Source organism: Lacerta agilis, chromosome 9, assembly GCF_009819535.1.
Source record: "Lacerta agilis isolate rLacAgi1 chromosome 9, rLacAgi1.pri, whole genome shotgun sequence".
Classification (NCBI taxonomy): Eukaryota; Metazoa; Chordata; class Lepidosauria; order Squamata; family Lacertidae; genus Lacerta; species Lacerta agilis.
In genome coordinates this window covers 1,789,119-1,920,000 of record NC_046320.1, presented here as the reverse complement: position 1 = coordinate 1,920,000, position 130,882 = coordinate 1,789,119, and the positions used below count along the sequence as shown (strand labels likewise).

The following is a 130,882-nucleotide window of genomic DNA, read 5'->3' as shown; positions in this document are numbered from 1 at the left end:
CAACTCAAGAATCCCTGACTGGTGGCCCTCCAACCGCTGCTTGAATACCTCCATTGAAGGAGAGTCCACCACCTTCCGAGGGAGTCCATTCCATTGTTGAATGGCTGTAACTGTCACAAAGTTATTCCTAATGTTTGGCCGGAATCTCCCTCCTTGCAATCTGAATCCAGTCCTACCCTCCAGAGCAGAAGACAACAAGCTTGCTCCATCTTCCATGTGACAGCCCTGCAGATATCTGAAGATAATAATAATAATAATAATAATAATAATAATAATAATAATAATAATAATTTATTATTTGTATCATTATATGATGGCTGCCATATCACCTCTGGTGCTTTAGCTGAGATTTCTGCAGTGCAGGGGGTGGAGTGGATGACCCGCCAAATCTACAGTTCTGTGATTCTTCTCTTCTCCAGCTCAAACGTGGTTTATTAATTATAATCAGCTTTTCATGAGAAAAGATGTCACTAAGAGCTAGACACATACTAAATTTGTCGAATTTTGTACAAATACAAAATGGTCAAGACAATTCGAAACCAAGACAACTCCAGGAATTTGTGGGGAGGAAATCAGCATTGCTCTGAGGCAATTGTTTCATGAGGGCAAATATTATACCACCACCACCCTGAGCCAATTTTGGGGGTGCATGGGGGGAGCCTCTTTGTACACGTGGAATCAAGGGTTTCACAAAAGCAGCACCATTAGCATATAAACTGAATGATATCTTAAAATTAAGGAATGGGTCTCCAAATGCATATTCAGGTTAAAGGTTGGTCTCAGGAGTTCTTTAAAAGTTGAAGACTTCTGCAGTGCGGCTCTTGTTGCGTTCTTAGTGTAATTATTCACTGGTGCAATAATTTTTTAAAAAGAGTTACAAATTTAATTTAAATTTTGGCTGCTGTTGTGTTGTACCTATTTTACTTAAATTATTTATTTTGGGGGTTGGATATAGTAATTGTCTTAGATATTATTTGTACACACCCACTGAGAAACAGAATGGATGGAAGCTGGTCTGAAACTTTACTAAATGCATCAATTGAATATACTGTACTAAAGAAATCAAACAGAGATTGTTCTAGGCTAGCAATTTCCTTGATGTGCTGGTTTTCAATGTGCAGTGAGTTGTTTTTTTAAAAAACCACACACGGTGCAGCATTCAAAAGTGTGCTTCCTCCCTCTGCCAACAGTTTCAAGTGGCAGCTCCCCAAAGGCATTTGCTTGTAAGTTTTGCCAAAAGTGTAGGTTACTCCTTAGTTTAATTTCATGGAAGCATGTACAGAGAAATTAAAATTAAACCATACAATTAAAGCACTCTTGTGCTATTCTAACAGCCATGGTTCCCTCCAGAGAATCTGAGAATGGTAGTTTATAAAGGGTGCTGGGAATTATAGCTCCCTTCACAAGCTACAGTTCTCGAAATTCTTTGGGAGAAGCCACAACTGCTAAAATGGTATAATGAGGGGTTTAAATGTATTGTGTGCGTGGATGTGCCATCTGTTTGGACTTTTCATTGTATTGCTGATGTACAAAGTCTATCTGCACTTTGTGGTTCAGCAGATGAGCATGGGAAATTAATCAACTGTGGTTTTTAATTTTGTTTTTAATGACACAAGGGAGTAATGGTGTCAAACTACAATATAATTGAATTTGTTTTGGCTTTTCTAAACTGAAAGTGCTTATTCTGGAACACTTCCAAACAATTTAAAACAGTGTGCCCAAACTTTTTTGGGCCATCACCCCCTTGGTTCCATGAACTCATCTCCAGTGCCCCCTGCCCTATGAAAAGCATTATTCAGAAGGACAGTTGGCACAACCCACAAAGGAAGGTAATAGCACAATAAAATCCAAAACAATAACAATCAATTGTACATTTCTTCAGAAGCCAATTAAACCTATTTAGTTTGATTAATTCTTTAAAAATTTGGTTTTTTTCAGACATCTTTATTGAAAGTTCAAAAAGTACATACTTATATGAGCACTAAACATGATGAGACATAAATGAAACAGAGAAAAAGAGAAACAGCACCCGTGTAGAAGGGAAAATAAAGGGGGGAGGGGGGGAAACCCAAAACTGTATACTTTACAAAGTTGTTATTGTACAACACCAGATCTTAACCTATTACAGTATTTGTAAGAATGGATTCCAAATATCACTGAATTTGTCCATGGCAAGTCTGCGTTTATATGCAACAGTGATGTCTTTAGCATATGTGCCACCGGGGTGCAGAAATCCTCCCAGCACCCCCAAATTTATTTTAGCTGCCCCCAAAGGTGTCAAAGGTAATGCTGACCCCACTGCCACATAGCAGCTCAATACAAGACATAACATAATATTTTGATGTTAGAGTTAATTCTGCGTGCATTGCACCGTTGAGAATGACAAGCGCCGCCACTGACTTGGCGCGTCTTTGGTAAATGAGTGCACAAAGTTGAAAGTCCTTTAGTGAAACAGTAGGTATACTTTTCAGTAATACCTAGGTATATATGTATTTTGCTTTTCTGGCTTGTTCAAAATTATTTATTATTTCATAACAGGTAGATAGTTAAGAGCTTAGGCAGCTTCAGCATACCAAAAGCAAACCACATGGGCTGTCTTTCAGTTTCCTGCGGGTAATCAAGTGTAGCTCTCTGGGACATTTTCTCCTTCTATTGGAACACACACAGAGGGATGGAGAGAGACAAAGAGGAGGGTTGCAATGCCCCTGTCAAATACCACTACGTATTCCTAATCTGTATTTCTCCCATGCAATTTCATTTCCTTGCATATATTGCAAGTGGTGTCATTCCACCTAGTTTTCCATTCCGCCTCTCGCCCATAGGAACATAGCAAGCTGCCTTATATGGACCTTTGGTCCATCTAGTTCAGTATAGGCTACACTGGCTGGCAGCACCCCTCCAGGATATAAGCTAGGAGTCTCTCTCTATATGGAGATGCCTGGAATCATCTGCTTGCATGGCAGAAGCTCTCTCACTGAGCGATGGTCCTTCCCCAACAGTCACTAACAATCCATGGCCACTGGCATGCTCAGTCCTCTTTCTCTGGTGCCCCATTTCTGCAAACCTTGGGGTCCTCCCCTCAAGCATGCTGCTGGTGCCTCCTTTTATTTCTCAGTACCCCCAATTTGGCTCCATAACCATTGGCACTCGACCCCTGTGTTCACCATTGAAAGGAGTATTGTTGCCTTGCAGATCATGAGGCCTAGTTCCTCTTTAAACAAAAACAAAAAGGCACGCACTACCACCTTTGGATGGATCTGATCACTCATATATTCCTCACTTTGCACATTTCAATAATTCACCATTATAAACACGCAGGCATGTCAAAACCAAGAAGAAAACTCTTCCATGAATCCTAACTGGGCTGTTCTTGTTCTCCAAGGAGGTAACTTTGCCGCACGTCGCTTGGCATCCAGCCTTTTACCACCACTTGAGGGACAGATCCCTAATGAAATATTTAGAAGAGGGATGTTTGGAGGCACAAAGGGGAAAACGCTTCCTTCGTTGAAATGGGCTGCGCTGAGTTATGAAACATTGAACGGGCTCTTGTCAAATGCAGCTATTTTGAAAGGGAGAGGCTTCACACATGATTGCTGCACAGCAGAAGGACAATTTAATACATGGTTTCATACTCCACGCTTGGGTGGAGAGTTTATGGCTTTTGGAATAAAGTCAGTAAAGGATGCTGGAATGGATCTGTATTTAAAGACTCTGGAGCCCAAGAATGGAGGTTAGAGTCAATCCATCCCTCTGAGTGCTCAAATTATAGGGAATTCATTTATTTTATTTCTTAAGATTTATACGTACTATATGATTGTAAAGAAACAACAAAAAGAAACAAACCTTAAAGCAATTAAAAGATAAAACAATAAAATTACCACTAAGAAAAATGAACAATAATTTAAAACTTTCAAAAAGTTAAAATAGCAATAGACTAAAAAACAGATTAAAACTTGCATAGACTTTCCAAGCATCTGAACAAGAATGTTTTTGGCAGGCACCAAAAAGAGTATAGTGGAGGCACCTGACTGATATCAATAGGCAGGGAGTTCCAAAGTTTAGACACCCTTACAAAAAAATATTGATTGCTGTCTCTCAGGACAAATTGCCCATACTGAGGGAAAGTAGCAAATCTGGGACCTTTTATATCACAGGGAGCACATTGTTTCTTTGGTATCACCTGACTTCCCAGGCCAAGAGGATTAAGTGCTGTTGTGCAAATGTCCCAACAAAAATTGCCTGCAGTTCCTTCTCCAACCAACAGAGAATTGGTGAATGATCGGCAGGACTTCTAGTTCCAGCATCCACTGAACACCCACTTGGAAGAAAAATATCTATCTAGTACCTAAAAATGAATGAAGTCAGTGTCAGTTGAGGGTCACTGGGGCACCACCACCAAGAACTCCACTTGTTGCCTGCTCAGCTTAAGAAAGCGAGAGCACCAGTGAGAGTTTTAGAACAGAGGTTGGACAGCCACCTGTCAGGGATTCTTCAGCTGAGATTCCTGCTCTGCAGGGGGTCAGACTAGATGACCCTTGGAGTCCCTTTCAACTCCACAATTCTATGATTCAAATAGATACCTGGATGAACAGCCATCCTGTGAACAGATGTGTGAATGAACTTATTTCTATGGTTTATTTCTGTAGATCAGGCACGTCCAACTTGAAGTACTGGTAGGCTGTGATCTATGATCCAATATAAAAACTGGCAGTGATCTACCCCCCAGGGATGGGTGTAGGTGGGTGCTGGCTGCTTCCACCACCATGGCAGGGGTGGTTGCAACCAGCCTGCTTCCCCTGAGCTCAGGAGGAGGTGCTGGCTGCTCAGGCACGTCTCCAGCGGAGGGGGTGTGGCGATCGACCAAAATTCATCCCAGGATCGACTGGTTGATTGCGATTAATGCCTTGGACATGTCTGCTGTCGATCATAGCATAAGTATAAAGACTGACATAACTTAAGATTCTCCATCACGAATCTTTCTTGGCCTTGGTACAAGCCTGATACCTCTCAAAAAGGGTCCTGAAGACATTCAGGGAGACATCCCGAGTTCCTTACACATTGTAAAGGAAAACAAATGCAAATTTTGTTGCCAAGTATAGTATATTCAAACTCCTAAATGGGGTCCATCAAGGTCAAGGCAATGATCAGGCAGAAAGCAGATTGAAGATAGCCAGTTCACTCACAGCCCACTGGGATGACTTGCTTTCAAACTCTCAATGGACAAGGTGAGAAATGGGCAGGAAACTCCGGGTAGCTCAGTCTGTAGAGCATGAGACTCTTAATTTCAGGGTTGTGGGTTCGAGCCCAATGTTGGGCAAAAGATTCTTGCATTGCAGGGGGGTGGACAAGATGATGCTTGTGGTCCCTTCCAACTCTACAGTTCTATGATTCTATGAAATACAGGAATTGTTCATCTCACAGCCCCTCCTTTCCCCACTAAGGTGCCATAGCAAGAAATATTTTTAAAAACCCAGATTTTCAATAGCTGGCTATCATGGCTCTAACAAGGACCTTCATTCGGTGCTCGCAAGTTAGAATCATAGAATCATAGAGTTGGAAGAGACCACAAGGGCCATCCAGTCCAACCCCCTGCCAAGCAGGAAACACCATCAAAGCATTCCTGACAGATGGCTGTCAAGCCTCTGCTTAAAGACCTCCAAAGAAGGAGACTCCACCACACTCCTTGGTAGCAAATTCCACTGCCGAACAGCTCTCACTGTCAGGAAGTTCTTCCTAACGTTTAGGAGGAATCTTCTTTCTTGTAGTTTGAATCCATTGCCCCGTGTCCGCTTCTCTGGAGCAGCAGAAAACAACCTTTCACCCTCCTCTAGATGACATCCTTTTATATATTTGAACATGGCTATCATATCACCCCTTAACCTTCTCTTCTCCAGGCTAAACATACAAGTTAAGGACAGGTATACTCTTCTTGCCCCCACTTCCATTTCTTAACTTACCATTAGTGTGTCAGCTGGCAAAATTATCACACTCACAGTGTATAGGCATTGAAAATAGGGATATCCAACCCTCTAAATGCTGTTGGACTCCTCCTAGTCCCATCTATCTCAGCTAGAGGGGCCAATGGTCAGGGATAATGGGAGCTGCAGTCCATTGGTCTCTGCAGGTGGCCAAGCTGGCCAAGCTTCTGCTGCTGTAAAGAAAGGCAGGGCTCCTGCTTCTCCAGCCCAGTTGCAGATCTACCACATTCTGCAAGTGCTGAATTACATCTTTAAAATTCAAATGGCTGAGCAGCTGCCAAAGGGGGATGCTTGAGAAGAACATTGTGGAAGTAGGGCTAGCTGCAAAGAAAGCTCAAGTGAGAATCTCCTATGTGAAATGTACGTGCTGTGATCTGTACGTGGCACCACTGAACTGTAACAAGCTGAATGATTTATGGGGAATGCAGACTAATTCTGAGCAGCATGGAAATCCCAAAGGCCAATAAATAATGAATGCAAGCAATTCTTCAGTTATTAGTTAGTTGACTGCTTGACTTGTTACCAGGAGCTGATGAGGAAATAGAGGTGTGGACAGAAGCAATTCACTGTCTCCTCATCTCCAGTTCCAAAAAATATGCCTACGAGGCAGGCTGAAGCAGCCACCTTGGGGAGCAGAATCTTGTGGGGTGGTGCCCCTGTGGGTGCCCCACCTGCCCCCGCCACCGCTCAGACTTTGACAGGGGGTTGGGGGACCTACCTGTCTTTCCTCAGGTGGTGCATGGGTGGGTGACTTGGAGGGTTGACTTCTCCTGCCTTTCCAGAATATGCTGGAGCCATAGAATCATAGAATCATAGAATCCTAGAGTTGGAAGAGACCACCAGGGCCATCCAGTCCAACACCCTGCCAAGCAGGAAACACCATCAAAGCATTCCTGACAGATGTCTGTCAAGCCTCTGCTTAAAGACCTCCAAAGAAGGAGACTCCACCACACTCCTTGGCAGCAAATTCCACTGTCCAACAGCTCTTACTGTCAGGAAGTTCTTCCTAATGTTTAGGTGGAATCTTCTTTCTTGTAGTTTGAATCCATTGCCCCGTGTCCGCTTCTCTGGAGCAGCAGAAAACAACCTTTCTCCCTCCTCTATATGACATCCTTTGATATATTTGAACATGGCTATCATATCACCCCTTAACCTCCTCTTCTCCAGGCTAAACATACCCAGCTCCCTAAGCCGTTCCTCATAAGGCATCGTTTCCAGGCCTTTGACCATTTTGGTTGCCCTCCTCTGGACACGTTCCAGCTTGTCAGTATCCTTCTTGAACTGTGGTGCCCAGAACTGGACACAGTATTCCAGGTGAGGTCTGACCAGAGCGGAATACAGTGGTACTATTACTTCCCATGATCTAGATGCTATACTCCTATTGATGCAGCCCAGAATTGCATTGGCTTTTTTTAGCTGCTGCATCACACTGTTGACTCATGTCAAGTTTATGGTCTACCAAGACTCCTAGATCCTTTTCACACGTACTGCTCTCAAGCCAGGTGTCACCCATCCTGTATTTGTGCCTTTCATTTTTTTTTGCCCAAGTGTAGTACTTTACATTTATCCCTGTTAAAATTCATCTTGTTTGCTTTGGCCCAGTTCTCTAATCTGTTAAGGTCATTTTGAATTGTGATCCTGTCCTCAGGGGTATTAGCCACCCCTCCCAATTTGGTGTCATCTGCAAACTTGATCAGGATGCTCTCAAGCCCATCATCCAAGTCATTGATAAAGATGTTGAATAAGACTGGGCCCAAGGCAGAACCCTGTGGCACCTCACTAGTCACTTCTCTCCAGGATGAAGAGGAGCCATTAATGAGTACCCTTTGGGTTCGGTGAGTCAGCCAGTTACAAATCCACTGAATGGTAGCCTTGTCCAGCCCACATTTTACCAGCTTCTTTACAAGAAGCTGCCCCCCCCACCGGCCATAGCTGGCCCTAGACCAGGAATAGTCAACATGCTGCCCTCCTCATCCAACATGGCCAACCATCAGGAAAGATGGGAGTTGGAGTCCACACCATCTGGAGACCCCCACTACCCCATGGTGCCCCAAGAGACAGAGGGCTGCTATTGACACTCCCGGGGTAGATGAAAACATCCCCCCCCCACTCCCTGCCCTTGGAAGCCTTATAAGCAACTGCTGCAGAGAAGGTCTGTAAGCAACATAATGAGAAGGCTATTTTTGTGTGTTGTTAATGTTATATCTATAGTACCGAGATGCTTTTTGTATTGTTACATGCCACCCCCAATCTCTGCCAAGTGGTAGCAAGATTCCAGTGAGTTCCAGGCACTCAGGGTTGCGATTCCACTGGAAAACCAAGGCTCAAGTGTCTTTAAGAAATATGGTTTATTTTACATATATTTACACCTAAACTCTTCACTGGAGGAGGTGAAGGGTGGTGAACATCACACCCCTAGAGTGTCCCTCACTGCTCCTCTCATAGCTTCAGTGAGCTTGGGCCCAAATCAGCACCCAGTCATGGCACCCAGTCACAGTGCAGTTTCCTCCAGCCAGCGCTGCATGGAGTTCTGCCTACTTCTCCTTCTTCCCAGCAGCCTTTGCAGAAAACAACTCTTCCACTTCCAGCAGACCCCCGTCACTTTGGCAACCTCCATTTCAAAATCCTCCTGCAAAAGGAACTTTTTCCTGTGGGACCCCCCCCCCTGTAATCCTGGCAGCCTTCCCTTTCTTGTCTGATGCTGAATGCCTCTGGTCTCAGTTGTTTCTGTTCTTGGATGCCACCTCCCAAAGTCCAGCTCCTGAGGATGCTGGCTTGACTTCAACTTCCACATTTACTAATTTCAGAAATGATGGGGAAGACCCAGGAATTTTCAGGGATCTTTGTCCACTACAAACTCATAACAGGAACGGCAAACCTGCAGCTGTGTTGCTAGTCCCATGGACCACATTGGCAAGGGTTGATGGGAGCTGGAGTCAGACAACATACAGAACGCCACTGGTTCCTCATCCCTGCTTCAGAAAGGCAGTGCTGGCTGCCTTCTTCTTTTCCTTATGGATTGCATTGTTTTCTGGGTGGTGCAATGCCTCAGACCTCTGCGGAGCTGCAGAATGCCAAGCAGACCTGAGGCCCAGTGTCAGGAAGACTCCTCTGCTGGCCCATAGAAAGAGGATTTGGCACCTGAGCCCAGGAGAACCAGACTCTGCAGCTGTGCCCTCTCTCCAGTCACCCAAGGCTCCTCAATGCCCTGGAAGCCCTCCGTTGTCTGTTTCCCCAGGTGAGGCAAGCTGAACCTTGGCTGTGGTTAGAGCTGCTGCTTCAGCAAGGAGGCAGCTCAGACTAGGAACTTACTGTATATAGGAGCTGAACTCTGCCTTTCCTGGCTCTCCAGCAGCACTGGACCCGCACATGTGCTTCCATGTAGCCTTTATGGCTCCATCAAGGCATCCTCTGGTTAGGAAGCTGTAAATAAAAATGTTGCCAGAAGCAGCCAGAGCTGCAGTCACCATGACTATGATGAACATGCAACGGAGACAGCAAAATGAGAGTGAGAGGAAGGAATGCAGATTCCATGAATACTAATACTAATAATAATTTATTATTTCTATGCCGCTCATCTGACTGGCTTGCCCCAGCCACTCTTTCCCCATCAAGAGCTCTGCTTCAAGTACAAAAGCAAGTTCCCCAAAGAACTGCCAGAGCAGCTCCAACTGCAACTGGTGGGCTGTGTTCAATTTGGTGAGTTGTAAATTGCATAGAACAGCTATTTATTTTATTGGACCTTTCAGAATTCTGAAAAGAAACAGTCAGAGAAAAAAAAGAAAATAATTAAGAATTAGAAAGGAGCAATGAGGAAGTTCTCCTCTAATGGAAAATGCTTTAAAGTATGTTACAAATTTAATCATTGGTTTTATTCACTGTGTACTCAAGTCAAAGGAAAGATGAGAAGAAATGGCCAGACCAAATCCACCCACGTAAAGATGTAATAGCATTAGAAAATACTGCCAGTTCTTTCCACTCAAGGATCAATTTCCGGTGGATTTGGGCAAAGCATATAACAAAAATGGCACAGCTTTCTGTGCAGAGACTAGTGTCTGAACAGACAAGTGTTCTGACTGACATTGATCTCCAAACTACAGCTCCCAGTGGTGAGAAAAAGGCACTCTGCACATGTTCAGAGACATTTCTTTCTTTCTAATGAGTTCATACATTTCCGGAGCATAGCTGCAGCACTAAAACAAATCACAGGAATAAACCCTGTTTCCAATTAACCTCATTGGACTAGAAGGTATTGGGTGATGGAGGAAGGTTTTGACCTGGGGCTCCCTGGGAATCGGATCAGGCTTCAGCACCTCACTTACTGAGCCGCCCTGCAGTCTAGCTCCAGGAGCAGCCAGCCGAGCTCCGTGTTCTAAGGATGCCAGCCTTATAGGGCCTCCTGTCCACCAGGCCCTCTAAACCTTGGTCCTCAGCCTGAGCAACTTGAGTCTAGTATTGTGATTTTCGTAACCTGCCAGTTTCCTCTGGATCTGGAAAGGATCCAGTTAATCACTAAAAACACTTATTTAGTATGATATGTGACAAACACACAAATGTTTGTGTGTCCATCCAATGGCTTTCATCCTGATTTTCTTGCACAGAGTTTACACAGAGTTATGGAAAATAAGAAAGCTAATATTTATTATAGGGAACATTTTTGAAGTTAATTTTAATTATTTTAAAAAGTTGTTGTTTGTTGTTAACTTTTTCCCATCAATAATTTTAATCTTTCATGTAAACCTCTTAAGAGATTTTACTACAAGGAGTGACAGATATTTTTTGTTAAATGAATAAATTACAATGTAGTTTCTTGGGTTCATTGTTTCTTATATATGCATAATGTGTTTGTTATTTTGCAAGCAGTTGGTGACTACAGAGTATCAAGCAATACATAAATATATGAAATAAATGAATAAAGATGAATTAACAATAAAAGATTAAAACAGTCAACATCTATAGATAGGCTTGTCTAAAGAAAAAACATTTTAAGTTAGCATGGTATTTTGCTTCTTTAAAAGAATACAATGCAACATCAAACAAAACTAGTTTGATGCATTTAAAAACAATAAAATGGCCACAAACAACAAACAAAAACACAGCAGAACATTCTGAAGCATGTTTGCTTTTATTAATGACCCCTTCCACATTCAGCCTCTCTTACCAAGGCCCCACTCAATTCACAATACCTTGTATGCAACAGATACACACAACGAATGCCTATACTTCCCCCTCAAAGTGCATTCCAAAACCTCTGGAGAGCAGCAAGCAGAGGGCGGCAGCTTCTGCATTATTTCAGAAATGACTGTGATGTGCTGGGAAAGGCAACCCAAATGATCAAGGAACTGAAGCCATTGGGCTCATTCTACTGAAAACGTTTGTATTACTGTCACTCTGCTGCCACCTCCTGACCAACTGCTCCACCTGAACCATAGCAGGGTTGCCATACGTCCTCTTTCTCCCGGACACACCCTCTTTTTCACTGGGTATGTAAAATGAGAGTCGTCATAGTGATGCATAGTTAAAAGTAGAAGTCGGCAAATGTGTCCTCTTTTTTTGCTCTTCAAATATGGCATCTCTAATTACCAGGTACCAGGGGTACCAGGCCCCTTCATGGATCACTGCCTTGTCGTGGCGAAGGGGCTTGAATTACTCAGGGAAGCTATGAGCTATGCCGTGCAGGGCCACCCAAGATGGACAGGTCATAGTGGAGAGTTTGGACCAAACGTGATCCACCTGGAAAAGAAATGGGAGTGCCTGATCACCTCATCCATCTCCTGAGAAATCTGTATGTGGGACAAGAAGCTACAGTTAGAACTGGATATGGAATAACTGATTGGTTCAAAATTGGGAAAGGAGTATGACAAGGCTGCATATTGTCTCCCTGCTTATTTAACTTATATGCAGAATTCATCATGCGAAAGGCTGGGCTGGATGAATCCCAAACCGGAATTAAGATTGCCGGAAAAAATATCAACAACCTCAGATATGCTGATGATACAACCTTGATGGCAGAAAGTGAGGAGGAATTGAAGAACCTTTTAATGAGGGTGAAAGAGGAAAGCGCAAAATATGGTCTGAAGCTCAACATCAAAAAAACTAAGATCATGGCCACTGGTCCCATCACCTCCTGGCAAATAGAAGGGGAAGAAATGGAGGCAGTGAGAGATTTTACTTTCTTGGGTTCCATGATCACTGCAGATGGTGACAGCAGTCACGAAATTAGAAGACGCCTGCTTCTTGGGAGAAAAGCAATGACAAACCTAGACAGCATCTTAAAAAGCAAAGACATCACCTTGCCGACAAAGGTCCGTATAGTTAAAGCTATGGTTTTCCCAGTAGTAATGTACGGAAGTGAGAGCTGGACCATCAAGAAGGCTGATCGCCGAAGAATTGATGCTTTTGAATTATGGTGCTGGAGGAGAGTCTTGAGAGTCCCATGGACTGCAAGAAGATCAAACCTATCCATTCTCAAAGAAATCAGCCCTGAGTGCTCACTAGAAGGTCAGATCCTGAAGTTGAGGCTCCAGTACTTTGGCCACCTCATGAGAAGAGAAGACTCTCTAGAAAAGATCCTGATGTTGGGAAAGATGGAGGGCACAAGGAGAAGGGGACGACAGAGGATGAGATGGTTGGACAGTATTCTCGAAGCTACTAACATGAGTTTGGCCAAACTGCGGGAGGCAGTGAAGGATAGGCGTGCCTGGCGTGCTCTGGTCCATGGGGTCACGAAGAGTCGGACATGACTGAACGACTGAACAACAACAACAAGGGGTACCAGGAGCATCTATCCAGGGTCCGTGCTTTCTTTTGGAAAATGAAGCAGGGTGGAGAGGTTCCCAGCATTAACACTCCAAGGGTCTGGGGAATGGCTCATATCCTTGCCTTTGTTGGTTTAATGGTTCAGCCATTATCAGGCTGGCCTGGCTATTCCAGCAATTGAATCCCTGCTTGATCTGTGGAGTCAAGTGGCAAGATTAAATTCTAACCCTTTACTGGTTTCAGGAATTAGGGGAGTCTAACCCACCTGCAAACTCATAATACTACACCCTCCTAAGAGAGACACATCCGTCCCAGATGAGGAAACAAAACACAGATTCCTTGCAGAAAAATAACAGGTAGTCTAGCAAAAACATTAGAACACACATCATCATGAATGATAAGAAAGTACAATCACACCCTTAACCCAATACCAGCACAGTAACAGTTTATTCTTTTCATGCAAATTTCCATCCCATCACTATCACTTCAGGCCTTCCTCTTTCTCCTTGGTATTCCCACAGCACAGAGCAGCTTTCAAACACACACACACATACAGTGGTGCCTTGGTTCCCAAACTTAATCTGTTCTGGAAATCCAAAGCCAAAGCGTTCCAAAACCAAAGTGTGCTTTCCCATAGAAAGTAATGCAAAACGGATTAACCCGTTCCAGACTTTTAAAAACAACCCCAAAAAGAGCAATTTAACATGAATTTTACTATCAAACAAGACCATTGATGCATGAAATGAAAGCAATAATCAATGTTCTGTACTATAAAATAAATAAGACAGTATTGTAGATGATAAAAACCATTAAGTGGATTGCATCATCAACATTAAACAAAAACAAGTCAACAGCATTACAAAAAAAACACACACACACACACACTAGAAAACAATGGTAAAACTTCCAGGAAGGATCCACACAGTCCCCAAAGGCAGAACCCCCTACTCTCCAGGCCATGCAGTTTCATTCCCCTAGAGTTCTGCATGACACCACGGCATCATAGGGGTGTTCACCATCTTGCCCAGGAATGTCTTCATCCTCTGGCCAGCAGTGACTCCCCAAAGTCTTCAATGGAGGTCTTTCATCACCACCACCATCATTTTATTTGTAGGCCACCTTTCCATGGTGAAAACAGAGCTCAAGGCAGCTTACAGCATGACAAGATTTACATAATTACCAACTTAACAAAAGTCATAAACAATAAATAAAGCACATCAAAGGGTACACAACCTAATGGAAAACAATTTCCACATAAATCATAAAATCTAAAACTAAAAAACAACATTAATATCAATAACAATTTAAAATGACATAGATAAAAAATAAAAATAATTTAAAATAAAACAATTTTAAAAAGGATCCATCTCTGTCAAGCAGCAGCAGCAGCAGCAGCAGCCCTTTATGGAGCCCTCCAGGCCCCGTCCCAAGCCAGGTGGAGAGAGGCAGGGCAGGGCCTTTCAGGCTCCCAGCAGGTCAGTCCTGGGCAGCAATACACAGTCCCCAATACACAGTGTCCCTTCTGCTGCTACAGATCCTTCTAACTCAGGTGTAGGAAACCTTTATCAATCTGAGGGCAGCATTTCCTCTTGACCTTTGGGGGCTACCTGCTTGTTTGGGTGGGGCCAGAAGCAAGGCGGGTGGGGCAGTGGGCGTGCATCTTACTTTTGAACAGAAGTGTACACTGCCACCACAAAAGGTATTTAGTTTCTACATTATACACCCATCTCTCCATCACAGTTTGGGCAGGTGAAAGAAGGGACCTGGTCATGTGGTCTGGAGAGCCACATAGAGGGGTCTGAAGATGCCTGGGCAGGGTTTGTCCATGATCTATGAGGCAAACTGAGGCAGTGGAATCCAAGGGGCGCCTCCGTGAGCAGGTGCCCTTCACCACTGCTGGAGAAATGAGGAGAAGCAACTGCAATGGCTTCTGGATTCTGGCGAGAACTCACGAGAGCCCTGAGAGATCTTACTTGAACCTGGAAGCCACTGTTGCATGACACTGTTGCCTGGTAAACGAGGCTTTGGTGGCAACAAGGGTGGCTTCTTCCTTTCTTTGGCGATCACTCGTAGCCGAGTGTCTTAACAGTGAGTCTGTAAGTGATTGTTGAGGCCAATTCTGGATCCACACGTCCTTCCACAGTGGGGACATTGGTTAATCATAGAATCATAGAATCATAGAATTGGAAGAGACCACAAGGGCCATCCAGTCCAACCCCCCTGCCAAGCAGGAAACACCATCAAAGCATTCCTGACAGATGGCTGTCAAGCCTCCGCTTAAAGACCTCCAAAGAAGGAGACTCCACCACACTCCTTGGTAGCAAATTCCACTGCCGAACAGCTCTCACTGTCAGGAAGTTCTTCCTAATGTTTAGGTGGAATCTTCTTTCTTGTAGTTTGAATCCATTGCCCCATGTCCGCTTCTCTGGAGCAGCAGAAAACAACCTTTCTCCCTCCCCTAGATGACATCCTTTTATATATTTGAACATGGCTATCATATCACCCCTTACCTTCTCTTCTCCAGGCTAAACATACCCAACTCCCTAAGCCATTCCTCATAAGGCATCATTTCCAGGCCTTTGACCATTTTGGTTGCCCTCTTCTGGACACGTTCCAGCTTGGTTCCCGGACAGGAGTTGATCCTCTTAGCATGTTTTCCCCTTTAATCCTGAGTTCAAGCGTCTTCAAAGTCCATGACGCCTTTGGTAAAGGCTGCTCTCCAACTGGAGCACTTGCAGGCCAGTGTTTCCCAGTTGTCCGTGTTTATACTACATTTTTTTTTAGATTTACCTTGAAAGAGTCTTTAAACCTCTTTTATATAAAAGCATTACAGTTTCCATTTTTAAGTTTGGAATAGAATAGTTGCTTGGAATACAATAATCAGGCACCCGCACAACGTGACAAAGTTGATGTTGAAGAATCATTGCTTCAACAATGATGATCTTTGCCTCTTCCAGTACACTGGCATTAGTTTGCCTGTCTTCCCAAGTGATGTGTAATTTTTTTCGGAGACACCGTTGATGGAATCTTTCAAGCAGCTGGAGGTGGTGTTTATAAGTGGTCCATGTTTCACAAGCGAGGAGGGCATGCAGTGTGTATGAGGGGCAGCACCTTTCCATATCAACTTGATATGGAAGTGTGCCTGGTTGCCCGTGTCAGGGATTAAACATTGAGCACTTTATGCAGATCCACCACCTACCACTAAGGTGTGGGTCTTTTGGCATCTACCTCATTACAAGTACCGGTATTTTATACTCACTAGAGGACAGAATGAACTTGTATAAAGGCTCGTTTTCCTCTTGAAGGGGAAGAATGGATAAATACAGCACCAGGCTGTGTTCCTTTTCCCCAGGACCTTTTGCAGTTCAGGAATGAAAATATAAAGCTGGCAGAAGGTGCCTCCAAGGGCTACTTCATGGTAGGAAAAAATTGGTAATTTTTGTTTTCTCTCTCTCCCCCTCCATCTCTCATTGTTAGGACAGACACAATATAAATACTTATACAGGTTGTATTTAATTTATGGAAATTTATTCATTGAAGTTTTAGACTGTAAGCCCAAAGGCATGGGCTGTGTTGCTTGCTCACCGATATTCTGAAAGCTGATATTTTCACTTTTACTGATACTCCGAGGAGCCTTTCCAGCTGAAGATCAGGATAAAAATGCATTGAAATAATTAATGAGGAAAAAACACCTAGCGTCCATTAACAACATTTGATACTTATTTATATATTTATGTGATAAGCAGATAAATGCCACCACAAGGTGTTGTGCAAAGGCCATTACAAAGGGACAAATTAGGCATGCTGCATGAGATCTGTAATAAGACTCACCATTTTTGCTTTTCTTTCAATAATAGCAACCCGAAACCAGTAGGAACATAGGGTTGACATCTGTCCTCATTTTCCAGGACATGGCCTCTTTTCCAGGGGTAAAATTTCTGTCCAGGTGGACTTTTTGAATTTGCCAAAATGTCTGGGCGTGCGGGATTGGGCCACTTTATATGTTGAATGTGCAGAATATGCAGTACTAACTAGACAACCAAGTGCAAAACATATACCAGTACATACTGTATGAGTTTTGCATTATGCAGGAAAGGACCAGGTTCTTGTTTCTGTATATTTTGAAGGGACATTGTAGAATGCACCCGTCCCACACCCCCTGCCCCTGAGATCTTTGGATGAAGGGTATTATTATTAATAATACCCACTTTTAAAAGTATGCAGTTTAAATGTTATTTTGAAGCAATGCTTATTGCAAGGGGAGGGGCCTTCCTGGATGAGTGTGTGTCATAACATCTTTATCCCTTTGTTTCATTGTTTGTTACTTTGTTTACTTTGCATAGTTCGAAGTTGAAGGTTTCTTCTGACACTCCTTTTTTAACACACACAGACACACATTTGTTGTTGGCATCCATGTATCTCAAGTGAAAATGGAGTGCACTTTTATAGGTGAAGTCAAACCGCTGTGTTAGCAGCACCAAAATTACCTCCCAGGGGCGCAAGTCTGGGCAGTGTGACCCAAGCCATTACAATATGGAAAGGATCTAGGTGCCTTGGCAGACCACAACAGTGTAATGCAGCAGCAAAAAATGTGAATGCTATTCTAGGCTGCATCAAGACTAGTATCGTGTTCCAAACACAGGAAGTCATAAAGGTAAAGGTAAAGGGACACCCTGACCATTAGGTCCAGTCGTGGACGACTCTGGGATTGCGGCACTCATCTCGCTTTACTGGCCGAGGGAGCCAGCATACAGAAGTCATAGTCCTGCTCTATTCTGTCTTGGTCAGGCCATACCTGGAGTCCAGTGTCCAGTTTTGGGTGCCACAATTTAAGAAGAAACAAAATATAAAATCAAAAAATCCTCCCAGTAGCACCTTAGAGACCAACTAAGTTTGTTCTTGGTATGAGCTAACTTAGTTGGTCTCTAAGGTGCTACTGGAAGGATTTTTTGATTTTATATTTTGTTTTGACTATGGTAGACCAACACTGCTACCTACCTGTTGTAACTGGAACAATTTAAGAAGGATATTGATGAGCTGGAAGGTGTGAAGTGGATGGAAACCAAGATGATCTTGGGTCTGGAAACCAAGCCTTCTGAGGAATGGTTGAGGGAGTTTGGGTTTGTTTAGCATGGGAAAAAGGAGATTCGAGAAGACATAGGATGCCCATCTTCAAATGGCTGTCACATGATGAATGGAGGAAACTTGTTTTCTCCTGCTTGGGGCGGGGAGTGTAGGATGTGAACCCATGGCTTCAAGTTACAGTATAAGAAAGGAAATTCCAACTAAACATCACTTAAGAACTTTCTGACAGTAAGAGCTGTTGGACAGTGGAATGGACTCCCTTGGGAGGTTGTGGTGATTTTTAAGCAGAGGTTGGATGGCCATATGTCATGGATGCTTTGCATTGTAGGGGGTGGACCACTAGAATCTAAATGACCCAACTCTCCAACTCTTCCACCCCACTGAAAGCCCGACCCCGCTGGAAGAGGTCGGTTTCTTCCTACCATTCTGTGTACCCCTCATCATTTCAACCTGAGAAAGAGAAAAAAACCCTGACTTCTTCGTGCAGCCCTTTCGACCTCCTCTCCGTCTCCCCCCTGAAAAAGCAAAACAGCCTGGCCTCCCTCTCCCACCCCCCTTGGGAGCGACCCCTTGTTAAGATGTGGGGCACACCCCCTCTCTCCCTCCCTCCCTCTCTCAGGGAAGGCGGTGCGCTGCCTGTTCCTCGGGGTCGGCTCAAACCCTGCCCCGTGGGTGGGTCTGACCCCTGTCTCGGAGGAAGGGGCCGGCCCAGCAAGAGGGCGAGCCAGCCAGCCAGCCAGCCAGCAAGAGAGCGAGGAGCACGGAGACCAGCCGCCCCGGCCTAGTCATCCAGAGCTAAAAGTCGGCCGGCGGGCGGGCGGGCGGAGAGCGCTGCTTCCGTGCGCCGACTTCCCTCAGCGAGGCGGGCCGAGGCGGCGGCGGCGGCGGCGGCGGCGGTGTTTGCGCTGCTACCAAGCGGGCGGGGGCCTCCAGCGGGGCCGGCCGGCTTCGCCGAGGCGCCCCCGCCGCCCTCGAGGCCGAGCCGCAAGCGCAGGCCGGGCGGAAGCGAGGCGGGCGGGCCGGCGGGCAGGCAAGGCAGGCCGCGGCCGCCGGGCCCCGGAGATGCGGCCAGGATGTCTGTGTCAGGGCTGAAGGCCGAGCTGAAGCTGCTCGAGTCCATCTTCGACAAGGACCACGAGCGCTTCCGCATCGTCTCCTGGAAGCTCGACGAGCTCCACTGCCAGTTCGTGCTGCTCCCCTCCGCCGCCACGGCCGCCCCGCCGACGGCCCCGCCGACCACCACCCCCGCCAGCGCCACGGCGGCCGCCGGCAGCCCCGCCAGCGCCGGGGGAGGCAGCCTCCCGACGCCACTGCCGCCGCCGCCGCCGCCGCCGCTCACCATCCACTGCAACATCACGGTGGGTGCCGCCGCGCCTCGGGGTGGGGTAGTTGCTCGGGGCTCACTGCCGGGGGGGGGGGTTGCGAAGGGGCAAGGAGCGCCACGCAGAGCCGGGCAAGCCGAGCTGTCTTTTGCATTTATTCCCCCCCCTTTACCTGCGTCTCCCCTTCCCCTTCCTCATCCCCACAACAGCCCTGCGATGTAGGTTAGGCTGGGCTCCCATTGAGCTTCATACCCCAGTGGGTATTTGAACCCAGGTCTGGAGGGGTGGGAGAGTTCCTCTGGAGTAATTGCTTTGGGGCAGTTGGGCTGGCAGTTAAGGAGGGGCCAGGAGCACCTGGGAGGGAAGAGAGGCTCTGGCTGCCTCCCCACTACCCCCCAGGAGTGTGAGAATCTGGATACTGTGTAAGGGGTGAAAGGCAACCCAGGAATTGAGGGAAGGGGACTTGCTTACTTTTTCTGTTCTCTTTTTGCATTTATATCCCAACCTGTTCCTCCCCAGGAGCACAAGGTGGGGTACATGGGTCTCCCCTCCTAATGTGACCCCCGTGGAACAACCCTGTGCTGTAGAGGCAGTGCTTGGCCCAAGGGTCACCATGTGAGATTCATGCCGCCAGTGGGGATTTGAACGCTGGTCTCTCCCACTGCACTGCACTGGCTCTCACCTGTTTGCCCAAATTTTCAGAAGAGGGGTAATTCTCCAGGATGTGGGGTAAGGAGCACCCAGGAGGGCTGGTGGGTGCTGCGTCCTCAGCCCAGCTAGTGAGTAAGCAGGAGACTAGTCCTTGCTAGAAGGGGCAGGAGGTGAGGAACAGTCCAAAAATTGAGAAATGGGGTTGGGAGGTGGCCATACCCACAGGTTTGGCACATACCCTTGAAAGGACCTGGGGGATTCTTAATTTGAGACAGACTAGGTTTACTATGCCAGGGAGAAATCCTGGGAGTTGGAGATTGGGGCTGGCCCAGGTTTGGGGCTTGTCACTTTGGGAAATAAGAGTTCTGCTTGCGGGGGGGGGCACCCCACAGTGGTTTGATTTTGCCTCCTAGAAAAGGGAGCTTTGGGGACTGGGAGTAGGAGACAGCCCAGGAGTCAGGGTGGGGTAGAGAGCCATGAGCTCAGATTGTGAGGCTGAGTCACTCCAGAGTCTGGAGAAGGCCTCAATTTCTGGGGATTAGGATTAGACTGGTGATGGCTCAACCCTTTTTTGGCATAATTTTTTTATTGATTTTCATACAATTTAACAAATTAAATTCAGTTTCCATACAATATTCCCTTCGCATTTTGATTTCCCATCCTCACTTCCATGATGTTTCTGTTCAAATTCTTTTATCTACTGCCTTAGATATACCGTAATACATATTTCTATAACATATATCCTACATTACATTCCTTTATCGTTCTTATTCCTTTGCTTATATTTTCAGTTCTATCTGTGATTTCATTTGGCTATAATATAATATAGTCTAAAAATTGCCTCCAATCTTCCACAAACATTTTATCTCTTTGGTCTCTTATTTTTGCCATCTCCATAGAGTCTAAAACTCCTCTTTTGTTGGAACTTCTGTCCATTTCTGCACATACACTATTCTGGTTCCAGTGGAAGCATACATAAAAATTTAAAACAAAATAAAATAAAAAGAACAAACTTAGTTTGGTAAGAACAAACTTAGTTGGTCTCTAAGGTGCTACTGAAAGGAATTTTTTTATTTTATTTTGTTTTGACTATGGCAGACCAACACGGCTACCTACCTGTAACCATAAAAATTTAACCAACTTTTTTGAGACCTCTGCCCCAATTATTCCCAAAAGAAATGCTTCAGGCTTTTGGGGGATGACTGTTTTAAACATCTTTTTTAATTCATTGTGTATCAGCTCCCAAAAGCTTGTTGCTTTTTTTTACAAGTCCGCCACATGTGAAAAAATAACTGTTGGGACTGTTTTCATTTCCAACATTTACTTGATACAGTCTTATACATTTTAGCCAGTTTATTAAGTATCATTTTCAAATAGTTTTCCTTTAATGTGTAACAAGCAGTAAATTTCATATCTACTTTCCACAACTTTCCCCATAAAGCCATATCAATATTATTTCCCAAATATTTTATCCCAGTGTATCATTGCAGATGTAACCAATTTGTCTTTTGTTTCCCATTCTAATAACATTTTGTACATTTTCAAAATAATTTTTCCTTTACCTTTTAACAGTATTAATTCAGATTCAGATCTTTGGTCCATAAAGCCATATGTCCTATCTTTCTTAAATAGTTCATTTACTTGGTGATATTAGAGCCACCCCATCACTCACTTCTTGACTTCTTGTTTTTTCAACTCACAACCATCTCCAAAAAACCTTAATATATAAAACCTCTATGTACCCCATTCTGCTTCCACATTCAATTTCCTTTGTGTACATGCCTCTATTGGAGATAACCACAATGGTGATTTTCTTTCGAATAAATTTTTATATCGGGTTCAGACACTACTTACGATTTAAAAATTTTTTGTAAACTTTAACCTTCTCATACCATAAATACGCATGCCACCCAAACCTTCTAGATCAAATAACGTAGTGGTGTCCAAACTTTTTTCAAAGAGGGCCAGATTTGATGAAGTGAAGGACCATGAGGGTTTTTTTTTTAGGATTTTACCCCAGGAAATAAACTGCCACAGGGGCTGGATGGATTAGGCCCCTGAAATGGACTTTGGACATGCCGGAAATAACCTATTGTTTTTCAGGACCAGCCATTCCCTCTTCCAACACATACAGGCTGCTTTATAATCTCTGACATTTAAAATACTATCCTTAACTCACACAGTCTTTTATTTACCATGATTCTTGTCTAATGGGGAAGGAACAGCACCACAGCAGCTTATTTTCTGCTGTACATCAGAGCTTGGTGGGGCCATGACCCTCCCTATTAAAACGCAACAGTGGAAATGATCATTAGCATAGCACACAGCTATGGGTGGGGTAAAAGGGAAGGTGGGAGAAAAATAAGGTGGCCCTTTAAGTAGCAACATACAAACAGCACAAGTTATTAGCTGGGAAAATCAATGTGGGTGCAATTTGCTTGTGCGTATATGTCAAATGATAGTGTCCTCCCTAAAAGAGGGCACGTGTTGCGGTGAGACCTGGAGACTGACCTCCTGGTTGTGGGTGGGTCCATTGGTTAGTCACAACACCTGATTGGTAGGTCCCTCGTTGCTGGGTTGAATCTGGCCAATGGGGTGCAGTCTAAACCAGGGGTCAGCAACCTTTTTCAGTCATGGGCCGGTAGACCATGTGGTGGGTTGGACTATTGGGGGGGGGGAATGAATTCCTATGCCCCACAAATAACCCAGAGATGCATTTTAAATAAAAACACACATTTGACTCATGTAAAAACACCAGACAGGCCCCACAAATAACCCAGAGATGCATTTTAAATAAAAGGACACATTCTACTCATGTAAAAACATGCTGATTCCCGGACCGTTCGTGGGCCAGATTGAGAAGGCGATTGGGCCACATTTAAAGGTGTAGGAGCCCTACTAGAAAGAAATGGTTAGCAATCCAGTGTAGGGCTATGAACTGGGGACATTTTCCTTAATGTTTATAGATTTAGAGCCCACCTTTTTAAGAGACAAACTTTCTCATAAGGAAAGCGCACAGATAATATCACTCAGTTATGTAGTATAACTATACACACACACACACACACAAACACATAAAGCAGAGCACTAAAATTAAAAGTTCTAATGAACATGCAGGCAATGAGACACATTAAAATAAAATCGGCCGCAGCAGAACCTTAGAATTATAATGCAACCACAATAAAACAGCATCACAGATTGCAGGTCCAATTAAAATAGTTACAAAAAGCCATAGTAAACAAGTAAGTTTTCAAGGTCCATTTGAAGCAATGGAGCCTGTCTGATCACACTTGGAAAAAAAGTTATTTTGATACAGCATGCAAATTTACTACTTTTGTAATATGACATAAATTTAAAATGTGACACCCCCTGTTGAATCTCCCTCTTTTCTCGGTTTCAGCTTGGTCTATATACTAAGCATCAAAGGTGAGTAAGAGCAGAGACATTTTTATTTTTAACTGTTTTCTGCCAATAGCCAATACTGGGTCCATTTTATGCCAGGAGTGGTTTATTATTGCTATCCTAATCCTAATTGGTGTTAAGGGATTGGTGGGGAGCCCTTAGCCCTTCAGACTCCCATCTGCCTAAGACAGCATGACAAAATCGAAAATTCTTTCTAGTAGCACCTTAGAGACCAACTGAGTTTGTTCCTGGTATGAGCTTTCGTGTGCATGCACACTTCTTCAGATACCAGGAACAAACTCAGTTGGTCTCTAAGGTGCTACTAGAAAGAATTTTCGATTTTGTTTTGACTATGGCAGACCAACACGGCTACCCACCTGTAACTAAGACAGCATGGTCAGGGATGATGGGAGTTGTAGTCCAGAATGTGGAGGCCACAGGTTCCCCACTCCCGCTTTAGATTATCAGTTTTCAACTAATGGATCTACTTGTAGGTTGCACCCCAACCTTCAATGGGTCACAGCAGTAGTATTTCTGCAATCTTATTTAAGGCTTTAAAAAAAGAGATTAAAATGAATGGAGTTGGTGTATCTTTATTCATAGTAGTGCTTGGTATGTTGAACGCTTCCAAATGTTCAGAGTGCTTCATGTAATCTTTACACATAAAGTAGGTCTGTATGATTATTGCTGCATGGCAAGTGTGAGGACTGGGAGAGAATAGTTTCTTAAGGTCACCTAGTCAGTTCATGACAGGGGTGAATTTTCAGCCAGGGACAACCTGATTCATAGCTCAAATCTCTTGGTCTGTGGGTTACTCCATCTTTCAACAGTCATAGCCCATCTTGCCCCCCGTACAACAAGCTGCTTGCTACAATTCCGTCTTAAGTGTCATGCTATCCTGATTGCCCATTGAGAGAAGCAGTGTGATGAACATGTTAAAAAAAGAAGTAGTTAAAGTGGGTTCTCTGCTGCAGGTTGTAGTCAAAAGTGTGTCCTGTGTCTGAAATGTTGGAATTTCTGAAGTACACTGAAACCATAAAAAGATTCCAAAGAATGCTCCAACTACCGCACAATTGCACTCATTTCACACGCTAGCAAGGTTATGCTTAAAATTCTACAAGGCAGGCTTAAGCAGTATGTGGACCGAGAACTCCCAGAAGTGCAAGCTGGATTTCGAAGGGGCAGAGGAACCAGAGACCAAATTGCGAACATGCGCTGGATTATGGAGAAAGCTAGAGAGTTCCAGAAAAACATCTACTTCTGCTTCATTGACTACGCAAAAGCATTTGACTGTGTTGACCACAGCAAACTATGGCAAGTTCTTAAAGAAATGGGAGTGCCTGATCACCTCATCCGTTTCCTGAGAAATCTCTATGTGGGACAAGAAGCTACAGTTAGAACTGGATATGGAATAACTGATTGGTTCAAAATTGAGAAAGGAGTACGACAAGGCTGTATATAGTCTCCCTGCTTATTTAACTTATATGCAGAATTCATCATGTGAAAGGCTGGGCTGGATGAATCCCAAATCGAAATTAAGATTGCCGGAAAAAATATCAACAACCTCAGATATGCTGATGACACAACCTTGATGGCAGAAAGTGAGGAGGAATTAAAGAACCTTTTAATGAGGGTGAAAAAGGAAAGCGCAAAATATGGTCTGAAGCTCAACATCAAGAAAACTAAGATCATGGCCACTGGTCCCATCACCTCCTGGCAAATAGAAGGGGAAGAAATGGAGGCAGTGAGAGATTTTACTTTCTTGGGCTCCATGATCACTGCAGATGGGGACAGCAGTCATGAAATTAAAAGACGCCTGCTTCTTGGGAGAAAAGCAATGACAAACCTAGACAGCATCTTAAAAAGCAAAGACATCACCTTGCCGACAAAAGTCCGAATAGTTAACTCTATGGTTTTCCCAGTAGAAATGTATGGAAGTGAGAGCTGGACCATAAAGAAGGCTGATTGCCGAAGAATTGATGCTTTTGAATTATGGTGCTGGAGGAGACTCTTGAGAGTCCCATGGACTGCAAGAAGATCAAACCTATCCATTCTCAAAGAAATCAGCCCTGAGTGCTCACTAGAAGGACAGATCCTGAAGTTGAGGCTCCAGTACTTTGGCCACCTCATGAGAAGAGAAGACTCCCTGGAAAAGACCCTGATGTTGGGAAAGATGGAGGGCACAAGGAGAAGGGGACGACAGAGGATGAGATGGTTGGACAGTGTTCTCGAAGCTACTAACATGAGTTTGGCCAAACTGCGAGAGGCAGTGATGGATAGGCGTGCCTGGCGTGCTCTGGTCCATGGGGTCACAAAGAGTTGGACACGACTGAACAACTGAACAACAACAACAACACTGAAACCATAAAAAGATTTATCAGCCAAAAACTAGCACTAGAGTTACAGGATTTGATAAACCCTTGTAGGAGTGGTAGGTACCTGTTGATGGGAGCCTCCAGTGCAGCCTACTGAATCCTGAATTGCCACACACCATAGTAGTTCCCACCCCTTTTGAAGTTTTCTTCTCCCACAAGGCAAATGTCATATGGTTCCTATTGTGTACATATTGTTGTACGCTGCCTTGATAGTTTATATGAAGGCAGTATTTAATGCTATTATAAATAAATAAATTTAAATTAATGTTGGCTAACAGCTTGCCACCTCTTACTGGTAAAACAGCCCTGTGACACTCGGCTGTGAAGTGGCATAACTCTTTTTGCAGGCTTGCACATTGATGCCATACCTTCCTGCAAAGCTGTAAACTTTCTAGGAATTCAATGCCACCAGTAAACTGGCGAAGGGTTTTGAGCTAGCAGTGCTATGCACACTTCAAAGTATGCCTCAGTGAACTTGGTGGAACTTGTTTCTGATTAAATCCAGATAGGATCAGGGATGCAGGTAGTGCTGTGGGTTAAACCACAGAGCCTAGGGCTTGCCGATCAGAAGGTTGGTGGTTCAAATCCCCGTGACAGGGTGAGCTCCCGTTGCTCGGTCCCTGCTGCTGCCAACCTACCAATTCGAAAGCACAAAGTACAAGTAGATAAATAGGTACCGCTCCGGCAGGAAGGTAAACGGCATTTCCGTGCACTGCTCTGGTTTGCCATAAGCAGCTTAGTCATGCTGGCCACATGACCCAGAAGCTGTATGCCGGCTCCCTCGGCCAGTAAAGCGAGATGAGCACCTCAACCCCAGAGTCATCCGCGACTGAATATAACGGGCAGGGGTCCCTTTACCTTTACCTAGGATCAGGTTACATATTTGTTGAAATGGCTGCATATGGCACTGGGCTTCCTTGATGAGTCTTGCTTATTTCGTGGAAGTAGAGGAGACCAGTAAGTTCATGCCAACAGCCATTCATTTCTCCTGACCTAAGTATGTCCAGGGTGGGAAGGAGCAGTTGTGGTGATGCTGATGGCTTACTGTTGTTGTGTAGGAGAAACTGAAAAGGTTCCTGCTTGCTTGCAGTGTGTTAGGACTGTCGTTTTATAGAACTAATGCTCAACTTGGCTCAGTGCTGTTTTCATGTGACATGTGATGAAAGTGAGCTGTTTCAGATAGGAAAAACACAGGATTGTTCTATACAAACATAGAAATTCTAGCCATGCCATGCTGCTCTGCAGACTAAATATAAACCATCGCTGTTGTAGGAATGCAGAAACTGTGCTTCTCTTTGTGCAGGAGAGGAATGCCTATTGGATCTTAACTGGTTGAGAGCCTTTATTCCAGCCTTTCCGAACCTGGTGCCCTCCAGCTGTGTTGGACTTCAGCTTCCATCAGCCCCAGCCATGGGAGCAATGGAAATCTCCACCATATTTGGGAATTTGCTAGTTACACTTCTCTTAAGTACTCAAACTGAAGATGTTCTAGCTCCCTGCTAGGAGTTATGGTATCTTTGGCCTTGCCATCTTTCTTACACAGAAAGCAAAAGGTGAACTTTTAATATACTGCAGTATTAATCTTTAATGGAGGCATATCTCAATATTTACTCCTGCAAATCCATATTGTGAACAATCCTTGAATTGTAGTCTACTAGTGGACTACAATACGTGTCTGATTTGCCTCTAAAAATATGTAGAACTTTTTCTCTCCATTAGTTGCTTGGGGTGGGACAGTGTATGATGTCAAAAAATAGGCAGAGGACTTGGGGGCCAAATATTAATTACTGATGAAAACTGCAATGGCAGAGATGAGATTAGTAGTAGCTCCCTGCCCCCTTGTTTTCCTGTTGATCCAGGAATGAGAGAGCTGACAAGTCAGCACTTCACTTTAAAAAAAGGCTGCAGGGAACAGTGCTGTGATGCAGCTTCTTCTTCTTCTTCTTCTTCTTCAAATCCTGCCTTTACTCCAAGAAACTCAGGTTGGTTCCCCCCATTTTATCCTCGCAACAACCCTTGGAGTGTAGGTTAGTAACTGGTGCCAGGTCATCTAGTTAGCTTCGTGACTGGATGGGCATTTGAACCTGAGTCTCCCTGGTTGTGTCCCAAAACTTGTCCACTGGCTCATGCCAGTTCTGCGAACCTGATCCAGAAAACAGTGCAAGAAACACATCTGAAACATATTGATGAGGTAGCCATTATTGTTGACTACCACAAATTTAAGTTCAGCTCCCTGATTTAAGCAGCCATAACCATTTATTTGACTTGGATTGTGGTTCTAAACCCATTGAACCAAAGTTGGGTTTATTTTTGAGTCAAGGGCCAAGTAAGTGTGCTGACACCACAAACAGGTTTATTATGCTAAGAAGCTTTCACTGTCTGGCAGCCACACTTAACAGCATGAAGCCCTGTGAGTCCCATGGGGGTCTCAAGAGCGAAAGGATAGCAATAGTCTTGAGGTGCCTGTTGTTGCTCCCCCAAGGGGCCTGTGCGCTAGGACTTGAGCACCATGTCAGGCACCTGCCCTACTTTGGGAAAAGCTGACTTAAACTGTTCTTGGGACTTCCTTAGCAATGTCAACGTGCCTTTGGTACAGAGGTGTCGTACTGTTTACAGCAAACAAGATGTACTTTAGCTCATGCTGCTTCAAGAGGGAATTGTCTGTTCTGCCTGGAACTACTGTCCCTGCTACACAGAATTGTGTTTCTTTGTGGTCCTTACGCAATAAACAGATGAAGGCGTTGACACACTGGATAATTGAAAATGGCTGTGCCAGCTTGTCATAGGCAGTTAGACTCATTTTATGCCATGGGGTGTAATTCTAATGTTGTGTTCTTTTTTTTCGTGGCCAGTAAGGCATTTTGGGGCATAGGACTGCTGACAGCAGCTGGCCATCTGAGTGTTTACTGGCCCAGGGTGACCTGCATCATGGTCACGTAGCCAAAAGGTGGGGAATTAATCTTCTTCATAAGAGGAGACTCCTGGAGGTAGTTTGCGTAAACCCAAAGGCTTGATAGTTTGTAGGCAGCATCAGTAGTACTATACAGCTCGGAGTTGCAGTAATTTCTCTTCAGGGGTGTAAAGCAATCTGTAAAAGCTGCCTTGATTGTTTCTGCCCCTACCCCAAAACAGATAATGGCATTTTTACCTATACCAATATTTACCTATACTCGTAGGAAGGGGAGATATTTTCTGCATTCTAAACCTCCTCTGTGGACTGGACTAGGTGTTACCAACTTGTTTTTTTGGCTGAGGCCTCTGGGCCTCCATAGAACTGCACAGTGAAGAAATGCAGGTACAGTACTGTATTAAATGCAGAGCGCTCTGCCCCCCCAAAGGAAGAAGTTGGCAATTGCTGTCTGATAACAAATATCCATTCATCCTGCCTCTCTTCCACAAGGCAGGGAAGCTAAAGGAGGCTTATAGTGTTCACAGTCATTACCCACCCAAGCACAGACCAGACTCCATATGCCTTCTGACCATAGTTCTAAATTGTCAGACACCCTAAACAGCTTCTGCTTCCTTCAACATAAGAGGGACGTGGGTGGCGCTGTGGTCTAAATCACTGAGCCTAGGGCTTCCCGATAAGAAGGTCGGCGGTTTGAATCCCCGTGATGGGGTGAGCTCCCGTTGTTCAGTCCCAGCTCCTGCCAACCTAGCAGTTCGAAAGCACGTCAAAGTACAAGTAGATAAATAGATACCGCTCCGGCAGGAAGGTAAACGGTGTTTCCGTGTGCTGCTCTGGTTCGCCAGAAGCGGCTTAGTCATGCTGGCCACATGACCCGGAAAAACTTTCTGCGGACAAGCGCCGGCTCCCTCGACCTATAGAGCAAGATGAGCGTGCAACCCCAGAGTCGTCCGCGACTGGACCTAACGGTCAGGGGTACCTTTACCTTTACCTTCCTTCAACATGTTTTAATAAATAGCAAGCATCCTGAATCATGGCAGGAGTCTTACAAAATAAAAACTGGTGCCAGGCAACATGACCCATCTGCTTCTAATATAAACAGTGGAGCTTGGTGCAACCTATGGCAAAAACTGCATGAATCTGTTCCCTTTTTGAAAATGGCAGACCCTCTTGACTTTTGCCAAGACCTGTGCTAAGCGTTACATGCTTCCTTTAGACTGCAGGCATGTCCAACAGGTAGATCTTGATCAACCAGTAGATCACTGGACGTCTGCGGTAGATCACTGGTAGATCATTGCCTCCTCCCAAAAAAGCTGAACAACTGTGGCTCCCCTAAAAAAAAGCTTAACATTTTACCTCCTCCCTGAAAAAACTCAACAACTTTGACCTGAACCCCCCAAAAGGGGGTAGATCACTGCCAGTTTTTAACTCTTCTGAGTAGATCGCAGTCTCTTGGGAGTTGGCCACCCTTGCTTTAGAGGGTCAGCATTCAAGTAGCAGAAATGCAGTATTAAAGGAAACCAGGAACTCTTTGATCTAAAGGTGTGTAGAACTGTTGATCATTAGGGATGTTTGTTTTAGAATATGCTGGTCTTGCAGAATAAACATGGGCTTTTGTTATGTCTTCAACTGGGATTTAGTTCTGATAAACAGCAGTGTGTTTTTTACTGGGCTGTACAGGAGCAGTCTCCCATGATCAAATGTTTCTCAGTATAGATGTTTCCCTGCACATAGGAAAGCAGCTAAAATTCTTCTTTCTGATCCATTTATTCTTCTGTATGGAGGAGCATTTGATCATTTGGGTCCCCTATCTGCAATCTGATATACTGTACTGTATTTAGCACATCCATCTGTTGTTTGTGAAAAACTTGACAGATGTTGATCTGGGAAATCATTTCATACATATGGTAGCAAGGGAGTGGGGAAAACAAGTTCACTAACAAAGCAAGGAGACTTGTGCTTGGTCATAATTCATTTTCAGATAGGATTTTTTGAGGATACATAATTAAAATAAAAATTTTGAGGGCCAGAAAGCAACATTTCTGTGCACAAGAAGCTGCCCAGTGGCAGTCCTATCTAGCTTGTCTGCTGTTGCTCCCCAGAGTTTTAGACAGAGGCTGCCTTTGAAGATTTTGCAGATTACAAGCTCTGAAAACAGCCCTGCTGACCTGGGATTCTCTGCTCCAGTTGCCACATCTCTCTGGAGACAATTGCTTTGTGTCCCAAGTGAGCAGCTATTGGTAGATCTTCCACTTCTAGCCGTAAAGATATTGTGAGGTTCGGGTGGTGGTTTCTCGTGAGTAACGAGGCAGTTTAATAGTGCAAATATGTACAGTGCAGAGCTCCAAAATCCATGACCTGCTTAGTCACTCCCAGATTCCGGAAGTGGCGCTTTTTGGGAGCGCCCCCAGCAAAATAACTTCGGCACCCCAAACCTCTTCCTCCCCTCTTTGCGTTTCACCCCTGTAGGCAACTGGGGCGACGGAAGCGTCATGCTTTCCTCTCTGCCAGGCTGGCCAGGTGAGCGCTGGGGCTCTGCAGCATACTCAAGCCCCCTCCTCACCTGACTAGCTTCCTGTCTCTCCTTTCCCCACTGGAGGTGTTGCTGCTGTCCCCACGGTGCTGGGGCTCTCTGTACTTCCACAGCCCCTGCACCGCCCCACTGGGAACTGACTCTTCCCTGACAGATATGTTAGAATTTACTAAGGGCCAAATTAGACATAAGATTGATTGTGTGAATGTGTTTATGATGCATATTTTTTTTTAAAAAAAAATTCAGCTGCCAGGGAGTAGGGCCTAGGCAGCATTGGAGCCTGAAGGTGCTATTTGCATACAGTTTCAAGGGAGCATCCTTTTGTTGTTGGGACAGTGGAAATGTTGAACTTTGCTTCCTTCTCCCCTGTGCTCCCAGTCTGCATTCATGTCAGTCAGGTGTTGTGTCTGGTGTTCTCCTAAGCCTTCTCACGTTGGGGGATGCCAGTGTCCACAGACTAGCAAACAAAGCCTCAAGGGTTGCACTCTCTCACTAAGGGTCTGGTGACTTCTATTTCAGTGTATCTGAAGAAGTGTGCATGCACACGAAAGCTCATACCAAGAACAAACTTAGTTGGTCTCTAAGGTGCTACTGGAAGGAATTTTTTATTTTGTTTTGATTATAAATGAGGGTGAGCCTGGATTGTCTCTTGAAGGTGGTACAAAGCCAAGCTGCTTTTATTTATTTTTTAAAGCAAACAAATCTGATTTTAGGTTTGCATTGATTCTTTTAGCATTAGGCCTGACATCTCATTTAAGAAGAGTGTGTGTGTGTCTGAGATGACATACTTTTCTGATTTGAGTTAGGGTTGTTTTTTAGTTCCTTCGAGAAGGGTTAGTCCCATATCTTTTTAGCCACACTTAATCTGTTCAGTTTTTATATAATTACTTACTGGAGTAATTAGCGGCTCAAGTATGGATTCTCCTCCAACGAATTCTGTCTCTCCAGTGCGTGTTTATGTATGGAGAGTTTTTTTTAATTAACATTGGGGAGGGTGAGGAAAGAACAAGAGGGAGCTAATTATGCTTGAAAGGTTTATCTGAAATGGAAAGAAGTGTTATATTAATTATTCCTGTAAGAAATTTGCTGCCGTGAAAGTAGCCACATTCTAGTTACCTTAGAAAAATCCTGTTAGGCTGAGGGGACAGAGTTTGGCCCAAGGCCCTTTGGGGAGCTTCATGGCTATCCAGTGATTTTAATCTGTTTCCAGCATCCAAACCTTGCACCACCCCTGCCCTGCCCTGGGATTCCTCATGCATTTATTAGTGCCATTTCTGAGCATAGGCTTGTAAGTAACCACTCAACTTGGGATAGGATGAGACCTTGGAGGAGGAGCTCAGAATGTGTAGTCTCATTTCCAGCTGGATCTGGGATTCACTCCCTATCCCTGCTGCTGCTCTGCTTTCTTTTACAGACCCCCCCCCCTCCCCTGCTGGAGGGAAAAGGCTTCACCTTGGGGAAGTAGGCAAGAAGTACCGGTAGTAGAGGGCTCACTTTGACACAGCTCTGAGTATTGTACCAGCCAGAAGACGAGGAGTGAAGCAGGCACAATTTCACTCTTGCTCATTCTCACTAACCGCAGTTTGGCTTAGTTTTATGTGTGAACTGAGCTGGAGGCAAGGCCTGTGTGGTACAGTAGTTAACAATACAGTATCAAACTAGGTTGAAATCCTCACTCTGCTCTGAAGCTCACTGGGTCACCTCAGGCCAGCCTACTTCACAGAATTGTTGTGAGGCTAAAATTGGGAAGGGGAATGTGTTCACAGTTCTTATCTCCTTGGCGGGGCATAATGATGCATGGAGCATCCATTTCCGGCTAGGACAATGGGGCTCCTGGTGTTTGCTGGTGTGCAACCCCCCCCCCCAAACTGGCTTTTTGAACATATCTCAAATTGGCCAGACACCATCTGCTTCCTGCTGACTAGCAGGAACACTTAACCTTCTGATTTTGGCCACAAATTACTACGATATGTAGGCAGGCAATTTTCCACACACACCCCTTGGCTAGTGGCTCATGTGAGCATAATTTGCACAGCTGTCTTAGTGACCCTTTCCTAAAAGAAAGTGGTGGTATCCTCAGAAAAAGAAGGAAAGGTTGAGATGGTAGTTGAAGAAGTTGGTGCTTTTTCTCCTCAGGCAATTAGTTAAATCTTCATAGCCAATTGTGCTCCCTGCTTTGGAAAACAGTTGCCCAGTCTACATAATTGACATTCTGTGTCTGCCTGGAGTTGAGATGGGGAGCTGCAGAGGTCTGCTTTATTGGTTTCTAAAAAAGCATTCTTTCTCCCACCTTGATAATGGGACATACTTTATATTTGAACAGGTACAGTTCTCCAAAAGCTTTGAAATATGAATGTGTAGTTCAGGCATAATACATATTTCTTTCTTTCTTTCTTTTAAGCAGGAGTCTTATCCCTCTTCATCGCCAATATGGTTTGTGGAATCAGATGACCCCAACTTGACTTCAGTATTGGAGCGTTTAGATGATATTAAAAAGAGCAATACTCTGGTAAGAGATCACCTGTCCTCCTTTGCTTAATCTGGCATTTGGTTATAAACTGGGCATTAGGTCAAAATCCCACAGCCATGCCATTGTTTGGTGGTGCCTTTTTTGTTTTAAGCAAAAACACTGCTTGTGGTTTAACAAGTGGCACTCCTTCACCAGCTGGATTTGATCTAGAATAGTGTCTTTTTCAGTTTGCAGAAACCGTTTAGTCACAGCAAAGGCTCATGCAGGGTAACTTCCACAAATGTTTTAGCAATTGCAGAAAGCAGAAGCCAGAAAACAAGTGTGCTTTGCGTGGGGGGGGGGCATGTTATAAAGAACAAAATTGTCCATTTGTATGGGAGAAAGCAGAAGGGATTTTTCATGCTTTCCTGTCAAAAATAATTTCTAGATATTGTGACAGTACCTCTTAACACATAGTTCCAAAACTGAAACTAGCGCTGCCCTCTTTTCTTATCACAGCTGGCTGTATTATGACTTGCAAGCAGGAGAAGAAGAGCTTCAGTTTGTGATTCTTTCACGCTGCCTTCTCTGACCCAGTTGTTGTGGGACTGCAGCTCTCAGTAGCCCCAGCTAGCATAACCAACGCTTAGGGATAATATGAATTGCACCCTAAAGCATATGGAGGGCACCAGGTTGGGAAAGGCTTCTTTAAGAAATCAGTGGTTTCTTGTATTTAGTTTTAAAGAGCAGAGGGCTGAAGTCCTACTGGGCTTTCCAACATACCACCAATTCTTGAAATCAAATTGGGGATGTTAACCAAGGGGCAATTCATAATATGCACTACTTGGAAAGAATATTTCTTCCTAGCCTAAATTCTTGGCTTGTGGGACTGCTGTCTTCTGGATGGGTGGTGTACACATGCAAAGCCCAAGCCACCTTCTTGGCAGCCATGATTTGGTGCTGCAGTCCCAAAAATCTTAACCATGGGAATTCTGGAGCAGCAGTAGTAGTACCAAATGTTACTCTCTCTCTTACTCTGCACTACTGGAGTTTAAACACTTTTGGTTAAACATTTTCCAGTCTGTAACTGTTTCATACTGCATCTTAAATCTGAACTGTGGACTGTTGATAAGTGTAACATGTTTTAGACCAATGCATACATACAGTATTGTGTAGGACATCTAATGCTGATGTGTAGATGTTCATGTGTCCATTGCCAGGCAGGCGGGATAAGCTGTTCTAAAAATGAGATGTTGGGGCATCTGCTTAAGTTTCTTCTTGCATATTTTGAATAAGAATAGATTACAAAAATCAAAGGGTCTGGGCTAGACTCATTCTGTTAGGCTTTGCAGCTTCAGATGAGTTGGAAAGAGTTCTGCTGCAGCAGCAAGCTCATCTGGAAAGCTGTGTTTTCAGAAACAGTTCCAAGAAAGATAACTATAACATTTTGGCACTATTATCCCAGTTTCACCTTGTTGGACCTGTACTAGTTCTGCCTCTTTCAAGGCTGCCTGGGAGGTAGCTGGTTCTAAATAGGGGCAAGTGACACTGTTCATTTCTATCCATGAGTGCATTATGCTTTCTGCATCCAACAAGCTATTCTGTGCTTGTTTCCTAGCCTGTGGCTTCATCTGCTGCTTAATAGCATCCCACAATAGAGTCACATTTTCCTGGTTATCTGAGGTTGCAGGGCAGGGAAGGATGTGACCAGCTTTCTAGCACAGGAGTTTGTAGCTCAAACTGGGGCCTTAGCTAGTCCTGCTTCTGTAAGCCAAGCATGTTACCTTCCCAAGCAAGTGTTGGTAGACTAGAGATCCAGAAGCTATAATTCTCCCTCTTCCGTCTGCCATGCTCTGCATATAGTCGTACCTTGGAAGTTGAACTGAATACGTTCCGGAAGTACATTCAACTTCCAAAACGTTTGAAAACCAAATCACGGCTTCTGATTGGCTGCAGGAAGGTACTGCAGCCAATTAGAAGCTGCGGAAGCCCCATCGAATGTTCAGGTTCCAAAAGAACATTCGCAAAACGGAACAATCATTTCTGGGTTTGCAGCGTTCGGAGCCAAAACGTCCGAGTTCCAGGGGGTTCAACAACCAAGGTACGACTGTACTCGAATTTGGTTAATTTGCTTACTAGAATCCTATGCTATATTTAAAATCTACTGAGGGGGACTGTTTGGGTTGCAGAAGCCAGTACCTTCTGTTGGTTGCTTAAGCATTTAACAGTACCTGGTCACGATTTCTCCACAGTAAAAATGAGGAGTTGAAACCTGCTTACTCTTATTTAAAAAGGAGCTTCAGGTACTTGGGAAAACAGTGGCACTGCATAACGAAGCCAGACTTGACACGGAGTCTTATGGATGCCTCTGAATCTGCCTTGTTGTTTAATGGGCTAATCCTAAAAAAGTCTGAAAAACCTTGAAAGTAAATCATACCGGATACAGTGGGATAGAATTATCTAGTAAGCATGCTTAGGGTTAAAGCTTTAACATTCATAAAGAATTACACAGTAACTGCTGTACATTTTGCCCAAACAAAAATCTGCAAATTGATCTAATAGATTATCTTTCATTGGCACTTCCATGCTGAATGTGCCATACCTAAACCTGCCTCTGAATAGAGGGGTATTTAAAGGGAAACAGCATTTTGCAGGCTAAAAATATTATCCTATGAGCTCTGAGCAGGGTGTCAAGAAGCAGAACACTGGTGTATTGCCAGAGATTCCTAGGTGGTCACAGGTGGTCATGTTATTCCCAGCTGTTAATCTGTGCTACCATAGGTGCAAAACCTAGGTTACATGTAGCTTATTGGGAGACAAAATTCTGTCTGTTTTGGGCTGCCACCAGCAAATGGACCCCCTCTTGCCCTTAACACTTGATAAAAACTAGGATTTGTGTGTATGTGGTGAAAGTAAAAGCACTTAAGGCCCAGATGAATAGGTGCTTTGAGTGTGTGTGTAAAAGTGGTAATTTTCATAGGGCTGGAAGGAAGTGCAATTGCCAGGCCAAGGCAGAGCAGGACACCTGATCCGGGCAGCAAAGGGCTGGAGTAAGCAAGGTGTTCCATGTCCAGGGTGTTGCAGGACAGGTGGGTCTGGATGGCCCAAGCCACAGAGAAAATTTATTCCTGGTACCAAATATTCTGTCAGACACCGAATTTTTATAAATTTATTTCTGTAAACAAACTAGATGTTTGTTAGTTTTTGAAGCATATGGCTAATGATTCTTCCTGTCATGGTGCAGTTAAGACTAGGGCTGGGCGATGTCCGGTTTTCAACATCATGATATACCAGCAGCTGAATACTGAAATACGCTGAAATATCACGATGTCTGCAAAGCCATTGCCTTGAGTCCTACCCCCCAGAGCAGGAGAAAACAAGCATGCTCCCTCTTCCCTGTGACTGTCCTTGAGATATTTGAAGATAGGTATTGTATCTCCACTCAGCCTCCTGTGCGTATGGAACTCTGATACATCATGGAAAAGGGTTCAAGCGAATCCTTGTCTCTGATGTGCACACTTCAATGCCCAGGGTATGTGCTTTCAATTGAGCAATTCCTCCAGGTGGTACTAGCAGGTCAAGAGGACCATCCTGCGTGCCTCCCAGAATAGCTGGATAGATACAAGATGGAGGCTGTTGCTTTATTAATCTGAGTACCAGGAAATCTAAGATTTAACAACCTATAGCCTTTGTATATTATAGGGTTTATTATAGTCATTTGTTTAAGAGGTGGGTATCCTCTTTGTTGGGCACAGGATTCAGGGCGCAGCACGGCAAACTTTCATTCAAATAAAACATGAGAACAAACCATTCACAAGCCATTTTACTTGTTTTGTAGCTTCTCCAACAATTGAAACGATTGATATGTGACCTCTGCAGACTATATAATCTTCCTCAGCATCCTGATGTTGAAATGTTAGATCAACCATTGCCGACCGGCCAGGTAAAGCCTAGTGTTCCTCTGACTCACAGATGCTAATGTGTCTGCTTGATGTTTGGGCTGTGGGCACAGATTGTTGAACCCCCGTTAAGCATGCTGCTGACCAGACATAGGAGTGCAACATGGGTTATTTTTTGTGGTGTGTAAAGGTGACTAATTCACAAATCATTGCTATGCAGAGCAAGTGGTTCTCATTGTCTTGTTAAGGAAAACAACATTCCTCATTGTTTGAGATGAGTATTATGTTTATCTTTGCTAGTGTTGGAACAAAGCAGGGTAGACTTGTAAATAACTTTTAGGTTCTGCTGCTTAATCAGTTAATGGAGGGCGAAGCAAGAGGCTTATTCTCCTCCAGCTTTAAGAAGCTCACTGTGGCCTTCATAGCGCTGCCTCATGGAGAATTTAATCTCTCGCCACCAGACACCTCTCTGTTTCTAATGTTTTCACCAAAACTGATAGTTCTTTATCAAAGTGCAGTCAGTGTGCGCTTATGTTTGCATCTTTGTGTGTGCTTCTTTATAGCACATTAGCTCAATTCCTATTTTCAGTAATGCTGTTTAGCATTTTTAACATGCTTTTGAGTGTTCAAAACATATCATGTGCATTATCTTGTAAACCCTACGGGATGAAACCTCCCTGAAAAATAAGTGAGTGTTATTATTGGGAATGGGATGCTCAAACTAGCATGTGTTGCGGCCATCTAGTGAGATTATAGGAGAGGTCAAATTTAAACTTATTCAGCCTCTTGGCCGCTAGCGTACTTTTTCCTTTTCTTTCTTTTTTAAACCGAAAGTGATAGTAACAAAGAATCTGATTTTGTTATGTTCCAGAATGGAACAACGGAAGAGGTTACATCAGAAGAAGAGGAGGAGGAAGATATGGGTGAAGTATGTATGTGTGCGCGCATGTCTGTGCATGCACGCGCATGCTTTCTTTGTTATATATCCCTGCCCATCTGGCTGGGTTTCCCCAGATACTCTGGGCGGCTCCCAATTGAATATTAAAAACACAATGCAGCATTAAACATTAAAAACTTCCCTAAACATGGCTGCCTTCAGATGTCTTTTAAAAGTAGGATAGTTGCTTATTTCCTTGACATCTGATGAGAGGGCAGGCGCCACTACCGAGAAGGTCCTCTGCCTGGTTCTCTGTAACCTCACTTCTCGCAGTGAGGGAACCTCCAGAAGGCCCTCGGAGCTGGACCTCAGTGTCTTTGTTATCCTTGTTCCGGCTTCTGTCATTTTAGAATCTGTCTAGGGAAAGAGGAGTAGAAACCATAGGGATTAAAATTGAAATGTTCCCAAGATCTGCCCTCCTAAACTTCAATAACCCTTCTGTGTGCAATCCTTATCCCACCCAAACAGCATGTGACATATCTGTCTGCTGCCAGCAGGACCGGTGCTAGGCTTTCTTGCGCCCTAGGCAGACAACCTTCTGGCGCCCCCCGCCGCCCACCCCCCGCCAAAGCCTGCTTTAGCGGGAGGTGGGGTGGTGGTGGAGAGGCAAGCAGCAGTTTCTCCGCTGTAGCGGAGAGCTGCTGCTTTCCCGTCCCGCCAACCGCCCCCGCCAAAGCCTGCTTTAGCGGGAGCCAGGAGGTGGTGTAGGGGGCAAGCAGCACCTCTCCACTACAGCAGAGAAGCTGCTGCTAGCCCGCCCCGCCCCCCCACCCAAGCCTGGCCAGCGCCCCCTCCATTTTGGCGCCCTAGGCAATTACCTAGTTTGCCTTAATGGATGCGCCGGCCCTGCTGCCAGGGACCCTGCAGTAGAGCTCCCCTTAGCTCCTATGCACTCTCCTCCCTGTGTGTATATTCCTGTTTACAGCCTGAGATAACTGTGCTCAAAGCAATGGGGGGCTTGTGCTTCCCTTTCACCTGATCCAATAGTGCACATTTAGGGCAGGGTGAGAGAAACAGGCGTGAAGTCTCAATTGCTTTTGTAAGCATTTTGCCAATGAGATACACCCACATTTTTGCCCTTGCTTTTGTTTTCCCCCATCCCTGCCCTGTATGAGAAACCCTGACTGATGCAAAGCACTAAGGCACATGAACTTTGCTTTTGTTGGCCCTGTTCTTCTTAAGTAGTATAGTAATTTTGTCTTGTAGGATATTGATCTCGATCATTATGATATGAAGGAGGAAGAACCTGTTGATGGAAAGAAAACAGAGGATGATGGCATTGAGAAAGAGAACCTGGCAATCCTAGAAAAAATCCGAAAGAGTCAAAGGCAAGACCACCTAAATGTAAGTGGGGATGAAACAAATGAGAGCATGCTGTAGAGTTCATATGGCATTTCATTTTCTGCACCGTTTCTTGCAGAGATGTACGGTATGTACTTTTAGCACACTTCCGTAAATTTCATAGCTATATTGGGAGTTATAAGGTTACAGTCTCTCCATGCTTTCTGTGTATGCACTTATTCTACTTACACATATAGAAAGAATTTAAATCACTACCAAAAATGTACTGTTTTTTTCTACCTTCCAACTTGTTAAATGTTTAAAATTAGTGTCCTAAATGATTGTGCCAGTTTTTCAATATTGATCATTGGTAGCCTTCTTTTAAACAGCCTTTTAATGGCCCTGAGACTGTTCTTTTAAGAGTTTTATCAAATCAATCTACCCTTAACTTATTTTTAGGGTGCAGTCTCTGGGTCTGTCCAGGCTTCAGATCGACTTATGAAAGAACTCAGGGATATATATAGGTCGCAGAGTTACAAGTCAGGTAAGTATCTGCATCTTTTATGAGCAAAACCATAACATTCTATTCTGACCTGGGCTACGATATGCAAAATTAAGACCACAATCCTATATAATGTATGGCAGGGGTGGCCACTGTGGTGCCTTCTAGATGTTTTTGATTGCAGCTGCCATTGGCCATGCTGACTGGGGCTGTTGGAAGTTAGAGTCCAAAACATCTAGAGAGTATCAGGGTGGCTAAACTTGATGTATAGTATACTTGCTTTTGCTGTGCTATCTGGGACATAGCTATGAGTAGACATGCATAGATTTCTATTGTAAATGTGCCCAAATCTGAAACTGAATAAATGGCTTGTTTTGCCTTCTTTCCTAGTGTCTATGCTATCAAATTCTGATCTATTCCTCTGTTGCACTCAGTTCGGCATTCATACTTTTAAGAATTTTTTTTAAAAAATGAAATTATAAACATTGTGCACTTTATCAAAGTGTTGCAGGTGAAATACTAAACAACCATCAAACAGTTTGAAATCTGTGTTAAGCAAAGAAAGCACAAATACCCTCAAATTTCACAGTCCTGTCCACCAGTCAGAGGACTCCCTCTCTGAATCAAAAGTCAATTGCAAATTCCCACACAGAAAGAAAGTGTGGGAAACCCCAGATTTTATCTGAAGAGTGTAATATCTAGTCTGTCTCAGTACAGTGGTGCCCCGCTAGACGAATGCCTCGCTAGACGAAAGGCATTCGCTAGCGGAAGGCTGCCCCGCAAGACGAAATTGTCAATGGGGCTGCCTCGCAAGACAGAAAAAAGTATTTTTTGTCGCGAAAACCGCTACTTGCATTGGTGCTTCGCTAGACGAAAAAATCGCTAGACGAAGACACTCGCAGAACGAATTATTTTCGTCTAGCGAGGCACCACTGTATTTGCTTACAAATGGCCTGCCCTTGAAAATGCTTTTCCTGAGGAAACCCCCCCCCTCTCGTTTATCAAATCACATTTGACAGTTTCCTCTCCCAGCTTAACAGAAAGTCCCTGTGTTGCATTCCTAGTAAGTACTCCGCATTCTGCAGGTCTAAACCACCAGTTCCTCCACCTCTCATGGCTGCTGCATATTTTTAAAGGCAGCTCTCCCTAACTTTGTGTATGAGGGGCAGAGGCTGAACTTATCTGCCATTTCTCTCTCTCTCTCTCCATCCCTCTCTCTCTCTCTCTCTCTCTCTCTCTCCTTAAGACAGAGCTAAAAACTTGTTCAAAGACTACAGCAAGATCCTTCCAATATAATACAATAAATCCCGCAGAATCCTCCTCTTCTCTATTTTTATTAGAATATATGAAACTGGCATGCTCCAGGGCTTTTGCCCTATGTTCTCTTGAGAAAATAATTGTGCATTTACTTGGTAAACAAATGCTTGTAGATTTTCTCCTATAGATCAGCACAGCCAGCCAATTATCTGACTGTCCTCTTCATTCTGTATGTAGTTCAGTTCCTGGAATAGCACAGTAGAGGAGTAAAGGACATTGTTTGAGCTACCTCCATATTGAGTTTTAAAGCTTTTTTCAGTGGTGATTTTTCCACAAGGTCAGGCTGTGTCTAGGAGCAAAGATGTATACATCTGAGTGTGTCCTTGCAGCTGCAGAAATAGCACAAGGGTTCCCAGAGGCTGTCAAAAACTGTCCTTGACTTTTGCTCTTCTATGAGAGTTTGAATTGGGTGGCTACCTTAACTTATAAAAAGGGTAGCTAGATTTTTATTTTATTTTATCCAGACATCTTTATTGAAAGTTCAAAAAGTACATACTTATATGTGCACTAAACATGATGAGACGTAAATAAAAGAGAGAAAAAGAGAAACAGCACCCGTGCAGAAGGGAAAAACCCAAAACTATATATTTTACAAGGTTGTTTTTGTACTTCTCCAGATCTTAACCTATTACAGTATTTGTAAGAATGGATTCCAAATACTATTGAATTTGTCCATGGCAAGTCTGCGTTTATATGCAAGTTGTTCATATGTTGCGTGTTTGTATTAAGTCTTCAATCCAATCATAGAAGTGAGCTGTATTTTTATTTTTCCAATTCTTCAGTATCCGTCTTTTTGCTGTGGTCAGGGCACGGAGAGTCCACTCATACTGTCCTTTTGTAGGGTTCCATGTGCTTGAAAATATTCAAGAGGATATTTTGCTCTGTAAATGTAAGGTTGTTCCGTACAGTTCTGTTGATGGTTACAATTACCTTCTGCCAAAAATATGTCAGTATAGGACAATGAAATAACATATGTTGTAGAGAAGCATTATCCCTATTGCATTTCCAACAGTTAGGTACCTTAGATAGCCCGAAAAGGATAGCCAGAATAACTGGAAAGTTCAGCCCACTGAAGATATGGAAAGAAGGAGAGGCTTTTGTAGAGTAATACTTGGATTTATTGAATTGAGCTTTGAGTCTATTTAATGGATATTGACAAAAAGGTAATTTAAATTGATTGCGCACGTTTTTTAAAAATTACTCTTAGAAATATGATTCGTGTTTGTAGGTGGCTTTAATTTCTTATATTAGATTCGAATACTTCTGCTAAGGTTTTATTAACGAGCTATGAAATGGGAGTAGAGGAGTGGAAAAAGGTAGCTATAACTTATATAATGGCATTTGGTTTCAGGGATTGTACGTCTCTGCAGGATTTAGAAACTTAAAAACCCTTTAAAATTAGGAAAGTTTTTTTATAAGCCTTATAAGGAGCCAGGATTCTGCGGCATTCTGTCATAGAAGTTGTTCAAATTTTGCATTAAAAAGGGTGCAACCTGTTTTATGGAAGCAAGCCTGGTGTGATAGTTGTAACTGGTGAGAACATTCTAGGCAGGGCTGGAGGATCTCAAGTGCTTCATTGGTGTGGCATCTCAAAACTGGAAACATGTTCAGCCCTTCAGCCTGGCACAAGGTGTAACCGAAGTATAAAAGGGCTATGTGATTGGAGGAACAGACATTCCATGGGAAACTGAGGATGGTGGATGCATCTGCAAAGCCCCCAAGGCAGCAAAGGTTTTGGATCCCTGGATGATTCTCAGTAGATTGAGAAGGGTTTGGGTTTTTTTACTCCCAGCTGTTTGACAACAGCAACAACACGTGGTTGCTTTCCCCCCTCCCCCATGGCAACAATAGCAACAACAAAAAGTATCTGAAGAAGTGTGCATGCACACGAAAGCTCATACCAAGAACAAACTTAGTTGGTCTCTAAGCTGCTACTGGAAGGAATTATTATTATTATTTTGTTTTGACTATGGCAGACCAACACGGCTACCTACCTTTTAAAAAAAGCTCCACTTTCTATCCTCACCCCTTCATTCTGCTGAAATGAAGGCAACTTGGGAGAAACTCAGGAGTGGGTTTTTGTTTGGCAGGACTGTGAGTTTATTCACCCCAGTGCATTATGGGACACAGGAGGCAAATGCGCAATATTTTTGCACCTGACTTTGCACACTTGCTCTGTTTCTGCATGTGATTCTAGTTGATGATCCTCTTGGGATTATTAAAAAACAAACTGGTCGATCCCACAAGTCTGGTTCAGGTAGGGATGTTGAAAGGTGCTCTCTCTAGTTTTCGACTTAAATGTGTCTAGCTCTGGAATAAAGACTATCCAAATGCATTGCACCTGCTTTTAATAAGGCTTGCATGGTACTTGTGCTTCCTGGGGTGTTCCTGGTTTCATTTCAAGTCTGGGGAATTACCTATCTGTGCTAGAAAGAACACATCCTTAATATGTGGCATTCTTAATCAGTGCCAGGGTGTTTGCTATCTATAGATATAAGCTCTTGACGCACAGTAATCCCAAGGTAGCGTTGTGTTGTATTTGCTCTTACGAAAGGCTCCATATGAACCGGTGCACCTTGGAATAGAAGTGGCTTGAGAGTGGAGATTCTGTCAGCTGTGCATTTTGACAGTAACCGGCTGCATCATCTTCAGACTGCAGTCTGACCTGAGCACCAGCACTGGAGATAACAGTGAAACATTCACAAAATGGAAGGATTCTTGTTTTTAGGGGCCTAGCCAGCCTAATTGAAAATACAGGATTGCTTCTAGCATCCCACATCCACTAAAGTTCCCAATCCATTTTCCCACCCTGACCACAAATATGCTCTTCCCTCTAAAGCAGAGAAGGGGAACCTGTGTCCCTCCAGATATTATAGTTTGGGGCCGATGGGAATTGGGAGCCCAACATCAGCTGGAGGGCCACAGAATACCCACCCCTGCTCTAGAGCGCCTAGGTGAGTGTGTTTTGCCTGCCAAACTGACCTCTCCACTGTGAAACAGTAGATGCAAACATTCTTGTAAGTTCTAAAGACGGCAGCCCAGGAGGACAACCCACAAACAAGGGAGTTCTCTGCTGATCATTTGCATAGTGGGCCATTATATGTATGGACTGGTGGTTCGGCTTCATGGCCTGATCTTGCACCTCCCTTAATCCTCCCTCAATCCTATGCCTTTGAATTAATTTGTTTGTTTAAAATTTGGAACATTAATAAAAATCAGTGGGGGGAGGGGAAATGCCATGCCTTTTCAAGGAGACCTGCTGCAGTCATTTGTCTGGGTGGGTGTGGAATGAACCAGTAAAATCTTACATAGACGAAATCCTTCATTTCTTTAAATAATCTTTCAACCAGTCGATGGCTCTGAAACTCTGTTTCCTTTAATCCTTAACCAGTTGTTTTGTGAAACTTAGTTTTACAGAAACTCCCTTCCCCAACTCTTCTCCTCACCCCAAGTGTAATATTATGTTCTACTAAGGCCAACAGAATCTGTGATCAGAAAAGGCAGCTCACGGCTGTAAGGTATGATGGCACTGGCAAGAACTGCAAGTGCTACTCCTGAATCACTGCCTTCTCCTATGCATTTGTAACCCATTCTTCACTAAGGGAATGTAGCAATCCCTTGCTCTGGTTATCTTCCTCTTGGACTCCTGCAATGTGCTCTATGTGGGGCTACCTTTGAAGGTGACCCAGAAACTGCAACTAATCCAGAATGCGGCAGCTAGACTGATGAGTGGGAGTGGCCGCCAAGACCATATAACACCGGTCCTGAAAGACCTTCAATGGCTCCCAGTATGTTTCCAAGCACAATTCAAAGTGCTGGTGCTGACCTTGAAAGCCCTAAATGGCCTCGGCCCAGTATACCTGAAGGGGCATCTCCACCCCCATCGTTCAGCCTGGACATGGAGGTCCAGCTCCAATGACCTTCTGGCAGTTCCCTCCCTGCGAGGAGCCAGGCAGAGGGCCTTCTCGGTGGTGGCACCAGCCCTGTGGAACACCCTGCCATCAGACATCAAGGAAATAAACAACTCTGGTGTTTAGGGAGGTTTTTAATGTTTGATGTTTCATTGTGCTTTTAATTCTGTTGGGAGCCTTCCAGAGTGGCTGGGGTATTAATAATAATGATGATGATGATGATGATGATAATAATAATAATAATAATAATAATAATAATAATAATAATAATAATATTGCTTGAGCAGGCAGAGAGAGACCTGCCTACTTTTCGCAGCATAATCACAACTCATTCTGTTGTACTACAGACTGCACTTTTTATTATTTGTAAGTCATTTAAAACTAACTAGGAGAGTTGCCTATAGAGAGAGCATCCCTCCAGAGCTTTCTTCTTCAGCAGGGGCTGGCGACATAGACTGTTTGGCACTGGAAAGACTGCATAAGCTGGCTAAATTTCGTAGTTTCTTCTATTAATAGAAATGCAAGAAAGAAACTGAATGGGATTTTCCTGGCCTTTTTATTTGCTTTATCTTCTTTTCCACATTGTGTGTGGTATTTTGAAAGCCACAGAATTCACTCATTTTAAAAATACATTCTTGGGGATTCTCTATATGCTTATTTGCCTGATTCAGCAGCAGATGCTGCCCCGGGAACCTCAGCTGGTAGAAGGTACAGTCATTCAATATGTGCACAGATGCTACCCTAAGAGTGTTGTTGTTGAAACAAAATAGAAAATTCTTTCCAGTAGCACCTTAGAGACCAACTGAGTTTGTTCTTGGTATGAGCTTTCGTGTGCATGCACACTTCTTCAGATACGTGTTGTTGTTGTTATTTTTACTGAAGGTGCAAGTAGAAAGAGAGGGCCTTGCTCATTCAGAACTCAGCATCTCTTTGCATTCAACCTTTGTGGAGTTCTAGATTGCTATCTTGGGTTTGGGTGTGGGTGTGTTTTCTAGTAACAATGTAAGCAAGCAACCCTTTTCATTTCCATTTTCTGCAGGGATTTATTCCGTGGAGCTTGTAAATGACAGCCTATATGACTGGCATGTAAAACTTCTAAGGTAAGTTCACTTTCCCCCACCCCAACACTGTCCTAAATCAGTGGTTTTGCTATTGCTGGATAGCTGGGTTGGTGGATGAAGGTGCATGATGATGATGATGATGATGATGATGATTTTTTGATGTCTGCCCCTAGGAAAAGTTGTATACTATTTTGCAGAGTTTAGGATTGTCACTCTAGACTTTTTTGTAGGTCTACTTGGCTAGGTCACTTGATTAGCCAGTGCATCTCTTTTAAAAAACAGACTTTTAAGTGCTTATAAAACTGCAGAGGGCTAATACTCTTGCAGGAGAGGCATTCCTTCCTGTGTAAAGTAAATCAGTCCCCATTGTGACACAGTGTACAGCGGTACCTAAAATTCTCAAATTTAATCAGTTCCACAAATTGAAACCAAAGCGTTCCAAAACTTTTTACTATCTAACAAGACAATTGATCCATAAAATGAAAGCAATAATCAATGTTCTGTACTGTAAAATAAATAAGACAGTATTGTAGATGATAAAAATTAAAATTTATTTTTTTCCTTCCCTGCACTGATGATAGTCATTGTTTGGATGGGGGGCTTTTATCCATTTCCGCAGTCACACAATCAATCAATCAATCATAAAATGAAAAACAAGCCACAGTCGCAAAAATGAAAAAGCCACACTATCAAAAACGTAAAAAATAGCAAAAACAGAAGCACCAAATATCACCTCAGAATACTGCAGTCAGAAACAGAAGGCTTTAATTACAATGGGGGCAGGCCTTAAATTAGCTGCTCAAGGATACAAACGGGATGAAAAAAGCCTTAATTACTATGTGGGGGACTCAAATGAGATGCGCAAGGGTAAAAACGGAAGCTCAGGAGCACGTTTGGCTTCCGAGGCAAAGTTTGAAAACCGGAACACCTACTTCTGGATTTGCAGCATTCGGGTTCCGAGCTGTTTGGGAACTAAGCTGTTTGAAAGCTGAGGTACCACTGTATATTATCTAAACCTTGTTTTTATTCATACAAGAAGTGCTAAACAAGACACAGCAGCCCTGAATACTGCATCTCATCTGTCCTTCTCCTAACCCAAAACCCCCTTCCTCCTCCCCAAGGCTACAAACTGTTCCTTATGCATTTCAATAAATACATAAGGAGTATTTCAGACTGCTTGCTATCTATCTAACAGGATTATAAACTGTTCTCAAGAAAGAATTCTTTCAAAAACAGTTTAAAAAATATGCACCCAAACTGTTTAATTAACACCCATCTTTAAGAATGCAAAGTCTAGAGACTTGGTGGGCATTTTTTAAATTGAGTCATACATTCCTTGAGATTCCTGTGAAACAGAGAGTCTTAGGATATGGAATCTGTTCCTCAAGACTCCTAAGTCTGCAGCTGATGTGCAGGATTATTCCCTGTTCCCTGATGACTTCAGCCCTGCCCTCCAGAGAAACACTTGCCTGCAGCCAGCATGTTGGTTAGGACCCTTAACTGCAGGTGAACCACACCCTGTAAACAGCTGACCTTTCATTCTGAAGGACATGCTTCACTCAACATGGCCTAGTTGTTTGTGAAAGGTAGTGATAAGCACTCAGACCTGAGCGATTCAATCCTTCTGCTTTTCCTCATTCTCCATTGGCAGGGTTGATCCTGACAGCCCATTGCATAGTGATCTTCAAGTCTTAAAAGAAAAAGAAGGTGTAGAATATATTTTGCTCAACTTCTCTTTTAAGGTAAGAGAAAAACAGTATCCAGTGTGTGAAAAAGTTTTCATTGGTATCTAAATCCAAAGCAAATAATTAACGAGAATTATGTTCTTTAATTTTATTGAGTCTACTTTGAGTAGAACTTGGTTGGATACAGTGCCATATTGCAAATAAAAAGAATTAAAATATAGGATTTCAGAATGATGTATTTGCAACAGGGCATCAAATTTAGAAAGTTTTTGACTTTTGGATTTACTTTTTTTTGTTCTTAGGATAACTTTCCCTTTGATCCTCCATTTGTGAGAGTGGTCTCTCCTGTGCTCACTGGCGGGTAGGTGTTGGTTTTTTAAACACACATACACACACAGTTTCTTAAGAATAAATCACAAAGCTGTTACATTAACATTTGGGAAGTTATGTTTTAGTGCATGGTTCTGTGGCCACCTGATGTTGCACTGGAAGTCTTATGCAGTGCAAACATCTTTCATAGATAACAGTGACCTAGGAGGTTTCCTAACTTGGCTCTACCAGGATAAGTGCTGTTGTTAGAATCATAGAGTTGGAAGGGGTCATGAGGGTCATCTAGTCCAACCCCACAACTGTGCACATTCTTGGGCAGGAAGACAAGCATGGTACAGCTGTTGCCGGTCACTGCAGCAGGTCCCTCGCCATCCACGTCTCTTGGTCCTATGTACCCCATGAGACAGCACTCCAACCTCCCCCTCAAAACACCCCTGTTTACAAGTCCTGGTCATGAGCTCCCAGAGACTGCAATCAACTAAATAGAACTGTTGTTTTAATGGAATACTGTATTTCCACCATACAAATGTATTCAAGGCAGCTTACGAATATCCTGAAACAGCAATTGTACAGCAATATCAAATCTAGATAATTTAAAACAGCAATACCAAAAAAGAACACCAGGAGCAACAGAAAAACTAAAGCCATGCTACCTCAGAGCAGTTATTCAGTCAAGTGGCACTGAAAGCAACAATAAAAACCATTTGGGAAGGAGTTTCACAGTTGGGAGTGCAACCCTAGGTAAGCCACTTGCCTCTCTTCCAAGGGTGGGGTAAAACATACAGGACCCCCAGTGACGGACTCTCCTGCCAGGCTGGTTCATGTAGGAAAAAGCAATCCATAAGGTACCCAGTTGGGACCAGGTTACTTTAAGTCACCTCACCTGTCTGCATGAGGAGAAGATGCTGACTTACCTGAATCTCTCTTATACACCAGCCCTCTTCTCTCCAGAGATTTCATTAATGTTCCCTTGCTGTGCTTGTGCCTTTGGAGAGGCTGCAGTGGGTGTTGAGCACATTCTCCTTTTTGCAGCAGCCATGGGCAGGGTGCATTGGCTCATACTGCTTGTGGTGTAATAAGAGTTGTGCTAGATCAGACCAAAGGCCTGTCTTGTCAAGCCCCTTGTTTCTGCAGTGGCCATGCAGATGCTTCTGAAAAGCTTGCAAGCAGGGCACGAGGGCAGTGGCTCTCTCGTGCTGTTGGTATTCTGAGGCATCGAGGCATCATGATTTGTATTCAGATTGCCTTGGTCCCCTTCTAAAGGCATATTAGCTAGTAGCCACCACAACATTGTGCAGCAGCCAGTTCAAGAGCTATAACTGTGTGGTGTGTGGAGCACTTGGTTTTGTCTATCCTAATTCTCCCAGCAGTTAGCTGCTTTGGATGCTCCACCTTCTAGTGTTATGTGAGAAAGAGGTGAACTTCTCTCTGTCCTGGGAGACCCCACACTCAAATCCCCTGCAGCCTTGAAGCTCGTTGGGTGACACTCACGCTGCCAAACCCACAGGTGAAATTGGCAGGATAAAACGGGTGGGGGCAGGGGCAGGGAGAGACCATGTTTGTGACACTGGACTTCTTGTGGGGAGGTCAGCGTAAAGTAACAGACCGACCACTTTACTGTCAGTGAAGCTGACAAGAATTCACCCCTATAAGGACTATGCCACTTCATAAACCGAGGGTGGAGGGTTCATGCATTTCTACTGCATGCCTTTGGAAAGCTAGCATGTCTATTAATCTCCTTTGCAGAAGGAATTTGCTTGGGGTGGCCGAGGGCATGCAAACATGAGATCTCCATACTTGCTTTCTCAAATGGCACAGTCCCAGGAACAGTGGCCCTTGATATTTCTTCATCTTTAATGGTGGGCTCGCTAAGCCATGGTACAACCTGTACCAGTTCTATAGTCTTTTTGTCACAGGGTCTCCGTTGCAAGTACTCAGTGTCATGGAGCCTTGGGACTTTCCCTGTCCTGCAAGCAATGCATCTTTGCTTGATTCCCCATCCCCATTTCAACATCATGGAGCTCTAGGGATCAAACGGAGCTGCCTTTGGGTCTTCTGCACCTTCCCACAGACTTGTTGGAAACAGCTGAACTCTGTTGGCTGAGAAACTGTGTGAGGCCAGCCTCTCCAAAGCCACCAACTGATAGGGGGATGTGTGGGTGTGAGAAGAGCAGCAGTGGTTCCCACGGCTGTGTGAGAAGAGTTGCTATGAAAGCAAAGCACCAGACTTTAGTGATGATGCCCCTTTGCCCAAGGAATCCAGCAATTGGCCTGGAAGAATAAAACTTAAAGCCCCCAATCTCTCAATTGCTGCTTTTATACACCAGCTTGGCAGAAATTATTTGTTTTGCATTGCTGTCCATATCAGTTCTGATGCACGTGCCAGGAGTTGACAGCTTTATCGTTCAGATGCGCAAATTCAGTTCCCACGCATTGTGACCTTTCCCCACTCCCACCTTGTCTTTCCTTCTCCTGGAAACCTTGGCTACTTTTCTGACTGCAGCATGACTGTCAGTTGCCTGTAAGGAGGTGGTTCTTGTCTTGCTTCCTTCCAACCTCCCAGCTGGCTGACTCTGAGAGAAGGTTTGCCCCCTCCCCCCACATTCACACATGACACTGTGAACATAAATGAGAGCAGTGTTCACTGCAGTTGCTAAAGCAGAGGCATAACAATGGTCACAGAGATGCCAAAAGCACAGCCATGTCACTTGAAAAAATTCAAGCATGATTTAAACTGAGTCAGATGTAACAGGGGAACATAGCTTCCTGTTGTGTGAATGAGCTGCAGTGACCCTCAGTCTCACACAATCCCACTGCCTCTTGGAACATGCTTCCTGTTGTGTGAATGAGCTGCAGTGACCCTCAGTCTCACACAATCCCACTGCCTCTTTCTTCTGCAGGGCTGCTAGGAGGAGATCGGAAGCTTCTGCTTCCCCTTTAAACAACTGCAGTTCCTCCTTTAAGTCTGAAACCATGGTTTTGAGCCTGGGCTGTACTCTATATCCAGAGTTTAAACAAACCAGTTTTACAAAATCTGATATAAAGAGAAATGGAGGTTTGCTTAAAAGTGGAACAGCTGCTTCTGATACTTCAGCCACAAAAGAGGGGTCTTGGTGACTTGCACTTACTGATGCAAATGTGCACTTACCTTTCATGTGAATGGACTCTTCAACAATATCCAGTTTTGTTTCCTTCCAGGTTGCCAACGAAAAAAGAAATGTTTGTATTCATTTTATGTTTCAGCTTATGTCCTTATTTATGTTAATATTTTCTTACATTATCTGTTGTCAGTACCTCAGTAAGCACACACACACACACACACACACACACACACACACACATTTTAAGGGGGGAATGTTGTTGTTTAGTCGTGTCCGACTCTTCGTGACCCCATGGACCAGAGCAGGTCAGGCACTCCTGTTTTCCACTGCCTCCCGCAGTTTGGTCAGACTCATGTTGGTAGCTTCAAGAACACTGGTCCAACCATCTTGTCCTCTGTCGTACCCTTCTCCTTGTGCCCTCCATCTTTCCCAACATCAGGGTCTTTTCCAGGGAGTCTTCTCTTCTCATTAGGTGGCCAAAGTGTTGGAGCCTCAGCTTCAGGATCTGTCCTTCCAGTGAGCACTCAGGGCTGATTTCCTTAAGAATGGATAGGTTTGATCTTTTTGCAGTCCATGGGACTCTCAAGAGTCTCCTCCAGCACCATCATTCAAAAGCATCAATTATTTGGCGATCAGCCTTCTTTATGGTCCAGCTCTCACTTCCATACATCACTACTGGGAAAACCATAGCTTTAACTATACGGACCTTTGTCGGCAAAGTGATGCCTCTGCTTTTTAAGATGCTGTCTAGGGGGAATAAGCTGTAGATTTGTTTGCATGATGGGAAGCCATGGTTTCCTCTGGCATCTGAACTGGGCCATCATTTAGTAAAGTGGCTTTCCTTTGTGTGCTGTTTGCATACATTTTGTAACTGGTGGTAGTGGCCAGCTGTGGAAAGGGTTGGATCTGATAGCACTTCCACTCTGATTCTCTGACATGCATAACTTCAGAATAAATCATGTGAGAGATTAACCAAAGACGACTGTGCTGATTTCTACTCCAGTTGGAGGGAAGTGAACAAAAGTTAAAATTGGTGGCTGTTTTTAAATGTTTCCCTTGTTGTATTTTCTAAGCCGCTGACAAAGAGAACAGCAAAGTGTAACAGTAATAAAATGCACTAAAATGAGGACTGGATTGTTGTCAGAACAGTGGTATCAAAACAGTGAGTGCACAGTCATTATGCACAGTTGGCTAACTCAGTTACATCAGTGCTGATTATAGAGCTGATGCCAAAGGGGTTCAACAGTTATAAAGCCATGGATTGAATAGCTTGGATGCCAGGGCCTGGCCCAAGGCATTTTGGCACCTGAGGCAAACCACGAAATGGCACCCTCCTTCCTGCCAGGGAAGAAGGGGTGAGGGAAGCTCTACACCCGCCTCACCTGGTCTCACAGGTAGTCTGTTTCTGTTTGATGCTTTGAGTTCACATAACTTCTCATTTGTACATTCATGAGCTTTTATTGGTCTGTGTCCAGAATAATTCCAATAGACGAAGCCAATGAGGTTGGCTTGACTTTGGCTGACCAATATTTAACCCTTTTAATACTCGTTGTCTGAGCGTGCTGTCTAAATTGCTGGCTCCCATCTGAATGACAAAGGCAGACAAAACAATGCTGGGAAGATACAGATTGTGCAACTCAGAATAACCCTTCTGATGAATATGATTCTAGTACACAAATGCATGTCTCATAATTAATATGTTAGTCTTTCCAAGGTCTTACTGAAAATCATATTCTCAACTTGCTTTTCTGTCCTGCAGGTATGTTCTCGGTGGAGGTGCATTATGCATGGAGCTTCTTACTAAACAGGTACATGCAGAATCAGAAGTCTTGCTCCAGATTTGTCTGCTCCTATGGAAGTCCTCTGCAGCTAGTTGAACAGACCCCCATTTCCAAATTCTTATAACGTGCAGCTGACTCAGTATGGCATCTTACAAGGCGACTAAAGTAGTTTCTGTGCCAAACTGGGCCTATACCTTGATTGAAATGAATCTAGAAAATCAATTACCTCCAAGAGTGCCTGAATTAGGTCCACGACCATCCGCTCAAGAATGGGATATTAGCAACTGGCCAGTAGTTAGTTAGATTTTCTGAATCAAAGGGGTGGTTTCTTGTGGAGTGGTTTTACCACTGCCTCCCTGAAGCAGGCAGAGACTGCCCTCTCTTGCAAGGAGGCATTAATCACTTCCTGGGACAAGCCAGCTTTCCCCTCCCTGCTAGTTTTTATCAGCCAAGAGGGACAAGAGTCCACAATGCCCTGACCGATTCAAGCATTTTGTCCACACCCTTGATGCAATGGAGGCAGCAAAGTATGCCTTCTTTGCTGCCTTCATTGCTACTTAGGTAAGCTCAGTGATTCAGCCAGATCTTTCCTCCAGTTTGAGTTTGAGCTGTCTCCCAACTTGTTTAATCACCCTAAGCTCTGGAGGTTACCAGGGAGTCAAATGGGCTCCACGAAGTGGGAGAGAGCACTCAAGGTGATCATGTCAATGGCCTGAGCCATTCATATATTCCAGAGATTGCCCAGGGCTTCAACAGGAGCGCCCGTCATATCAGCTGCAAAATCCCCCCAAGCCACCTGACCATGACAAGGGTCAATACCCCCCACTTTCAGAGCACCCTGTTCCACCTGCTTTGGACTGGTGACATGTTGAGACAGTCCCATGGTTATCATGGCAGCCATGAAGTCCTGAGCCACCTTGGCATGGTTCCCTCAGAACCGTCTGAGAGTCCTCAACACCACCTCTGAGATCAGCCCAGGCAGGGAGACTGTTGCGCAGGAAGGTGGGCAGTAAACCAGAATCCCAACTCTGTCCCGATTGCCCAATGGCAGGAACACACACTCTAGATTCCCCCCCCCCAGCAACTGGACATTGAGAGAATTTCATTACACCACAGCAATTCCCCCTCCCTGACCCTCAAGTCTGGTCTGATGCTGTACTGAGTACCCCAATGGGGACAACTGGATGAGACCACCCTGCTCACCCACCCAGGTGTCAGTGATACAGACCAGATGGGCTTCCTTATCCACAACCAGGTTGTGGATGAGGTAGGTCTTGCTCCGAGCTGCATTCATTCATGCTGGCATTCAGCAACAGCAGCTGCAGACCAGGCAGGCTGATATGACAACCACAATTCCTCAGGTTGCAGGAGGGGCTGGCACACGAAAGACAAATAAAAATAATTAAAACAAAAACAGTTTAAAATACAAAGTAATCAAAACAAAGTAGCTGAAAACAATTAGATAGAGCAGAACGCTAGACTGTGTTTCACAGTAAATCTTTCTTTCCAGCTATAAGTAATGAGATCTGAATATGTTTTTAATTTATTAAACAAACATTGTAATTGTTATGAATTTTCATTGCATTTGGAGTCTTGTGATGTGCTTATGTTTTTCTTTATTTTTTTGCCTTGCCAGGAAACTTTGACTTTTCCTCTTCCTTGCTCCCCTGTAACGTACCCCTATTTCATATTTTCTCCCCTTGTGGCAAATAATTGCCATTTTCAAATGTTAGAACATGAACCCAAATTAGCCTGGTTTAGTGCAGGGAGGTCTGTTTGCGATTGAATGTTTTCTGCAAGGCAAGCTGACAAAATGCAATCCTATTCTGTATTTTTTCCAGGGTTGGAGTAGTGCCTATTCTACAGAATCTGTCATCATGCAGATCAATGCCACATTAGTCAAAGGAAAAGCCAGAGTACAGTTTGGAGCAAATAAGGTAAATACACGCCAGTATTCTTTTCCTGCTGTTCATGTATTGTGGTATAACAGCATAAGAGCAGTCCTGGTGCCAAATGTCTTGCTTTCCTTTCCTTTGGACCACATCAGCAGCAAGGCCAAGAGGGGGGTTGTGTCATCTGAGCCCAGGACTTGCGCCCCAGAGGGGTCACTTTCGTGCCTCCAACACAGCAAGAACAACATGGGAGGCTGTGGTTATGAATTATAAGCTCCACCTGATTGGCACTTTCTTTTCAAAGCTGGAAAAGCACTAACTAGGCTTGGGGAGGGAGGTGGGGGCCTCAAGGACCCTGTCAGAGCCCCCCTGCCTCCTTCTCAATGCCACTGCTGCCCCAGGAGCTGCTTCTTGCTCCCTGCTGTGTCTGGGGCAACCAAAAAAGGCCACAAGGGCCACGTGTTAGACTACCCTGGTATGAATGTGTGTGACCCACAGTAAATGATCAAAAGAGGCACTCGGCTGGCAATACTTTCTTGGCTAATTGACTGCAACCCCATACCTGTAAAATAATGTAATGTGTGCGGAGGAATGGTTGATGGGCTTTGGGGTTTTTTAGATGAGGTTTATTACAGAAGAGGCGAACCCCTGTTCAGGGAACTTAACCACCCCAAGCAACGTTTATGACCCCCAGGATCCCACCAATTGGGAACTTGGGGAAGAAAAACACTTTAAACAGACTGTGGGCAGAGCCTGTCACCACAATGCATCCAGACTGAGTCAGAACTACTCTGTCATGGTTGGGATATGTACTTCAACCAATCATCTCTTTCTTTCAGAACCAATATAACCTAGCAAGAGCGCAGCAATCCTATAAATCTCTAGTACAGTTACATGAGAAAAATGGTATGTATGGTATGTATGCATGCTATGGTAAAACACATAGTTGTGTAAGTATAACGTCAGAGGAGAGAAGCCACTCCACTACCCATGTGCATGTTTTTCACAGGCATCCAAACTGCGCGTAGTCTGGTTCTGTAAATGGTGTAATAGTGTGCTGGGAAGCTGATCATAACTTAACTCCTACTTCCCTGATACGTAAACATAATTGCAACCCCCACCAAGGTTTAATCTGAAAACTAGATCAGCTAATTGATCTCAGTAGACTGGTAGGGCAGCAATTTAAGGTTACACTTTTTGGGGAGGTCTAGTGAATTAAAGTGGGGGAAGGAAGTTAAAAATTACCTTTCTAATAATGAATTGTAGTTTTGATTTGGTTTCATTGTAGATCCTATGAGGCCTGGTGCTAGGGGTTGACAATTGTCCCAGGGCCCCTCACGCTGGCCCAACCCAGCTGTGTCACCCTACCACTCTCCTTGCCAGGCTCCTGGGCAGCCATTTCAGTATTGAGCAGGCCGTGGTACCACTTCTGAAGAGGAACCAAACTCTGTTCCCACCTGTGGCAGCCAGCTGCCATTTAGCTTCTCCAAAGTGCAATGCCCTGGCCCAGCAGACCCACACTGGGGGGAGCTGGAGGCCCATCATTGGCACCGTACTGAGAACCCCCTTAAGACTGGTCCTGGTATTAGGTACTGGTAATATAAAGGTGGGTTGACAATTCTTTGCTTGCATGTTTGATCATTAGGACAGTCTGTCAAGTAAATTGTTTCCAAATGTTGCTGGTTTTTGCATAATATCTTCCAGTTGCAGAACTGGATTCCTAAGCACTGAGTTATTTATATGTAGACTGAAACACATCAAACAACTCATGCTGTCTTATGTGGGTGCTCAGAACACCTGTCTGCACTGGTGCTTCAACCAAGTGTCACGGTATATTATATAGTTATTAAGCACGTGTGCACTTACAAAATGGGCGTTGCCACCACTGCTGCACATTTGTTAATGCCAAATCTTTTACTTCCTGCAGGCTGGTTTACGCCTCCTAAAGAAGATGGTTAACATCGTGGACTTTTCATACACTTGGACCAATGTCAGTAAAAGATTTTCCTTCCAACACAGATTCAACTATGAATGCCCCTATAACAGCCATACTGAAGATTCTAGCTCATAGATAACTAGTGGATAATCTGTTGACTGACACATCCAGTATAAGCTACAGCTGTACAATTCTGCTCTTCTGTCAAGTATCTTCAACTGAACAGTTTTAAAACTTTATTGTCCCCATGAATTAAGCATACCAACCCCCACTCCATTTTAGAGTGTTAATCCTTCAAACTGGGCTCTTGGGGTTTACTAAAATACCAGTCATTAAGATCCCTCCCCCTTTTGTATGCACTTACTTGTTTTTCCAAACTGCAGACAACCGCCATATATTTTATTTAAAGTCAACAAAGTTGAATAAAGTTAGTTTAATAATATGTTACGACGTTTTCAGGTCTCATTAAATCAGACTCCTCCCTCCTCCCCTTGGTCTAAAACTGAGAGCATTCATAGTATTGCCAAATTTGATGATAGGAGAACTGTAATGTTAAATCGTTAAAACTTTTCTTCTTCCTTCATGGCTGTATTGAGGATATGAACTGTTTCTGGGCAGAGCTGCCCTTGAGGTGTCATGCTGCTTCAGCAGAGCCAGGCTGTGCCAATAGAACTTTGTGACTAGTCATATCCACTGGGGCATCGTTTTTTGCTGGGCTACTTTGCTTCTTGTTGGCTCCTTTGAAAGGAGGAGCCATAGATATAAAGCTTGAAGTTATTTAAAATACTAGAAACCTTCTTAGGCATTCGGTTCTATTAACGGGTTGTTGCAATCATTTGTAGAGTAATGAACTTTTAAAAGCAATTGGCAGAAATCAAGAAGACACTCCTTTGAAAATGTTTTTTTAAACAAAAGCAACAGTAACAAGTCCCAGGGATCACTTGATTCAGAGTTTTTTAAAGAAGGTTGCTATAGTGACCATGGTTTCGTTGAAAAACTAATGGGGAACTGCTCTTCCGTTTAGGAAATGAATCTGGATCTGTAACTGCTGTGGGTCGGTAACTGCTATAACATTGCCTTACCTTTTTAAAAAAATCAGGTGTGATTTTTATTTTTTGGTAGCTGAAATTGACAAGACCTTTTTGTTCACAGGAATTAAGGGTATAAGCACTTTTTTTAAAAAAAGGTCTCCAAAAATGTCTCTGCCCCTCAGCCCTCCTTCTTGACCTTGGAGAAAAAAATCCTAAATTTGTGCTTTTTTGTGCCCAGGCATTTGGTCACATATGCTGTTTTTGTTTGGATTTTTTTAGCTTGGAGGATTGGATTAGAAGGAATTGGCCTGGTCAAAGACTGTTTCATTCAGTCTTTTAGGAAGCGGATGACTTCCAGCTTCCCTGCTTGTTTGATTGTACATATTATTCCAGTAAAATCCTGTTAGCAGCCATAAGTCAGAGGCCGAATTCTGTAAGCATTTCTGCAGCTCCTTTTCAAACCTGAGGCTAAAACTTTGAATACATTATTGAATTCTTTAGTATTCTGATGGACAAGCAGAATGACAGGTGCACACTTGGCTTGCTTTTTATTGTTTCTGAGTTTCATTTTTCATTGCAGAATTATTTAGCAGTGTATGGTAATCTGTAAACTTGCATCAAGTTTATGAATAAAGAACCATTTTAAGAATTCTGTTTCTCGCTTTATTTCTGGAAGGAGTCTGCTTTCAATGACTGAGTTGTATCTTGCAGCTGATGTTTTGTAAGCACGAGAAATGGCACACAGTGCTAAAAAGGCGATCTACTATGCTGTACACTAATACAATAATTTAAAAAGCATAAAACCAATCTTTAGTAGTGGTGTTTAAGCCCATAGTGTGGTATTCAACCCATGAGTAGACCCGCCGAAGTAAAGGCCGGCTCCCTCGGCCAGTAAAGCGAGATAAGTGCCGCAACCCTAGAGTCGTCCGCGACTGGACCTAATGGTCAGGGGCCCCTTTACCTTTAACATAGGCTCATTAGTTTAAATGGGCCTGCATAAAAGCTGCATGTTCACATTTGCAAATGAAGAAGCTAAGTTACTGTCTTTTTTGTCACTGAATTAGAAACTAGAAACAACCAAAAGCATGAATCACAACTTGGCGAGAGTGAGAGAGCACTGTGATAATTTTAAATGACCTGCTTCTCACTCAAAAGCTCTCATGAAGAGTTGGTTTTTTCTTTCAGTTTCACACATAACATTCTGTGATACAGATTCATATAGACATGACATTAGTGATTTTATGTAATTTTGAAGCTCTGTTGGCTGCTTTAAAGAAAGTATTTGAAGTTGTTTGTCTGCAGTCTGAGACGATGAAGGCAGAAGTAGAAACCAGAGATCCATGCAGGTTTTTTGGGGGGGGTATTCAGTTTACTCAGGGTGGAGTCCCCTCAGTGCCCCACTAAACCTCCTAAATTGCTAAGGCATGGGGAAAGTTCCCCCCTGCCCCCTGAGGAAAAAAATCCTTGACAGCAGGAAACAGTATACAGATTTATATGGGGCATTTTAGTTTAAAAAAAAGTTAAGTAAAGGAACATCAAAGAGGTGTGTGAAATTATGTGTGGCATGGAGAAAGTGTATGGAGTATCTTGTGATACTAACCTGGGGCCCCAATGCAGCATAGTATCTGAGGATTCAGGACAAACACACAGTGCTATGCAATTTGTTCCTTCAAGCGGTAGCGATTCCCACCAGCTTGCACACACGCACGCACACATACACACACACACCCCTACACTGTCAAAGAAAGTATGCCTTGAAATAACTGGTTTCTGGGATTCATGAGGAGGTGAGTAGTGAGCCAGAATACTGGGCCAGTAGACAGCAAAATGTTGGCATTTTCTATGTATTTTGAAGACTGCAATCTTTTCCCGTCTTAATCTTCTCCAAGCTAAATATATCCAGTTCCTTCAAATATCCCTTATAGATCACTGTATGTCTGCAGTAGATCACTGGTAGATCATTAGCTCCTCCCAAAAAAGCTGAACAACTGTGGCTCCCCTAAAAAAAGCTCAACATTTTACCTCCTCCCTGAAAAAACTCAACAACTTTGACATGAACCTGAAACCCCAAAAAGGGGGTAGATAACTGTCCGTTTTTAACTCTTGTGAGTAGATCGCAGTCTCTTGGGAATTGGCCATCCTTGACTTCGAGGGATTTTCTAGTAAACACACAGCTGCAACTACATCCCAGGGTGATTCTGAGGATAAAATTGGGGGGGGGGGGAGCTTGACCTTGGAGGAAAAGTGGGATACAAGTGTAATGCATGAAGTCTCACTTGTGCACAATTTCCTCTACTTTGATAGAGAATAAAATAAGTTATAAGCCTCTTGAGAAGCTTACAGGCAAAGCATGAGGATAAAAAGTATCTCTCAATAAATTCCCAGCAACTGCTGTTCACTGAACACTGTCCAACCATCTCGTCCTCTTGTCGTACCCTTCTCTTTGTGCCCTCCATCTTTCCCAACATCAGGGTCTTTCCCAAGGAGTCTTCTCTTCTCATTAGGTGGCCAAAGTGTTGGAGCCTCAGCTTCAGGATCTGTCCTTCCAGTGAGCACTCAGGGCTGATTTCCTTAAGAATGGCTAGGTATGATCTTCTTGCAGTCCATGGGACTCTCAAGAGTCTCCTCCAGCACCATAATTCAAAAGCATCAATTCTTCGGCGATCAGCCTTCTTTATGGTCCAGCTCTCACTTCCATACATCACTACTGGGAAAACCATCGCTTTAACTATACGGACCTTTGTCGGCAAGGTGATGTCTCTGCTTTTTAAGATGCTGTCTAGGTTTGTCATTGCTTTCCTCCCAAGAAGCAGGCGTCTTAATTTCGTGACTGCTGTCCCCATCTGCAGTGATCATGGAACCCAAGAAAGTGAAATCTCTCACTGCCTCCATTTCTTCCCCTTCTATTTGCCAGGAGGTGATGGGACCAGTGGCCATGATCTTAGTTTTTTTGATGTTGAGCTTCAGACCATATTTTGCGCTCTCCTCTTTCACCCTCATTAAAAGGTTCTTTAATTCCTCCTCACATTCTGCCATCAAGGTTGTGTCATCAGCATATATGAGGTTGTTGATATTTCTTCAGGCAATCTTAATTCCAGTTTGGGATTCATCCAGTCCAGCCTTTCTCATGATGAATTCTGCGTATAAGTTAAATAAACAGGGAGACAATATACAGCCTTGTCGTACTCCTTTCCCAATTTTGAACCAATCGGTTGTTCCATATCCAGTTCTAACTGTAGCTTCTTGTCCCACATAGAGATTTCTCAGGAGACGGATGAGGTGATCAGGCACTCTCATTTCTTTAAGAACTTGCCATAGTTTGCTGTGGTCGACACAGTCAAATGCTTTTGCGTAGTCAATGAAGCAGAAGTAGATGTTTTCTGGAACTCTCTAGCTTTCCCATAATCCAGCGTATTTTTGCAATTTGGTCTGTTTCCCTCTGCCCCTTTGAAATCTAGCTTGCACTTCTGGGAGTTCTCAGTGCACATGGCTGCTTAAGTCTGCCTTGTAGAATTTTAAGCATAACCTTGCTAGCATGTGAAATTGCGCAATTGTGTGGTAGTTGGAGCATTCTTTGGCATTCGTGGCCCCTTCGCCACGACAAGGCAGTGATCCATGAAGGAGATAATCCCCTTTTAAAGCCATTAATTTGGTACCCATAATGACATTTTGCAATTACAGTGGTACCTCTGGTTACGAACTTAATTCGTTCGGAGGTCCGCTCTTAACCCGAAACCGGTCTTAACCTGAGTCACACTTTCACTAATGGGTCCTCCTGCTGCCACCGGTGCGTGATTTCTGTTCTCATCCTGGGGCAAAGTTCTCAACCAGAGGTACTACTTCCAGGTTAGCGGAGTTTGTAACTAGTAGAGTTTGTAACCTTAGATACCCCTGTACAAACTTCATAGCTCAACTATGGGCTATGTGAAGGACTTCTGTTTGCCTTATCCAAAATCTCTTGCCTGCTACCTGAATGACTCTGGATTCCAATGTCATGTGTGAGGGGCTTTTTCTTAACTAAAATACACCCTCCATACTTTGTAACCTTTTCTCATAACTTTTCCTTCATGGTCTTGGTACTCCTTTGCTAGGCCTACCATTTGGAGATCTACAACAAGAACTGTGCTCAGTATTCTAAGTGGGGCTAAAAATACTAGTTTCACAGAATATGGGCAGCTGTATTAGTCTGCTACAGCAAAATAGACAGAATTTAGGACACCTTAAAAGCCTGGCATGTTTTATAAATCTCCATGTGGAGGTTTTCATGCATCTCATGAAATGAACTCTAGGAAAAGTTAAGAAAATTGGTTAATCTTGGAAGCGGTGGCGAGAAGCCAGGAGAGCTATTGTGGCTCCCTTAAAGTACTGACAAGACTGTGTGGTAGCTATGAATAGTTTCATGCTGGGATCACAACCCAAAATTTTATAAAGACATCATGATATTGGGAGTTTTATTTTCAATTAATAGAATTTGCTAAGAAAAGCCATCCAGCACTATCCCACAAGCTCATCGTCCTTCCCTGCTTATTTTCCCATCAGTTGGTTCCTACTTCCTTGTGAAACCGGAAGTGATATTTTTCTACACATCACACCTTCAAACTGCAGGATCACCCTTCAATATGTATGGACTCGGTACGGACAGAAAAGGGTGAACCAGGCGCAGAACTTCCGTTCTCCAACTGAATCGCTTTTCTCTCTCGTCCAGAGGAAGGGAGGGCAGGAAGGCTGCTTTCCTCTTCATTCATTTCTTGCATTATGTCCCCCCCCTTTTTTCTCCGGGGGGTAGTAGGCGAGGCTAAAAGAGGCCGCGCCCAGCCCAGGTCTCCCAGGTTCCTGGTCCAGCCCCTTCTCCCCGCTGCACAGGCTCTGCCTTTCCGTTGCAAAGTCTCTCCGGCCCCAGAGGCGGAGCAAGAGTGCAGAGCCGCTTAGCCGCCGGAAGTGGCGCTCACACATTCCCTTCTCTATGGTTGAGAGGCTGTCGCAGTTCTGATGACGCATGCCGATGTCGCTTCCGGCTCCCGCTCCACTTCCGCTGGTTGCTCGGCTACCGGCGCGGCCTGGCGTTGCTATGGAGCCCGATCCTAAAGGGTGCTACGTGCTGAGCAACCTCGCGGAGGTGGTGGAGAGGATCCTGAGCTTCCTGCCGACGAAGGCGCTCCTGCGCGCGGCCTGGTGAGGGACTCCGAGGCGGGGCGCCCCTTCTGCGCGAGACCCTCGCCGCTCGCGGTCCTTGGGGGGGGGGCTTGGAGGCGCCGACGGGGCCTCTCGCGGGAGGAGGACGCAAGGGGAGGCGGCCTCTCCCTCCTTGGGAATGTTTCAGCTGAGATTCCTGCACTGCAGGGGGTTGGGCTAGATGACCCTCGGGGTCCCTTCCCCCTGCGGGATCCATCCAGCCCAGCGTCCTCTTCTCGCAGGGGCGGAGCAGATGTCCCTGGTGGGAAACCCTCTGCCTTCCAGTGGCTCCCAGAAAGTGGCGCTCGGAAGCAGCCCTGCCGTTGATAGCCTTCACACCCACGAGTTCATCTAATCCTCTTCTAAAGCAATCCCAGTGCATTAACTTGCTGGTGGTGAGCTCCCTTGGGTTTGCTTTGCTGTAGTGCAGGAGTGTAACCCGGGGAAGGGGGTGGAGAAGCCTCCCCGGTTAGCTTTTCTCTTAGATTTAAAATTACAATTTGTCTCCAACCAAGTTTTATTTGTAGCAGATCCTTTGATCAAAATTTGAAATGAAAGTCCATGGGCCTGCTCCGAGTATGGCCTGCATTGGATACAACTCTCTTTTTATTTTATGTAATTGTTATTTTATGTAACAATTTTATGTAATGGTTGTGTTTGCCATCTAGAGAACTTATGTTGCAGGGAAGTAATATAAATTAATTAATTCATTCATTTTCTAGCTGTGCTAGTCTGCAGTAGCGAAATTATAATTGTTCTTAGTTCCTTTTATTGCCAATTTTAAAAGTATTATATTAATAGTGAAAGCAGAACTTTTCTTGGTAATGCAAGGCATTTTGCAGACTGACCTGAAGGAGTTGAAAGAGCAGATGGTAGCTAGCTGTGTTTGCAAAGCATTTTGAGTATAAAATCACTTGCATCTACTGAGACCTAGACTCCACGATTACAACAGATGACTCTTGAGAGGTGTCCAGTGTACTGTCTAGTCCTGTTATGCTGGATTAGTTTCAGTTAGTAAGGCTCAAGGATGTGGACAAGGTGCTTGGATCGGTCAGAGCACTGTGGACTCTTGGCTGATAAAAACTAGCAGGGAGGATGCAGCTGGCTGAACCAGGGAAGTGGTTTATGCCTCCTTGCAAGAGGAGGTCCCTGCCTACTTGAGGGAGGCAGTGGTGAAACAACTCCTCAAGAAACCATCTCTGGACTCGGAAAATCTAAGTAACTACCGGCCAGTTACTAATCTCTCCTTCTTGAGGAGGTGGTCATGGACCTGATCCAGCCAATCTTGGAGAAAATTGATATTCTAGATCTATTTCAATCAGGGTTTAGGCCCCGTTTTGCCACAGAAATTGCTTTGGTTATCCTGAATGATGACCTCTGTCAGGAGAGGGGAAATGTATCCTTAACCTCTCTTTGACCTCTCAGAGGCTTTCACTACCATCAACCATGGTATCGTTCTGGAGCAGCTGTCCAAGTTAGGGGTGAGTGGCTCTGATTTGCTGTCGTACTTGGATGGTCGTTTCCCCATGGTTTGATTTTATCCCCCGTGCTGTTCAACATCTGCATGAAATGGCTGAGCAGGGTCATCCGGAGTTTGGAGTATGTTGTCTGCAATGTGCTGATGACACAGCTCTACTTCTCCTTTACACCTGGAGGTGTGGCAGTGGTTGTCCTGGACAATTTTTTTAATAATAATAATATTTATTAAGTTTTCCATTTTAACAATCCAATAAAATCCACATTAATAACATTCCAAATCACAAGAGTTAAAATCCTTCAAAACTGGATTCCTCCTCCTCATCTGTATCCCCAAACAGAGCTTCAGGGGCTCACACTTGGCACCCCAAATATCAGAACATCAGCAGGACTGGGGGCCACAAGCCCCTCTCTCCTTCTGCACTTCCTTCCAGCAACTGAGATTCAGCAGCATCGCTGGGGAGACAAGAGTTCAGCCCTCGCAACTGAAGCTGAGCAGAGCCTCTCCTCCTCCCTGCACTGGTCCCAGCCTTGCTTCCTGGGGCAAGGAGTTCCATAGGCTTGACTCTGCACCACAGGAATAAGCGCTTTCTTTTATTTGCCCCCTCCCCTCTTCCAACAGTTAGGCTTTCCTTTTTATTTCTTTGGTGTATTTTATGTCCAATATTTCCATCCCCCTACAACCTCTATCAATAAATGGGACTGATTCCTGAGTCTGAGGGGGTTTATTTTCAGGCCCTTTTCTTCCCTCCCCAAAGACCCCTCCCTTCCCAAACAGCCAAGCGGTGAATGGATCCAAAGGAATATAAGAGTTGCAGAGCTCCTGTGACCTTGCCTCCTCCTGGGCTTTGCAGAGAGGAGGGGGCAAGAGGCTCTGTTCCTTGACTTGGGGGTCCTCCCTGTACCCTCCCCTTCATCCCAGGGACCCCCTCTTCTCCCCAATGGACCCTTTGCAAGATGAGCAGAGACTCACTGGATTCAGGAGGCGCCAGGGATGCAGCACATGCAGAAGAGAGAGACAAAGGCCCCCTCCTCCTTTTGTAGGTGGGCTTGGTATTTCCTGACCTCTAGGAATCCCACTCAATCCTTTTTAACCCGCTTTTCCTTCCCCACCACCTCGCAGAGAGCTGCAAAAGGCACAGGACGGGGAACGGAGAAGACGCTTCTCAGATCCCCTGTGCATTTCCCGGTGGGGTGGGGGGGAGAGGGAAGCGGAGAGAAGCTCTTTCTCTCTGCTTTTCCTTCCCCACCGCCCGCCTCACTTGAGCATAAACCGAGGGCGACTTTTTCAGCCCAAAAAATGGGCTGAAAAAGTCGGTTTATGCTCAAGTATATACGGTAAGCCTATACTTTAGCTAGAAACCCTAATTTCCATCTTCTATTCTTAACAGTCCATTGAAGGTAATTGCAAATTCACAAATCATTTCCACACAGTTAATAATTTGACCAAAATTATAACAATAATAAAATACTCTCCGGTCCCGCTTGCGTACATAAGCAATCCAGCAGTCAGTCCTTCCAGGGAGATTTGCCAAGTAAGATAGCAAATACAAAGTATATCAAAAAGAAATAATGGAGGCTCACCCCCCCCCCTTCCGTTCTGACATACCACTCCCATAGTGATGGTAATCCTCCTTCCACCCAAATCCTTTGGCACCCCAGTGGCTGAAGCAGTTAGCAGTGTAATTTACCTCCCCTCACTCAGAGCATGCCCGTTAATTAAGTCCAAATTTCATCTTTAAAAACAGGTGTTTGTTGCTCATGGCGGCGGCTTTGGAGAGTTGCCAAAGAGACGCACAGTGCTTTCCACCCATTGCCCCCTGCCCCCTCATTCCTTCTGGTTTGGGAGCAGGTGTTGGGCGATCTGCGGGTGAAGCTGCCCCCCCCCCCCAGCCCTGGGGGGATTGGGAGGATGATTACTCCCATCTCATCCTCAAAATCTTCTGTGTGAGACTGCTCCGATGTAATGGGGAGCCGTTCATCATGGCAGCCAAACCGGAAGTAGTTTTCCTGGATTATTGTCTTGGATGTATGAGAGCTGACAAACTGAAGCTCAGTCCAGATAATAGACACTATTAGTTCCCTACACTGGAAGGATGAGAGCTTCCCTGCATGTGCTGGAAATATACTTCCTCTGAAGGATGTGGGGATACTTATGAATGCATTGTTGTTGCTTGAGACTCAGATAGCCTTGGTAGCTTTGGCTGATGGCCCAGCTGCATTTCTATCTGCACAGGGATAGCCTATTGCAGGCATGGCCAAACTTGGCCCTCCAGCTGTTTTGGGACTACAACTCCCACCATCCCTAGCTAACAGGACCAGTGCACAGGGATGATGGGAATTGTAGTCCCAAAACAGCTAGAGGGCCAAGTTTGGCTTTGCCTGGCCTATTGTCTGTTGTCTATGCTCTAGTATCCTGTAGGTTAGTTTACTGAACCTGCGGGGCTGCCTCTGAAGATGGTGCAGAATGCAGTGGCCAGGCTGCTCACTGGGGCAAGATGGTTGGAGCATATTGCACCAATCCTGGCTTGACTGCAGTGGCTGCCAATTAGTTTCCAGGCCCAATTCAAAGTGCTGGTTTTGATCTATAAAGCCTTAATTGGCTCAGGACTGCAATACCTCAAGGACTGCCTCTCCCTATGTGAACCAACCCAGACCCTGCAATCATCATCTGAGACCCTCCTTTGTGTGCCTCCACAAGAGGTCCGGAGGTTGGCAGCACGAAAACGGGCCTTTTCCGTGGTGACTCCCCATTTGTATAATGCTCTCCCCAGGGAGGCTCACCTGACACCTTCGTTACATATCTTTAGGCACCAGGCAAAAACATTCCTCTACATCCAGGCCTTTGACTAAACAATCTATGGCCTTTAAAACTGGGTGAGTGGTTATTTCGTTGTGATACATATATTTGTTTTTTTGTGAACCTCCTGTGATCCTTGAACAAAGAGTCGTATAGAACTTTAATAATGATGATGTAAGTTTATTTGCAATGTAAGTTACTGTCTGCTTTCACTTTGGGAAAGGGAAACATAATTGGCTGAGCTTGGCTTAACTTAGGTATGTTACCATTACTTGTCCCTTGCTTTTATGCTTCCCTCGTCAGGGTAAGTGTTTGATAGGGAATGGAATTAAAAATGGAGTTGTTGCTGTCTTGTATATCTCTTGAGTTCTTGGAAGATGCTCTGTATAGCCCCAGTCCTGGTCCCTCTTGGGGAAGAGAGATGGACAAATGTTGCCCTTGTCCTGGAAACTTTGCTTGCCAATGCATGTCCCTATTCAATGCAGCTGATGCAGGGAGTGGAATCCCAAGCCTCCCAGCAGCAACTCCTCTGAATGCTGCCTTTCAAATGGAGCCTGTGGCTGACATAAGCCCTTCTCTTGTTTTCTAGGCAGTGACAGGTGAAGCTTGATCAAATTCCAAGACAGATGCTCAATTTCTCTCTTAGTGTGACTAGGAGGAAAAGGAATATCAGATTGCCAGTGGAGTTGGTAACTGGGGTTACGTAATATTTTAGCAGTTTTCCATGTGAACTGCATGAAGCCATAAATTCCTGTAAAGGAACCTGTTAAAAAAATTCTGAGATTGAGACAGCTGGGTTTTCAAAGTGGTTCATTTTTAGAAGATGCAAGAAGTGTGTGCTACCACTGAAGGTGCATGATAGACATTTTCAAATAAGGAGTCAGCTGGTCTTGCAGGGCATGTACAGAGCTGGTAGTTGCTGAAAGAGTGAGCTGCAGTGGGGAAGCTCAACCATCAACATTAAAGGTAAAGGTACCCCTGACCGTTAGGTCCAGTCGCAGACGACTCTGGGGTTGCAGCGCTCATCTTGCTCTATAGGCCGAGGGAGCCGGCGTTTGTCCGCAGACAACTTCTGGGTCATGTGGCCAGCATGACTAAGCCGCTTCTGGCGAACCAGAGCAGCGCACGGAAACGCCGTTTACCTTCCCGCTGGAGCGGTATCTATTTATCTACTTGCACTTTGATGTGCTTTTAACTGCTAGGTTGGCAGCAGCTGGGACCGAGCAACGGAAGCTCACCCCGTCACAGGGATTCGAACCGCCGACCTTCTGATCGGCAAGCCCCTAGGCTCTGTGGTTTAGACTACAGCGCCACCCGCATCAACCACCAACATATGGAGTGTTTATTAGCTCCACACCTGCCTTCTAGGGAAAATAATTCTGACCTCACTTATTGGGCTACTGCAAGGGTGACAGTATTATGATGTATATCAGGGGTGTCCAACTGGTCGATCGTGATCTACTGGTAGATCCCCTGGAGGTTTTAGTAGATCACGGTTGATTGCTGGCTCCCTTTCCTCAGCATTGGTAAATCAGAAGTCTGCCCCGCCCCCTCGCCCCAGCCTCCATTGCTGCACGATGTGCAGAACGTAAGATGCTGGCGAGTGGCTGTTCCTCTCCCTCCCAAAAAACCCCAAAAACATGGCTACCCCCCAAAAAAACGGGTGTAGATCACTGCCAGTTTTCAATTCTGTGAGTAGATCGCAGTCTCTTGTGAGTTGGCCACCCCTGATGTATATGAAGCCCTTGAACCCTCCAAATAGCTCTCTTCCTGTCTGTAGTGATGCTGATTCTGGTTTTTTTTAGTGTGTGCCGGTTATGGAGAGAGTGTTCCCGCAGAATCCTGAGAACCCAGCAGAGTGTTGCCTGGGTCTCCGCAGTGGAACCAGGGCCATCAAGCAGTCATGCTCTGGTTCAGGTGTTAGCAGAGGAGCTTGAGGTAAGTGAATGGAACATCTTTGAACAGTTATATACTTGGATCTTTATATATATACTATATATCAGGGGTTGGCAAGCTTATCATACTTGTAACCTATTGCAACTTGCTACTTGGTTGATTGTCAGATTTGGAGAAACTGAGTTCTTAAATGCTTGTCCTGTCCTATAGTATCAGCTGGTCTTTAGGTTTAAGGAGGTGATTAATACTGACATGGGGTTCTCAGCTCAAATTCTGTGCACATATAGCTTAGAGTTAGCTAATTGAACACACTGGGACTTGCTTCTGAGCAACCATGCATTTATCTGTATGTAATATAGTGTTTTCCATGCTATTCAGAAGTAATCCAGCTAAGCTCAGTGGGAGTTGGGATAGGCAAGTGTCTTTAGGATTACAGCCCTAAACTGTAAGGGTTTACAGTGGACCCTTGGTTCTTGAATGCCTTGGTACTGGAATATTTGGCTCCCGAACGCCGAAAACCTGGAAGTACCGGTAAGTGTCGTGGTTTTCGAATGCTTTTTGGAAGCTGACTGTTGGCTTGTTTCTGGGACGCCTGCGCCAATCGAAGCTGCACCTTGGTTTTCAAACATTTTGGAAGTCAAACGGACTTCCAGGACAGATTACGTTTGAGAACCAAGGTTTGAGAAAATAGCTGAAGGCAGCACTGTTTAGGGAAGTTTTAAATCTGTGATATTTTAATGTATTTTAATATTTGTTGGAAGCCGCCCAGAGTGGCTGGTGGGACCCAGCCAGATGGGCGGGGTACAAATAATAAAATTATTATTATTATTATTATTATTATTATTATTATTATTATTACCACTGTATAGTCTTATATGTATGCAATATTTTAATAGAAAAAATATGTTGACCTAGATTACCATATAGAGCGGTAGAACATAAAACAGAGAGAACTTAAAACTGCTTCGTATGCAGACTATATGCAGAACTGCTTCTTGACATTAGGTAGTCACCCTAACAATAATGTTTTAGATATCTGTTGAAAACTTTGACCCTGAGGAATCGTATTTTGTAAAGGATGTGTGTGAATGATGGTGTAAATACATATAGTAACAGACACACTTTTGGACTCTTCTGGACTAGCCCAGCACATTTTGCTGCCTGCGGCAGAGCAGGTAATGGTGCAATGCCCCACCCTCCTCATTTTCAATACATGCAGTACTCAAAGTATGTCACGTTATTTGGCACCTGGGGCATAAGATCCCTCAAGCACCTCACTTCCCCCTCTCCTTTCAGCAGTAAAAAAGCACAATAATAAACTAAAGACTACCTATTTCATGGTACTCCAAATCAGCTGCTTGAGGTAGCCAAGTCACTTCACCTAATGATAGGGCTGGCCCTGGAGCTCTCAAAAAGTAAGATGATTCTTTGTGCTCAAAACCAAGCATGTTTTTATTGGGATGTCTATAACTTTAAAAAGAGACAAAATATAGGTTAGGGGGTTTAAATAGTATCCCCCTATTTCCTGCTATGCTTGTTCTTCCTATGAAAGAGAAGTTCCTGTTCATTCACCTCTCCAGTTTCTGCTTTCTTATACTCAACTTTTACTTTACAGAAGGTTCAGGTGCTGCCCCAGACAGTGTTGTATATAGCAGATGCAGAGACTTTCAGTGAACACGAAGAGTGTCACGGCCACAGGCAGAAGAAAGGTAAGCATCTATGTTGGGTTTCCTTCTGCCTTGAAGAAGCATTGTTCCACATCCTTTCTGATTTTATACATATATACATGGAAGCACTTGTGTGATGGATCTGGTTTTATCCAGTGGATGAAGTACTGTTTTTAAATTCCAGAGGAATTTAAATAGTAAATAGCATTGAATAGCGGTCCACTAGCCTTGGCAGCCAGCCAGAATGTTTGGTCTCCACCAGTGCTGTGGGAAGAGGTAAAGTCTGAGCTCCAAGACCCAGGATCAACAAGTCCTGGCCCTGATCAGTGGAGATGGGGTACAGTTTGACACTGATACAGATCAAGCTGCAGAGAGGCTTGCAAAACAAGACATATTGATGCTTTTCAAGCCTATTGCTGGCCCAGCAGAAAGTGATGCTCCTTGTGCTCTTCTGGCTCAGGAGTAGAGCAGAGAAGCCTCCAAGGTCACAGGAAGGCTTTGAAAATAGCAAGTTATTTCCCTGCTTTCTTCAGTGGCCCACACATTTGTAGAGACATGGTTATACTGGATGGCATGATACCTCCCTGTTTTGGCCACTTATAATTCTGGCCCTATCAGAAGCCTGACCTTAATGTTCACACTCCTAGAAAAAATGTGGGCAGATTCCCAAGTGGTTAAACATACCTGGGGAGTACCCATACTTGCTGAAACAGCTAATGAAAAATATCGTGGAGACCTGGCAGTTTTTCCCCCAGCTGTACTGTTGATTCGATGTGAACTTGTGCAAATTGTTTTTTCTTGTAGCACGAAGAAGAAATAGCAAAGAAACAGCCACTGCCTTAGAAAAACTATTGCCCAGACGATGCCAAGTCCTTGGTCTAGTGACACCTGGAGTTGTAGGTAAGAAACAGCAGTAATGCGTTCAGCTATCTGCACCTTGCCCAATGTTAGCACACTTGCAAACCGCTCCTTCCACTGGCCCAAAATACAACGGTGTTCTGTAGAAGTAAATAAGGGAGAGGCAAATTTCGATCCTTCACTAGGTAAGATAACTGTTTGCACTAGTTGATGGGCCCCATGAGTGTTTGCCACCCCAGGCTGCCTTTATACCAAGCCAGACCATTGGTCCACAGGTTGCCACAGACGGCAACCATTTTGCTCACTTTCAGGTGACATGCAGCCACCGATGTGCAGGTCTTTTTGGACCTGGAAGAAGGTGGAATGGAGCAAGACAGGCTTATGTGTGCTCTGCTGCCGTGCGTAGGGGCCAGGTACACAACCCCCTCACAAATTGGGGGTTGGCTGTACTGTCCTACATTGATTGGCATGAATGTTTCGCAGCCTGGCTGAAATATGTCAGGGAACACGCCTCTTTGTACGCAAAACATCTGTTCTTGCCCAGAGGTGTGACCCCCTTCCCTTCTGCTCATAGGTTTGCCTGGGAAATGAACCTAGGAACTCTCATACACCAAATCATTCCTGGCTGTCTGAAATCCTGTTTAACCAGAGAGTAAGCCTGGGACCTTCTGTCTACTAGTACTACTACAGGTGGCGCTGTGGGTTAAACCACAGAGCCTAGGGCTTGCTGATCAGAAGGTTGGCGGTTCGAATCCCTGTAACGGGGTGAGCTCCCATTGCTCGGTCCCAGCTCCTGCCCACCTAGCAGTTCGATAGAACATCAAAGTGCAAGTAGATAAATAGGTACCGCTCCAGCAGGAAGGTAAACGGTGTTTCTGTGTGCTGCTCTGGTTCGCTGGCCACATGACCCGGAAGCTGTACACCAGCTCCCTCAGCCAGTAACGCGAGATGAGCGCCGCAACCCCAGAGTCGGACACGACTGGACCTTTACCATTACCTTTAAGCCTGGGACCTTCTAGCTACTAGGAATGTGCTCTTAACAACTGTGCTGTGAGCCTCTTGCCTGTGGATTTTAAAGTCACATGTGTGGGTTTTTTAAAACTTCCTGCAGGATGTGGCAGAGATTAGCAATAGTCTTCTTGGTTTGGCTGACAGTGCTTTGGGGTCATACTGCTTTCAAAATGGGACCATTTTAAAAAATATCTTGTGGAGCTTCATGACATGGGGATGGGGAAGCAGCAGCAGACTGATGTTGACATTCACCTGCTTTTGAACTCTCCTCCTTAGTTACTCCAATGGGGTCTCGCAGCAATCGGCCTCTGGAAGTTGAAGATGGTGAAGCTGGCTTTGCAATATTGTTCCCCAAGATTGATGGGGTGAAGATTCAGACCTTCCACTTTTGTAAAGACTTGAAGACCAGGGTCCTTGATGAAAGCCAATTTGCTGAAGCAGGTACGTAATGACTAAAACACTGTAGTAGTAAACTATTAAAGCTTAGCAGCCAAATTTGCAATTTAAGCTAAGTATGGATTCAGGAGAGAACTATGAGGGTGATAAATGTTTTTAAGTGTGCATTGAAAGAGAATATTAGATATAAACCTAAGTGCATATAGTGTGACTGCAACAAAAAGTGTTTGGATGTGTGTGTGCCATGCAAGTATCTTTGGAGAGCTAGAATTGGGGCCATTGCATGCATTATGCAGCCACAGAGACAAGCACCATGAGCAAAAGGTGAATGAACTGACTTTATATTAGACAAAGGAAAGGGAGATTGTGACTGCAATGCATACACTCATCATTTTCAAATATTTAAAAGCCTCTCTGAAATGAGTGAAGGGGCAGGTACTTTCTGTACTGCCAACTGATAGAAGAGGCGACATAATAGTTTTATGCTTGAGGGAGGGGGATTCTGGCAAAACACCAGAGAGAACACTTTTTAAATGTGAAGGTCAGCAGCCAAATTTCCTCCTTCAGAGTTTCTAAAGGAAACAGGCACTTGTCAAGGGTGTTTTAGATATAAAGTATCCAGGATTGGGGAAATAGGCTTGGATTGAATTATGCATTGGATGCTTTCTCAGCGGTCTCATTCAAGGTTATTTTGGTGACCTTCCCTGTGTCCTATGCAAGCCTTAGAAGTGTCTGATTACCCTTATATAAATGTTTTTTAACCAGTTCTCAAGAAGGAGCAATTTTGCATTGTTTCCCGAGCCTCTTTTCCCCATGGTATTTTTCTCATGGGAGTTTTTGAAATATTCTGTGTTGTCCTGATTATCCTGGAAAAGGATATTCTTTAACCCCTCAGGAATAATAGCATGGAAATGTTTTGTTAAAAATGTTCTCCACGGTCCTCATCTTCCCCACCAGCCCCACCAGTAAAAAAAGAAAAAAAAGAGAGAGAATCTTTCCTCCAGTGGACATGCAGTTTAACCTAAAGCATCTAATAGATTTGTTATCCAAGTTGGAGCATCTCCCTTGTGAAGAGTAACAAGTCCAACTTGTTTTTATAGGCCTTTTTAACTTTGGGGAATTTGCCTTCCTCTGGCTACGTAACTTAGATATGCTGGGTGTGTTGTTTACCTGACCTCAAAGGAAGTTGGTTACTTCCTGCACTATGGGGTTGGTGTATTCTGACACGTACAATGCTAGCTACTGGTTAAAATCACCATGTGCAGAGCAAAACAAAACACAACATACAATTAGGGGCTGCACGAAACCTTCAGGATTATATGCTGAAGAGGAGGTCATAAACAGCTAGAGGGCCGTAATGATAACAACAAATCTTTATAGAGCCTCTGCCTTTATGATATGCATTCTGCTGTTTGAGCCTTTAGGGAGAAATAGCCCAGAAAACAAAATGCAGATGCAAGGCTGTCTTGCCTGTTGTTGTTCTTGTCAAAAGACAGCATTACAGAGGTTAATCCTTTCCCCCTTCTCCTTCTGTAATCAGGCCTGAAGAATAACCCTGATCTCAGAGTGGTTCTTTTGTTTGGGTACAACACATGGAAGTCAGGAGGAACCCGATTTCTACACCAAATAGTCAATCGCTTGAATGAAAAAAGCATCGTCTTGGCTGGGGGACATGTGGAGAGCTTTACATCTCTAACTGCTGAGAAGTGGGTATCTTTGGAAGAGTGTGGGATCTCTTTGCCTCAGGTGTCCACTAGAACCTTGTATTGCCTAATGATCTCTTGTGTACCAGATAGTTAATTTAGTTTCCACCCATTTCTGAAAATCTCGGCTTCTGTTTATTTAAAAACAAGTTTCTGACTCTCAAGGTCTGCTGAAGTCTGTGGAGGCTGGAGGTGGTAATGATTGCTTAATAAAAGGCATGATGAATCAGAACAAAGGTCCCACATCCTGTGTATCGCATAGTGGTCAGTCAGATGATATGGGAGACCTGCTGGCAGACATGAAAGCAATATCTCTCTTCTGTTATCTCCCCAGCAACTAGCATTCGGTGGCATGTAGCCACCAAACCTAGAAGTTCCATTATCCCATGTGCTTTGTTTTATCTGTTCTCATTCTACTGTCAATTTCATTGGGAATAAAACTGCTATCTAATTTTTCCACAACTTGCCCTCCCTTAGAACTTTGTGATCTCCCTAACAGCCACATCTGTCCCAAATAATAATTGGTTTGGTATGTAACAGGGCACACTGGATTCATATTTTTTTATTGTCTTGGAAAATAGATTATCTGGGTATTGGATCATGGTTATTGGAGTCAGATCACTACCTTTTGAAGGCACAGAAAACATCACTGGTTCTAACGTTTCAAGGAACTCCTTAGATTCCTGGATCCTCTGTTTAATTAATGGCTGTACTTAACATAGAACTGAAGCAGCTGAGCCTGGAAGAAACGTGGCTAGATTACAGATTTCTCTTTATTTTTGCTAAAACACTGATTGCAGCATTTATTTATAAAAGCTACGTCATGGCCGTTGCAAATGAAAACTTTTTTTTGAGGCTGGTAACTGTATTTGCTTTGATATTTGAAGCTTGGAAGGCACAGCTCTAAACACAGCAGATCATTTTAGCTTCTAGCCCATGCATGATTGTGCTTGGGAGTGTGCGGGATATCACCTGTATGTTGGATTCGGGTTTTTTTGTCTGGTGAAAATGATTCAGCAGAGGGTGCTAAACAATATGTGGTTGTTTGGCTGCTAATGAGAAGTGCATCCTGGACCTAGCTTTCCTTATTGGTTACTAATCAGTCCAGCCTTCCCTGAAGAATGTTGCTGAGCTGAACAGGGGCCACCAGTGCAGGTGCTGTGAGCTTCCTAGGTGAGCTTGCTGTGTTTTTTTAGCTTGCATTTGAACTCTTTTGGCAATCTTAATTTTAAAAGGTTGGTGCATGGCATATCAAGCCATGTAAATCCTCTCCCTTTCCCAATGAATCCATGGCAAATGATAGTGTAGGGATGAATATAAACAGTGATGTGCTACTTCTGTACACAGCCTACATTCCAGTGGTGTTCTAGGTCAAACTTTTTTTTTTGCAGTTGTCAGAATGAAGTGTCCTTCTCAAATCAGTCTATATTATTATATGGTGTTTACTCAGGGTAGAGTACAACTGGAACAGGCGTCATGTCAGGTGAATTATGGTCAAATCACATCTTCGTAGCAAATCAACCAAAGGGACGCAGAACTTTCACCGCTTACCTCTTTCTTACAGTCCATTTGAAGTCTAGTCTGAGGATACAGGACTTTTTAATTCAAGAAATAAGCACCATTCATTGATCTGGGGGAATCTTGCAGGATAGATGATGCCTTAATGTTAATTTGCAGTTAGTACAATAAAGTAATTTACCCTTATTATTTATTTGGGTTGGCAGCCAGTATGTTCGCAGTATTCCTGGCATGCCTCCCACCCAAAATGACATTATATAAATCTGCACAGAACAAAATCTTCATTGGTGTACAGCAAGTATGATGATGATGATGATGATAATCTGTCCATCTGGCTGCGTTTCCCCAGCCACTCTGAGCTGCTCCCAACAGAATATTAAAAACATAAAATGTCAAACATTAAAAACTTCTCTAAACAGGGCTGCCTTCAGAGGTCTTCTAGAAGTCATATAGTTGTTTATCTCCTTGACATCTGATGGGAAGGTGTTCCACAGGGTGGGCGCCACCACCGAGAAGGCCCTCTGCCTGGTTCCCTGTACCCTCACTTCTTGCAGGGAGGGAACCGCCAGAAGGCCCTCAGAGCTGGATCTCAGCATCTGTGATTTCTTTCTCCTTGAAAAATAGTAGCCTTTCAGGAGCAGATATCTTTTGTTTGTCAACATTTTAGCTTGGCTAGCTCCCATTTAGAGCTTGTAGGTCAACATCCTCAAAAAATAAGCTATCTGTTGATCTCGTTGCTAGCAAGTATAGAAGGAAGCCCTACATGGGTTATTAATCTGTCTGAGCTGATTTTAAGGCACCAGTTGCTAGCATGTTGGGAAGGGTACAGATTCCATTTTTCCAACCTTATGGACCGCCTCTCCCAGACCCTGCGATCATCATCAGAGGTCCTTCTTTGTGTGCCACTCCCACAGGAGATCTGAAGGGTGGCATTACAAGAATGGTGGCCATTTCTACGGTGGCTCCTGCTTGTGGGATACTCTCCCAAGGGAGGCTCACCTGGCACCAGGCAAAACCTTTTTTTATATGAGGCCCTTGGCTAATTAAACAAGCCATGGCCTTTTAAACTGGAGGGGGGAGGGGTATTGTTTTTGTTTGTTAAATATTTTTGTGTATTTATATTGTAAATTCCTAGCATTGTCTTCCAAATAGTAAAGTCAAGCACACAAATTATGGATCCCTCAATAACAGACTTAGATTCACAGAGGGGAGGGGGTTATAGATATATTTAGCCAGGAAGGCATTCAGTAAAGAAAAGCTCCAACACTGCTGTGTTATGTATTGTAAGTATTTTTATGTTGTACTACAGTTATATTCCCAATGGAAGCACACATAAACAAATAGAATAACAAAGTCCATAAATTTAGGTCCTGTTGGAAAACAATTTGCCTGTTTGGGAAGTTAAGATTTTCTGGATTCATAAATGTTCACAGCCTTAAAACAAGACTTTGGGGATGTGGGCAGGAACATAGACTTGCCGAGAGAAACAGTGAAGTGCCTAGTATTTATGTATAATAATATTCACATTGTTTTTCTTGTTTTGTATTGTATAGAGTCTTGATGGTGCTGTTCCATTCTGATAACCCCCCTTTGTAATGATGTGTTTTGTTTCTCTTCTCTTTCAGTAACACTCAAGCTGCTGATTCTTGTGGTGTTGTTGGCTTGGCTTTCAGTGGACCCCAGATCCAGAGTGCTACTGTCCTGTTAGATCAGGATGTAATTGATGAGAGGACAGCAGAAGCAGCAGTGCAGCGCCTCAAAGCCACAAACATTCCTGAACACAATAGCCTTGGTTTTATGTTCGCATGTGTTGGCAGGGGATATCAACATTATAAAACCAAACAGAATCTTGAGGCTGATGCTTTTAGGAAGTTCTTTCCTAACATTCCCCTCTTTGGCTTTTTTGGACATGGGGAGATAGGATGTGATCGAATTGTGACCGGGAATTTTATACTCCGAGAGTATAATGACACAAAGGATGACTTGCTCCATGGTTACACCACTGTAATGACTATTATCCACCTGGGTTCAGCCAAAGCAAATCAAGCTTAAACCTTTAGTTGTAAATGTACACCAGAGAAACCATGCTGTTTTAATTCCAGCAATGTAAAAACAAAACAAAATCTGAAACACTGTACACACTTCCAACAGAAGTGGATACTGAAACAATTGTAATCACTGAACCATTGACTTGGGGTGTCTAGGTGACATAATATTAAATTAAATTTGATGAAGAAGAAAGGTTTTTAATTTCAGATTTGTCAGATCTCTGGTAAAGGGTTATAGTCAACTAACTTTTTACTGATAGTAGACCCACTGAAATCTAACTAAATGATGGCTACTAATTTCATTGGATATAATCTGAGTAAATGTAAGTTGAATATAACCCAAAGGATTCATTTATTTTTAAATGCAAATTATTTAGGTCAAAATTAAGTGAACTCATATCTTTAGAAGTAACATAAATAGCATTTCTGCATGCAGTTTATGGACCAGATTTTGACACAACAATCAAGTTAAGCATTAAACAACATTCAGTTATTATTATTTTTAAAAAACAACCCTGTTGCTATGCCTGTTATTACATGGCCTGTCTGTTTTACAGCAACATTATATTACAATTTTCTACTGTGGCAGCAACACTACTTTGCAGAAGGCTGGGCCCTCACATTTGAATAACAGGACAATTCTCGAGCTAGAAAAAGTGGTTAGGAAGGCCCTTCAAACCAATCCACCCATTCTTAGTGGTGTGTTGGAAATGAAACCTTATGCTGCCCTTTGCTTGTTTGCAACACTACCTCTCAAGCTGCTTTTGGCAGGAGGTTAAGCTGTTGTTAGACACATGATCACTTAAATCACTTTGCTGTGTGGCAAATCCTCATGAGTGGATGTGTTTGAAATGTAAGACAATGCTCTTTATATAAAGATACCCACAAAGAGATGGAAATGAATAAATGGGGTTGATAAGGCACTAACTACAGTTTTCCATATCCTTATGGTTGGATTTACAAAACTAATTCCACTTCTTACAGATGACATGCTTCCTTGGAACACTATGAAAGGAATATCTAGGTGTGGGGGACAAGGTGAAGCAAAAACATGAAAGCAAGAGCCAGCAATCTTTACTGGAAGTGTTCAGCCAGTTCTGATTCACTGAACCACTCAGGAGCACCAATGTCACCATAAGATAAACAGCATATTTGGGGAACCCTCTGTGTGGGCTTCCCATCTTTTTCTGACAAAGACCATTTCCCATCAACTATTGGCTATGAAAACTGTTAAAGGCGACCTAAAAATAAAAACAGCAAGTGTTCCTTTCCCCAGGGAAACACTGTATCTTGAAACCACAAAATCCAGAGGGGTACCCATGATGTAGTGCAATTCCATACATGTGTACTTGGAAGTAAGTCCCATTGTGTTCCATGCTGCTCGCTCCCAGGAAAATGTGGCTAGGGTTGCAATCTTGCTCCTTTGCACCCAAAATAGCAAATGAGCTTGTGGTACTCTTAAAGGCTAACAGGGTTATTGTGGCAAAACCTCTTGTAGGTCAGAACCTACTACAATATAGGTTCAAAAATCAGGTGTGAGCTTGGAGACATTTGGATGCTGCATACCACCTGTTACCTTTTGTATTTCACAATCATCCATTTTTTAAAAAAAAATGCATATTATTTCTAACAGTCTGAATTTTACCCTCAAGAGAACTTTGACAGATGAGAGAAGCCACTAAGTATTCGTCAAAGGCCAAAGTAATGGCATCACACTAACTATAGCCTCACTTTACTCTCAACAAAGGACAGTTACAATTTCTCCGACTTGCTATGCAAGAACTATCTGGATTCCAGGGAGGCAAGGTGCTATTGGGGGGGGGGATTTAAATATTGTACAAGATCCCCAACTGGACAGATTAACCTCGCTTATTTAATGACAATCTTTCAAGTGGTCAAGTACCAACCATACCTAAGCCAGGAAAAATCCTGTGTCAGTAGAATCATATAGAACAATAAGCCTTTTAAATCAGGATGCTAAAATCTTTACAGCAATCTTTACTGCAAGGCTCAACACGTTTATTTCTTCCTACATCACCATGGACCAAGCTGGGTTCATACCCCAGAGACAGATCTGTGACCCAATTCACCAGCTACTAAATGTTATCCATCATAGCAAAAGCAAAAAGTTACCACTAGCAGTCATATCATTAGATATGGTAGTTCCTAGAAAGGTTGTTGTCAAAAATGAACATGGGACATTTTATGAATTCTATCATGAGACTATACAAAAACTCATACACTCAGGGTAAATGGCACAGATTATAAAGCTTTCTCTATTGCAAGAGGGGTGCGAGAGGGATGCCCTCTTCACCCCTCTTGTTTGTCCTCTCAATTCTCAATTAGCCTTCTGCATTAGAAACAAGTTGGAGATAAAAGTTGAAATAAAAAAGGAAATGCAGAAAATAAGCCTTTTTGCAGATGATACAGTGGTGCCCCGCTAGACGAAAATAATTCGTTCTGCGAATATTTTCGTCTAGCGAAGCGGCAATGCAAACCGCGGTTTTCTCTAGACGAAAAAAAAAATTTCCGTCTTGTGAGGCAGCCCCATAGACAAATTCGTCTTGCGGGGCAGCCTTCCGCTAGACGAATGCCTTCGTCTAGCGAGTTTTTCGTCTAGCGAGGCATTCGTCTAGCGGGGCACCACTGTATAGTAATAATGCCCTCTAACCCAAAAGCTGCAACACCTGTATTAATGAAAGAACTAGGCAATTATGGTAAAGTGGCCAGATTCACAATCAATGAAATCAGAAATAATGTATATAGGCATTCCTCCACCTGACTGACTAATCATTCTAAACCAGACAGGTTTTAAAACCTACCACAAGGTACTAAAATATTTGGGAGTGCAGATAACTAAAAATTTATCAGCTCTAAATAAAGCAAACTTCACAACAGTATTCCTACAGGTATGATAAAATCTGGAATCTTGAAAACACCTACATTTATCATAAAAAAATAAAAAAAATTCCTTCTAGTAGCAAGGTGCTACTGGAAGGAATTTTTTTAATTTTTTATTTTGTTTTGATAAATGTTTTGACCAACACGGCTACCTACCTGTAACTACATTTATCACGGTCAGGACACATAGCTGTAGTTAAGATGGCTATCCTGCCAAAAATTTTGTTTCTCTTTCATGTGCTGCCAATTATGATTACACCCAACAATTTAAAATTTGGCAGTGCTCAATAAACAAGTTTATTCATAAAGGGAAGAAAGCACGACTAGGCTCCAGAATTATATATGGAAGTGTCCAAAATGGCAGGCTTGGAATCCCACATCTCCAAACTTATTACAGCGCCTTCCAACTAAAGCATTTGATGTCACTGATCCACAGGCAAAAAGGTATACCATGGGTAGATATAGAAATTCAGATCCTGTATATAGAGCGTATTCCTTTCTACCCTCCTCGCTCACTAAAACCCATACTATTGTGAACCCTTTTTTCCACACCACTCTAAATGTATGGAAAGTAACATTTTAAAAGCTGGCTCCCCCAATATCTCCCCTTATCCCTCTTTGCTTTCACCCATCTTTTAAAGAACCAGGGCAATGCTTAGATTGGAATGGTTGGGAACAGATGGGCCTTTATAGATTAAAAGATTTCTATGCAAACAGTAAAGGTAAAGGTATCCCTGACTGTTAGGTCCAGTCGCGGATGACTCTGGGGTTGCGACGCTCATCTTGCCCTACAAAAAGAACAATTCATTGCAGCCATACCAAACCTTAAATGGCCATGGTACCACTTCAACCAGCTGTTAAGATTCCTGTTAAACCCAGACATTTGCACTCAAGCAAACAAGAAAGTAACAGCAATAGAGCAAATCTCTGTTAACTTCTCTCTACTCTCTAGGGGTAGAGCTTTCTCAATTTATGAAGCTCTAATAACACTAGAATATGGCCATCTATTATACACAAAAATGCCGTGGGAAATGGACCTAGATGTGCAAATACCAAATGAAAAATGGATGGTTTTGTGGTCTGGGAGACCGTTGAAATTGGTTTCTGCAAAAAGAAAGGAAGCTTTGTTAAAACTTCTGCATAGGTGGCATTATACACCGGTGAGGCTGTCCCAAATATGTAAACAACTAAAGAGAACCTGGCTGAGTTGATCCTGTTGACAGCTAAAGCAATTGATTCTATTTGTAAAACGCTGAGCTCATTGCATTCTAAAATGGACATTTTAATCAGTAAGGTCACAGAGACGCTCAGAAAAGAAATCAACAAGGTACCAAAGGAACCTTCTCTATCTAACTCACTGTGACCTAAATATATGATCCAGGACACATGTTCCAAATCACGAGATAATATAAACCAGAAGCTTGTTAGTGGAATGAAAGAACAAATCCCTTAGTGTTACAACTGAATAAGGTTAGTCTTGCAATACGCTGGGTTCCATCCTTTTATACAATTCGACTGGCCAAGAAGCATTGGAGAATTTCATTAGGGTTACATAGACTTAATCAATGTGGAGCCTCTTAACTACTCCAATCAAGCTCAGAGAGTCTTACTTTAGGAGCCCCAAAATTCCCTCACTGCTACATCGCACCAAGTCTATGTTGACTGCCAAAGGAATTTTCCCAGTACATTTTTAACAACCTGATTTTACCACCACTAATAACTAACTTTAAAGCAGCCAGCCACCCTAATGAAAAGAACACAAAAGAGCTTAAGCAAATCCATTCAAGAGGATTTGACCAGTTGGCAGAACCAGAGGATCCAACCAAGGACAACTATGTATTGGAGGAGCATTTGAAAGGCTCTTTAAAGTTTTGCCAACACAAGAGCAACAACGGATTATTGAAAGGCTCAAACATTTTAAAACTAGCCTGCTGCAGACATCATAACTCCTACAATATGCCTAACGACTCTCAGCCTAAGGAGCCCTCGACAGAGTCCATTATCTCTACTACCACCCTACATAATGATCCATCAATATAGAACGCCTGACAGGTATGGGCAGGTCCCCTTCCTATTGTCAGTGATTACAGCAGGTATCTTTCAACTCCTATGGTGTATCTAAGCAGTCTGGAACTGCCTACACAGGACCTTATCCCTGGCTCGATGCTGAGCTCTCCCTTCTGCTCCTGGAGAACGCTATAGAAAAATCTTGTATCTGGAGAGATGCTGCCCCTGTGACTCTGGCCAAATTGAAACTGTAGAACACAGGCTTCTTCAGTACTTGTTCTACAGAGATTTAGGCTGTGACCTTATTCTGCCAATACTCCAGAAATACGCTGGATGCTCTGATCAGCTTTTTGCCACTCTGTTGCTCCTTGATAAAAATCCTGTTATACAAGGTGGCCAAATTTTGTGCAGCAGCAATCAAAATACGACATATAACGACTAGCACCAAGCATTAGTATTATATATAATATAATATAATATAATATAATATAATATAATATAATATAATATAATATAATATAATATATTGACCTCTCAAGGTCAGAAGGGCTTCCTTTCTGACAGATAAATGACTCCCCAGAAATGCTTTTTTATGTATATGCAATTTTATATCATTTTATTTATTTATTTTGGTGTATTTATCTTGTTACCATGACTAGGACTTGTACCGTAGTCCAGTAACATCTAAAGGGCCACAGGTTTGTCATCCTTGAACTACAGCTCTGTGTTAAAAATATAATAAATTTTAGTCTGGAAAACTGTTTCCCCAAATCAACCATCTCTTTAATGCCTCAAATTGGAATCATGTTCAACTGGAACTATAAAGCAGCAGTTAACCATACCTCAATATATTTAGTGTTTAAAAATCAGCCAGCTCTAGGTTTCATGCAGTGTTTTTTTTTTTTTTTAAGGAAGTGCAAATGATTTCCAGAGGTTACATCATGCTATGTGGTTTTATTTTTGGCCAACAAAAACTCTTTTGCTTCCTAATATGACCTTTACAGCCAGCTAAGCTGTGAAAGAACTGATTTTAAACTTGTGAATAGTTATTAATAGAGACCTGGAGTAGGCATTTAAAGAGAGAAGGATAAACTTTATTTACAAATGAAATTGTTTTGCAGACTGACCTTGATTTTTAACCACTGTATTTTGTGCAGGTCTCATATCAGCCTAAAGCCCTCTGAGTACGGTAGTTCAAACAAAACTTAGGAGTAACTAAGTCATTGAGAAGGTTCTGTGTGTCTTCAGCCAGTTACAGCTTGTGGTCCATATATAAGGTCCATTATATATATATATATATACTAGCCCTGCCCTCCCATTTAAAGTTCTGTTCAACACAATCAAAGGCCTTACTATTTTCCATGTCTAGGAAAAAGCATATAGCTATTTTTGCTTTTGATAAATACAGATGAATGAAACATAGCTTCTCAATATTATCTAACAGTATTCTGTCATGTTTCAACAGTATTTTATCTTTTTTAACTACTATGCATAAAGGTCGTTCTAACTTGTCTCTGCTAAGCTTCACATACCTTGTACATTCTGTGTCTGACAACTGCAAGAACATAAGCAATGCACATTTATGCGTATATATTTGGTCTTGTAAAATATTAGCAATATCTTCTTCTTTCACAGTATCTGGGAACAGTGCTATGGATTCCTGAAAATTATATAAGAGAATAGCTTTATTAGAAGTGATTATTATTTTTATTTATTTATTTATTTATTTAAAATGTAGTCTATTGTCTTCCCACCATTATTCAAGGTGATTTACAAAAATCATTAAAAGAATATAAATAGTCTCCAAAACAAGTATAATCAAATAGCCTAGAGCATAGAAGCAGTAAAAATGAGCTGATAAAGATATGCACAATCTAATTAGAAAATCATTTGGCACATCTGCATTCCTTATGAGCCCAAAGTTAGCTGTGACTATTTTGAATTCATAGAAATAGAAAACAGTGGATTTTTCAACAGAATCAGTGCTTAATTTATGGTGTGCTTTCATATTTTGCTTTTGGATAGCAATTTGCATGTTTGCTTGTTTTGTTTTGTTTTTTCCACCTGAACCTACATACAATTCTTTGGTTCTCCTAAGTTTCCACATCTCATTACATTATTGTTTGTTCTGGCAGAAAGTGTGAGCTACTTTTCCCCAAAAGAGAACTATTAGATATCCCTTAAGGGGTTGTATGCTTTTTAATAATTTTCCTTTCAACTGACTCTTCACTGAATTCAACTGTTGTACAACTGTCCAAGGTGTCAGGGAACTGCTTCCTGGCCTGCTGAGGGGAATGGAGGAGCAGCAGCACCTCTTCCAGCGCAAAGAGCAGCCACACCTCCAGTGGGGAGGAAGGGGAGAGGGCCAGCCAGGAGAGGAGAGGGCTTGGGGATGCTGCAAAGAGCCCCAGCAACTCACCTCGCTCGGCTGGTCAGGAGGGAAACACGCTGTTTCCGGTGCCCCAATTGCGCAGAGGGGTGAAACGCAAGGAAGGTAGGAGGAGATTTGGGGTGCCAAAACTCTTATGCTGGGGAAGGAGCCGGAAGGGGCCACTCCCGGATTCTGCCAGCAACTGAGATAGACATGCTTTTTGTAGCTCTGCACTGTAAATAGTTTGCACAATAAAACTGCAAAAGATTGTTTGGGCTCTTGCTCCGTTACTCGTGAAGCACCATCATGAGAACCTTACACAAGGAAAGACACTTCTGCTCTGCATTTTATTCTTTGTTGATTCTAGAAGCTGCATCAATGATATTCTTCTTTAAACGCCTCCTAATTTATTGTTGCAAATAACTTGTTATTTTTGTTATTAATGAAATTAATAGTTTTTCTGCTCAGAACATTTAGTATGACCTTTCTTCAAACAGCAGCATTTTGAGTTCCCATTTTTTAGCCATCTTATTGCTTTTCTTATATCTACATATCATCATTGGCCAATGATGGCCATTCTCTCTTCTTTTTATCCCCCAGAAGCTTCTCAGTGAAAACACAATTAGAATCCACTGGAGTGAGTGCTACATTTGGGCATGAATGTTATGTGTGATTCCCGCTGTTCATAAGCATTTTTAAATGTTTTTTTTTATTTTAGAAAAAAACGTCCTTCAAGACATGTCTTAAATAGAAATTCAGATTATTGTATATGTACCACTCTGCCCAATTCTATGATGCCATTAAGTCATTCTGGTAACAAGATTTTTGGTGTGGTAGAATCCCATCACCTGTCAGTACATATTAGATAATAATTAAATAGAAAATAGCTTGAAATGTATTTTACAAAAATATAGAATTCACAGATAAGACATTTGTACACAATGCCTCTTTCTTTGAAGTAACCAGGATCCCTTTTAAATATAACTTTGTCCTGATAGGTTCCTATAGAAAACTCTCTTCTCATTTACACAGCACCTTGTCTTCTCTGTTCAGTCTTCTTACCATATTCTCCAACATTGTTTTTGCTTTTCTATGGCTGTTTCGCTTGTTGCTGTTCCATAATTTCTTGTTTTGATTCCGTTATTCAGTTATCTTGGGGGGGAAAACAAGAATTTTATTTTCATCAAGACTCTTTTGGCAGAAAGTCTTTACCATTTACTATATCCCTTTACCATTACTGTATTCGAAAACTACTTACTGTTGCAACCATCGCTGCTGTTCCCTTCAATCAGGTTGTTGCCACGCTCTATGGAACTGGTCCGTGGAATCTGGCCCTTCCTGACAGGGATTAGGAAAATTAAAAAGAATAAACGTGGATGTGAGGTCACATTGCATTCAGTGCTTGCGGCTTTTGCTATTACAGCCTAATGGGCTTTTACATCTAACTTTCAGACTGACTACTCCACAGTTAAAGGTAAAGGGACCCCTGACTTGTTAGGTCCAGTCGTGGACGACTCTGGAGTTGCGGCGCTCATCTCGCTTTACTGGCCAAGGGAGCCGGTGTTTGTCTGCAGACAGCTTCCGGATCATGTGGCCAGCATGACTAAGCCGGTTCTAGCGAACCAGAGCAGCGCACAGAAACGCCGTTTACCTTCCCGCCGGAGTGGTACCTATTAATCTACTTGCACTTTGACGTGCTTTCGAACTGCTAGGTTGGCAGGAGCAGGGACCAAGCAACGGGACCTCACCCCATCGCAGGGATTCGAACGGCCGACCTTCTGATCTCCAAGCCCTAGGCTCTGTGGTTTAAACCACAGCACCACCCACGCATCTAATCAGCCGTTAGTTTGAAATAGAGTCATGGATTGGACTGTCAAGGCTTAGTCATGCATCCTCTTTGCACATGACCATATGCTGTGTACACTGAATGGGCCATCTGAATAGTTTTTTAATTAATTTTCATTTTTCACATCACACAGTCATCTGAATTATTAAGTTACAAGTCCACATCATTATTTGCTGTGTCAGTCTTTCCTAAGTGGAAACAGGACATTTGAAATAAAGTTTATGCTAATAATTTTTGCGCTATACACAATAGGTTGGGTTTGGTTTTACAGAAGCTGCTTTCATATGTTTATTTTGAAGTGCTTCGATCTTTTTAAAAGGGAAGGTGTTCCAGAAATTACATGAATAAATGTACATTGCAGAAATGTTTTATCCCATTAAACTAGTCTTCTGTACTTTTACTATTTTCTAAAGGTGACAATGGACAGTTTAAATAATGCATTCAGTTCTCTATTGCTGAAAGAGACTCTGTTCTAATGTGAGGTGGGAATGTGTCACAAAATATTTCCTTTTAAGAACTGCTGTTACAAGGTGCCTCAGCAATGCTTTTTAATGTCTTAAAAAGTAAAAACAAAAAAACCCAATAACTATAGTGAAATGTTTTTATTAACTTCAAAGACTAATATTGCATGCATTATAAATGGAGAATATTTATATCATATAGAATATTTAAATTCTGTCAGTTAGGACAGAATCAGAGATGTTATGTGAATCGCTAAGCCCGCCTTTGCCCAGTGCCTTCTAGTTGTTTTGCACTACAACCCCTACCATCTCCAAGACATTGAGAAGATACTGGGTTGGAAGAGTCTGACATAAGCACTACCATTTTACCTGCAAAGAAAGAAGAATGCACCAGCAACCAGGACACTGAGGACGACCACTGAAGCTAAAACAGCTGCAAACAGTTCACCTCTTGGATGGCTCTTGATGCTCGGTAGTAAAATTTCCTCACAACGATTTCCTGTATAATTTTCAACACACCTGTGAAACAGAGGTTTTACATTAGCTGAGTATCTTGTGGCACAGATTATATATACTTAATCTACTTCTCAACACTTTCTTGTCTTGACACACAAGCATGGCCAGGAAACAGCAAAATCTTGGCTGTGCAGGTAGAATCAAAGATTTGTAGAGTTGGAAGGAAAAATGAGGGTCATCTAGTCCAACCCCCTGCAATACAGGAAATGGGGCTCGAACCTGTAACCCTGATATGAGTCTTGCATTCTAGCAAACAGTTCAAATGAGTGGCATTCTCCATGGCTCCCCTTAAGACAATTTACATTTGACATTTCAGTCAGTGCGTTATGTCCTGGATCTGAGTAGACTACACACTGAACCTGAGTCAACAGTGTGATGCAGCAGCAAAAAATATATACGTTTCTAGGCTGCGTAAACAGAAGTCTAGTGTCCAGATCAAGAGAAGTAATAGTCCTGCTGTATTCTGCCTTGGTCAAACCACACCTGGAATACTGTGTCCAGTTCTGGGCACCATAATTTAAGAAGTACAGTCATACCTCGGGTTACAGCTGCTTCAGGTTGCGTGCTGCGCCGAACCCGGAAGTAACGGAACGGGTTACTTCTGGGTTTTGGCGCTCGTCGCTCGCGCACACACAGAAACACTAAATTGCACTTTGTGCATGTGCAGAAGTGCCGAATTGCATCACGCGCGTGCACAGACGCAGCAGTGCAGGTTGCGAACGTAACTCCTGCATGGATCGCGTTTGCAACCCGAGCGTCCACTGTATATTCACAAGCTGGAGTGTGTGCAGAGAAGGGTAACCAAGATAATCTAGAAACCAAACCTTATGAAGAATGGCTGAGGGAATTGGTTACAGGTAGGTAGCCGTATTGGTCTGCCATAGTCAAAACAAAATAAAATAAAAAATTCCTTCCAGTAGCACCTTAGAGACCAACTAAGTTTGTTCTTGGTATGAGCTTTCGTGTGCATGCACACTACCAAGAACAAACTTAGTTGGTCTCTAAGGTGCTACTGGAAGGAATTTTTTATTTTATTTTGTTTTGAGGGAATTGGGTTTATTTATCCCGGTAAAGAGGAGACTGAAAGTAGATATGATAGTCATCTTCAAATATCTGCAGGGCTGTCACATGTAAGATAGAGCAAAGTTTTATTCTCCTGCTCCAGAGGGTAGGACCCAAACCATTGGATTCAAGTTACACAGAAGGAGCTTCCAACTAAATATCAGGGTGAACTTTCTGACAGTGAAAGTTCAGTGGAACAGACTCTCATGAAAGATAAAAAGGAAATAAAAAATTAGAGACCAATATCCATACTAAATAATGATTATAAAATACATGTGAGTATCCTAGCACAAAGATTAAAAAGAATAATGAATTAAATAATTGCACAAGACCAAACGGAGTTTATACCAGGAAGGAAAATGAATAGTAATATGAGAATGGTAATTGATATTATAGAATACCTAGACTGGAACCCATGGTAGAAGACCCATTAGAAAGCATAAAGAAATTGATGGGAAGGATGGAAGAGTTTGGTAAAGTAGCGGGGTTTAAAGTGAATAAAGAGAAAACGAATGTACTGATAAAAAATTTAGATGAGAAAAATAAACAGCTGGAACAGGGAACAGGATGGAATATTGTCCAGAAAGCAAAATATTTTGGAATAAATTTAACAATGAAAAACATAAACCTGTTTGAAGACAATTATGGGAAAGAATGGGGAGAAATAAAGAAACAACTAAATATGTGGCAAAAGTTAAGGCTATCAATGTGGGGGAGAATTGCAGCAATTAAAATGAATATACTACCAAAAATGATATTTCTATTTCAAATGCTGCCAATCATAGGGAAAACAAAGTGCTTCGACTGATGGAGGAAGGATGTCTCAAGATTCATATGGCAAGGAAAAAAACCACGAATTAAATTTAAATTACTGATGGAGGATACAAAAAGAGGAAGATTCGGCCTCCCGGATCTAAGACTGTACTATGAAGCTTGTTGTTTGGAGTGGTTAAAGGAATGGATAAGTTTAAATAATGGTGCAGTCCTGGATCAGGAAGGCTGGAACAATCGTTATGGGTGGCACGCATATTTGATATATGATAAAGTAACAGTCCATAAAGAATTTTTAAATCATACTATAAGAAAATCTTTATATAAAATTTGGACAAAGCATAAATGGCTCTTGGAGCCGAAAATACCAAAGTGGGTGTCACCCATTGGAAGCAATATCATTGAAGAAAAGTAATTCAGAAAAAATTTGGCCTACTTATCAACAATTAATATCTGAGAAAGAGGGAGACATCCAATTGAAAAATTGAAACCATATGAGGAAATAAAACATCATTGTAATAGCTGGCTACAATATCATCAATTGGTATACAGATTCAGACAGGATAAAAAGAAAGGATTTGAAAACAATACATCTAAACTGCAGAGCGAGTTACTACAATCTAAGAAAAAGAATATATCTAGAATGTACAGATTGCTGTTAGAATGGGAGTTGAAGGATGAAACCACCAAGGAGGTAATGATTAATAATAATAATAATAATATTTATTATTTGTACCCCGCCCATCTGGCTGGATTTCCCCAGCCACTCTGGGCGGCTTCCAACAGAAACCAAATACAACAATATCAAACATTAAAAACTTCCCTAAAAAGGGCTGCCTTCAGGTTTTTTCTGAATGTCAGGTAGTTGTTTATTTCCCTGACCTGTGATGGGAGGGCGTTCCACAGGGCGGGCGCCACTACCGAGAAGGCCCTCTGCCTGGTTCCCTGTAGTTTTGCTTCTCGCAGTAAGGGAACAGACAGAAGGCCCTCGGCGCTGGATCTCAGTGTCCGGGCTGAATGATGGGGGTGGAGACGCTCCTTCAGGTATACAGGACCGAGGCCGTTTAGGGCTTTAAAGGTCAGCACCAACACTTTGAATTGTGCTCGGAAACGTACTGGGAGCCAATGCAGATCTCTCAGGACCGGTGTTATGTGGTCTCGGCGGCCACTCCCAGTCACCAGTCTAGCTGCCGCATTTTGGATTAATTGCAGTTTCCGGGTCACCTTCAAAGGCAGCCCCACATAGAGCGCATTGCAGTAGTCCAAGCGGGAGATAACCAGAGCATGCACCACTTTGGTGAGACAGTCCGCGGGCAGGTAGGGTCTCAGCCTGCGTACCAGGTGGAGCTGGTAGACAGCTGCCCTGGATACAGAATTAACCTGCGCTTCCATGGACAGCTGTGAGTCCAAAATGACTCCCAGGCTGCGCACCTGGTCCTTCAGGGGCACAGTTACCCCATTCAGGACCAGGGAATCCTCCACACCTGCCCTCCTCCTGTCCCCCAAAAACAGTACTTCTGTCTTGTCAGGATTCAACCTCAATCTGTTAGCCGCCATCCATCCTCCAACCGCCTCCAGGCACTCACACAGGACCTTCACGGCCTTCACTGGTTCTGATTTGAAAGAGAGGTAGAGCTGGGTATCATCCGCATACTGATGAACACCCAGCCCAAACCCCCTGATGATCTCTCCCAGCGGCTTCATATAGATATTAAAAAGCATGGGGGAGAGGACAGAACCCTGAGGCACCCCACAAGTGAGAGCCCAGGGGTCTGAACACTCATCCCCCACCACCACTTTCTGAACACGGCCCAGGAGGAAGGAGCGGAACCACTGTATAACAGTGCCTCCAGCTCCCAACCCCTCTAGCCGGTCTAGAAGGATGTTATGGTCGATGGTGTCAAAGGCCGCTGAGAGATCCAGCAGAACTAGGAAACAGCTCTCACCTTTGTCCCTAGCCCGCCGGAGATCATCGACCAGCGCGACCAAGGCGGTTTCAGTCCCATGGTGAGGCCTGAATCCCGATTGGAAGGGATCCAAATGGTCCGCTTCTTCCAGGCGTGCCTGGAGTTGTTCAGCAACCACCCTCTCAATCACCTTGCCCAAGAATGGTAGATTTGAGACTGGGCGATAGTTGGCCATATTGGCCGGGTCTAAAGATGTTTTTTTAAGAAGCGGTTTAATGACCGCCTCTTTCAGCGGGGCTGGGAAGGCTCCCTCACAGAGGGAAGCATTCACCACCCCGCGCAGCCCATCGCCCAGCCCCTCCCGGCTAGCTTTTATAAGCCAGGATGGGCAAGGATCAAGGAGACAGGTGGTTGGTTTCACTCGTCCAAGCAGCCTGTCCACATCCTCGGAGGTAACAGACTGAAATTGATCCCACGCAACTGGACTAGACAGGACTCTGGCACTCTCCCGCCCTGGCCCTGCTCCCACGGTGGAGTCTATCTCTTTCCGAATCTGAGCGATTTTATCTGCAAAAAACTTTGCAAACGCATTGCAGGAGATCTTGGGGTCCCTACCAGGCCCCGATGACGAAGGTGGCTCCGATAGATTCCGAACCACCTGAAAGAGTCTCCTGCTGCTATTTTCCGCAGATGCAATAGAGGCGGTGAAGAAAGTCTTCTTCGCCGTCGCTATCGCCACTTGGTAGGCTCGACGTTGAGCTCTAACCTGTGTTCGGTCGGATTCAGAATGGGTTTTCTGCCACCGGCGCTCTAGCCGTCTCAACGATTGTTTCATCGCCCTCAGCTCCGGGGAAAACCACGGGGCTGTCCGGGCTCCATGCAACCGGAGAGGGCGCTTCGGAGCCAAACAGTCAATAGCCCTGGTTAGCTCCACATTCCAGCGGGCCACCAGGGAATCGGCTGAAAGGCCATCAACATGGGATAAAGTATCCCCTACCACTCTCTGGAAACCATTTGGATCCATTAAGTGGCGGGGGCGGACCATCCGAATTGGTCCCACCTCCCTGCAGAGGGGAAGGGTTGCGGAGAAGTCCAGTTGTACCAGGAAGTGATCTGACCATGGCACTTCTTTAGTTTCACTTTTTTTTAATGTCAGATCACCAACATCCATAGAGGTGAATACCAGGTCTAAGGCATGTCCTCGGCTATGAGTTGGACCAGACCTATTCCGGGACAGCCCCATGGAGGCCATGCTTTCCACGAAGTCCCGAGCGGCCCCTTGTAAGGTCGTGTCGGCATGGATGTTAAAATCCCCTAGGACGACCAAACTAGGTGACTCCAGGAGAACATCCGCCACGACCTGAAGCAGCTCGGGCAGGGAATCCTTGGTGCAGCGGGGAGGTCGGTACACCAAAAGGAATCCTGTACTGCCCCTATTGCCCAACTTCCAGAACATGCACTCAGAGAACTGGGTCTTCCCAATAGGACGCCTGGTGCAAACTAATGACTTCCTAAAAATCACTGCAACCCCCCCTCCCCGCCCAGATGGCCTGGGTTGCTGTGCGTAAGAGAAACCTGGTGGACAAGCAGCGGCAAGGACAGGCCCATCCGCTTCATCCAACCAAGTCTCTGTTACACATGCCAGGTCAAGTCCACCATCCACAATCAAGTCGTGGATGGCAGTGGTTTTATTCAACATTGACCTGGCATTGCACAGCAGCATCTTCAGGTCATGTGGGTATCCCTTGCTGAATCCAGTATCCGTCCGGTCAGGACCAGACCCGGAGGCAGGAATAGTCCTCAGACAACGACTAAACCTGCCTCCTCGGCAATGACATGGTCTGGTCTTAGCGTAACTCCTCCTCCTGCCCGTGATCACTGAGATCGGTTGTCCCAGTGCATCCCACCCTGTGGAACCTGCCCCAGCCATTTTGTTGGCCGGGACCCCCTCCCAGGCAGCCCTGACCCCACCCCTTAAGAACAAAATTAAACCTATATAAAAACAGAAAACAAAACACAACAATACAAACCAAAAACTATAAAAATTACAAGTAACCAAAATTATACAAAACTCAAAACCCCACTAAACATCTATCCCACCCCCACAACAAGAAAACTTAAAAAGATGAAAAGAAATAATAATAATAATAGAAACATTTTAAAACATTTAAGAAAAAAAAGAAAAAAGAAAAAAAAACATTTAAAAAAGAGCTGGACAGCAGCAGCACTCAGGCACTCAGGCAGGGGGGTCCTCCTGGGCAGCAGCAACCAGCAGCAAAGCAGAGGCAGCAGCAGTCCTTTTGAGGCCTTACCAGGCCCCGCCCTGGGCCAGATGGTGAGTGGCAGGAACGGGGCCCTCAGGCACTCAGGCAGGGGAGTCCTCCTGGGCAGCAGCAACCAGCAGCAAAGCAGAGGCAGCAGCAGTCCTTTTATGGCCTTACCAGGCCCCGCCCTGGGCCAGGTGGTGAGTGGCAGGAACGGGGCCCTCAGGCACTCAGGCAGGGGAGTCCTCCTGGGCAGCAGCAACCAGCAGCAAAGCAGAGGCAGCAGCAGTCCTTTTGTAGCCTTTTCAGGCCCCGCCCTGGGCCAGGTGGTGAGTGGCAGGAACGGGGCCCTCAGGCACTCAGGCAGGGGAGTCCTCCTGGGCAGCAGCAACCAGCAGCAAAGCAGAGGCAGCAGCAGTCCTTTTATGGCCTTACCAGGCCCCGCCCTGGGCCAGGTGGTGAGTGGCAGGAACGGGGCCCTCAGGCACTCAGGCAGGGGAGTCCTCCTGGGCAGCAGCAAATGATTAGATGGGCGAAAGATATTGGGCATGCAATTGACTTTGATAGATGGGAGAGATTATGGAGGAGAGATCTGTATTTTACAGCCTGTGTAACCATAAAAGAAAATATGCTCAAGATGATGTACCGTTGGTACATCACACCAGAAAAATTATCCAAAATTTATAAAAATCAGTCCAATTTGTGTTGGAAGTGTAAAAAAGTGGGTACATTCTATCATTCATGGTGGGGATGTAAAGTGGTTAAAAAATTCTGGGGTGAAATACATGATGAGTTAAAAAAATTATTCCAAATTACATTTTCAAAGAAACCAGAAGGATATCTATTGGGATTAATTTCGAATGATATTCCCAAAAATAAGATTAATGTCTTCCTATATGCCACAGCTGCGGCGAGACTGCTGCTAGCAAAAAACTGGAAAGGGGATAAAATTCCGACAATTTCTGAATGGAGAATCAAAATGTGTGAGATGGTAGAGATGGCAAAATTAACAGCGAATATTAGAGGTCGCTCTAATCAATAAATAATAAAGGAATGGGAAAGAGTAAAAGAATACATGATTACAGTACATCTTGTTCCGGAATTGATATTCTGGCAAATTTGGAGTAAATTGTACAGGGGAAATAAGAGAGATTTGGAAAATATAGAAAAAGGATATTGGATGTAGTAACACGATTATAGAAGATAATGTAAGATATTGAATAAATAAAATCACGCATGAGTGAGGGGGAGTGGAGGGAGTGGGATAAGGGGATTTAGTAATTCCATTGTTGTTATTGTATGTTTATATGTGTGTTCGTGCTTTTTGTTTGTAAAGATTTGAATTCAAATAAAGATTATTTTAAAATTTAAAAAAGAAAAAGAAATATTGTGCACTCTCCTTCCTTGCCGGATTTTAAAGCAGAAGTTGGGTGGCCATCTGTCATGTATGATCTAGTTGAGGTTCCTGCATTGCAGGGGGTGGGATACATGACCCTCAGGGTACCTTCCAACTCTGTGCTGTGTGCTATATACTTTTCATAATGATGGAAGAGGGCATTCAGAGGCATTTCAGGTTGTAGTAAATTCATCAAGGTGCTGTGTTAGTAACCCCATCCCTAAAGGCTAGTCAACTCTTGTGCAACTGTATGAAGCACAGTAAAGTAAAAAGTAAAGGACCCCTGGGTGGTTAAGTCCAGTCAAAGGCAACCATGGGGTTGCGACACTCATCTCACTTCAGGCTGAGGGAGCCAGCATTTGTCCACAGACAGCTTTCCAGGTCAGGCGGGCAACAGGACTAAACCGCTTCTCGCGCAATGGAACACCGTGATGGAAACCAGAGCACAAAGAAATGGTGTTTACCTTCCTGCCACAGCAGTACCTATTTATCTACTTGCACTGGCATGCTTTCGAACTGCTAGGTTGGCAGGAGCTGGGACGGAGCAACGGGAGCTCACCCTGCCATGTAGATTCGAACCGCCAACCTTCTGATGGGCAAGCCCAAGAGGCTTAGTGGTTTAGACCACAGCGTTACCTGTGTCCCTGAAGCACTGTATTAATATCCTAGTGCCACTGTCCTTCCAATAGCAAGTTGTGCCCTTGTATTTGTGCCAGACCAAAATGCAGGTAAAGTTAGTGGTACATCTCCCTGCTACTAAACATAACTATGTCATGAATAATTAGTACTACTAGTAATATATTTACAGTCGTACCTCGGGTTACGTACGCTCCGTGTTGCGCTCTTTTCAGGTTACGAACTGCACTAACCTGGAAGCGCAACCCAATGCATGTGAGATTTGCGCATGCGCAGAGCGTTTTTTGCGGGGTTTTCTAAACGAATTGTTTGGGTTACGGCCTTTTCGGGTTACGTACTGTAACCTCGAACAGATTAAGTACGTAACCCGGGGTACCACTGTATTTGTACCCCACCTTTTCCCCTAATGGGACTAAAGGAAGCTTACAGCATGTGCCACTGGAGGGGTAGAATGATCGTAGATGTGTTTCCTCAAATTACTCTTACCGTTAGCCCGCAACTTAAATGCATTTAACTTTTATGCATTCAGCTTTATACACATGGCAAAAAAAACAAAAAAGACAGGGCAGAAAGGGGACAAGTTTCCGGGGGAAATAACTTTGGCAATCCCAATCTGCCATTGAACCCATTGAGTTTTGATGGCACAGGATTTTGGCTTTAGGCTAATATTACCATTAGAAGTAGAAACCTTTTTTTATTTATATACAATGAACTGAACTGAAATACGACTGGAATTTACTTAACACTTGGGTTATTTCTTACATGTTTGGCCTCTATTGAGACACAGAGTTGACCAGAGTAGCTGCTTTATTTTCTGAGCTGGCTACTTACAGACTTGCCTCATTTCCTGCTTGCATTCTAGTGTTTGCCAACTCTGCTGTTGATGTTTGTGCTGCTCATTCAGCAGTGGGAGGAAACCTGGTGGAGTTGCCTGCTGATGTATCACTGCTCTTCTGTATTTTTGATATTTCACATGCGCACATTAACAGTAGGAGAGAAGTTGGGGAAGGGGTGCTTTGCAGAAGGTCCTATGTCCAATCATTGGCATCTCCAGGTAAGTCAGGGAATGTCCCCTACCTGAAACCTGAAGAGCCACTACCCATCAGTGTAGACTACTGAGCAGAATAGACCAGTGGTCTGACAGTGTAGGTCAGCTTCCTATGTTCCTATGTTCAAAAGTGCTTTGAGTGGCACATGTGAAATCTGTCCTAGTCTGCAGCATAAAGTAATTTTCCTTTTCTTCCAGTTGTACTGCAGGTTTAATAGGCGTTGTGCACATATACTACCCCCCACTGCTTTCTTTCTGATTAGCAATATTAATCAGAACATATAGTGTTATTTTTAGAACTCTGGTCTAATCAGGAAAATCAAGGGGGTTTCTTTATTAACGTGCCTTGTATATAAATATCTGTTGCAAGCAAAAATACCATGTTTCCACTAAAATCTGCTCAAGCCAAGGAGCCAAGATCATTATTACTTATGCAAAGTTTTAGCGCCTCATAATTCTGCAGTCAAAACAAAGCAATGCAAATTATAAATGTGTATGCCAATAACTTGACCTGCATGTTTATACTGGTAACAGAATTACACTTTCTCTTTGCAGGATTTAGTAGATATTAGTGTCACTTTACACACAAACATACCACATCCTTCTCTCCCAAACACCATGTGCTATTTCCTGTACTGCACCTAGTCAGGTCTGACATACCATATTATGGTATGTTACCAGAAACATTATATTGTTACCAGAAAAATGCCCATTGCCTCCTCCCTTTGCCCTTCTCTATACACCTGTTGTTTGCCACACTGTGCCCCCCACATGTCCTCGGGTCCTAGATGTCCACAATGACCTTTCCAAGGAGGCCTTCACATCCTGCCCTCCAGTTGTTCCCATCACATTCTGTTTTATTTTTCCAATTTACTGTAATCATTGCATGGTTTTGCCCACCAGGTTAAAAAATGAATAAAAATCTTTCGTATTTCTGCAAATCCCTCAAGCATGCTGATTCCCCCCCTAGTGGCCTTGTTTTGGCTACTGTTTCCACTCTCCACCAGAGTTCGCTATTAGGAGAGATGCTGAATGTCAGAGTGAAGATCACAGCTAAGTACTTTTCAGTCCAATCACAAAACACACTTGCCTCAACCTAGAAAAAGTTAGTTGCACCTAATGCAACAGTTTCATGTGCAATAAGTAGTTGTGGCGTTTGCCCTCTAATGCTGGTGATGTCATACTGGGGATAGTGTGAAAGAGTTAAAGGACTCTTCAATGAAAACCCAGGGGGCGGAGTCAACTGTGTATAAGATTGAAGCACAGGGGTTTTGAGAGTCAGTCCACTCCAGTCTGTGAGTTCAGATCAGTAGTTGAGTCAGTCATTATAGTGCAGTCAGTTGTTTGAAAGAGAGAGTTTCAGTTGGGAGGTGGTTGATTCGATTGGGAATCCTGTGTGGGTGGAAAGTATAGGCTGGTGTAGGAAGGTATAGGCCGATATAGGAACTAGCAAAGAGATATTGACAGGATATTCTGAGAACTTAAGCGAAGTACTGTATTTGTAACCATAAGCTTAAACAAAATAAAATAAAATAAAAATTCCTTCTAGTAGCACCTTAAAGGTAAAGGTAAAGGGACCCCTGACCATCAGGTCCAGTCGTGTCCGACTCTGGGGTTGCGGCGCTCATCTCGCTCTATAGGCCGAGAGAGCCGGCGTTTGTCCGCAGACAGCTTCCGGGTCATGTGGCCAGCATGACAAAGCCGCTTCTGGTGAACCAGAGCAGCGCACGGAAACGCCGTTTACCTTCCCGCCGGAGCGGTCCCTATTTATCTACTTGCACTTTGACGTGCTTTGGAACTGCTAGGTGGGCAGGAGCTGGGACCGAGCACCTTAGAGACCAACTAAGTTTGTTCTTGGTATGAGAAATAAACTTGTTCTTTTTGGTTCCATTTTAAAAACCTGACTGGACTCAGTGATTTACTAGGGAGTACCTGGTTGGTGGCAGCGGAACAGCAGTACAGTGGTGGCACAGGGATCAATAGTCCGTTTAATGACCGGGGACCCTGTGTGATCGCTACAGTAGTCTTCAGAGTAAACATGCTAAGGATGGCAAGCACTGTAAATCCTTTCAAAATTGATGGGACAATGTGGTTCAACAGCTGTGGACATCCTTGGAAGACACAGATTATCTAGACCCATTTCAATCTGGGTATAGCTCAGGCTATGTGATGGACCCTGTCAGAACGTACAACCCTCGCTCAGAGGACTGCACTGCCAATTTGTTATAAGGCCAAATTAAAAGTGTTCCTATTGGTATATAAAAGATTATCCCATTGACTGCTACTGATTTTGGGGGACGTAACATTTTAAATGGAGCCACGGGATTCAATGTGGGACCTGTTAAATTCACTCGGCCTTATTTCCAAATAATATGTTACCATCAGTGTGGGATTTTGTATCTGAATAATAAGAATGATGATGATGATGATGATGATGATGATGGGTAGTAGTAGCCTAACAGCTTTTGAAAGTCCATGTGTCAGCTATGAGACCTCTCCTGCTTCAGCCAAATCCCCATTTCTGCCAAAAAGAGCAGTAACTGTGAAAAATCCAAAAGCAAACAGGAATCATTTCCTTCATGTGCTTATAAAAGGGCATGTTTATCTATTCAAAAGAAAGGTGTGATTCTGCTGTGTACACAGTCCACAGTCCACAGAGTTGCACAAGGTTCTCTTGCATCATGTGTCCTGGTTTAGCATGCCACTTTTCTCAGTATAGCATTTTTTTATTGCCAAGAACCCTCAGACCACATTTAGACCTGCACTGCAGTGATCCCTCATTATTCACTCTGTAGAACCTTTCGAGAGAAATTTCTGCCTTGATAAACAGTCAACCGCCACAGAGGAGCTAGAAGTCTTCCCCAAGCAAGCACTTTTGTTGCTGGGATATCACTTTTCCCTTGTGCTCAAAACACAATACGGGACTAAATCAGCAATATGATGGAAAAGTGGAGGTTTTCTGTCCTCTGAATACCCCGAATATCAGCAAATATGGCAACCAGGTTAAACTACAGATTAGATGCAGATCTGCCCCAATCACATGAAACATGGAGCAGTGTGGGATCGGGTGCCAAATCAAATTGCAAAGCAGTTGGTTGTGGGGAGGCTGGACCCTCCCACCACCAAATTCTCCTACCATTTCCTCCCCATCTGGACTCCAATACCAGAAGTGGGCTTTCTGGGGACAAACACAGATGAGGGAAATGAGGGAGTGGAAAGCTAAAAATTCTACTTGCACATTTCCTTTGCATTTAAATTACACACACACACCATTGCCAGCCTGCACATGATCACAACAGATATACATTAAAGTTATAGGTCCATTGGTGTCCTGGACAGTACAGCTCAAATAGTAGTGGCGGTAAGGCATCCAAGTATGACTATTACAGTTTTAAATGGCAATGCAATTTCTTTTCTTTTCTTTACCATAGGAACTTTAAATGTCTGGAAAATATCTTTAGGGGTGGGTGGGCAAGTGAGGAAGATGTACTCTCACAAGATCTTCCTTAGGCAGACAGATCACTGTGAATTTTTACCTTACACTTTATAGCACATAGAAACCAGCCAAGATGATTCAAATGTCATTTCAACAGATAAATATTAACAGGATTTTTATGGACTTTGGGGTCCCAAGCAAACTCTTCTTTAAGTCTTCTAGTGATTGACTCTGCTACTGGCTATGGAAACCAATTACCTTAGCACCCAGTCCTTTCTGCACAGAGCTAAAATTTTGCCAATCATTTGAGAAGGAATCAAGGCAGAGGATTAGCAACTTGGCGAAGTTGGGATGAGATCTAGGGATAGATCCTTTACATGATGCCAGTATTTGTCTAAGCAAGCATTTGGTCCTTCTGTCATACCACTGAGCAGTGGAATACATATTCTTCCATTACTACTATTCCTAGCTCTACTGATTACCAAGCGATAGCACAGTGTAAACAAAACCTTTCTTATTTATAATTAACTTTCTTGCATGACTGATAAGGAGCATGCTTTGAAAAGAACATGCTGGAACAGAATACTCTAATTCACAGAGCGATCCCATCCATTAGTTACATACTTGGCAGGATAGAATTGCTATTAAATAAGTTGATGAGAAGTTGTAACAACTTGAATATTCACTAGCCTCTTCTGGTGCACTGGGAAAAATGAGTCGCTAGTCCTGACCTTGCCCCAAGTTATGCTTGCTGAAGTGGTACAAGTGAAAATTCAGCATGTGGCTACTTCATTTAACACTAAAGCCAGGTAGATGAGGAAGATCCCACCAGCTCAATATCCTGACTCCCAGCCCCAGTGATTGCTAACACAATGAAATACAGCTCATTTCCTGAAGGGTGGAGGAAGGGGAATGGATAAACAAGGTGTGTTTTATACAGAAAGGGAGCAGGTAACATCATAGTCCACACAACAGGAGGTTATCCAGCCAGCAAGTGGCCTCTTTGTTCAGTTACTGGTTTCTGAACATAAAGATGCATGAAACACATCTTTGTGCATGAAACACGCATATTGGTATATGTGATTGTTGTTAGCTGATTTGACTAGAGCAATAAAATGCAATATAGAGACTAGTAACTAACGAACTAAATAAACAAAGCAAAATTGATGTGTATGCTAAAACCAGATGTCATAATACCTGACAGTTGTCTATCCAACTTTAAAAGAAATAGAAAAATCAAAGGAAGGGCATTTCACAACTTCTCTAGCCAAGCTGTGCCATTGCTGTGCCACTGTTTAAGTAGGTGGTTAATGTTTACTCGTTCTGTTGAACCCTTTGCTTCTTGTTTTGTCCTGTGAACTTAGGAAATAACAATTCCATTCCCTGTGCTGTGCTTTGTCAGTATAAAGTGCTCTGTCTCATCCCATATATGCTTACCACAGGCAGTTACTGTGTGTCAATAACCATTTTTATAGAGGACAATTATGATTACAGTCTTGGTTTATATGTACCACTTAGCATCAGGTACTGGCATTACAACTGTGCAAAGAAGAATATAACAGATGTGTTACTAAATGGAAGTGTGCTAATAAACTACTGCTCCTGCTGCTGCTGCTCCTTGACACACCAGATTGGGGCTAAAGAGGAAATAAGCATGGCAGAGATGGCAACTGCAAAGGCAATGAGGTGGCAAAGTTACCAGCACCAGAGGAAAGAGCAGTAAACCCTCGGGGAGCCTTGTGTGTGACTAGGTGGTTAGTGTGTGTATTAGGAGAGCACTATCTGTCTCAAGCCCTACAAAAGTCTGGAGAAGCCCCTTTGTATATTACCTAAAAACAATGCAGCTTAAATGTTTCCAATGTGATTTTGTGATTTACCTTGAGTGGGATATTCCCTGAAGGGTGGCACACAAATCAATAAATAAGAAACATGCTCTAGAATAAGCTGATGAAATAATGTGTTTCCTCCATTGCTAATTTAGCCCAGGAGATGACTCTTATGTAGCAACGAAAATACAAACATTTACCTGCAAAAGGGACTGGAAATGGCAGGTATCGTGTAACAAATCCCACCATTCAGACAAAAAGATCCATAACTGCTGCCACAAAGTTCTTCATGATCTAAAACAAAAAGAAATATAAGGTAGGTTATTTTTAGCCTGCTCTTCTTGCATGAAACAAATGTGATGATGTGGGGAAATTTAATAACTTACTGAAGTGTTTTCAACACCTTGTTTGCCTTCATATTGTATGAAAAAGTGGTTCTATTATTATTACTTTTAATCATGACAAATAAAATAAGGATTAACCTTACTCTCACAGCCTGCAAATGCATAGGCATCATCACCATCTCCTGTTATGCAAACACAGCTTTTGGGATTCTTTTGCATGTACAGGTGGACACAAGATCCAAGCACAAAACCCTACAAAAGAGGAGTGGGAAAGGCAGCATTGTCATTTGCTTGCATTAAGGTCTGTGCAAAAGGGCTTCAGCAAAGGAAAGCAGAGACTTATTGAATCCTCTCCTTCTGCCAAAGGACCGAGAACAGGAACAGTACTTTGTCTGTGGGAAACTGGTAATGTCAGGACCGGTTTCAGTCCAACATCTGCACAGATCTGAGGGCTCTGCTAGCGCATTAGAGTAGGGGTATCCTTTTGCAACTGAGTTCAGTGGGATTTTAATTGCATAAAACTCAGTACTAGATGACAGCCTTCAGATTTTACTTGATAGGCTCTGCTTGCATTATTATTAGTAGTATTATAAGTATTATTAGTATTATTCCGGAGGTCTCAGGGTGGTTCACAGAATAAAATCAAGATATAAAACCACAAAATACCTAATAAAAATAAAAACAACAACCCAATAGCGCCCCCCCAAAAAAAAACACATTTTAAAAGGGCATAGGATATAAATCAGATCAACCAAAGGCCTGGTTAAAAAGGAACATTTTTGCCTGGCGCCTAAAGGTATATAATGAAGGCGCCAGGTGAACTTCCCAGGGGAGAGCATTCCATAGATGGGGAGCCACTGCAGAGAAGGCCCTGTTCTCGTGTTGCCACCCTCCAAAGCTCTCGAGGAGGAGGCACATGAAGAAGGGCCTCAGAAGATGATCTCAGGGTCTGGGTAGGTTCATATGGAAAGAGGCGGTTCTTGAGGTATTGGGGTCCTGAGCCGTTTAAGGTTTTATAGGTCAAAACCACTACTTTGAATTGGGCCCAGAAACTAATTGGTAGCCAGTGCAGTCGGACCAGGATCGGTGTAATATGCTCAGTCCGTCTTGCTCCAGTGAGCAACCTGCCTGCTGAATTCTGCACCAGCTGAAGTTTCTGAACCTTCTTCAGAGGCAGCCCAACGTATGCAGTAATCTAACCTTGAGGTTACCAGAGTGTAGACAACAGTAGTTAGGCTGTCCCTGTCCAGATAGGGGCATAGCTGGAACACCAGCTGAAGCTGATGGAAGGCCCTCTGGGCCACTGAGGCCACCTGAGCTTTAAGCGACAGCAGAGGATCCAGGAGGACCCCCAGGCTATGAACCTGCTCCATCAAGAGCAGGCAACTTCCCACCCATCTGGTCTAGCGGACCACCCACTAACAGTGCCTCAGTCTTATCTGGATTGAGCTTCAGTCTGTTGGCTCTCATCCAGTCCATTACTGAGGCAAGACATCCAGCACTTCCACTGCCTCTCCTGCAGATGTAAAGGAGAAATACAGCTGAGTGTCATCAGCATACTGCTGACAACGTACTCCAAACCTCCAGATAACCCCACCCAGCGGTTTCATGTAGATGCTAAACAACATCGGGGATAGGACTGAGCCCTGCGAAACCCCACATTGAAGGTTCCACAGGGCTGAAAAGCATTCCCCAAGTATTAAAAGACAAATCTTGAAATCTTCCTTACACCTTCAGATTGAAAAATCTACTTGTTTCCACTAAACACAGATAAGATTAACCACAGTTTTTCTGAGTTCAGACAAAAACTAGAGGCAAAGCTTCTGATTTCCACCTCAAAGTTGCACCAGAGGAGGCGGGGAGCACATTAGCCTAGGGGAAGGCTAGGCTTGTTCTCAGCCAGTAAAGTAACTGGCCAAATTCACAAATAGAACTTCTCTAGTGAGTAAGGATTGAAAATCTAGTTCTCCCAGTCCTAATCAAACAGTGTAATGATTACACTGCACTGTTTCTCCAATAGCTACTTCAGAGCTGCTGATACACATAAACTTTTATATCCCACCCTTCTGCTATCAATCCAGTCCAGATCCACTATCATCATCTGAAAGAAAGTGGCTGGCGGGGTGGGACAGCAAGAGTGGGGAACAGGAGTAAAGAACCCATAAGCATCTCTTCATGGCCTTAAATTTCTCTCAAGAGATCAGCTTGCAGGGAATATCATTCCACAAAGAAAATATATTATTTGCCTTTAAGGCCTCCCCCCATCAAATGATTTTTGAAATAAATAAATTATACCCCCCTCCTTACGTGAATGCAATGGGTGGGACAAGTTAGCAGCTCCTCCTGCTATACATTATATCAATATTTATCTGAAGGAATATTTTAGCAAGAGCTATTTTTAAAAAGATTTTAAAAAATATTGCTATATGTTAAGACCAAGCATTTCCATTAAGACAGAATCCGCTTATGGCATAACACACTTGAGAACTATGTGCTACCTTGCACTCTAGGTGTCATAGTCACTGTTATTTCTAGCAGCACCTGAAAATGGGACAGCAAATATGGAAACATGGTGCCACAGCAAGACCACTTTTTAAATGGTTGGAAAGTTGTACCAATTTTTCAATTCGCAAACACTAACAACAATCTAGCTTAGGTTGATATTTCCCATATACAAATGTGAGTCTCTAAAGGCCTCTCTGCATGATCTGTCAAAGTGGAGAAATATCCTGCAGCACAGCCAGTAATAGAAATGTTACTTCCTGACTAGCACAGTCCAGGTAGGAAGCCAGGAGGGCAGAGAGTACGGTAGCTCAGGGATGTTGTTTTTACAGAACCATAACCAGATTTGCTTGTTCATCCGGTACTGTTCTTTGTTGACAAAATAAACTCATCCAACCTGAATTTCTCTATTTTTATTCAGATTCTGTGAAGTTTGTTAGAGAAGTCTGATTTTGAGGCAGGTCTACAGTCTGTATTATGACATGTCTACAATGTGACTAGAATACAAAAGTTGTGTTACTCTATGCTACATTTAGAGGGCTGTAATCACTACAAGTAACTTCATGGTTTACAAAACACTCTAAAAGCTCATATGAAAAGCTACAGTAAATATCATCAATCTCTGTACACATTTGTAGGTTCTTCTGAATTTTGTAACTTGTGCTGTGAATGCTGAACTCCATGCAGCTACTGTACTGTGAAGGAAGTGGAACACCAACTTGGCTGGGGGAAATTTTCATACAGGCTTAGTGGCAGGAGTGCATTGTGCTATGAAGGGGCTTGAAGCCAGGGGAACTTTGGGAGTTAGTCACATGCTGAATGCAGTGTGGCCATGGAAGTAAAAGGCCCATCTTCCTGGGTGAGAAATAGATTAAAGACTGTGTGCTATGGGGAAGGCATGGGATCTATTCTAAAAGGCTGCACAGAAGCAAAAGTGGAAGTGGAAATCACAAGGGCTAAGGATAAAGAATACATGCTGTTAGAGGAAGGTGCCAAAAATATTCAAATTCAGAATAATTAGACAGGTATTTGCCTATAAGACTCCAATATATTTCAATCAAGTTATAATGTAGAAATTATTTGAATATTAATTACATGGAGAACAACAAATGAATTTATTATATAGTAGTTGTTGAACATTGTGCCACAAACAAACAGGATGAAATTGTATTCAAGATATCAGTCAGCTGTGTGGGTGGAGGAGCATTCATTATTTGCATCCTATCTCAAAGGTTCAAGACACTTTGCAATTTGAAATGTTTATGACCTGTGGTTCAGTACAACTTGCCTACTGGATTCCTTCTTACTAGTGCATGAAGAGGTGTAGGTGGGTGTGCATGCTTTCTGGAGATGGGAGAAACAAGTCAAGGAACTAAAAAAAGAAACTAGACTGGAAATCTGGGGTGGGGGGTGGGAATCTAGTCAGGAGAAGCAGAAAACAGCCTGTTAAGGAATTCATATTTTTGATGAATTATTGTATTCATTCTCATGGTAAAAAATATCTTATATCAGAAGTGCTAGAACTCAGTTCCTGCTGCCTCCTCCCTTCCCAACATCCTTGGAATGGCCACATTTATTATTTATTTATTTATTGAATTTATATACCGCCCTATACCTAGAGGTCTCAGGGCAGTTCACAGAACAAAATCAAAATATATATACCGGTAATCAAAATAAAAAACAACAACCCAATAACACCCCTAAAAAAAGAACCACAACATTTTAAAAGGGCATAGTATATGGGAAGCCACCTTACACTGCCAGACCAGAGGCATCAAGCAGTATCTGCTCTGAATGATCATGGCTCTCTGGCTTTCCCATCCCTGAGCTCCTTTTAAATGGGAAATGCTGGAACTTTCTGCATGCTAATCATATGTGTGCCAAGCTATAATCTCACTCCACTGGAGGACAGAGAACTCAAGATGCTATATGCTGTGCCTGTTCCCTTGCTCAGGTTCAGAAAGAGCTGATGGGAAGGTAATTGCAATGAACCACCTAGTTCATTTTCCCCAAGCTATACACTGAAACTAGGGGGGGGGGTCACCTCTCTTAGTAGCCATCCTATTTCTGCAGTACACTGATTTTATGGCAAAACCATAAGTTGATAGTAAAGAGAAGGGCTGTTATGTGCTTGCGCTGTAAGGGGAGCCCCATCAACTAATTGTACCAATTGCCAATGGCTACCAGCCAGGATGGCGCTGCTCTGCCTCCAAGAGTCAGAGGCAGCAATGCTCCTGGATGCCAGTTGCAGGAAACCACAGGAGGGGATCTTATGCTCAGGTCCTGCTTGCAGGTACCTTGTAATGGCATCTGGTTTGCCACTGTGGCAACAGGATGCTGAACTAGATGGGCCATTGGGCTGATCCAGCATGTTTTTATGATGTGTTCTTGTGCAGTCTAACAGAGAGTGGAAAGTGATGACATTGCAAACAACTCATGATCTAGTAAACTTCAGGGAAACCTTTAACAAAATGTTCTTGAACATTAAAGAACATATTACATTCAAGAACATACTGAGGGTGGGCATATTCCAACTCAAATAAAAATTAGACACAAAAATAAGAAAATATTATTTAAATGGTGGAACATTTCTGTGAGAGCAGGTGGAATTGCATTTCTCCATAAGCTTTCTTGCTTAGAAAGGTAAGTTAATATATAGGTATGATCATCTCCACTGTGATCCCCATCACTGTGCATAGGGACAATATGTTGCCCACAAGCAAAGCAAATATGGACCTTCTTTAATCATGCTAACTATTTTATGCATAGATAATTCCACATTTTCACACTACTATATTATGCTGTTCAATATGCACATCAACATCAGCTGAATATTTGTGCCCACTAATCTGGCAATGTAAACAGAAGCCTAAAATTTGTCTGCACCTGCAAATGAGGGACATACCACTGCCTGCACACATTTTAATACATCAGGCACTACAGTCCAAAATAGTAAATGTCTGAAAATAGCCTGCAAAATCCACAATCTTGTCAGCACACATTACCTATGAATGTTTTGCCCAAGAAAAAAGTTAATTTGCCAGAGGAAGTACAGAATGACCTTCTTTTCTCCAACCTTCTCTGTTCTTTTGTATAACAGTCTGTGTATCACCTCTTGCCATGACTAAGTGGTGTTCTTACTTTCTAAACTTCATCCACCCATCTGAAATATGGGGATAACACTAATCCATATGACAGGGCTAAATGTAAGGAGGATTACAAGATGCTGGTTGCAATCAAACAATCCAAACCAGGTTAAAAAATAATACAATAAACCCTTTCCACAAGGGCAGGAGAGAGAACATGTGAGCACAAGTATATGAAACCAGTATGTGAAGTGGTTTGACGAGTCACAGAAACAAACCATTGAACAGTCAGAAATATAACACAGTTGTGAATATTGGTACAACCAAAAACCTTAAGGAAGTTACCTGTTCGCATATTATTCTGACCGCTTGTAGTTCTTGATCACCGCCTATTCTTCGAATGCCCTGAAGACAAAAACACCTTGTTTTATTCCAAATGTTTTCTGTCTGATGAAACAGCTAGGATTATTTTCATCAAAACTAAATAAATACTCAGTTGGCAGTCAGCAGGTATCTGTTACCCTTTATGTAAACACAATTAATTTTAAATCTAACAGCAAACATTGCTGCATTCAATAGCTCAGTGGTCCTGATTTTTTGTTAACTGCTTCCTTTGTTCCTGCAGTTACTGTACTTTTCCGTGTATAAGACTAGGTTTTTTTACTTCAAAATAAAGTTAAGAATCAATCTGGGGGGTGTCATACACGGATAGTGCATAATGCCCATTTTCTAAATTTGGGGTCCCCAAAAGTGTGGGGGCATCTTATACACGGAAAAGTACAGTAATTTATTTGGGCAATTCTCCTTTATTTATTTTGTTCACCTCCACGCCCCCACAAATTGCAGCACCATGCTGTCTAGCATAGGCAAACAGCACTATAAAATCTTTAAATATTATTGTAACTTTAATTAAATCTAGTTTGGAGGTTATGTCCATTGTACTACATCCCAATGAGTTTAAATAGGTTATTACTGATCTATAGCCTATTAATTGCTGTTTATTATTGTGAATATGCATTGTGATATAAACCGAATGAGGACATTATACTGAAGTATGGTTTAGTGTTACATCTGAAAGTGCCATCCTTAACCTATGGATTGCTGTGTATCTAAGACTGAATCCAGGCTGCCTTTTCATTCGACCTTTGATCTAGCAATGTAGTGGCAACCAGAATGAGAGGAGAGGAAAGTAATTTATGGAGCAGTTACCAAAGAGAACAGAGCTTTTCTTCATCAGTCACTTTCTTCGGCTCATCTGCTAGACCCTGGTCTGTCAAAAGCATAGATGGGTACTGTTCCAGTGTGGCTTGCAGATGATGTTCCCAAACCCCTTCCTCTCCAAGAACTCAACAGAGATATAGTTTTACCTCTTAGTATAAATCAAGAGTGAGGTTGGTAAGGAAAACGTTTTGTCAAAATCTTTGTCATCAGTGGCAGCTTTATTTATGAATTATGATGCCAACTCTTCAGTCCACTACACCAGTGCATATGATCGACATTATTAAAGTGTAAACTTAAATGGCCTGTTGAGCTGACCTCCAATAAAGGTGAAGAAACAGGGAGGGGGGAATCCCACTAAGGGCAAAATTAGTTATCATAGAATCATAGTTAAAAGGGGCCACATGGATCGTTCTAATCCAACCCCATTTCATTCAAAGTGGGGCTCATTAGAATAGTTTCATTTGAGTTCTGAGTAGGGATGCAACCCAATAATAAAAATGTTAATTCATTAATCATGTAAGTCTCAGACAATTAATTTATAGATTAAATTTGTCTAAATGTCATATTAATAAAAAAAATATCCCCAAAGCCAAAAGCATATTTCCTTTAAGTTTATGCACACATGTATGCTGGCCAGGGATTTGTGGCAAAACCCAGGGTCCACTCAGCTGATTGAGCACCCGGAGGGCCCCCAGATGCAGCACATTTAACAAGAGCAGCTAGAGTGTAAGTTATACCCAGCTGCACCATTGTTTGGTGCAAAAAGCATCATCTTAGAAGAGCATTCTTTTTTGTGTGAAGACAACATAACCTTTTTACATTGGCCACTATTGATTTCACATACATTTGGGAACAAACTATTTTTAATGTTTATTATTTTTTATTATATTTGTACACTAGTAGTGTGGTTGGATTAATTCAACCCCTTTTAATTATTTCCTTTCCCATTGAAATATGCAGGGGATATTCATCACTTATCCAGGAGAACAGAAAATATTCCTTCCTAGTCCAAGGATTATTAATGAGCAGATTTGATATAGATGTGAGAACAAACAGTGGAGGAGAAAATCTTACTTCCTTTTCCAAGAATCATTAGTGAGTATCTTCCACCCAAACACATCTTCTGCTACTTTTCAAAGAAGTGCAATTTGACCTTTGCAACATACAATTTCTAGTGGTGTGTATATCAGTTCCCAGTTATTTTTAGTACATACTTCAGGTCAGCTGCTGGTTAAATCAGCCTAAACAATGGCCCTCAGTCAACTGATCATGGAGTTTCCCCTACCCCTAGAAGACCTTCACAGACACACTTGCAATAGTAATAATCCATGTCAAGGTCTCACATGTACCAGGCAAGTTTCCTCCTACCAATTACCCAGGCAGTGTGTGATCAATAGGAAATGGCACTTTGTGTAATCTGGCTGTAGTGCTTGACAACTAACTGCATTCCCACATTGTTTACAAGGAAAGGAGCAACACAAAGTACTGTGCTGCATAATGTTATGTACAGATTACTACAGTATATCCCAGGAGAAAGCTGAATGATGTACTGGTGACAATGCTTTAGGAGTTATATTTGGTTGAAATGGATACCCACTGTGCTTCAAGTAAATATACAGAAGATCCTGTTTTACTCAGGGTTGGAGGAAAGAAAGGATTAAACAACCCCTTATCCAGAGCAAGAGCAAACAAAATTTAAACATGTTTAAGAGAAATACAGTAACCATCTAAAGGAGCTCAACTCTGTTTCAAGTTGCAACCTTGCAAGAGAGAGTGAGAGAGATTCAGAGATTTCTTGCTGAAATAGCCATCCCTGTCCTAAACTAAACATGTTTAATTTGAGGGAAATATAATAAATTGCACTTACTAATTTTCATAGTTACTAACAATGGTTATTTTCAAATTTACATTTAATACTTGTGCAATAACATCTGCAAAAAAGGTAAAATTGTTCTATATTGCTTTTGTTGCAGGTAATCTAATCCTGATACTAAATCAACCAGTAGAGCATGGACCTTTTGTGGATGAAAGAGGTTGCACTTGGAATATTACACATTCACCTATGTCACTTGAAATGCTTTTTTACATTTGCCCTGGAGAATGCAGGATCATTTGTCAAGAGGAAACGTCTGGATACATTTTGTTCATTCTAAATGGCATACTGTTTCATAAAAAGGTTAAAGAGATCTATACTTACAGTGTAAATAAAATCAATGATGATTCTTGAAAGAATAATCGATTTCTTTATGTATCCTGATTCTGCAACAGAAACATTAAATGACAGCTCCCTGAATTACACTGGTTAAGTCACAGTTCTTCTCTGTGGCTCTGTGGCTCATGTTCTGTCAACTTTGTATATAAGGAAATAAAACTGAAAACAGTAAGAGGCATCAGTTAAAAAAAAAGCAGACCTGAGTGCTTACCTGAGTGTTACAATTCCAAACTGCGTGCACAAAATGATGCATTTAAGTTAAAGAAAATGCTGTGTATTCAGCAGCAAGGTCTGGCATTATGTACTTGATGCTCAAAGCTGACAATTTATATGACTGCATAGTGCAACGTGGGTGAGGTTGAGGCACAGACAAAGGTGTACACAGAGGCCAAGTATGGGCCAGGAGAACCGCCCCTTTGTTCTCACAGCATTGCATACATGTCACTGTAACAGGGCTTTGATCGTAAAGCAAAAATGCACTGTCAGTGACATTTGACTGAACTTCAAAGCAGCTTCCAAATAGCAACATAAACAGAAGAAGCTAACTCTCTGGTTACAAATGTAAATTTAATACTGTACATGCTTACTTCGTTTAACACTTGAAATGTATTCTGTATTCTTAACAGATAGTTCCAAGCTACTTTAAAATGCCAGTGGCTAACCTTGCAGCTCTTAGAGGCAGTTCCATGACCTACATTTCAAATCAACTACTGCATCCAGGTTGATTAGATCTATGCACCTGAACCTATACTTCAAACCAATTCCCGAAAGTGCTTTGATTAGATCCATATAATCACCTTTAGGGCAACCTGTTGCCTGTGAATTACTTATGTGACAGTGATGCTATCTTTACTATCTCTGTCACATTTTTCAGAGAAAGCATATTCAAATTCTGAGACATGCGTACCCGTATATGTATGTTTGTGGGAAGTTGGATAATGATATTATTTACTTAAGGCACAATCCAGAATCATTACAAACTATTGGAGTTTTTGCATTTTAACTCAATGGCCCATAAACTGCAGCATTTAAATGCATACTGGCATATAATTTAAACTTTTTAGGCATGCAGAATTTTTGAGAGTACCATTTCCAGCTTTTCTCAGGGATTAATAAAGGGAGCTAATGTCAGGGGAGGGGGGGGGGAAAGATGAACCATGGAAAGGGTTAGGAAACTATGCTGAATGCAGACATACAATTTCTTCTATGTTGGTAATGCTTCTCAATCCGTTATGTGTTCTGGTTTTTAAGCATTTACCAAAAAGTGTGCAAATAGCTCAGTGGTAGAGCACTCCCATTGCATGCAGAGATTCAGAAGTGCAGTTTCCACTATGCAGGTTGGGGATTTATCCCTAAACCAGCAGAGGACACACTTCCCCAAATGTGCTACCAATTCCATTTTGCACAGAGTATTCAGGAAAATAAAAACTAAATAATCCTTATGGCTTATAACCTTTACACCAAAACTGTAAAACCAAATGATAAAACATTAAATTCAAATAAATCCAACATACTATGATTAATAGTTATTTGTATTAAACCAAATATTTGTGCATTTTTATTCAAAAAATATGTACATTTGGGCAGTTCTTCTTGACCTTCATATTATTTTCATTAACTATAATGATATAGAAATAATCATTTTTACATAATTAGACAGAAATATTACTAAATCATTAAACCTGTTACTGAACACACTGCAATACTTTTCTGTGTTTTAAAAACATACAACTGCAAATATCTTATGATAAAATAGTAACGTACATTTAAAAAAATTCTTTGTGCACTAGATCCGGAACTCATGTCGATGGTGATTTCAACTTTGTTCAGCTAGAAGAAAAACACAAAGAAATTTCATATTTGCATTCTGCTTCTACTGCTTCTAAGCTTAATTTTTTATGGCAAATGTAACTACCCTTATTGTGCAAATAAATTACTAGAAACGATATCATTTCTAAGAGTTTGCTTAATAAGGGAGGATTGTTCTCGTGTCTCTGGTTGTTATGAGCACCGAATATATTGACTTTATTATCACCCTCCCCCCAAAAAATAATCCTGAAAATTGAAATTTGTTAAGGGTGTTGGATTTGTAGCTCTGTGATTAACCAAAATTCCCAGGATTATTTTTTTTAAGGGGGTGCTTTAAATGTATGGTCTGTATGCAGTCTGTTAGACCAGATATGGACAAACTTGGCCCTCCAGATGTTTTGGGACTACAATTCCCATCATCCCTGACCACTGGTCCTGTTAGCTAGGGATGGGAGTTGTAGTCCCAAAACATCTGGAGGGCCAAGTTTGGCCTTGCCTGAGTTAGACCAACCCGGAGTATTCTGAGGTAACAAACTACCCTGCTCTTTATTAGGTAGCAGAACTTACTTATAAACATTTCTAGTTCTGTAAACTCCCATGTTCTTCCAAACAGCATTCAGACACACACACACACACACACACACACACGGGTTGCCACATGTTCGGGAAATCCCAGACATAATCTATTTTCAGGGGCCAACATACCCATCAAGGGGAATTTTACATTTTAAATGAAATGTCTGGGGTTTGGGGGATTTATTTATGGCTGGCTGGCTGGCTGGCTGGCTGGGGCTCTGGTAAGTGAAGGTTTAAATACAACCTGACACTCCATTGGGATAAAATACTATAAATCCTAAAGAGTCACTGTTTTTAACAATCTTGCAAATAGTTACAAATTGTATTTCCTGCCTGGCTAAGATTTATTCTCAAATACTATGTTGAATCAGATTTCTTAAAGCAATTTCTAGAATTCTAGATGCAATCAGCTAGATATGAGGGGGAGGTCTCTTACCTGTCCTTCAAGCCACATGCAGTTTGGATGGGAAGCCATGGTAACTGCTCATACAAACTAGATCACTGTTTTGTTTTACAAATAGGCTGAACTGATGTGAAAAAAATGTATACGTCACTGAATCTCTAGCAGCAACTGATTGTCTAAAAAACATTTTGTTACATGTTGTAGGAAATTATCTTTCTATCTAGAAATGGCAGGATTACTCACTTTGTTTGCAAAATGATATCACTTTACTAGGAACCTTGTCATAAAAATGCTGTGACACATTGACTGACATAGTCAAGGAAGTAGTTTTCAGAATGTCATTCTGTGGCAGACTGTTGCTCCATGGCACAAACACACGCACCCTGCACATCCCCCAAGAAAACCCCTGGGAGCCAACAAATTCAAATAAAGTTCCGTACAGAAGTATGCACCACTTGCTGTCAGCCCTGGTAGGATTGCCGTCTCCTGTCAGTAGTCAGGTGAAGGTGGCGCAGGTATGACAAAACTGATATATTGCCCCCCCTTCTCTCTTTCACACACACACACTTGAAAAACAATTTCTTAGATGTCATAGGACTACTTCTCTCAATATGAACCTACCCAGACCCTGAGATCAACTTCTGAGGCCCTTCTTCATGTGCCTCTTCCATTAGAAGTCCGGAGGGTGGCAACACAAGAATGGGCATTTTCTGTGATGGCTCCCTGTTCATGGAATGATCTACCCAGGGAGGTTCAGCTAGTGCAGGGGTCAGCAAACTTTTTCAGCAGGGGGCCAGTCAACTGTCCCTCAGAACTTGTGGGGGGCCAGACTATATTTTGAAAAAAAAATATGAACGAATTCCTATGCCCCACAAATAACACAGAGATGCATTTTAAATAAAAGCACACATTCTACTAATGTAAAAACACGTCACGCCCCACAAATAACCCAGAGATGCATTTGAAATAAAAGGACACATTCTACTCATGTAAAAACACGTTGATTCCCAGACCATCCGCGGGCCAGATTTAGAAGGCGATTGGGCTGCATCCAGCCCCTGGGCCTTAGTTTGGGGACCCCTGAGCTAGTGCCTTCATTAACCACCTTAGGCACTAGACAAAAACATTCCTCTTAACATCCGATCCCCTTTTCAATGTGTTGTGGAATAGGGCATTATTGGGTTGTCTTCGTTTTTGCTTTTATTACGTATTCTATGTTTTTTATATTGTAATTTTATGTTGTGAATGGCTCTGAGATTTACAGGTGTAGGGCAGTATACAAATTTAATAAATAATGATAACAATAATTTGGTGCTTGCCTTGAACATAGAGATTGCTAGCTATGAATCTTTGCATTAGGACAACACCTCTAGATACAGTGAGTTGCTACAATTCTGTGCAGATGGATTACTCTTATTTCTAGACTTGTGCAGATATTTAGGCAGGGTAACAGAGACATGAAAGGAAGAAGCCAGAATTACATTTTTGCAGATCAAGCAAAGCAACAACAACTTAACAACTTAACTCCTAACTTAATAATGTATTTATTGGCATGTCTTTAATTTACACCTCTGTATATATTTGTCTCCTCAAAATGGGGGATGTTGTAGGAGCTAAACCAGTGCCTTAGTTCTTCACTTGTACTGCCAGAGGAATGTTGGCCTGCCAAATAGATGACATTATGAGAAGTAGTTGTGTCGTTCATAAATTGGGGTGGAGGTGGTTAAAAGATGAGAGGATCCCTCACATCAGCTGAGTAACAGGTGCGTTATTCTTCTGTGCTAATAATTCCTGAGAAGAACCTGTGCAATATGCTGCTGGGGGGATGAGGGTAGAGACACCAAAAAGGTAAACATTTCTATCCCTTTAGGAAGAGCTCTCATCTTACAGAGTGCACCTTTTGTTTCTTCACTCCAACCTTGAAATAGAAAGAATTCTCGCCTTCAAGGTGTTTGCAGCCCAGTTTAACGGAATTCTTCATATGGCCCTGACAGAAGTGCTAAAGGCAAAGCTGCAGGCAAAGCGGGATAGACAGACTCCTTTGTCAGGATTTTGTCTGATCTGTGCTTAGAGCAAACAATATTTGGCCACTAATGAATAACAGCTGGAGGTCAGAAGGTTTCCAACTATTAAGTGTTTTAAAAATGGTGCAGTCTTCTTAGATTAATTGTGGGAACAAAGGATGCAAGAATATATATTTATTCTAGTGCCAAAGTTGTGGTTCTTTGGGGATTTGGAATGGCTCCCCAAGTAGCAGCTAGTAACTTTTAACTGTTCTGATAAGGAAAATGGGATAGAATTATTTGAACAGGTAAGTAAAATAAGCCTCCTTCTGAGTGTGCCATTTGTTTCATTCTGTTGAGTTGCTGGAAATTATCTGCTGTGCAGCACACACTGACTCTACCTTGTCTATTATGGGCAATACACCTGTGCAAGGATCACTCTGTGTGAGGATCATTTTGCTTTGTTGATCATTGTCAATGATCTTTTCACCCCACCAAATTTGTAATGCTGCTGATGCAAAGCTCTCTCCAGGACTATTATCACCTGTTTCTGTTAACATTCACTTTCAGCTACGATCCACTGGATGCCATAGTCACCACTGATGTGTTATGAATTACAGTGATAAAAACTTTAGATTGTATAAGTTAGTTGCTTCATGTTTTTATTGTATCCATTTTATTTATTTATTTTTGCAGTTTTGTTTTCCATGGATGCTAGTCTAGTAACCATACCTACACAGAAAACCATCCCTGAGGCCTCTCTGGTGCATGCAGGGAAGTGTATTGTTACAAGAAGATTACATTAACTGATTACAGTCAGGTTTTACTAGAGTGAGAGAAGATGCCTTCCTCCTATAGATAGTTCTCTACCACACGTAAGCCATTTTTCTTTGTCAACGGATTGTTATCACTTCTCAAAACGAGTATTCAAAGAGTAGAAATGACGGCTGTAAAACCTGGAGATAATAGACCAGAGTAAAAACTACACAATTTAATAACCAGCTCTGTTCCTTTTTAACTCTTGAGGCACTGGCTTCTGTACAAAGAACACTTGTAGCTCTAACATTTGGAAGTCCCATTGGTAAGAGAATGGTGGTGCTGCTTTTGCCCTTTACAACACTGTAAAAAAGTAATTAAACTCAAGCATTATAATAGTTGCATTAATATAGCGTTCTAGTACTTGCTGTCAACACCCCTTGCAGGTGTTACTACTAGAGGTGGTAGTAATTTCTGTACATGGTACTATTCTCTTACCAACTTTAATATATCAGTCCCTCACAAACTATAAAGTATAATAAATAAGCATTCCAAATCTCTGCAAGTCAATAGATTGTATTCAACTAAGTTTTACTCAGAGTAAACCCACTGAAATTAATGGACCCATGTCATGTCCATTAATTTCAGTGGGCCTGCTCCGAGTATGGCTAATATTGTATATATCCCTATATGCCCTTCCTCCTGAACCACATTGCTTCATAAATGCTCTTAGAGTGGTTAACCAATTATTTGACCTAGAATGTCCAGATGGAGATGTTTCTGCATTGGGAGGATTTATGGCCTCTGATAAGTGAACAGACTCCAGACAACCCCAATGCTGCGTGTCTACAGAAGGATGAGCAAGCTCATGCCACTATTGTTCTGGGTTTGGAAGACAGCCAACTTGTCAACGTGAGGGCGTTGCTGAAGCTAAGCAGAGCTAGCAAGCATTGAGAGACATTTATGTTAAGGCTACAAAAGTAGTAAATACCACCTGCTAGCTATAAAGAAAATATTTGTGGAGCTGCAGGAACGAGACATTGCAAAGGTGTATGTCATACCGCCATCCCTAAATGAAAGTTGGGACAATTTTGTTATGAGCCTGGAGGCGATGCCTGAAGAAAATCTTTCCCTTGACAAAATGGGTAGGGCTATAGCTCATTGGCAGGGGACATCCATTGCTTGCAAAAGGTTCCATTTTAAATCCCCTGCATCTCCGGGTGGTGCTAGGAAATAAGTTTTCTGAAACTGCAGAGCCAAATAAATACTGTAGATGGGGGAACTGAGGCTGTGAATGAGTGACTTACCAAATGCAATATAGTGAATTCAAAGCAAAGACTTAAGCAGCAGACTTCTTGATGCATGGCTCAGTCAGTCTCTTAGCCAAGCTGCATTTCAGGGTTAAATGCAATAGCCAAATCAAACAAGTTTGCATTTGTCACAGGGAAATTGGAAGGGGGATGAGAGACCTCCCCCCCCCCCCAGCCTTGCCACTTCACACTGAGGCAAAGACAAGAGCCTCCACTGCACATTACCAAATGTAGCAATTCATTGATAAATGTATCTATGTACAGGCTCAATGGGAAAACTTTAGAAATTCATAAGAAATCACATCATTATATCAATCTTCTCAGTTCCAATGGCATTTAGGACCCAGGGAAGTGAGGTATAAGGGATGGGGTGAGAGAGCCCGCTATAATCCCCAAGATGTACAGTCAGGTCTGCAGGGCCTTCCCAAGGAATCATGGCTGGTGATATTCTGCCCTCAAAGTGTCAGACAGATAACCATCTCAATCACAATGCCTACCAACCCCATAGTGGTATGAAGCCACAAGACAAAGGGGTGTATTTGACTTGACTTAGGGACCAGGGAACTGTAAATGCATTCCTCTGTACTGTGATGGGAGTATGTGTGAAATACTATATTTGAGTGATAAAGGCGTGCCTGGATCTCAGGTTCTGAGACCACACCTTTTCCTGTGACATCTGTATGATGTCTTGATGATGTTTAAGGAAATGTATTATGCAAAACTTTGGGAAACCTTAAAATACTGATGTATTTGTTTGGGGCTTCTCTCTGCTTCTTCTATGTTGTAGTTTGAAGTCTTGTTGCAACAATAAATATCAGGTCTACTTGCTGCTGCTTTGCTTGTGGCTGAAGTCTCTTACTTATGCCCCCGACCTGAACCTATGTGAGCCAAGGTTAGGCAATTGTGGGGTGCTCCAATGACACTCTTATACACATTGACACAAGTTGTTTCCCTTTAGAACCTTTATGTCAGGCTGGCAGGAACTCATTTGCTTTGATGGATTAGAAGGTATTCAGAGGCCTTCTTAGAACTAGAATAATTTACAACTTGAGGGTGAGGTAGGGCTAACATCTCCATTAACTACACCTAAAGCAGTCCTATTTTGTGCTTTAACATATAACCAGTTCCAGAATGAATTAGCACAACCCAGGCTGCATCATATCATTGAAGTTACATTTGTACAGTAGGCTACACATTCTCTTGTCTCGGCACTCTAGGAAACAACTAAGAAATGCCTCTTGAAAGGGGAAGTACTTCCTTAACACCTCTACTTGCACTGTTAGCAAAAAGTGAGCTCTCCAAGGCATATAGAGTGATTGGTCCCCACAACTGTCCAAGTCAGTCATGTGGATAGGAAAGAAGTCAGACCAGCACAGTTCTGGTATGTACTGATAGTAGTGATTGAATGCACTGAATGAGCACATCCAGTCTCAAATAAGTGTCACTTGAAAGCCCAGGATAACCAAATCCCAGATAGCTTGTTCTCTCATTCTATACCATAGAATCTGTGCCCTGACTGACCCTCCACTGGCATTTCAGTACACTATCAAAACCCTTCCATCTCATGCTTTTGCTTTGGTTCACATTTTCTGTGATTTTCCTATCTTACTGCTAATTTCAGTACAATTCTATGTTTGTGAGTCATGTTCAGGGCCATGACCAAAAGTCAGAATATAAATAATTTTATACATTTACATCATAGAATCATGGAAAATTGGGAGGGGTGGCTAATACCCCAGAGGACAGGATCACACTTCAAAATGACCTTAACAGATTAGACAACTGGGCCAAAGCAAACAAGATGAATTTTAACAAGGAGAAATGTAAAGTACTACACTTGGGCAAAAAAAATGAAAGGCACAAATACAGGATGGGTGACACCTGGCTTGAGAGCAGTACATATGAAAAGGATCTAGGAGTCTTGGTAGACTACAAACTTGACATGAGTCAACAGTGTGATGCAGCAGCTAAAAAAGCCAATGCAATTCTGGGCTGCATCAATAGGAGTATAGCGTCTAGATCAAGGGAAGTAATAGTACCACTATATTCTGCTGTGTCCAGTTGTGGGCACCACAGTTGAAGAAGGATACTGACAAGCTGGAACATGTCCAGAAGAGGGCAACCAAAATGGTCAAAGGCCTGGAAACAATGCCTTCCTTATGAGGAACGGCTTAGGGAGCTGGGTATGTTTAGCCTGGAGAAGAGAAGGTTAAGGGGTGATATGATAGCCATGTTCAAATATATAAAAGGATGTCATATAGAGGAGGGTGAAAGGTTGTTTTCTGCTGCTCTAGAGAAGCGGATACGGAGCAATGGATTCAAACTACAAGAAAGAAGATTCCACCTAAACATTAGGAAGAACTTCCTGACAGTGAGAGCTGTTCGGCAGTGGAATTTGCTACCAAGGAGTGTGGTGGAGTTTCCTTCTTTGGAGGTCTTTAAGCTGAGGCTTGACAGCCATCTGTCAGGAATGCTTTGATGGTGTTTCCTGCTTGGCAGGGGGTTGGACTGGATGGCCCTTGTGGTCTCTTCCAACTCTATGATTCTATGAACCATAGAATCATAGAGTTAGAAGGTACACCCAAAGGTCATCAAGTCCAACCCCCTGCAATGCAGATATCTCAGATAGAGTAGCCATGACAGATGGCCTTCCAACCTCTGCTTAAAAACCTCCAATGAAGGAGAACCCACTACACCATGAGGGAGACCGTTTCACTGTCAAATAGCTTTTACTGTCAGAAAGCTGTTTCTGCTGTTTAGTCGGAATCTCCTTTCTTGTAAACTTGAAGCCATGGGTTCAAGTCCTACCCTCCAGAGCAGTAGAAAAAAGTTTGCTCTATCCTACATGTGACAGCTCTTAAGATATTTGAAGATGGCTATCATATCTCCTCTCAATCTCCTCTTTTCCATGCTACATACCCAGCTCCTCATATTGCTTGGTTTCCAGACCCTTGATCATCTTGGTTGCCTTACTCTGCACATATTCCAGTTTGTCAACATCCTTCTTTAATTGTGCTTCCCAGAATTGGACATTTTGAGAGCATTCACCCTTTCCCAAAGGGTAAGGTTCAATGACTCCCAGCTATCGATATCTGAAGAAAACTCTTTTATTAATTAATTTATATTAACTGTGACTTTGTTATATCTTTTCTGTGACTGTGTTATATCTTTTGATATTAACATAACCTAGATATTTAATAGATTCAGAACAAATCTGGAATTTTCATGGGCCTCTAGCAGCTATTGTGGCTCATTGACCAGAAGTAAATTCTTGCAGTATCTTGTCTGCCAGGAAGCATGGAATTAAACAGAATTATTCTCAAACAAGTTTGTTCGGCTGCAGTATAACAAAAATAGTAGAACTTAGCTGCACTTTAGATAAGAAAAATACTAACATATACAAGAAAAATACTAAAATATACAAAATAAGCACAAGTTCCTTTTCATCACAATATAACACAAATTAACATTGAACATAACACAAATTAATGTTGAACTGTGTATATTGGTCATTACTAAGGTTGACAGCAGTTGATTTGCATCCTGGATACTCCTGTACCCTAAACACATTAACAGGCTAAATTCCCTCCTGAAAACCAGCTGCATTCAGTAGGAATGCATGAGTGCAACTGAGAACAGCTGTCCCATTATTTCTGAAAGCCTGATTTCATACTGTAATCTGTAAATTAGTTGACAGATGTATAAAATCACATGTTCAGTACCTAGGGAACTCCCTAAATTTGTTCTAGAAGCATTTCATATATATTTGTTTAGTCGTGTCCAACTCTTTGTGACCCCACGGACCAGAGCATGTCAGTCACTCCTGTCTTCCACTGCCTCCCACAGTTTGGTCAGACTCATGTTGGTAGCTTCAAGAACACTGTCCAACCATCTCGTCCTCTGTCGTCCTGTCTCCTTGTGCCCTCCATCTTTCCCAACATCAGGGTCTTTACCAGGGAGTCTTCTCTTCTCATGAGGTGGCCAAAGTATTGGTGCCTCAACTTCAGGATCTGTCCTTCCAGTGAGCACTCAGGGCTGATTTCCTTAAGAATGGATAGGTTTAATCTTCTTGCAGTCCATGGGACTCTCAAGAGTCTCCTCCAGCACCATAATTCAAAAGCATCAATTCTTTGGCAATCAGCCTTCTTTATGGTCCAGCTCTCACTTCCATACATCACTACTGGGAAAACCATAGCTTTAACTATACGGATCTTTGTCGGCAAGGTGATGTCTCTGCGTTTTAAGATGCTGTCTAGGTTTGTCATTGCTTTTCTCACAAGAAGCAGGCGTCTTTTAATTTCGTGACTGCTGTCACCATCTGCAGTGATCATGGATCCCAATATATACTATTCATGGATTCATATATATACTATTTTTTAAATGCCCCATGTACATTAAATATAGCAAGGACAGTCATTGCTCCTAAATCTATGATGAAGATATTGATATTTGTTCATATTAAAGAGCCATGGAACAGAGTTCTTGCAGTTTCACCTCACCAACAAAATTATCCAATCTCCATCATTATCATTATTAAGGTCTCAAAGCAATTTATAAGTTTAAAATACAGAGATAACAACAACACAGTAAAATCATACCAGTGTTTATCAACCAACATTCAATAACAAGGAAAATATCATTTCCCACCCAATTAAAAGATGAACACAAAAAACAAGACAAAAATGAAACCACACCGAGATTCAAATGCCTAGGAGAACAATAACGCCTTTGCCTGGTGCTTAAAAATTGACAAACCTCATGCCAGGCAAACATCATTGGGAAAGGCATTCCACAGCTGAGGAACAGCAACTGAACAGCAACTCTCACTGCAACCCACTTTTTCAGAGGAGGCATGTGGAGAAAACCCGGATGATGTTTAAAAGGTCCAGGTAGGTTTGCACTGGGAAAGCCTATACTGTAATTGGGGTCCTGAGCCGTATAAAAATTGTGTTTTATAGGTTTTATAGGTTGTGTTTTATAGGCTTATCCTCACCCAGATTAGAGTTGCAGCTATGCCATTAGCTGCAACTGATGGAAGGCACCCTGTGCCCGAGAGCTAACTTGTGCCTCCATTGGCAGTAACGGACCCAGAAGTACCACCAAGTTGCACACCTGATCCTTCAGGAAAAGTATGACCATATAAGGTTGCATCCTCCCTAATCCAGATTGAGTAAACACCATTTTAAAATCCCTAGTCACATCTGAACTGAGCTTTAGGGTTTTTTGTTTTGCTTTCATCCAGTTCATAACTACAGCCAAGCACCAGTTTAGCACATTCCTTCATCACATTATTCAGTCAACCCAGCACTCCTTCCATTCCCTACTATATACTTGTCAAGCTTTGACTATGGAACAACATATAACTGTAACTGAATTAACTTACTGGCATTTAAAAACTACGTCTAATCATAGGCAATACACACAAAGCAAAAACAGTTTAGAAATCTGAGATTGATGTGGTACTCAGAAATATATATTAAATTTTATGAGATTGTGACAATTTATCCCCACCCCTCTTTTCAATGTAATTTTGTACTGAGTTAGTTTTTTCTACTTAGCTTGGAGCTTACCCTGTGTAAATGGGTATTCTTTACTCCAATGGTGTAATCTTTCTCAGACAACCACAAGGCAATCTGCTGAATAAACGTAATCTCTGAGCTGTACCATCTAATCTTGCAGCTGTTCTCTCTGTATGGTTATGCAATCTGCCCGGCGTGCATACATGAACAAACAGGCAACATTTTAGCATTTTAAAATGCAGTTCTTTTAAAGCTTCAGTCATTCCCCCTGGTGTGCCAATATGTCCTATGTCAATTAATAATATGCTAGCCAGACTCTAAAACATGCATTTAAGTTGCACAAAACAACAGACATTTGCTTTGAAAGGTCCGCAAGGGTAATGTAGTCCAACCCCCTGCAATGCAGGAATCTCAACTAAAGTCTCCATGACAGATAACCTAACCTCTGCTGAAAAATCTCCAAGGCAGGAGAGCCACCACCTCCTGAATGTCGAACAGCCCTTACTGTCAGAAAGTTCTTCCTGATGTTTAGTCAGGGGCGTAGCAAGCCTCTGCGCTGCCCGGGGCGGCGGCGGTGCAGAGGCACCCCCCTGGGGGAGGGGCACGACGCATGCGTCGTGACGTCGTCGTGACGTCACGATGCACGTGGATGCCGCTGAAAGGTGGAAAAGGGGAAGCTTCCCCCTTTCGGCGGCTTTTTTTCTGTACGAGGGGCGGGCCAGCAAGGAGAGGGCGTCACGCCAGGGACAAGCGTGATGCCCCCTCCTCGCCGGCCCACCCCCGCCAAAAAAGCGGCGGAAAAGGGAAAAAGTGAAGCAGAGCAGGCGCTTGAACACGCCTGCTCTGCTTCCCTTCCCCCCCCAGTGGTTTTTTTCGGCCCGAGGGGCGGGCCAGCGAGGAGGGGGCATCACGCTTGTCCCTGGTGTGACGCCCCCTCCTTGCTGGCCTGCCCCTTGCGCTAAAAAATAGCCGCTGGAAGGGGGAAAAGGCGACATGCCCCCATTCAGGGCCTGCCCGCCCGGTGGGGCGGGGTGGGGGCGGCCAAAGTGTCACCCCTCTCCCCTGGAACCCGGGGCGGGCCACACACCCCGCCCCCTTGCTACGCCCCTGTGTTTAGTCAGAATCTCCTTTCTTGTAACTTGAATCCATTGGTTGAAGTCCTAGCTTCCAGAGCAGGAGAAAAAAAGCTTGCTCAATCCTCCATGTGACAGCTGTTTAGGTATTTTAAGATGTATCTCCTCTTTTCCGGGCTAAACATAACCAGCTCTTCAAAAGGATTGGTTTCTGGACCCTTTTCATCTTGGTTGCCCTCCTCTGCACACATTCCAGCTAGTCAATATCCTTCTTAAACTGAGGTGCCCAGAAGCAGACACAGTACTCCTGCTGTGGTCTAACCAAGGTAGAATAGAGCGGGACTATTCCTTCCATTGTGAGACATCTTCAGGAGAAGAAAAGCCTAAGGGGTAAACCCTACATAAATGCGGAGTGCAATCCCTAAGATGGTTGGATAGCACCTCATTCTGGCAACTCCCGCAGCCAAGCTGGTGCCAAATGTATTGCTCTGCTTTCCTTTGGACATCAGCCAGGCCACACTGGGGGTGGGGGGGGGATCTTTTTGTCTAGGCAGTCCAGGACCTCCATACACATTACCCAGGCTTGTGCTGCTAATACAGAAGAAACAATGTGGAAGGCTGCAGTTACAATTTACAGGTCTCTGCAGTCAAAGCGGCTGCTGTGATTCTCCAGTGGTTTAACTTCACCCCCAGAGGCAGACTCCATTGTTTCTCGAGACAGACGGATACCAACAACAACAAATTACTTCCCTTGAATGGTATACTATAACATTGATGCTGCTGATGCTGTCTAGAATAATATTAGATTTTTTTTGCTGCTGCTCATGTTGACTCATGGAAAACCTTTGTTCTACTAAGACCCCTAGATCCTTTTCACATGTACTGCTGGCAAGCCAGGTGTCCCCCATCTTATATTTGTGTAGCTGGTTTTTCTTGCCTAAGTGCAGAACTGTTCATTTGTCCCTACTGGAATTCATTTTGTTTGTTTGGAACCTGTTCTCCAATCCGTTGTCATTTTGAATCCCAATTCTGTCTTCTGTGGCCAGAGCCGTCTTAAGGGGATCTGCCGCCCTGGCGCGGCTATCCCTCCGGCGCCCCCGCCATGCCGCCTCTCCGCCGCCTCCCTCCCGCGCTTGCCGCCCCTTGGGAGGGGGGTGGGCGAGCGGGGGATGAGGGGCGTGGCGCTGGAGCGGCGCGGGGCTCTGCGCGCCCTTCCAGCGCTTCCGGGACGGGAGGCAAGGGCGGCCGGCTCGCGCTCCCGCGCGCATCCGGATGGCGCGGCGCAGCCGGGCGGCGCGGCTGGGCAGCTTGTGCTTCATCGGGTGGGCGGCCGGCTGCGCACGGGAGCGCGAGCCGGCCGCCCTCGCCTCCCGTCCCGGAAGCGCTGGAAGGGCGCGCAGAGCTGTGCTCCTGTGCTCTGCTGGGCAGCCAGAGGGCGTGGCGTGGCCGGCCAGCTCCCTTGCCGGGAGTCAGAGGGCGCTGCCGGCAGGCGCTGCCAGCGGGGCTGGAGGACGGAGGCGCCCTCCAGGCCATTGCGCCCTGGCGCGCCGCGCCACCAGCCCCAATGGATGAGACGGCTCTGTCTGTGGCATTGGTTACCCCGCCCAGTTTGGTGTCATCTGTAAACTGGATGAGCATCCCCTCAATTCCTTCACCAAGATCGTTGCAAACATGAGTTCATTCTGAGCTTTGGCCCACTTGACCTTCTCCCTACAACTGTTTGCTATTTGTGTACAATCTTCCTTTGTGATTTCTCCTTTCTTCCATTTCTTATACATAGCCTTCTTACATCTCAGTTCATCTGTAAGTTCCTTATGCAACCACACGTTTCTCTAGATGTTTCTCACTTCTCTTGTAGAATTATGTTATTTGAATGGATCCAGTATATATCAGCTACTGTCTGAAGTATGGTAACAATTAAGTCCATTGTATTATTAGATCCCTTTATACAACTCATGTATTCGATCATGAAGCGATAGCAAAACATGCTACAGAAAAAAGTTTGATTATATCATTAGACAAATCTTCTACTTAAAAGCAACTCCAACCAGACCTCCCCAGTCAAATCCTGTTTGATTTTGTCCTTTTCTGACCTCAACATTTAGATTAAACTCATTTAGTGATGTATAAAAAGGTAAAGGAAAAGGACCCCTCACAGTTAAGTCCAGTTGCGAACGACTCTGGGGTTGCGGTGCTCATCCTGCTTTACTGGCTGAGGGAGCCGATGTTTGTCCACAGACAGTTTTTCCGGGTCAGGTGGCCAGCATGACTAAGCGGCTTCTGGCGAAAACCAGAGCAGTGCATGGAAATGCCATTTACCCTTCCTATTTATCTACTTGAACTTTGATGTGCTTTCGAACTGCTAGGTTGGCAGGAGCTGGGACCGAACAACGGGAGCTCACCCTGTCGCGGGGATTCGAACCGCCAACCTTCTGATCAACAAGCCGTAGGCTCAGTGGTTTACACCACAGCGCTACCCGCGTCCCTTAGTGATGTATAGCCCATATAAATTCTAGTTATGTATGGAGCATTTCATCAGCTGTTAAGTCCTAATGTTAAGTCAGTGAGATTTACTCCCAATAATTTGAATGGAGGATTGTGGCCTTAGACCTGGCAGCAAGTTGGTTATGCTCTAGGGCAGAGGTTTTCAACCTTTTTGAGTTCACAGCTCCCCTGACCAACTACCTTCTTTTTGCGCCTCCCCTAAGGGGCTCAGGAGGCCAGTTAGGGCACCCCTTGCCTGCAGAGACAGCAGCCCCTCACCCCTTTTTGAACACCCTCCCTTGTGTTGAGACACATCAAAGAGAGGAGCTTCCTCACGCCTCTCCCCCCACCCACCCCGGGTCTGGGAAGAGGATGGCTCCAGCCTTAGTGGCCCAACAGAGACTTGTCAAAGGTGAATGTGAGGCCAGCACCTTACTCACCTTGGGAGGCAGCAGCGGGTGCCACCGAGCCTGCATAGCAGAAAGTCTCCCCTTCAGTACCAGACACTCATCTCCCAGGCAGGCCTTGCACACAGCAAGCACAAGAAAGGCCAGCGCAGCACTACCTGCCTGGCCTCCCACTTGTCCAGCGAGGGCTGGCGGACTGGCTGGCTGGGCTCCCTCTCCTGCTTGCTTGCTTCCTCCGAGGCCACCTCAGCTCCTGGCACCCAGCACCCCCTGGCCAGCCCCAAGGGCACCCTTCACCCGCAGAGCTTGTAGCCAGGGCCGCTGCAACAACCAGCTGCACACAAGCCTTTGGGAGGCAGAGATGCAAGAGGGCACCCGAGGAGGGAGGGAAGAGGGACGGAGGCTAGGGTTGCCCACAGCCCCCCTGGCCATCCTTCAAGGCACCCCAGGGTGCCATGGCACACAGGTTGAAAACCACTGGCTTATCCCACCATTCTCAGCCCCACTGGCGGAGGGCTGGTGGCAATTAGCTTAGCTTGTTGCTAGGAACTGAAATTTTACATTAGGACTTTGTAAGCCATCTTCCTGCTAAGAGCAATGTATCAACAACCTTCAATAAAAAGAGAATTTGAGTCAGCTGTGGGCAGATTTTTTTTACACCTGTTGACAATGGCAAATAGTCCTCGTTTCATGTAATTATTTATAAATATTATATGAGGGCCCGTTTGGGATGGGAGGGTAAAAATACAAATATTCCATGCCAGTTAAAAGAGAAGAAATTAAAAAAAAAAAACCACCCTTGTAGTGGGGGTTAAGTAACGGTGGCACCAGTTTTGCTATTTTATTCATTTTGACAGCTTTGGTGACTTACAAGCCGCTTTGGGTGATACAAGTGCAACCCAAGGGTGGCGTCGTGTGATAATGATAACCCCAATAAGCATCTCTTCCCGCCTAAACCTGAGGCGACAGAGAGCCTCTTCTGAGGAGGAAACGGCCCCTCCCCCGCCCCGGCGAGGCCTTCCCTCGGCAACCGCCAATCCCCTTCCTCTCCCTCCGTCCCCTCTCCCCGCCCCTTTCTACCCAGCCTTACTATTACTACAAGGCCCTCCGCTCGCCACCTCGATTGGGCCGCGAGAACCCACCACGTGACCCGCAGGAGCGCCTCGCTCTCTCGGATCAACCCCGCCCGCCACACAGCGGGTTTGTTTCCAAGGCGACCGACGGGCGGGAGGAAAAGAGGGATGAGAGAAGAAGAAGAAGAATCCTTCCCTCCCGCCCCACAGAAAGAAGCGCGGGCTCGTCTGCTGAGGGGAGGGAGCGCGTGAGAGAAGGAGAGAGCGCGCGCCGGGGTGGCGGCGGTAAGTGGCTTGATGGGGGCGGGGGGGGGGCGCGGGAGTGTAGAGGAGAAGGGGCTCGCGCATGCGTGATCGCGCTGGAACCTTGGACCTAGGAGAGAAGAGGGCGCGCGCACGTGCGTGTGGTTGTGCGCTCGCGCGCCGCTTAGCCTGATCCTTTGGAGCTGCAGCTGCAGCTGCTGTTGCAGCGTAGCGGAGTAGAGCGGCTTGCCCGTTAGGTTTCTAGGGCGGCAGCAGCAGCAGCAGCAGGTATGTGCCTCCTTTTGTGGGTGGGGGTGTGGGGTGTGTGGAAGGTTTCCTGCACCCTCGCCAGCCTCCTTTTTCCTTCTCACCTCCTCCTTCCCCCCCCAAACCCCCCTCATCACCTCTCTGCCTCTCTCCCCCGGCCTCTGCAAAGGCGCACGTGCTCACCTGCTGCAATGGGAGGCGCTGGGGTCCCCAATCCCGATTGCACTACCGAACCCTGCAAAAGAAGGGGGGGGAATCCATGGTGACAGCGGAGCATCCTCCCCCCCGCCTCTCCGAATTGCGTGGTGTGTGTGTGTGTGTGTGTGTGTGTGTGTTTGCGCGAGAGGGGAAGTCCCCTCTGGCTAGAAGAGCAGGGCTTTTCCTCTTCCAGAGCCGGGCAGTGGGCTTCCTGTGCCAAGGAGCCAGGCATTCCCCACTGCAGAGGAGGAGGAGGGTGGACGAACACCATGCGAGT

General features: G+C 43.5%; 3 protein-coding genes and 1 long non-coding RNA gene across 9 annotated transcripts; 3 read left to right on the top strand and 1 right to left on the bottom strand.

Annotated features, from left to right (window-relative positions):
• The first annotated feature begins 18,832 nt into the window (after positions 1-18,832).
• Positions 18,833-58,775, top strand: UBE2Q2 (ubiquitin conjugating enzyme E2 Q2). Of its 2 annotated transcripts, XM_033159682.1 has the most exons (14): positions 18,833-19,011; positions 19,120-19,180; positions 33,418-33,522; positions 37,301-37,405; positions 38,233-38,289; positions 39,505-39,642; positions 40,039-40,123; positions 46,349-46,409; positions 48,022-48,112; positions 48,358-48,416; positions 53,246-53,294; positions 55,109-55,204; positions 55,999-56,065; positions 57,087-58,775. In XM_033159682.1, exons 1-14 carry the CDS (start codon positions 18,896-18,898, stop codon positions 57,116-57,118), a joined length of 1,122 nt encoding a protein of 373 aa, XP_033015573.1. In that variant the 5' UTR covers positions 18,833-18,895; the 3' UTR covers positions 57,119-58,775. The 2 variants fall into 2 exon arrangements, with proteins under 2 accessions (XP_033015573.1, XP_033015572.1); XM_033159681.1 differs by lacking the exon at positions 18,833-19,011 and having other exon boundaries at positions 19,103-19,180.
• Positions 58,776-63,105: 4,330 nt separating this feature from the next.
• FBXO22 (F-box protein 22) lies at positions 63,106-79,169 on the top strand. The gene is made up of 7 exons (XM_033160133.1): positions 63,106-63,298; positions 69,380-69,512; positions 71,086-71,179; positions 71,942-72,037; positions 73,283-73,447; positions 74,943-75,108; positions 78,249-79,169. Exons 1-7 carry the CDS (start codon positions 63,123-63,125, stop codon positions 78,673-78,675), a joined length of 1,257 nt encoding a protein of 418 aa, XP_033016024.1. The 5' UTR covers positions 63,106-63,122; the 3' UTR covers positions 78,676-79,169.
• A 5,709-nt stretch (positions 79,170-84,878) lies between these two features.
• On the bottom strand, positions 84,879-130,642 carry NRG4 (neuregulin 4). 5 transcript variants are annotated; one of them, XM_033161361.1, is made up of 9 exons: positions 130,591-130,642; positions 114,249-114,314; positions 112,470-112,531; positions 109,397-109,456; positions 103,320-103,413; positions 88,627-88,776; positions 87,209-87,288; positions 87,013-87,102; positions 84,879-85,239 (listed from the first exon to the last, which is right to left on the bottom strand). In XM_033161361.1, the coding sequence occupies exons 4-8, from the start codon at positions 109,404-109,406 to the stop codon at positions 87,095-87,097; spliced, it is 342 nt and encodes a 113-aa protein (XP_033017252.1). In that variant the 5' UTR covers positions 109,407-109,456; positions 112,470-112,531; positions 114,249-114,314; positions 130,591-130,642; the 3' UTR covers positions 84,879-85,239; positions 87,013-87,094. The 5 variants fall into 5 exon arrangements, with proteins under 5 accessions (XP_033017252.1, XP_033017251.1, XP_033017253.1 ...); XM_033161360.1 differs by lacking the exon at positions 130,591-130,642 and adding an exon at positions 122,261-122,368; XM_033161362.1 differs by lacking the exon at positions 130,591-130,642 and adding an exon at positions 115,306-115,608.
• LOC117053521 lies at positions 97,495-106,423 on the top strand. Its single transcript, XR_004427400.1, has 3 exons — positions 97,495-97,863; positions 103,275-103,435; positions 106,387-106,423. It is a non-coding gene; the product is annotated as an uncharacterized LOC117053521 (long non-coding RNA).
• Positions 130,643-130,882: the final 240 nt, after the last annotated feature.

Coding starts and splice junctions, on each gene's coding strand:
- UBE2Q2 (XM_033159682.1), top strand. CDS start 18,896: ATGTCTGTGTCAGGGCTGAAGGCCGAGCTGAAGCTGCTCGAGTCCATC. Junction 38,290..39,504: donor AGGAGGAAGATATGGGTGAA/GTATGTATGTGT, acceptor TTTGTCTTGTAG/GATATTGATCTCGATCATTA. Junction 48,417..53,245: donor TCTCCTGTGCTCACTGGCGG/GTAGGTGTTGGT, acceptor TCTGTCCTGCAG/GTATGTTCTCGGTGGAGGTG.
- FBXO22 (XM_033160133.1), top strand. CDS start 63,123: ATGCCGATGTCGCTTCCGGCTCCCGCTCCACTTCCGCTGGTTGCTCGG. Junction 73,448..74,942: donor AAGCCAATTTGCTGAAGCAG/GTACGTAATGAC, acceptor TTCTGTAATCAG/GCCTGAAGAATAACCCTGAT. Junction 75,109..78,248: donor ACATCTCTAACTGCTGAGAA/GTGGGTATCTTT, acceptor CTTCTCTTTCAG/TAACACTCAAGCTGCTGATT.
- NRG4 (XM_033161361.1), bottom strand. Junction 88,777..103,319: donor ATTTCCAGTCCCTTTTGCAG/GTAAATGTTTGT, acceptor TCTGTTTCACAG/GTGTGTTGAAAATTATACAG. Junction 87,289..88,626: donor GCATTCTTCTTTCTTTGCAG/GTAAAATGGTAG, acceptor AATCCCTGTCAG/GAAGGGCCAGATTCCACGGA.